Source organism: Cydia fagiglandana, chromosome 15 (assembly GCF_963556715.1).
Source record: "Cydia fagiglandana chromosome 15, ilCydFagi1.1, whole genome shotgun sequence".
Taxonomy (NCBI): domain Eukaryota; kingdom Metazoa; phylum Arthropoda; class Insecta; order Lepidoptera; family Tortricidae; genus Cydia; species Cydia fagiglandana.
The window spans coordinates 16,843,196-16,987,374 of record NC_085946.1 but is presented as its reverse complement, the minus strand read 5'-3'; the positions used below and the strand labels follow the sequence as shown (position 1 = coordinate 16,987,374).

At 38.0% G+C, this 144,179-nt stretch overlaps 10 protein-coding genes across 10 annotated transcripts; 2 read left to right on the top strand and 8 right to left on the bottom strand.

Annotated features, from left to right (window-relative positions):
* Nucleotides 1-6,700: 6,700 nt before the first annotated feature.
* Nucleotides 6,701-11,365, bottom strand: LOC134671129 (cuticle protein 63-like). Its single transcript, XM_063528899.1, has 4 exons — nucleotides 11,241-11,365; nucleotides 8,893-9,171; nucleotides 8,202-8,351; nucleotides 6,701-6,988 (listed from the first exon to the last, which is right to left on the bottom strand). Exons 1-4 carry the CDS (start codon nucleotides 11,250-11,252, stop codon nucleotides 6,758-6,760), a joined length of 672 nt encoding a protein of 223 aa, XP_063384969.1. The 5' UTR covers nucleotides 11,253-11,365; the 3' UTR covers nucleotides 6,701-6,757.
* A 26,880-nt stretch (nucleotides 11,366-38,245) lies between these two features.
* LOC134671612 (tetra-peptide repeat homeobox protein 1-like) lies at nucleotides 38,246-39,525 on the top strand. Its single transcript, XM_063529471.1, has 2 exons — nucleotides 38,246-38,300; nucleotides 38,989-39,525. Exons 1-2 carry the CDS (start codon nucleotides 38,283-38,285, stop codon nucleotides 39,523-39,525), a joined length of 555 nt encoding a protein of 184 aa, XP_063385541.1. The 5' UTR covers nucleotides 38,246-38,282.
* A 3,537-nt stretch (nucleotides 39,526-43,062) lies between these two features.
* Nucleotides 43,063-49,788, top strand: LOC134671495 (uncharacterized). Its single transcript, XM_063529362.1, has 5 exons — nucleotides 43,063-43,142; nucleotides 43,789-43,883; nucleotides 44,792-44,959; nucleotides 45,362-45,503; nucleotides 46,637-49,788. The coding sequence occupies exons 1-5, from the start codon at nucleotides 43,133-43,135 to the stop codon at nucleotides 46,750-46,752; spliced, it is 531 nt and encodes a 176-aa protein (XP_063385432.1). The 5' UTR covers nucleotides 43,063-43,132; the 3' UTR covers nucleotides 46,753-49,788.
* On the bottom strand, nucleotides 48,142-86,967 carry LOC134671496 (uncharacterized). The gene is made up of 5 exons (XM_063529363.1): nucleotides 86,866-86,967; nucleotides 57,299-57,398; nucleotides 53,375-53,536; nucleotides 50,596-50,725; nucleotides 48,142-50,075 (listed from the first exon to the last, which is right to left on the bottom strand). Exons 1-5 carry the CDS (start codon nucleotides 86,892-86,894, stop codon nucleotides 49,978-49,980), a joined length of 519 nt encoding a protein of 172 aa, XP_063385433.1. The 5' UTR covers nucleotides 86,895-86,967; the 3' UTR covers nucleotides 48,142-49,977.
* A 4,488-nt stretch (nucleotides 86,968-91,455) lies between these two features.
* Nucleotides 91,456-97,228, bottom strand: LOC134671448 (uncharacterized). Its single transcript, XM_063529305.1, has 5 exons — nucleotides 97,061-97,228; nucleotides 96,379-96,651; nucleotides 94,981-95,160; nucleotides 93,250-93,379; nucleotides 91,456-91,676 (listed from the first exon to the last, which is right to left on the bottom strand). The coding sequence occupies exons 2-5, from the start codon at nucleotides 96,481-96,483 to the stop codon at nucleotides 91,570-91,572; spliced, it is 522 nt and encodes a 173-aa protein (XP_063385375.1). The 5' UTR covers nucleotides 96,484-96,651; nucleotides 97,061-97,228; the 3' UTR covers nucleotides 91,456-91,569.
* A 1,583-nt stretch (nucleotides 97,229-98,811) lies between these two features.
* Nucleotides 98,812-101,346, bottom strand: LOC134671489 (uncharacterized). The gene is made up of 4 exons (XM_063529356.1): nucleotides 101,025-101,346; nucleotides 100,149-100,304; nucleotides 99,430-99,607; nucleotides 98,812-99,083 (listed from the first exon to the last, which is right to left on the bottom strand). Exons 1-4 carry the CDS (start codon nucleotides 101,106-101,108, stop codon nucleotides 98,827-98,829), a joined length of 675 nt encoding a protein of 224 aa, XP_063385426.1. The 5' UTR covers nucleotides 101,109-101,346; the 3' UTR covers nucleotides 98,812-98,826.
* A 130-nt stretch (nucleotides 101,347-101,476) lies between these two features.
* On the bottom strand, nucleotides 101,477-113,279 carry LOC134671611 (uncharacterized). Its single transcript, XM_063529470.1, has 4 exons — nucleotides 113,127-113,279; nucleotides 103,626-103,778; nucleotides 102,954-103,143; nucleotides 101,477-102,313 (listed from the first exon to the last, which is right to left on the bottom strand). The coding sequence occupies exons 1-4, from the start codon at nucleotides 113,277-113,279 to the stop codon at nucleotides 102,180-102,182; spliced, it is 630 nt and encodes a 209-aa protein (XP_063385540.1). The 3' UTR covers nucleotides 101,477-102,179.
* Nucleotides 113,280-114,909: 1,630 nt separating this feature from the next.
* Nucleotides 114,910-121,849, bottom strand: LOC134671610 (uncharacterized). Its single transcript, XM_063529469.1, has 4 exons — nucleotides 121,704-121,849; nucleotides 120,352-120,519; nucleotides 115,687-115,876; nucleotides 114,910-115,166 (listed from the first exon to the last, which is right to left on the bottom strand). Exons 1-4 carry the CDS (start codon nucleotides 121,788-121,790, stop codon nucleotides 114,910-114,912), a joined length of 702 nt encoding a protein of 233 aa, XP_063385539.1. The 5' UTR covers nucleotides 121,791-121,849.
* A 2,622-nt stretch (nucleotides 121,850-124,471) lies between these two features.
* On the bottom strand, nucleotides 124,472-127,514 carry LOC134671609 (uncharacterized). Its single transcript, XM_063529468.1, has 4 exons — nucleotides 127,434-127,514; nucleotides 126,477-126,641; nucleotides 125,942-126,141; nucleotides 124,472-124,628 (listed from the first exon to the last, which is right to left on the bottom strand). The coding sequence occupies exons 1-4, from the start codon at nucleotides 127,512-127,514 to the stop codon at nucleotides 124,472-124,474; spliced, it is 603 nt and encodes a 200-aa protein (XP_063385538.1).
* A 3,999-nt stretch (nucleotides 127,515-131,513) lies between these two features.
* LOC134671128 (uncharacterized) lies at nucleotides 131,514-135,713 on the bottom strand. The gene is made up of 4 exons (XM_063528898.1): nucleotides 135,545-135,713; nucleotides 135,051-135,212; nucleotides 133,281-133,470; nucleotides 131,514-131,839 (listed from the first exon to the last, which is right to left on the bottom strand). Exons 1-4 carry the CDS (start codon nucleotides 135,629-135,631, stop codon nucleotides 131,559-131,561), a joined length of 720 nt encoding a protein of 239 aa, XP_063384968.1. The 5' UTR covers nucleotides 135,632-135,713; the 3' UTR covers nucleotides 131,514-131,558.
* Between the last annotated feature and the right edge of the window lie 8,466 nt (nucleotides 135,714-144,179).

The following is a 144,179-nucleotide window of genomic DNA, read 5'->3' as shown; positions in this document are numbered from 1 at the left end:
TGAGCTGACTTGAGCTGTAGATTGTAGACCTCGCGATAAGCTAAAAAAACAAAAATATAAATAGTTATACTTTGTTGAGTCATTATTACAGCGAACTCACAATGGTTTTAAGTGCCATAGATCGTGTATAGACTCTATAGACTGGCGCTTAAGCCCTTCATGCGAATTTCCGTAATTTAAAACTTTTTACAAAAAAACGAAATATCACAAAAAATCTATCTAACTACCGAATCTGCTCACAAAATTTGACGAAAATCTGTTATAAAATCCTACTTGCAGAGGAGAACGTCCGGACATACGAAAGCATTTAGCCGAAGCTGAAGCGAAGGTCTCCACCTTCGCTATCTCTCGGTCAATTTAGATACTTTTCACATTCACTAAGATTTTCCTAACAAGAGCCATTGGATTTTACCCATTCTAGCCTCGTAAGACCCAGGGCAATTCTGATGCTTTTGAATTTGGAACGTTACTTTCTTTTATTTTTATGCGTGTTCAAAACTCGAATTTAATTTGTACTTGTACACGGGGATTTACGAGGTTAAATCTAGATGTGGCATTAGCAAGGTTCCTTTCCGCATTCGAGTGCAAACTCTCGTTGCAAAAGCGCCCTCCACGCCCCCGTGACACTTACCGATTGTTCCACTTGTAAAGGTTATCATAAGATTATTGTTTGACTGGGATAACTGTTGCGTCATAAAAGTTGGGTTAACATTCTGAAAATTTAAGATAGTTGAGTTGGATTTTTGCTTGTGAATTAGGTAGGCACGTATGTTCTCTAAAAGAAAAAGAAAGAAAATGGGTAGGTCACTCTTCACAAGATAAGGTGGTGGTACTGGTGCTCGACGCGGTCCCAGTACAGGACATGTTGAAACTTACGGCTCGATTCGGAAAATGAATTAGATTTCTACTAGACTTCAACAAGTTACGATATGGACAATTTAAAGATATTTGTAAGATAGATATGTCAATTTTGATGTTTCCGCGATTCTGGAGGTCCTCTTGAACGATTTCGACAAGTTATGACTTAGATATCCAAGTCACATCTAGTCAATATCTAATGTAGATCTAGTTGATCTCTAAATCGTCTCTAGATCTTGTGATTATCTCGAAATCCGAATAGGCCTGTTAGTCATTGTCAATAGAGGTGACAGCAGGGTGTCATCTATTGGGCATTGGCATGTCGAGCACTAGTACCTACACAAAAAATATAATACAGAAACATTGAATCATAATAACCAACTACGTGTCCTGAAAAACTCCCACGAATTCTTTGAACCACTAACACATGCCCTACGCACTATCTTCCTCCCAACGCTCTTTGGAAGTGACGTCTCCCCTATTGAAGCCGACCTATTCTCCCTACCTATAAATAAAGGCGGTTTGGCTATTAGCGACCCTTTTAATGCTACTAATTTAAATTATGAAATTTCGAAAAAAAGCTGCACAGCTCTCACGGAAGCCCTTATCGAAAATAAAGAGATTGTTCTTTCAGATCACTATACATTCATAAAAGATGCTCGCAAAGATGGCCGCAAAGAAAAAGAAGACCTTGATAATAAACTTCTAGAATCTACCCTAGCAAAATTTACACCTAACAAAAAACGAGCAATCGAGAGATCCATCGCAGCCAAGATGAAAACGAAGGCCTCAAATTGGCTCTCGGTTATTCCAACAAAAAAAGATCACTTCGATCTATCCCCATACGAATTCAGAGACGCGCTGTCAATACGCTACCATAGAACACCAAACGCCATGCCGCAATCATGCGACGGCTGTGGCAACGGCAGCTTCAACATCGACCACGCGCTCTGCTGTAAAACTGGAGGCCTAATCACAAGGCGGCACAATGAGATTAGAGACTTATTCTGTGAACTTTGTCAACACGCGTGGGGCAACGTAACAAAAGAACCAATAATCTCGGAAAATGACTGCGGCCTACGTGCAGATCTATCTTGTCGTGGCGTTTGGGATGCGCAGAGGGAGGCGTTGTTTGATATCCGTGTCGTCTACACTGACGCTCCTTCTTACCTCTCACGACCCGTCACATCTGTACTAAAATCAGCTGAAGACGAAAAGCAGAGAAAATATTCCACGGCCTGTGAAATGCGACATGCAACGTTCACCCCACTTGTAACATCTGTTGACAGCGTCTATGCACCCCAAATGTCCTCCTTTATAAAACATATGGCAGAAACCATATCTCAACGGTGGAACCGTTCTCTAAGCACCATACTGGGCTGGCTGAGATGTAGGATCAGTATCGCCGTTATACGCGCCACCAGCATGTGTATCCGAGGCACACGCCACCGTTTTAAGTCGACCGCCAGGTGGCTTGGGTTCGACGACGGTGCCGCCCTTCCACACATCGATTGAAACCCCTTTTCTACCCTACCCACATATGTATTACCTAACCCTTTGCCTATGTATATACTTATGATTGTTTTAATGTAATAAATTTTTGTCTATCATAATAACCAACGCTGTTGACTTATAAAATAAAATAAAATAAATAAAAATAAAATAAAATAAAATAAACTTATACAACGTATATTACTAACAAGAATTTGGATTTTTATTAATCTGAAATAAATATTATTCGCTCATTCATTCATTCAATAAAGCATCCACTCCGCAGTATATCGGTAATTCCTGACGAAAGTTTGCAAGTACTGCCTTTAAGCTTATCATACGAGTATTCAATATTCATGTATTTCTAAAGGAAATGCATTTGATGTAGGTACCTACCTATTGATCCCGATTCTACCTTACATCAATTGTTTTCTGATAGACATCGCATAACTAAAATATACTTACGGATTTTCAAAAGGTAGTACGTTCAAGGTAACACTGAAAATATCAAATTCCTATGTGTGTTCCTCAAAGCCAATAAATGATGACTAGCTACCATCAGTTCCGCATATCAAACCACGGTCCACAGAACACCATAGCCGAGCCACTTGGCATTCACGTCACGTCCTGTGGAAAGTGACCGCGCTGCCTTTTTTACGGGACTGCGTTATGTAACACATGACATACCCTTGATTACGTTAGATATATGTTGTTGGTTACGCAGTAACCAGAACCTAGGAAGCTATCGATCTAGTTTTTATTTGGAACCTGTTTAAGTTTTACATGTGTGTATGAGCTTTTATATGGCTTATGAGTGGAGGATAAGGTCTAAATTTGTATAGATTTTTGGATTGGCCACGCGTGTAACAGTGAGTTAGTTTCCTATTAGAGTATGTTACGGATCAGGAATTAGAAGGAAGGAAGATATTATGTAATTTATATGCGATACTTATGGCGTTCAATCTCAAATGCCGTTATTCATAAACACCTTTTATAATAGGTATTATTTTGTGTAATATAATAATGTCTTATAATATTTATTTCTTATTAAACTGATAGGGGATTTTAATTTTTAAGTATTCTTTTGAATAAGGGGTTATCATTATCACAAGTTAAAATGACACAATGAAGAGGATTTTGGACTTTAAATTGTTTTTAGTTTTTTTTATTTTACTTTCTTTTTCGTTTTATTAATGTCGTTACAGTCGTTAGGTCAAGTGTTATAGAAACTTTTTTTAATAAGATCTCTTGATTTTTATGAATACAATTTACCTTCCTATATACTTAATAGTCTTCCTTCCTTTGTAATAGTTTTATGTCATTTTTAGGGTTCCGTACCCAAAGGGTAAAACGGGACCCTATTACTAAGACTTCGCTGTCCGTCCGTCCGTCCGTCCGTCCGTCCGTCTGTCCGTCTGTCTATCACCAGGCTGTATCTCATGAACCGTGATAGCTAGACAGTTGAAATTTTCACAGATGATGTATTTCTGTTGCCGCTATAACAACAAATACTAAAAACAGAATAAAATAAAGATTTAAGTGGGGCTCCCATGCAGCAAACGTGATTTTTGACCAAAGTTAAGCAACGTCGGGCGTGGTCAGTACTTGGATGGGTGACCGTTTTAATTTGCATTTTTTCCCGTTTTTTTTTTGCTTTATGGTACGGAACCCTTCGTGCGCGAGTCCGACTCGCACTTGCCCGGTTTTTCTGATCTTTTTAGGGTAGTAGTAACGTAGGTACATAGAGTGTACTTAATTTTTAGTAGGTACCTATACTTGCGTGTCGACAAAAATAAAACATTGAAATATTCTTCATACAGTTTATTATAAAAAAATCGTTAAATAAAAATAGTTTTTAGTCGACTGCGGCAGAAAAAAACTCTTACTTCATCTTTAAAACTAAATAAGCTATATACAACAGAGCGTCAACCAGGTACACAATGCAAGCCTTTCTCTCCTTCACTCGTATACACAATATTCGACAATCGACAGAGATCAACGAAAAATAAAAAATAAAAAACAAAATTTCCAATGCGCACACTAATCGTTTGCCTATGTGACAGATCCAAGTTATACAGCGATATTGTCAACTAGGGCTGATTTAGACGGCGCGCGAACTCGCATGCGATTTTAGTTACATTGCGGACTGTTGGTTACGTCCGATTCAACCGACCGATGAAACCCGCAATGTAATGAAACTCGCAGAGAGTTCTCGCATCGTCTCAATGAGCCCTTGTTCTTTTCGTCTTTATTAACAATGGACGCCAAAAAAAAAGAAAATGGTCACGTAACGCCTGCATCACCAAAAATCTCCCTTGTGCCCAAGATATTGGCGTGTGAGTGACCTTTTTGAGATTTGAGAGCGAACTAATAAAAACAAAATTATCATCTGTTTTATTCTTTGAGACATCTTTTAACGTACACATACAGGGCCGTAAGAGTAGGAGGTAGCTATCTACTAGAGTGAGAAAGTAAGATACACGTAAGTATTACCATCTCATTCTAACAAATCGCTGTCTTCCATCTTCGCATCACTGCAAACAGGACCGTGAAAATTAGTTTAGACTGTGTGCGTTACAAAAATCAGAAAAGTTTTCATTATATAAAAAAATACAACAGAATACAGACTCAAAGTCAGAAACAATATATAATTATTGCTTTCTCGTCCCATCACCAAAAAAACCCGATATGGCAAAACGCTTTTAACTTGACTTAGAAATGCTATGCAGTTAATCGGGAGAATTTCGACCGTGGGGTAAATGCGCTTCCATTACAATAAGATGAATAGGGACAGATTTAGCCCACCTTACTGCCTCAAGTTCTTTATGGACTCAACTGTCTAAGATACATTTACAGTCCCACAATAAAACGTAGAAATTAAACCAAGGCGAACTAAAATATGTACGACATCAGATTTTCTGCCAAATTTTGTGTCAAAGCGATCAAATGTTTATATGCTTGTAAAGATCTAACGTATAGAATGCACTTTTGTGGCAGAATCAGATGGATGTATCTATTTGCGATTAGAAACAATATGTACTCATTATAAAGGCAGGAAAATACCTTAAATTGTCTGCATTCTTACGCTTAGTGGCGCCCTCAATTATTTTCTATTCCGTATTGCCAGACTGTACAACTTATAATTATTAAGAAATCCCTTTTTTCCTCACAGACGAAATTACCCCGATAAACCAACATAGCGTTATATCTTCTCTCGCTCCCTAAAGCTAGCTTAACCTACATCACAATACTCGTTCAAACGTTGACTACGCGTGTCCTATGTGGAAATGCCATTATATTTTATACATGGTAACTTATAAGACATTCGTTTGTTAGGTGTACATACCTCGATGTTGTACCCTTGTACAGTCGCCATCAGATATATCGGAGCTGCCGAGCTGTTCACAATATCTGAACACGCACTCTAACGCCTTGACAATAGAGGCGTGTTCAGATATTTGTGAGCACCGTGGCCGCTCCGATATATCTGATGGCGACTGTAATCCATCACATTATAAGTGACAATCCATATCAAAAGGGACCTTATGGCGGTCGGCACTTACGTCTCGTAGCAGTCGAAGTCAAAGATATGTTTGTATACACTTTTCGCCTTATTACAAAGGAGTAAGGTGCAAAAGTGTAAACATATTTTTGACGTCGACTGTACCGCATTAGTATTGGCGCGCCGCTAATAACAAGCGTGATGTAGTCCATAATTATTTTCCATCGTATTTTCACGGAAAAGCACGAACGTGTCTTCTTATTTCAGTCGGTCTCGGTACAAAAAGTACTGAGGTTGACTGAAGTAGCGTGACAAATACGAACGTTTCCGAGAAAATACGATGGAAAACAGTTATGCACTACATCTGAGCGTCGACCGGTGCCTCTTGATACGGATTGTAAGCACTTGTAACATTTCAAATCAGAAAAAGACGATGTAGACTGATGCAGTCATTGCAATTAGCACCTCATCAGCTCATCACAAAGACAATAATTAGGAATATACATGAGGCATATCAAATTATTACCATTTTCTTATTTAGTCACAAAACTACGAAGGAAGTTTTAGACTTCTTTGCATTCAAAAGTAAAAGTCCAGGATTTTTTACTGCCAGATAAATGTTAATAAAAAATACGTTTTGTACAATTTGCTTGGCCATAAATTCAAGTACAGTCAGCAGCAGAAATGGCTAAGCGGGCGAGGTGCTTAAAATGACCTTGACACGCTCTTATTCTCTTAACAATAAAGTCGCGTCAAGATCATTTTGAACACCTGGCCCGCTTAGCTACTTCTGCTGTTGACTGTACTATTCTAAAACGTGTTGTTTTATATTCTTATACCACTCTTTAAGACCTACATCCAAACCCTCTTTTTCAAAGCATCACCTAACAAACTAACTCAACCCCTTTACCAGATCTTCCCGTGTCCGTGCACATCATACGCCGAGATGCCGTGGGAGTATCCGTGCCCGATCAGTCCGTGTCCGAGTCCGATTCCGTGTCCGAGTCCAATTCCGTGTCCGAGTCCGATTCCGTGTCCGTATCCGTGTGCGACGGGGACGGCGTACGGCTGGGGAACGGCTACTGCGACGGGCTTCGGGACCGCTACGGGGTACGGCTGTGGTACGGGGACTCCCACCTGAAAATGATTGAAAAATTTATTTAATTATTTAAACTTTATTAAGAAAAACTTAATGTAGATCAATGCAAATTTTACAAAAATAAAATTTCTTTGTCAACGTATTTTTATGCCATCCTGTATGTTACTATTAGCGTTGCCAAATTTCTTTTTAGTAAACCGCCAAATACTATATGCATAGTATAATACATATATTATGCATATATAATACATATAGTGTAATACATATATAATGCATATATAACGCATATAGTATTTGGCAGTTTAAAGGATCATAACTTGGAGTATACCTACACAGAAAAAATGACTTGTTTTGAAAGAACTTGACTGCATAAATAAAGCGGATTTAGAAAGAAATAAGAGTCAATCCTCAGATTCCTCAGTTTTAGAAATTTAAAATTCATAGAATTATGTAGGTACTACTACTATGTAATGAAACCATAACATAGGTAACATAACAACATAATTCAGCCTATAAGCGTCCCACTGCTGGGCATAGGTCGCATAGGCCTCTCACGCTCGAGAGCGTTTGTGTTATAGTCTCCGCGCTGGCCCAATGGGCCTACACAAACCATACACCTAAAATTATCTCTACATACAATTTTTAGGTGTATAATTTTGTTGAGGTTTTGTGTAACCCGTGCGAAGCTCGTATGATATATTATTATTATCAATTCTACTTGTTCATGTCAACAGAAACGCAACCCAATATTTCATGCGCCATTACCATCCAGCGTGTAATTTTAACGGGTGATTCCTAGCCATAATACGGTTGATGGAACTATTTGATCGTTTGTTCCTGCGCTTCCGATATAAGTACAATTTCGTTAGTACATTTTACGTCAGTACGAATAACGATTTTAATAAGATATGAGTAAGTTAAACATCTTATTATAAACAAAAGAAATATTCACGCCTAAACTTTTATACCGCCCGATTAAAACTTTGAGATACGACGAAATACGATATGGATTAGATATGTCAGTATCAAAAGTGACGTTTTTGTTTGCAGAAACATGTAATCCATATCGTATCTAGTCGTAATATTTGACGTATCTTAAAGTTTGAATCGGAACGAAAGCCTTCGAAACGAAAAATAACTTAGACTCAGGGAGATTCGAATGTCAGGACATGGTACTAATTTAGCTTCTAAGACTCGCACAGACATACACGACAAGTTAGATAAATCTTGTAAAAAGTGTTAATACATTACCTGTTTAATGACCGGTACCGGGACGGCGTGAGGCACGGGTACCGGCACCGGACGATCAACCGGCACGGCTACCGGCTTCTCCACGGCCACCGGATACGGCCGCGGTACGGCCACGGCGTACGGACGGTCCACTGGATAGGGAACAGCTACCTGAAGAGACAAAAAATTATAACAATGTCAGTAACTATTATAATTATATTTACAGTACCTACATACATATGGTGCTATTTTATCGCCCTAGGGCGGGATTAAGGACAATACGTGCCTATGTCAAAAATTGAAGGGGCCATATGTACTGTAAAACGCTGTACAATACACGTGCAATAAGGTAAAAGGGTGCGAAAAGGCGAAAAGGAATTTCCTACTTTTGGCACTTGTATCGTAATGTACTATTATTACAGTACATCTGGTGCAACATTACGACACCGGTGCTTTAATAAGCATATTACGTAACTAAGTAAAAATTTAAAGGGCTAAATGTACTGTAAACGTTGTACGATATACGTGCGAATAGGTAATTCACAACTTGTATCCAATTAGCATCTTGGCTAGGGCTCTAGGGGTTTTAAACCATACCTTTTGTTTTCGTTATTCCCCTTTGAAACTATTATAGACACAATTGAGACCGACTTTCCATTTTCATGTTAAAGATGTTAAACATTAAATGTTTGTATTTAAGATACCGACTTACCTTGACCGGATACGGCACCGGCCGATCAACCGCCACCGGATACGGCGCCGGAACCGGCACGCCGATATGCTTCGTGACCGTCGTATGCACGTCCGCGCCCACCACGGTCCCGCCGTGGAGGCCTAGCGCGTAGCCGGACGGTACCCCGTGTGCGAGGCCTAGCCCTGGGGCGAGGCCGTAGCCGTGGAGCGGAGCGCCGAGGTGGCCGACGAGGCCGCTTCGTTTTTGAACGACTTTGCTGGGTTCGGCTAGGACCGAAGTCACGAAGAGAATGGATAACTGGAATTGAAGAGATGGAAATTAAGACTAAGTTTTGGCAAATACATTAGGCATGTACCTAGGTTGATGTAAGAAGATTTGAAGAGAATAGTGTGGGAATGCCGCCGGGACAGTAACCTGGAGCTCCAACTTCAGGGAATTGGACTGAATGAACGCGACACGTGACTTCCTTCTGGGTTGTCCCTACACTACATGTCGACGGCGAAGTACCATGAACTCCTAACTATTTTTTACTAAATTAATGAAAATGTGTACTTACTAAAAATGTTAGTTAGAAGTTCATGGTACTTCGCCGTCGATCTACATCTACATGTAGGTTGATGTAGGTAAAAATAATGTGTGAAATGAATTTGAAGTGCACATTGCACAACCTAAGCGCTGGTGGCTCTAGCGGTAAACTTCTGGACTAGAGGGTTTGAACACATTAAACCCCGGCTCGTAGGTACCCATGAGTTTCTACAAACTTATGCACTACAAATCCGTCGCATGATCAGTCAATTTCATGTATGTACAGTCAGCAGCAGAAGTTGCTAAGCGGGCCAGGTGTTCAGAATGATCTTGACGCGAAACCTAAACTTTATTGTTAAGAGAATATAAGAGCGTGTCAAGGTAATTTTGAACACCTCGCCCGCGTAGCAACTTCTGCTGCTGACTGTTCTGTACCTACTTACGAATCGAACCAGCACGTGCAAAACGTTAACACTCCTGATTAAGGAGTACTCTTACTTAGGTACACAGCCCGCTCACACGATCATTGCCAAAATCGTGCCCGAATCTGAATACAATGCCACTTTTACTAGTTACGCGCCGTGACTTCACTCGCGTGCCACGAAATATTCGCACGTGAGGGGCATTGTGATGTGAATGGACCGCGGGCCCTTTGTTATTGATTGGCGAACTCACTTGATAGCAATATTATTGATTAAGCGAGACTAGCAGAGGCAATTAGAAAAACAAATAGTATTCTCGATTCAATGACTATGAAACTTCATCTTAATCACTACACCTTATTATAAAACAAAGTCCCCCGCTGCGTCTGTCTGTTTGTGTGTTTTCGGATTTTCATGCGGTTTTCACCTGGCAAGAGAGTGATTCTTGAGGAAGGTGTAAGTGTATAATTGGATAACCCGCGCGAAGCTAGAGCGGGTCGCTAGTACATACTATTTATAAGTTTTAAATGTCATGTTTTTCGACCACTGCTACGAGCACAAGGTACTTAACGCGAAAGGATGATATTAAAAACAGTGCTTGTAACCTGTTGAAAGTATTTCACATCATAAATATTATATATTCATGAAAATAATACACACACTGTAATTGTTTACAGTTATAATGACTTTACCAAAACACTACTTAAAAATTGCATTCTTAATATTGATTATTTAAATTTTTTATTTTTATTTTTTGTTTTAGTTTTGTAGGTAGTTTTAATTTTAGGTTTGTTTTTAAGTATGTTTATGGTTTAAAAAAATAAATTTATATATATATAAGTATATATATATACATATATACATATATATAACATGATGTGGGTGATCTAGCCGAATATGTATATGTATATTAGGCTAGATCACCCAGGTCCGAACCCTGTGGAAGGGTTCCCATAAGGCTGGCTGCGTTCCCCCTTTGTATGGCTATGCCGATCCGTTGGGCGAGGAACGAGCCAGCCCTACGGTCCCCGGTGACCTCGAATATTTTAATTGTTTTTATATTCATAAGATTTTTATATCATAATTATATTAATTATCGTATAAAGGGGCCCACTGTTTACCAGCCTGTCAGTTTCCTGTCTTGTGGTTTTCATACTAAACTCTGAAAACAATAAAAACCATAAGACCTTAGTTAGTCAGTAATTTGAGTTATTTCTGTTAACCTCATCTGAGTATGACTGACTTGATAAAGATTCTGACCAAAATTTTTAGTCACCTTTTTGGATTTTTTTTACGATACGTAGTATTTTTTACGCTCTATTAACAAAGTTTTTACCTGACCGCCACACGCATATGAAAGGTTAACCTATTGAACGAATTTTGATCATTCTAAGCCCTGAAAATAACCAAAACACTTACAAATGCCTTCATGTTGCACTCACTGCACTAATAGTCACAAACACAGACCGAGTGGCGAGGATCGTGCGCGTGCGCTTATATAAGGAACGGAACCCCACTAAGGATTTACAGGAGTTGCGTTATACGAGCATACAGAGTTTTGGCGAGTGATTCAAAAGATTCTACACAAGACAACTGGAGTCCGTGTAAGCTATCTTTGTACTTACTTGAATACAACAAAGTGAGGAGTGTCATTACGTTAATAGAAATGGAGGCCACTGAGGTACCATCTATTGCTCTCGTTGTGAAGACTAGGTCCGGGTTGTGGTCACTTCTCCATCGAGCTAATTTGAACGTTCCTTTGCCTTTGTTAGAAACGACTAAAACAGTGTTGTTCCTATCTGTCCAGTCCTTGCGCGCCTCCCCGTTGGCGTCAGATTTCCTATATCACCAGCTGGTATTGTGTATATGTTGTGGAAGAATTAATATTAAAGCATTGCTTCTAAAAATACTTGCTTATTTTACAAATTATACGTAAAATCGAAATCACCGAAAAAACCGGAAACCCGGTTTTGCTGTTTTACAAAAACTGAAAAACCGGTTATCTAATATATGCACGGTTTTGTGACCCCTACGAGTAGGTGCTATTTATTGTGCGTAGCGTTGCTCAAAATTCAAAATGTTTATTGCAAATCACATTACACATTATTAGGTGGAGCTTATAAGTAGGTTGGTTTACATGTGACACCCTGCAAGGGCACAGCAATACTTAAAACTAACATGCATATAGATTAACATTATTAATCATGTTTATCGTTAAAAAAATCATTCACATTGTAGTAACATTTGTCGACTAAGAACGTTTTTAAGCGTTTATTAAATATCGGCTGTTTTTCAATATTTTTAAGGGAGTTCGGTAGGTGGTTGTATATTTTTATTAGCATGTAGTGGGGGCTGGATGCGACTATTTTTAGTGTTGAGAGGGGTAATTGAAGTTTATTTGAATTTCGATTGTTCCTTTTGATTTTTGATGCTGTCGGAGTGAACAACTCTGGATGCGACTATTTTTAGTGTTGAGAGGGGTAATTGAAGTTTATTTAAATTTCGATTGTTCCTTTTGATTTTTGATGCTGTCGGAGTGAACAACTCTGTATCTAACAAATTTACATGACTCGAGGATGTACATTGACGGTAAAGTAAGTATTTGGTGCTTCTTAAAGAGAGGTCTGCACGACTCCATTTGGTCAGTATTTGTTAATATTCTAACACATCTCTTTTGAAGAATGAAGATCTTATCCATGTCAGTGCTATTTCCCCATATAACGAGACCGTACGTCATTCTTGAATACGCGTATGCATAGTATACAGAGAGGGCAGTTTGGAAGTCTGTCGCCCGTTTGATGTGTTGTAGTGCGTATAAAAAGGAGGACAGCTTTTTTGACAGTCTCTGGATGTGTGATTTCCAGTTCATGTTAGTGTCTAGATCGATACCCAGTACGGTAGCTGAATTAACAGATTCTAATGTTGTATTATTGTAATTAAAGGTGATTGGTAATGCTGATTTTTGGTGGGGTTTTATTGGATTAATTTGGTTTTTTCTAGATTTAGTTGAAGATTATGTATATCTAACCAGCTTTCAATTTTTTCCATTGTGATAGTCAGTTTATTTTCAGCTTCATTTTTATCAGAACACGAGAACAACACCGAAACGTCATCTGCGAAAAGAGCGCATTAGTCTTCTATTGCATTTGGTAAGTCGTTTATATAGATTAAGAATAAAATACATCCCAAGGCACTACCTTGGGGGATCGAGCCCGTCTGGGTGACTCTATCGGATCGGTAATTTTGTATGCGGCCAGTTTCGAAGTCTGTGTGTTCTATTTGGACTAATTGAACGCGGTTACTAAGGTAGGACTTGAACCATTTATGAGCCACTCCTCTGATTCCGGAGCTGTACAATTTATCTAATAAAATGTCGTATCTAACTCTATCGTAAGCCTTGCTCATGTCGAGCAGGAGTCCCACAGCGTATTTTTTATTGTTTATTTCATTTATAATACCCTGAACATATTTGTAAATAGCCAAAGTAGTAGAACGGTTTTCTCTAAATCCATCTTGGTTATCATGCAGTATTTTAAATTTTTCATAATAAGAGTAAAGTCGTTTTATCATTGCTGTTTCAAATATTTTTGCTACTGTCGAGAGAAGCGCAATGGGCCTATAGTTATTTATGTCCTGTTTGTCACCTTTTTTATGAACCGGTTTTACTACTGAGGTTTTAAGAACATCAGGAAAAATTCCTTCCGAAAATGATTGATTTATAAGCCATGTCAGAGGGTGAGTTAAAATATCCGCGCATGATTTAATCAAAGAGGAGGGAAGTTCATCTATGCCAAATGAGGTCTTATTTGCTCACGGGCCTCATGGCGAAGTACTCGTATGTAACAATTTTTGTAAACGGTGTAGGTTATGGCTTTTACACCGTTTTTGTTAGTGTTCAAGATCCTGAAAACGGAGAAAAATAGAGATACTACTCCTAAAAAAACGTGTGATACCTCATTAGATTTGTCATGCACACAAAAAATATCAAAAGTTACAAACAAAAAAAGCGGCCAAGTGCGGACTCGCCCATGAAGGGTTCCGTATCAGCAAGTAACATAATAAAATTGCGATTTACGATTTATGACGTATTAAAAAAAACTACTTACTAGATCTCGTTCAAACCAATTTTCGGTGGAAGTTCGCATGGTAATATACATCATATATTTTTTTTAGTTTTATCATGCTCTTATTTTAGAAGTTTTTTAGTTTACCACTTTGGAAGTGTCTCTCGCGCAAACTAATCACTAATCAGTTTAGAAAAAAATGATATTAGAAACCTCAATATCATTTTTGAAGGCCTATCCATAGATACCCCACACGTATGGGTTTGATAAAAAAAAAATTTGGGTTTCAGTTCTTAGGTTCTTAGTATGGGGAACCCCCAAAATTTATTGTTTTTTTTTTCTATTTTTGTGTGAAAATCTTAATGCGGTTCACAGAATACATCTACTTACCAAGTTTCACCAGTATAGTTTTTATAGTTTCGGAAAAAAGTGGCTGTGACATACACGGACAGACAAACAGACAGACATGACGAATCCAGGGTTCCGTTTTTTGACATTTGGCTACGGAACCCTAAAAAGGGGGGAAAAAGTAGATATTTTTTATTTCCCCAATATCTCAAAAGGTACTTATTAATATTTAATAAACCAAAATTAATATTATAAAAGAGGAGGATATTTCCAATCACACATTCCATACTTGCAGAACTTTATCTCCATTATTTATACTTTTTATTCAACGCTGAACACAGCCCTCCGCGCCTCATTTTCGGGAAACGCGCGCGGCTTGAAAAAGCGATTACGTAACATTAAATATAATTTTAAAGGTATTTAAATAAAATGGCGTCGAAAGACTTTTCTTTGTTTTTGGGTGTTTGTTCTAAAAATTAAAGATTTTGTTCCAACTGTTGAATTTGTAAGTTTAAATACATTGAATACTAGTATGTACTATTTATTATATATTTATAATAATTAATTCGAAATAATTTTAGATTTGTCCCAATAATCCCCTTTTTGTTTATTGCGAATTGCATGATGACGTGAAACTTTCTCAAGAACGGGTCATTATACTTAACACATTTTTGCTAATTGTGTTAATCTGCCTTAGAACTAGAGATGCAACGGATAGTTGTTTGGCTGGATACCGGTTACCGGATATTCGGCCTGACCATCAGCCGAATATCCGGTTTCCGGCCGCCGGATATTCGGCCAGCGGAACTATACCTATATTTCGGTTTTTCAGGTGCGCATTCCGCAGGTTTGACCTGTTTCCTAGTGAACGTTCGCGTGGACTCATTTCTAGGTTCGAAATGAGTGCGTGTGCAAGTCAATGGAATTATTAAATTGTTTTAAAATAGTAAACAAGTACGATTATAATCGTGTCTGTTTCATACATCCAATTTGTTTACTCCGAAATCAAGCAATGTTACTATCCGGTATCCGGCCGGGTAGTAGGTCACTATCCGATATCCGGCCGGATAGTAAATTAATGGCCGGATAGCCCTGATACCGATAGTAACCGGATATCCGGTGCATCTCTACTTAGAACTTATAATCAACATTTTATAGCACTTGTAATTTAATATAGGTACATGTTTTGCAATAATCAATCAAGCTTCATAATGCATTGGTATGATAAGTTTTCGATTTGCAAGAATGATTCATGTCTAAAAAGTTATTCAAAATCATTATATTTATATAAATAACATTATTTTACGATTGTGTGTACATACAAATTGTTGAACTAGGCATTTAAAATGAATTGCTAAGAAAAACTACAGCATTTTGCGGGTTTGTTTAATTTAATTCGGCAAACTTATCTCAATAACGAAACCCTTCAAAAATGGCGTTATTACGCTTTATAAATACGTTATTTCGATCAGCTTTAGTATTTACCTTTTGAAAACCGCTGTAATTAAATGATTTGTACTCTAAATTCTTAAATTCACATATTAAAGACACAATTTTTAGTACATTTACCTGCATAGCACCAGAGATGGGCAAATTTCATTCGAATGACGAATAAAAATAAATTATCGCCAATGACGAATAAAACTGTCGGATGATTATTCTTATTCGAATAAATTATTCGGCGAATAATTTATTCGTCGAATGAATTGCCACAAATAATTTGTTTATTGAAATACCTTAGTCACTTTTCACGGTTTAAAAAGATTTGGCAAGTGTGATGTGCAATTCAACAACCTGCAACTACTTGATGATGATGTCCTTCCAGACGTACTTTACTCTACTTAAATTAATAAATAAAAAAAAAACTTGTCAGGATGTCGCCGTCAACGAACCCCTTGGTTTGGCAAAAAAAAATCGTGTTTATTTTTTTGTAGCTAAGCCAGTGGTTTGACTGTTTTGAAATTTTGATGTTACACGCACCTAATAGTAGTTCATTTTCAAAAAAATAAAAATCAAGATTGTAACTTGTTTATAAAGGCTTAAAAATATGTTTTTATTTTTTTAACTTTTTTTTTAATACTTGTATTATAGCGACAACCTCATTTTTTTGTTATTTAATGCAGAATATACTATTGCATAAAATATATTTTTTGTAAAAAAAACCATTTGGGGCAACAACGTAAAGATGTCTTACTAATGCATACAGGCCGTCCTTCTTATGTAAGTACTTTAGGGTGGTTCACGTTTGCTTGGGAAAAATTCAAACTCTAGCTAGAAGAAGCGGCAGCCCCTTATTTGGTTACACTTATTATGCTGATAACGTACACCAAGTTTTGTAACTTTGTCTCAACTACAAGGGGGTGCTCAACCATATTGAAAATTTTCAACGTTGTATGAAATCCAAAAATAAACAAATTATTTTGTTTTTAGATTTTTATATAAGTAGTTGTTTTCACATTATTTCTAAATATGATTTATAAGTTATTAAGTAAAAGTTTAGCTACAAAAAAAACAAAACGATTTTTAAACAATTTTTTTTTGCCAAATCAAGGGGATTCTAAGCTTGAAATTTAGTAAAATGATATCTTATAATAAGACAAATAAACGCGCCTAAGAAAGGTATACATTTCAGCCACGGGGCAGTAAAGTTGCACTATAGGATTGCGGCTAGACCCTTTTATATCACTAAGGTAATTTTTGCAAAATGACGTCGAGCGGGACCAGCTACATACAATATGGCATTAAAATCAGTTTTTTTTAGTTTTTGTGGGTTGACACATTATTGCTTATCAGCATCCAACTATCGTAACATTTTGTCGCTTTCTAGAGCACTTCTCAAACACTTCTCATATATAATACATGTTTAATAAGATCACGTTATAAAAGTTCTGAAAAAATCAATAGTCTGGTTATAATATTGTTTCATATTTTTCGTTTTTCGTCAATTTTCTATGTTATTCTAAAACTTATTTTAAGCAAAGTATTAACTTTATTAAAACTTTTAGAATGTGATCTTATTAAGCCTATATATGAGAAGGGTTCTAGAAGGCGAGAAAATTTTACAATAGTTATTTATCAATTTTTTTTCGTTTTGAATAATGAAGGAATTACGAGAAAATTTTGTTCATTATCAATTGCCTAACTTGTAGAAAAAATAACTGTAAGATATAGTTCTGTCTACAAGTATTACATGTGTTGACATGTATTAAATACACCATTTTTTTCAATAAATATTTAATAGGTACATTTAAAATTATATTTAATGTCACGTCATCATTTTTTCACGCCACGCGCGTTTCTCGAAAATAAGACGCGGGGAGTGTGGTCAGCGTTGAATAAAAAGTATAAATTACCCGACTACGGCAACGCAAAAGGAGGGTTATGATTTTGACCGATATGTATGTGGGTATGTATGTACGTTCATTTGTTCCCTCAGAACTTCTAAAGTACGCATTATAATTTGACAAACGATGTGTCATTCGAATCGTGTTAATTGTCCGCTGGTTATAGGCTGGTTATATGACGTCACAAAAAAAATGAACACGGCGCCCTCTAGAGGTCATAAACTCACGAACCAAAAAAATAAAAATAATATTTTAAAAGAGCTCAATTAGCACATTTCAAAAATATACATATTATTAGCTTTTGCACCCGGCTTTGCTTACATGAACCCGATAAAACATTAATTTATCGAGTAGGTAATTCGACAACATGCCAATAAACAATCGAATTTGTTTACAGACGATAGATGTAATCCTTAAAATTTGAATTCGCCTCAACTATTTTGTAATTAAATTCAAGCGATATATATTGGATGGGGAAATATAAGGAATGGTGTTTATTAAAGTATAGTTAGCGACTCGGACCGTTCTGCAACCGTAACGTGCTCGAGATTTAAAGCGGCTTGAGGATATCTAGTCGCTAAACTATAGTGTGTGCAAATAATCAATATTTACAATACAATACAATATAATACAATACAATACTCTTTATTCCACACCTCACATACTCTCGTGCCATAGCATAACTGCCCAGACTTTAGAAATTAAATTCAGAGCTAACCACCCAGTGTGCAATACGATGTACACATACATAAAAGTTTATCAGATGTCAGTTTTAAATTTTCGCGCAAAATTGGAATTTACCTAGAGTTCGTGAATGGTCGGTTCAGTGGCGACCATGTTGTAATTAAATTCAGGCGATATATATAGGTATATTGGATGGGGAAATATAAGGAATGGTATTTAACGTAATATCAGATTCACGTAATATCAGATAAGACTTCATTTAAATATTTAACTATTTTTTAAAAGTTGCACTATAATCAGTCGAATGCACATAACCCTTTTGCAACACGGAGTCGCCGATGTCTCAGCCGATCGCGATAGCCGACGATTGTTTCTTTAGGGCGGTGAAGTAACGCGGCGGAATGTCCGTAGGACGACTAACAAGTACCGTTCCTATAATAGGTGCACCTTTATTGGTCAAATGCTTGTAACGCAAGACTAGCAGATTTGGACCAAGTTAACTTTGCATGGCATATTATGCTATGATAAAGTAACTACAGTACTACTACAGTAGTTACTAAAGTAACTAATTAATGTAAAAAATATGACAATAAAGGATGACTCACGCTAGATCAAGCCGGGGCCGGGCCGGAGCTTCAGGCGCTTCGTCTTCTATGAAAATCACCACGTGATCACCGATCAGCCGTCGCCCGTCATAAAAAATAACATGTCGGAGTGCCTCGGGCCTGGCCCGGCCCGGGCTAGCGTTTTCAGACCTTTGTAATGACACTTACTCACTTTATTCTATTGGGTGTAAAGTTAGTTTAGAAGGATTGTAGCTGATGATGATAGTTACTGCCCAGGATGGTAAAGTAACGCAGTGGAATGTCTGTAGGAGGACTCACAAGTATTTCTGTGTGCAACTTTGTTGGCCAAATGTTAGTAACCTTTGCAATACCGTCCGATGTCTTTGATCGAGATAGCCGAAAAGGCTTACGATTGACTGGCATCTTCATCCCGTTTGGCGGTTTTATGAATAGTTGACAGATTATAAAAAATATAAGTGTAGGTACCGAGTAGGTACCTAAACAAAAACTGAGGATAAATTGTTGATACGATATGTGACCTTGTTTGTACTTTGTTTTGTGCGCGTTTACTGAATAAAATAAAGTAATAAAATGGTAAATCTGTTGTGGAATTCTTTTGCATCATGGGAGACTCTAAATCTCACAGACTCCGTTGGTTGGCCCACCTTGAGAGAATGGATGAAGATCGGAACGTGAAAATAGCATACCTGGGCCGTCCAGTAGGAGGACGTCCTATCGGACGCCCCAGATATCTCTGGTGCGACATGGTGGAGGCGGATCTGCGACAACAATTGGCAAGAGGTCGCACAGGACCGAGAAAAGTGGCGCTGTCTTGTGTCGGAGGCCAAGTCAAATTTTGGGTCGCTGAGCCAACGGAGTAAGTAATTCTTTTGCAAGTTCTTTTTCACTCCATCTTAAATAAATGTTGTATCTTATTTTCCTGGCTCTGAAAACTGCCGTCATATTGCACCACAAGCCCAGAAACATAGAAACCAAAGCGAGTATGTAAAATTACTTTTTACAAACACATCCTAGATTACCAGTTGCGCACTTATAAGGCCGACGTATCAAGTAAGTAGATTATATCATGGAGAGTAAAACCTCGTGCCGCGCCTAGTGTTTAGCATTTTGTAATGATTATGGGACAACAGGAAGTAATGACTTGTTTTGTCGTATATTTGTAGGTAATTAGGTATTAGAAAACAGTTAATCTTGCACTGTTTTATTAACTCCCGAAGCAAAAAAGAGGGGTGTTATACAGGTTGGTCGAAAACCTTGACGTCCAATAATTTTTTTAGATTCCTCACGTCGTGGGCTATCAGAATATATGAATACCTACTCCATGTATGTTAGCCGATTTTTCGTAGTATTCGCGTTATGATTTTTTGTTTACTTTCAGCTTTAAAAAAATCCGGATTGAAGCCACCACCACCATATTTGACACCTTTCGATGCGATACAAAAATTTTTGCTCAATACCGGGATTCGAACAGGACCATCGGCTTCGTAGGCAGGGTTGTCTACCGAAGTAGGCCAGGCCGGTCGTCAAATAAAAGTACTTCCTATTTAAGTACTTACTCATTTTTTATGCAGTTAACGTAATGTTTTGTTAGTCACATGCCCTAAGAAGGCAAGAATAATATCCTAATAATGAAATTATCCATTTGCGTTCATTAAGATAAGATTGTCTCAAAAACGGATTTAAATTTCCTATAAATTAATATGAGTTTTACTCCAATTTCATATTTTTACGACATTATTGCCAACGCGAAACTATGACATTATAACAGCAACATTAATTATACTATTGCATTATAACATGCAAATATAAACCAAATGTATCCTTGGCGTCCACAACTATGGAAAGTAGAGCATCGATACATTCTTTGTACGTCAACCGTTTCCATTCAAATACTAACTCTATCTAAAAGGCTTTAAGTTGAATTTCCTTTTTAAATTAAAGTGCACTTAGATTATTTTGTTAAATGTGATTTAATCTAAATGTAAGGAGCTGTGGGAACCGGTGTCCCTTTCGAATGTTATTTATGGGATCGTTCATTGATAAGTAGCGGATGTGTATGGACAGCAATACTCTTAACTGTACATTGGTGAACCTTATTATAAAAAGCATAAGGTCCACCTATGGACAGTTAACAGGTAGCAAATGCCCTTATGAGATTGCCCAAGTAACTATTGAACTATTAAATAACAATGTGGTGAAGACAGTCTATCAGGCAAGACCGTCTATTAGCTCTTAAATCGCTTGCTCTCTTGCGTTTGTACACATAGGTATTTAATCCACTTACAAAAGGTCGAGGCAGAAGGAGCGAGGTTCTTTTCTGACTGTATTTTATTTGCCGTTCTGTACAAAATTTTATATGCCGGTTACATTGACTTAATACCTCTGTAAGCTATGACCTCGCGAGTCTTTATACAATTGAGGTAAGTACGGATATGATACCTACTTTTATCGTATATCATGTCATGCGTCACTCTTGCACTTCTCGAACGAATTTTCAGGTGGTTTTCACCTATCAATTGGAGCCTCCATTAACAGGCGTTCCCCTCTGTCGAAAATAGGCGGCCAATGGTCAACCACATGTCAACCATATGTATGGACTGACGTTTATCTGACATGACGTACCTATACATTTGATGTGCCCCTCCCCCGCAAAAAACGGCAGACTATTTTGTACCGAAAATTTTAGACATGGCGTCTCCGTTGGTTATATCCTCTAAGATCAATAGAGTGATTCTTGAGGATTTAGGTGTAAAATTTGTTAAGGTTTTGTGTTATCCCTGCGAAGCCAGGGAGGATTGCTAGTAGGAACTATTTTAGCAGAGAAATTATATCATTGCACAATATTTTATCTTATAAATTGCCGAACCTTGTTAGCCTAGTTGTGAGACATCACCTCAATGAATTGCGTACATATAAATTTATAGACCTCTGTTTACAACGCCATAGAGCCTACAGCCTACCTGTAAAGCTGTTCTAATGGGCTTAGGGTTTTGGACTTTGGATTCGTAAACACATAATAATTATTCAATAGTGGATTTAGTTCCTTGAAGCTTAGAGTTTAATTTTGAACTGACTTTTCTTTATAAATTAGGCTTTTCAGGTGTTGTGTCTCTGCCAGTCGTCTCGTTACAATTTGCGTGGGCATCGTGTCAGTGCTCGTACAAGAGTGATTAGATAAGTCGGTGAAAAGTCATCATGTTATTTGTGTATCTACTTATAGTGTAGTTTGCACTCGATATCCAAATGTATCATGAAATACATTATTATTTATTAGACTCAATTAAAACATTCCTAAGACGTTATTTCCTCCGTCTAAATTACTTAGTCCTTATTTTTTTGTAATTTTTTTCAACTAATTTCCTACTTTTTTTTCCTCGCGTTGTCCCAGTTAGCACGGCTGTTGGGAGCCTGGAGCCTGGAGTCCGCTTGGCAACTAATTCCAAAAATTGGCGTAGGCACCAGTTTTTGCAGAAGCGACTGCCATCTGACCTTCCAACCCAGAGGGTAAACTAGGTCTTATTGGGATTAGTCCGGTTTCCTCACGATGTTGTCCTTCACCGAAAAGCGACTGATAAATATCAAATGGTATTTAGAAATAGAAATCTTTTTATTCGTGAGCACACACACAGGAAAGAAAATTATAGAAGCAGAGAAACATAAAAAAAGGAGAAAGTGCCACGAAATGGTCTCACCTCAGCATGTTGCTGGCGACTTCCAGAGCTGATCTTCCGATGTATATTTCGTACATAAGTTCCAAAAAACTCATTAGTACGAGCGGGGTTACATTAGTTTGAACCCGCGACCTCCTGATTGAAAGTCGCACACCCTTACACCGCTAGGCCACCAGCGCTATATGCGCTAACGAAATTCCAATATATTGGAATATTCTGAGCAATTTGCACAAAAGAAAATTAGAGGGAACGCGAATAGTAAAGTATGATTAGTAAAGCCCCTCTCTACATATAAACAGTAAACAATTATCAATGCCTATAACAATAGCCACGTAGTAATGACCTGATGAGGTCACCATGTAACACTTACAAGTTACCAGTGTTACAAAATGATATCGATTAAAATGCACGATATAACACCGCGACTTATGATGTAGAAAGCGGTTTAGATTTAGTCTATAATCCCTGTATGCATAGTTTATGAGTGTTGTTATTAGTATCGGAAAATAATTATTAACCAACCACAGAAAAAGGGGTTGGTCTGTGTAACCAACTTCAGAAGGGGCAAAATTTTTAGTTTTTATTTTTACATCGAATTTTTAAACATTTTAAGGAAAGGACGATTTTATCAACGAGTTTCTTGCTGGTTCCATATTGGGATATCGGGTTCTTACAATTGAGGGGGGATTTAAATCTTCTCGAGGCAGAGGTGTACGGTTGGAGCCGGTATAGGTTTATTTGACGTTCATAAGCGCATGGTAATATGCCTACTTGAAAAATTAACTACCTTTCCCAAGGGGGAAAGGTAGTTAATTAGTATAGTGGTATTAGGTACTTAGTTAGTTAGGTAGGGGGTAGGTTTTATGAATAAGGATTCATAAAACTTTACGGGCCTCTGATTTAGTTAAATTATGTTTTATCCCTTTCTTGCAAATACATAAGTCAACATGACAGATAACGACAAACGATTCATAGCTAATTCAGGCCAGTATCGCGTTTATGAATAACGCTATTAATCTTTATCTTCCATTATCATCATTTCACGCAAACGAAGTCGCAGAAGCTAGCAATTTGTCCAAGTAGCTCTTTTTTTTGACGGAGTGGGAATGCGTTTATGCACGGTGTGTGGGACTCGCTCCTTTCCCCTCTCCTGGGAAGAAAGGGGGAGTATTTGGCCCTACCCACTAAACCCACTCCGGCGTTTCACCCTCTCTGCCATTCGTGAGGGCGTACTGGGATCGATGACATTCCACCACGGCGTCCAAGTAACTCTGCGCCGACGTGGACAGGGTAAAGTGTGGATGTGCCGTTTATGATCAGATTTCCATACTTTGCCACTGCAGAGTCAGCTTGGCCCGCCTCCATTCATTAACAAATCTAACCTAACACGTATGTAAGGAATGAGCTTGTCCAGTCGCAGAATGCGGTCCTATCACTCAGCCAACAGGGCATGCGGCCAGTTTTTCCTGTAAGCTAGTGATAATTACGTAGCTTTGAAATTTTCCATTATGTCATCTTAACATAAATATTATTTAATTTAGGGGTGCTACATAATATCTATTTTTAAACGATTACAAAAGGAAAGGAAGCTTGTAAATGTACCTAATTAATTGTAATTAAGTGCTTTTTGCCAGCATCCGAGAAAAATGGTTAGAATTGCTTTCGGGAAATGAAGCTATTGAGAAAAATAAAGTGGTTAAAACAGCGAATAGCAGAAATCGCAACATACAAAAAAATTATTTCCTGATAAAACAATACCTACACTCTCAAACAGTAAAGGATTATCAAAGTAGGTAGCTACTTATACAATTAGCTGTCTTCCTTTATCATTCAGGGTCTTTTTATATTATAAAAAACTGAACTATATTACATTAGCCAACATTCAAACCGACAAACCTTTTTGTGTATTTATTCTGAACACCTCTCTCGTTTAACGACTGCGGCTGACTGATATCATCAATTCGATATTATTATGTTAAAGATACCTTAGAAACTCGAATTATACCTACCAACCACAATATTAAGCAACGTTTAACTAAAACGCCAATTACTTACCGAAACAATATTATTTCCGACACCATTATAATGGGTATTATAGTACAATACTCAACTGACACTACCCAGCGGCCTAGTCACGCAAAATAGTGCTTTGGCAACTGTGTTACCTACGAATCAGGAAGGAATCCGATAGCCTACTGGTAAGTGGAGCGATTCTTAAAGTTCGAGAACTGTGTGTGGTTGGTCGACTTGTATAGGTACCTATGTCGGGAATCGTGGGCGTATCATATTAGAGATATCAGTACATTTCATCCTTCGATCGTGGATGACGAGGGCTTTCAACCAAATACTATATCCACAGTCTGTTACTGGACAAGACTGATTACAAATCATAGCACACGTTACATTTCTCTTAAGCAAATCAGTGGGTTTGATCCAAGAACCGCCACAGACGTCATATTATCCCGTTCATCATAACTTCAATTGTTTTGAATGTCACTTGTTTTGAAAAACCTGTACACTCCTTTTTTGAAGAACCCCATACTGGAGACCCTCGGGAAAACCTCGGCAGGCTCTTTCTACAGCCGGAGCGTCCGCGGGAGGAAATTCCTCTTATTCCATACAGTGTGCAGCCATTTAGGCTCTAGGGTGTCAGGATAAAGACCCTGCCGACGGCGAGCGGTGCGGTGATATGGCTCCTCTACACGATCGGCCAACGCCTGCCACTCCAAGGGACGCATTTATGCGTTACAGGGAGCAGGTGATATTGCTATCTCATTCTACCGCATGACTGCGTCCCTTGGAGTGGCCGGCGTTGGCCCATCGTGTAGAGGAGCCAATAGACAGCGGTTGTTGGCATCATGTCAAACATTTTTTTTGAGCAGTTACTTCACCAACCTCGATGTTCAGTTTAGTAATGATTTCGGCACGATCATCAAAGATTGCTATGCTATATAACATCACATCCGCTGAGTTATCACTGCATTCTTATCATTCCTTTACCCAACATCTTTAATCGTCCCCGAAGCAATAGAAATACCAACCAGAGAGAAATAAGTTTATCAAGAGTTTTAACATCCATATCAAACCATACAAGGTAAAAAAAATTGGCCTTCACATGGCCCTGGTCCGATGGTCCTGGGTTCGAATCCCAGTAAGGGCATTTATTTGTATGATGATACAGATATTTGTTCCTGAGTCATGGGTGTTTTCTATGTATTTAAGTATTTGTATATTATATATATCGTTGTCTGAGCACCCACAACACAAGCCTTCTTGAGCTTACTGTGGGGCTTAGTCAATCTGTGTAAGAATGTCCTATAATAATATAATAATAATAATAACATACAAAACGTCGACATCCAGTCGACCAAAATGTATGAACCGGCCATAAAAAATTTTGTGATTTCGGAGTTGGTCCCATAGAAAAAGTTGTTCAGTATGGCCTACCTAATCACCTCGCACAATTTGGCTAACGGTCCAAAAATGACCCTGTATTTCGCGCTTCAATTGAGTGACCTAGACGGAACGTCCAGTTTGAATTTAAGGTCCTGGCTTCTGGGTAACACCGCAATGAAAATTTGTACTGACACTAGTTCTTACGAAAGCGGATAGCAATCGCTTTGTAAATCCAACCCAACCTCGAACCAATAAATACTAAATCAGTGATGGTTCCTAACCTTTTCAGTCCGGTCACCCCTATGACTCACTAGGGAGCTTGATTTTACCCCTCCTCCCAATGGTAATAAAACATAAAACGTGTACGTTTGTTGTATTGTTATATTAGGTTAGCTTATTACCTTCGTAGAATACCAGTTTTACCCCCAATTAATTACCCCAAGTAAGTTTTACCCCCAAGTATTTACCCTCAGGTTAGGAACCACTGTACTAAATAGATAATATAGAGGGGTATGTGCAAAGTCAAAGCCATCTGCCGTCTCCAGAGGGGTACCACAGGGCTCTATCTTGGGTCCACTGCTCTTTATTCTCTATACCGCAGATGTCCGTGATTCCATAAAGCATTGTAAGTTCCATCTTTACGCTGATGATATTCAAATCTACATCTCATTTAATCCAAATAACACAGGACACGCCGTTGCGAAACTAAATGAAGATTTAGAAATTATTACAGCCTGGTCAGAGTCTAACTGCTTGGTGTTAAATCCCAGTAAATCTAAAGTTATGGTATTTGGCTCTAAAAATCAAATCAAGCGGATCGAACACCATAAACCAGCAGTTATTATCTCGGGAGAAGAGGTAGAACGTGTATCGGAGGCACGCAATCTGGGATTACTAATGGATGAGTCATTACGTTTCGAGGGGCATATTGCGGAAATTACAAGAACCGCATTTTATAGACTCAAAATACTCTATCGAATTCGGAATTTCCTCAGCGTCGATCTGCGAATCAAACTTTGTAATTCATTAGTACTTTCTAAATTTGACTATGCGGACGTAGTATATGGCCCACGTTTACTAGCTCGCACTGACCGTATAGTACAGAGAGTGCAGAATGCATGTGCTCGTTATTGTTTCGGAATTCCGCCACGAGAGCATGTGACACCTTATTTAAACTCAGCAGGTATTCTCAAAATGACATTTCGTAGAGAGCTGCACCTATCATCTTTGTTGTTTGGAGTCTTTAAAATCTCAGAGCCAGAGTATCTGTTCGAAAAGTTCAAATGGCGCGCAAGTAGGTCGAGCTTGTATGGCATCAGATCGGTTTGTAACGAATTGGTATTACCACGTCACCGTACTGCTGCATTTCGAGGTAGCTTCAAATATACAGCAACGAAATGCTGGAATAATATACCTCCACCTCTCAAAAACTTAAACACAGTAAGTAGTTTTAAATTGCAGATTAAACAACGTCTTATAGCAATACAAAACACGCTACCTCCTGGTACTAGAGCCACGCCGTCATATCTAAAATAATGATATATTTATGCACCATATGTCTTATGTCTTTATTTATTTATTTATTTTTACCTTTATTAATTATATTTACACTCATAATCTATCTTATAAGATCATATAATTCCTTCCATATTATTTCCATATTATCTTTATTTTCTATTCAATTCTACTTACACCATAGGTACTAGCAATTATTCTGTCCAAATTCTAATACTTGTCTTTTACTTACACTCATAGGTACATATTTAACATAACTTTAAGCCATTTAGTTTCCGACTAACAGAAGCAAGGGATAATGTATCAAGGGTCTGCCTGAAAACCAGCGTTGTAGTTAATACGCTGCAATATTATGCTGAGGCAAGCTCCTATTTAACACTCATGAATATTTCTCCCTTAGATGTGCAACTCAATTTCTTAGTTTTTAAGTGTAAATTTAAGATTTATCTGTAAAATGTGTTACATTATTTGTTAACTCTGTCATTTCATGTGATGTTGAATAAAATTGTTCTATGTCTATGTCTATAACTGCGCCAGCATTCTACTCGAATCGTTGACACGTTTTTTTTTTTTTTTATTATGAATGGGCTTACTCATGGCCACAGACTAGCCGAGGCGTAGACGTGGCCTACGATGGAGCGAGCTCGCCCAGAAGGTGCCTGTTCACTCTTGATTTGAAGGTTGCCGGGTTATAAGAACACGGAAATATATATACGTGACACATGGCATTGGAGGTTAACACTCTTGATTAACTAACTTCTCTCTACACATACCAGCTTCATAAGGGAAGCCATAAGTTGAGCAGTTTAGCTAAAACAATTTGATAATCGCCATTACGTAAGACATTACGTCTGGTCTGGTTTGGATCTAAATCGGACGACATATAACAAGTGTGTGAGGCAGACACATTATTGATTGGATCTATCTAGAGCTGATGCTTTCGGAAATTTGCCTTAGCCCGTGATTTCGCCCGCATTGTTTGCATTTGTCTATAACCTGTGGAAACTTGACAAAAAACTAGACCCCTTTCGTCAAGCGACGTTTGATGTATCGTGTTGATCTCCCATTGATGTGGGAAAAATCATATATAAAGTACAATACGTACAATGTCAAAATTTGACATTAGCAATCAACAGTTAGGTGACAACCAAACCAAACTGAACCACCCCGAGTTCAGAGTTGAGTTTTGGTTGTACTAAATGGGTTTACCCTTGAATTGCCGACAGACATTTCATCGAATGTTATTTCGAAGACAACGTTTCAAGTTATAATAAAAAATCCTTCTTTCATAACAACAATATATTTCTTGATCACAATATTCCGTTACAGTTCAATCTCCAATCACCTTACTTCACAATCGTCCTCCCTTCACCTCTGCCCGTAACCGAATGCCCGTTAACCGCCATGCCAGTCGTCTTTTTTCTTTCTTCCAACTACCTTCTATTTACAAAGGTCAACTATCAATCACGTTACTTTTAAATTTATTAAATTATAGATTACCAATGATTATTCAACTCTTTATTTAATTAAATCTGTTTCTAATAATTAGTAATTTTAATGAATCTTACACTCGTCCATCCTGACATTGTGCATGTCCTCATGCACAGTCATACTAATCGCGTCTGTCATCTAATCTTACACTCGGCATGTCAAATCATCGGGCATTCAGTAAGAAAATTATTAATACTTCATTACCCATTTAATACAATTTCTTTGTCCGTCTATATACATTTTTTTTTTATTATTTATTGAATTCATCTAGGTATATCTTCACATTATTATTTCAAATCCAATAAATATATCCATCTAGATATATAAGTTTTTATAAGTATTTATTAATGTTACACATACTACTACATAATATAAAGTACTTACTTTTTTTTTTTTTAAACAAATCATCACTACATATAAAGTACATTACTTAACATATTAGGTTGCTTTTTTTTTCATTATTTCTCTTGTTTTTTTCTGTTTTTTTTTTATCACTCTCTCTTGTTGTCTCACAACATACCATTTTTTTAATCAAATTTTATATGTAGCACATTATTCCTCTTGTTTTTTTTTGGTTCCATATTTTCTCCATTCCATTCCATTTTTCATACCATTTTTTTTGTGCTACTTACTGAATCACTCTCATGACACAAACGTGTCTCACAACATAACATCCTCTATTTCCGTTTTTTTTTTTTTTTTCGTTACCATATATCCGTTCCTCCATGCATAGCAAATTACCAATTCAATAATTCAATAATCCAATAATCCAATAATCCAATAATCCAATATCCAATATCCAATAATCCAATAATCCAATAATCCAATAATCCAATAATCCAATAATCCAATAATCCAATAATCCAATAATCCAATAATCCAATAATCCAATAATCCAATAATCCAATAATCCAATAATCCAATAATCCAATCATCCAATAATCCAATAATCCAATAATCCAATAATCCAATAATCTAATAATCTAATAATCCAATAATCCAATAAATCAACGATCCAATAATTCAACGATCCAATAATTCAACGATCCAATAACTCAATTATCCAACAACTCAATAATCCAACAACTCAATAATCCAACAACTCAATAATCCAACAACTCAATAATCCAACAACTCAATAATCCAACAACTCAATAATCCAACAACTCAATAATCCAACAACTCAATAATCCAACAACTCAATAATCCAACAACTCAATAATCCAACAACTCAATAATCCAACAACTCAATAATCCAACAACTCAATAATCCAACAACTCAATAATCCAACAACTCAATAATCCAACAACTCAATAATCCAATAACTCAATAATACAATAACTCAATAATCCAATAACTCAATAATCCAATAACTCAATAATCCAATAACTCAATAATCCAATAACTCAACTCAATAATGCAATAACTCAACTCAATAATCCAATAACTCAACTCAATAATTCAATAACTCAACTCAACAATCCAATAACTCAACTCAATAATCCAATAACTCAACTCAATAATCCAATAACTCAACTCAATAATCGAATAACTCAACTCAATAATCCAATAACTCAACTCAATAATCCAATAACTCAACTCTATAATCCAATAACTCAACTCAATAACCCAATAACTCAACTAAATAACCCAATAACTCAACTCATAATTCAATAACTCAACTCAATAATCCAATAACTCAACTCAATAATCCAATAACTCAACTCAATAATCCAATAACTCAACTCAATAATCCAATAACTCAACTAAATAATCCAATAACTCAACTCAATAATCCAATAACTCAACTCAATAATCCAATAACTCAACTCAATAATCGAATAACTCAACTCAATAATCCAATAACTCAACTCAATAATCCAATAACTCAACTCAATAATCCAATAACTCAACTAAATAATCCAATAACTCAACTCAATAATCCAATAACTCAACTCAATAATCCAATAACTCAACTCAATAATCCAATAACTCAACTCAATAATCCAATTACTCAATAATCCAATAACTCAATATTCCAATAACTCAACTCAATATTCCAATAACTCAACTCAATATTCCAATAACTCAACTCAATAATCAAATAATTCAACTCAATAATCCAATAACTCAACTCAATAACCCAATAACTCAACTAAATAACCCAATAACTCAACTCATAATTCAATAACTCAACTCAATAATCCAATAACTCAACTCAATAATCCAATAACTCAACTCAATAATCCAATAACTCAACTCAATAATCCAATAACTCAACTCAATAATCCAATTACTCAATAATCCAATAACTCAATATTCCAATAACTCAACTCAATATTCCAATAACTCAACTCAATAATCAAATAACTCAACTCAATAATCGAATAACTCAACTCAATAATCTAATAACTCAACTCAATAACCCAATAACTCAACTCAATAATCCAATAACTCTATAATCCATTAACTCTATAATCCATTAACTCTATAATCCGTTAACTCTATAATCCGTTAACTCTATAATCCATTAACTATATAATCCATTAACTCTATAATCCATTAACTCGATAATCCAATAACTCATTAATCCAATAACTGCTTAATCCAGTAATCCAGTACCTGATCAATCCAGTAACTGATCAATCCAGTAACTGATTAATCCAGTAACTGATTAATCCAATAACTCACTAATCCAGTAACTCATTAATCCGTAACTCAGCAATCCGTAATTCATTAATCCGTAACTCGTTTACTGTAACTCTTTAATCCAGTTACTCATTAATCCCGTAACTCATTAATCCCGTAACTCATTAATCCCGTAACTCATTAATTTCGTAACTCATTAATTTCGTAACTCATTAATTTCGTAACTCATTAATTTCGTAACTCATTAATTTCGTAACTCATTAATTTCGTAACTCATTAATTTCGTAACTCATTAATTTCGTAACTCATTAATCCCGTTACTCATTAATCCCATAACTCATTAATCCGTAACTCATTAATCCGTAACTCATTAGTCCGTAACTCATTAGTCCGTAACTCATTAGTCCGTAACTCATTAGTCCGTAACTCATTAGTCCGTAACTCATTAGTCCGTAACTCATTAGTCCGTAACTCATTAGTCCGTAACTCATTAGTCCGTAACTCATTAGTCCGTAACTCATTAGTCCGTAACTCATTAGTCCGTAACTCATTAGTCCGTAACTCATTAGTCCGTAACTCATTAGTCCGTAACTCATTAGTCCGTAACTCATTAGTCCGTAACTCATTAATCTGTAACTCATTAATCCGTAACTCATTAATCCATAACTCATTAATTAAAATAATCCAGAAATTTTATAATTCGATAATATTATACTTATCATCATATGTAAGTATTTTCATCATATCGTTATATTACTTGCCACTTAAGCGTCAGTTGCACCAACCACAATTGACGAATTGATCAACAGCAATCAGCAGAGCTTTGCTTGCTACAATAACCAAGCTAAAATATTTAAAATGCAACGAACTTCTTAAAACCAAGGATACTGAAAGCAAATCAATACACGGTTATAACGAATACTTTACTAGTGTAGGCCCAACCTTGGTTATTCAATCAACACCAGCCAAAATAATCCCGCCAACATTATAAGATTTATAAGATTGAAAAAAATTCCCGTCACTTTATTTCTCTTATTATTCTAATAATAATTAGAAAATTGTAGATTTCCCGGATACGCGGAACTGTCCTGTCGGGCCGCACACATTAGCCGTTAGGGTTAAAGAACAAGTCGATAATTTTAAACAAACAACTTTACATATACTTGGATTAACTTTGTTTCTAATCTACATTAACGACTTGACTTTCTTGGATCTGACCAATGCAGACGTTGTGCTGCGCTGATGACACGGCAATACTATTTCACGGTGCTTCCTGGGATGCAGTAAGCGCCTTCACAGAAAGCGGTCTAGCTTTGGTGACGAACTGGCTTCTATACAATTTGTAACTCTAAAAGCAGACTAAACGAGATATGTGTGCGTGTATAAAACAGCTGCTTCCGCCTCGTGGTCTCTTAAATGTGTCAAAAGTTTATTCATATTTAATATTAGGTTAGGTACCACTGGTACCTACCACACGTCATGTAATTGTAAAACAATAGAAAAACTTCGTCTATAAAGTACTTAGGTGTTATTCTGGATGAGCAGACTGACAACCGACAGAGGAAGATGAGAAACTCAACTTTACAGCGTACATTCAAACCACAGCTAAATAGTGTCAGGAAATAACCTAACACTCATTTAAATATCTTCGAAATGTCATGGATATACCACAGCGCAAATCAACCTATATTGCCCTAGCTCAACCCATTATTACGTAGGTAGGTACTAATATCGGTGTATAGCGTATAGCGCATCGATCGTTATTGTTGTTTTTTTTTTTTTATACCTACTAAATTATGAACAAATACTGAAGAAACGTAACTTAGTCTTTCCTTTACCAGCGTTAACGTCACATTTTGCCAAAAGAGGAAACAATCAAGATCAAAACTTATGAATTAGGCTAACGAGCCCCATACAACTAACTTGAGCGAACTACAGGACACCACAGCATTGCCTGGACAACGATTCCACCCCCATAATCTGTGAACCCGTACCTCGAGACAACTTTCGTCAATACAAATAACTTTAAGGTAATGTACCAAAATATTCGCAGTTTAAGCAATAAACGACATCTATTAAAATCTACAACTGAAGACGACAAAGATATACAAGCCATCCGTTCCTGTCCTGTGCGGCTTCCACGTGTAAGCGATCCTGGCCGTTGTCCTTCCGTGTTGATCTTCGAAGCCATCTCTCATTGCCTCGGCCGTGTCTGCCGCTGCTGCGGCTTTGACGGTTGCGACTCCGCCTGTTGTTTCCCGGGGACTGGCGGCGGTTGCGACTTCGGCTTCGACGTTCTTGTCCATCATCAGATTTCGATTTTCGGCCACGCTCAGGAGTTTTCAAGCGCCGCCTGGATGTTTTTTCCTCATGGTCCATAGTCTGGAACTCGAAAACAACACCAGCAATGGAAGAGTTCTAAATCTTTGGATTGTTAATAATAGACAAATATAAATTGTTCTTATTAAGCTAAATTCGACTGTTTTATTTATTTATTTAATTTACGTTACTGCTTCCGGGGTAGAATGCGGGACGTTTAAAACAGATCTTAAATCCAAAACAGATCCGTATCCCGGTACGGATCCGGAACACAGGCTTTTCGAAACGGGAAAATTCTAGAAATGGTACAGAAACGGAATCTAGAACAAATTCGGGATCCGGCACTGATCCGATACCAATCCGGCACGCATCCGGTTCAGATCCGGCACGAATTCGGCAAATGATATACATGCGGTATTAATCCGGCACTGATCCGGTACCAATCCGGCACGGATCCGGCACCAGTCTGGGACGGATCCGGTACGAATCCAGCATGTATCCGGAACTCATCCGGCACAAATCAGGTATGCACCCGGCACGGTTTCAGTATCCGGCACGGACCCAAATCCAGAAACGGGATCCGGAATACGAAACGGGCCGCGTAGCCAAGATGCCAATCGCTTACGCTCCGTAGCGATCGGAATGCAACTGTCACTGTCGCGCTAATATAGAAGAGTGATATAGAAACATAATGCTTTTCGTTGTCGAAGCGACAGCGATTGTAACCCCGGCCAGGTCGGCGGGTCGGTAACTACCAGTAAAAGTATCATTCCTACTTATTTACAGTCCGAGTAGTTTATAATTTCGAAAACACTTAACCCCGCTATATAATACTGATGACGTATTGATAAGTAATATATTGAAAATATGGTAAAAGCTGTAACCAAATAAGCGGTACATACATAGACTAAAGGAATTCGATCTACACCTGTAAATAATCATAAAGGTATCCGAACTATTCAAAATAAAACGGTGTTCCAAAGGTTTCACGCTACCCGCGATGTAATGAATGCTTTAATTATATTATGGATAGGCATTACAGCAAACACTAAAAAACCCTAACTGTTGGTCTTGAAGAGAAAACTTGCAGTATAATTGCTCTCGAGTGAACGAATAGGCCGAAATGGGTTTACCCAATTATTTTGTTCTTGATAAAATGAACGGTGTCTTTTTTTCTAAGCGCCCGTTAAACATAATAAACTCCCTAACATAGGAAATATGAAATGATAATTAATTTCAACAAAACAACAACCAATATAAGTGTTACTAATATATGTATAGGTATATAATTATAATAATTTTACACCACTGTTATTATTGTAACAAATTAATTGGGTAATTAAGATTTAACTCGATCAGTTCTAATATTAATACCTACATAATATAATACATTCAGGAATACCATAGTGACTTGTAGGTACTTACCACTTCTGATGTATAATAAAAAATCCTTCTTTCATAACAACAATATATTTCTTGATCACAATATTCCGTTACAGTTCAATCTCCAATCACCTTACTTCACAATCGTCCTCCCTTCACCTCTGCCCGTAACCGAATGCCCGTTAACCGCCATGCCAGTCGTCTTTTTTCTTTCTTCCAACTACCTTCTATTTACAAAGGTCAACTATCAATCACGTTACTTTTAAATTTATTAAATTATAGATTACCAATGATTATTCAACTCTTTATTTAATTAAATCTGTTTCTAATAATTAGTAATTTTAATGAATCTTACAAAGTATTTTCATTTCATCGACAAGTTATTGCGTCGAAGAATCGATACTAGTAAATTTAAATCGGGGACTTTTAATTGGTACTTGAATTATTTTGTATATAGATTATATCGTGGTATTTCTATTTACGGGTTTTCTTATTTCATTTTGTATTGTATTTAATAACATTTATTACGCGTAAAATTACTTCAGTTTGTAATATTTCGTTATCGAAACTACACGCAGTCATGTCAGTCGGCTCACTCTGCGCGATTACAGCTATGTGGGTAGTTTAAGATATAAAATTGTTTATCTGGACATACATAATTTTGAGAAAGCGGCAATTTTAAGTTTGCACTCTAATTTTGAAGATATAATTTTACAAGGCTGCCATTTTCATTTTGGCCAATTTATAAATAGGTTGGTAACAATAATTTAAGCCGTTCATTTCTGTGTAGGGTCGCATTTCTAACCTAACCTAAACCTACTTTGAAAGCCGTTCGTTTCTGTGTGGGGTCGCAGTTCTAACCTAACCTAAACCTACTTTGACAGCCGTTCGTTTCTGTGTGGGGTCGCAGTTCTAACCTATCCTAAACCTACTTTGATAGCAGTTCGTTTCTGTGTGGGGTCGCAGTTCACACCTAACCTAAACCTACTTTGAAAGTCGTTTGTTTCTGTGTGGGGTTGCAGTTCTAACCTAACCTAAACCTACTTTGAAAGCCGTTCGTTTCTGTGTGGGGTCGCAATTCTAACCTAACCTAAACCTACTTTAAAAGCCGTTCGTTTCTGTGTGGGGTCACAGTTCTAACCTAACCTAAACCTACTTTGAAAGCCGTTCGTTTCTGTGTGGGGTCGCAGTTCTAACCTAACCTAAACCGACTTTGACAGCCGTTCGTTTCTGTGTGGGGTTGCAGTTCTAACCTAACCTAAATCTAAAATTCTTACAACAGAAAAATGTATAAATGACATATAAATGTATAAACGACATATAACTTTGTATTAAAGTAATACGCCGAACAAATGAATTGCAATGTTTAGTAGTTGTGCCAATTAAAATAATTTGAAACGAATTAGCGATCAATATTTATTATTAATATTATTATGTATCTCCTTGGATATCACGGGCCTATTATAATCCCGGTTTTTTGATAGGCTTGCGTGGGGACACAGATCCAACACGTAGAGGCCCCTTGGAGAGCTTTAATGTCATGCAGAACGCCTGCTGGAACCCGTTCACAGGTGCAACAATAAACACCCATGAACCGGTCTCAGCAGGCATTGGGACTATTGTAGCAAAAGTGAATAGTATACCGGTCTATGGATTGAAGTTTGGGTGGACTATGAGACTGGGCTATTGTAGAGAAGTCCGGACACCTGCCATAACAATGCTAAAACACGTTATCGAGGCAGGTGGTGACTTGCCGCTGACTAGATGGGCCCCTGAAACTGCCGTCGCGAAGACGACCAGGAGCAACATCGGTGTGAGCGGCTCAGGGGTGTCGAGAGGTGTGCGCCGCTTTCTACCCAGTGGCTGTTACCAGCCACTGTGCCAACTCGCGTCTTATGCATCTTTCACTTCCACCCCTGGAGCATATAGCTCTAACGACTCCTCTCTGGACGGCCAATTAAGGCAAGCCAGAGCTGAGAGTCCTGCGGGTCCCCATGGGGTCCACTCCGACCGATGAAGACACGCCGGAGACGGAGACCCTGACCGACTCTCGGGAGCACTCGGGTCCGTGGGGTCGTTACTCCCCAACAGCTCGCCACAAGCTGCCCTGCGGGCTTATTAATATTATTATTAGCGATTAATATTCGTTGAATAGTATTTCTACGCAATAAGAAAAATTGAAATAAATAGTATATGAAACAAAATAACGCCAAACAATATTACTAGTACTATTGTTTCGATGAAACGTTGTCGATGAAATAATATTCGATGAAAAGATTGTCGGCAAAACAAGGGTACACCTACTAAATGATATTATACAATACTCTTTATTGCACACCTCACATACACGTAGTTTACAATAAATGGACAATAACATAAACAAAGACAATAGAGGTAACAACAGGCGGTCTTATCGCTTAAGAGCGATCTCTTCCAGACAACCACACACACACACACACATATTATCCACATTTGATCGAATCACCATGCAATAAAATCAACTGTTAATTTGACGTGGATGCGAAATCTGACAGTTGTACATGTTGAATTTGGCACCTTACGACAAATTATATACATATAAGGTCATTCTATGTTTTACTTACGCTTAATGCTAGTGCTGCACTCTGGTGGCAGTAATTTGCAGTAATAACTATTTCTTCATAGGGAGTATTACTGCAATGTTCTGCCACCGGAGCCGCCAGAGTGATAGAGAGGCAGATAACGAAATTTCGATTTTCGTATTTCGCAGTAGACCCTCTGAATGTGGTAGTGGCTTCCCCTACGCAGAGTTTTGCGAAATATTCCCTATTGTAATTTGAGTTGAATGTTTAATTTCAAATTTATTCCGCGGGGTATTTAACAGCTCTCATACATCGAGAGCAGCTTTCATACAGGGCGTGCGTTTTCCGCACAACCACCATACACCATACTTGACATTATAAATACCCTGCTTTCCTCCACTTGCACACTTTCTTCCTCGCCTCGCCTCGATTGCAACACGCCGGGAAAATGTCGCGAATATGTTGTGTAAGTTTATTTATTATCCTATTAATCAGGACAATTACTTAAAGTGAAATGATATAGTGAATTACTTAACTTGGTTATCCTAGTGATTGGCGTTGTGTAGAATACGTTGTGTTTTAGATGCCTACAATAAAGTTTGTATGCCTATATATTTTGCTACTTATGTTTAGAAAAACGATTATATTCATGAAACTTTATTGATACACTTTCTTTATTTGTTTGAGAGTTTTCCGCGCGTAAGGATTAGTTGTAGGAAGCAACATTAGCATTTACCTACAATATAATAAATTCGTATTAGCAAAAGATGCAATTGTCTTATATTTCATACGGAATGAATCGTCCAAAGTAAAATAGGTAGGTAATAAGTAATAATTAAACAATTTTTTGGGGCTCTACGCAACAATTTCTACAACTACAACTTTACTCTCAATTGCTCAAAGTTTGACTGGAAGAGATCCCTTATAGGGATAAGTTCGCCTTTGTACATTATATATATTTTGTTTCATTGTATTTTAACCTGTCTTATGTACAATAAAGTGTATACATACATACATACATAGGTACCTAAAGCACCTTACCTACTGATAACATGATGATGATAACCTAACACTTACTACAACAAATAATTGTTGGTGTTTACGAGTTATTGATGATGTCGATGTTGATGTTTACCAGGTATTTTATCTTCCAGATACTTCTCCTCCTGAGCCACCAAGCATTTTCAACTGAACAGAAGAAACGCAGCCTCGTCAACTCCCTCGCCGTGCCAGCCGGCTTCCCAGCTCGCCACTCCGTCACGGAACTCCACAACCGCGTACCGATACCCATCCCCCAGCCTATACCTATAGCTGTACCACGGCCTGTACCGTACCCTATAGGCATTGGTGTACCTGTTGATCAGCCTAGACCGGTACCAGTGGTCGTACCTCATCCAGTAGCCCATATCATCCCACGACCAATAGCAGTACCTATAGATAGACCGTTTCCGTACCCGATAGCGCATCCTGTTCCAGTGACGATCACGCAAGGGGTACATATACCGGTTCCGCAGCCGTATGCGGTTGGTGTGCCGGCGGCGGTGCCGGTGCGGGTGCCGCAGCCGGTACCGGTGGCTGTTAATCCGGTACAGCAGGTAGTTCAACCGGTAGCACAGGTGGTGGGAGTGAGTGGAGGGGTTGTGGAAGCGCATGGACAGTCAATAGCATCCTTATTGATATTATCATCATAATGATTAATGATTGTACTTATAATTTTTTTTCGAGGCTGATCTCCGATAATTCTCGTGTTATGGAGGAAGCAAAGAAAGCATCGAAAGTCAAAGAAAGCTAGGTTAGCATTTACAAAATCTTTTTATGCATATTTTTGGTTTCGATCTAATATTTAGCAGTTTTTAGAGGTGAGACTGTTTTATTTACCAATTCCTTTTGTGTTTTTATTTTTATTCAGTGACGTTGTGAAAATGTTATAAAACTTATAAGTTTGCATTGTTTCATTATTACTAGGTAATAGACGATAATATTAATTATTTTGTATAAGTACATAAGATGTAACTACGACATTGTGTTGTGTATTGATAACCGTGAGATAGCTTGCTGCACGTGAGATAGGCCTGATAATTTTTTTTTTTTTTTATTATGCATGGGTTTACTCATGGCCACAGACTAGCCGAGGCGTAGACGTGGCCTACGATGAAGCGAGCTCGCCCAGAAGGTGCCTGTTCACTCTTGATTTGAAGGTTGCCGGGTTATAAGAGCACGGAAATATAGACGCCGGCAAGGAATTCCATTCCTTGGCAGTGCGCATAAGGAAAGTAGAAGCAAAGCGCTTAGTGCGAATTGGCGGAATATCTACCAAGTAAGGATGGAAACCGGCCGTGCGTCTAAAAGTCCGATGGTAGAATGGGGACGGTGGAATGAGCTCGTGTAGCTCTTGGGCACACTCCCCGTAAATGTACCTATTTAAACCAAATGTGTGTATGTTTGTGGCATTGATTACTAATATGCATGATTTAAGTGTTAATGTGTTTGCGTATATGTAGTAGAATAGTTTTTTTATTGATCAGAACTAAATGCGTATATTATTATTGTAAAAGATGAAAAAGTGTTCAGATGTGGGGGTTGTGGGGGTGTCAACTATCAATCACTCTTTAATTCTAGTCCTAATTAATGCCAACCAATTGTGTAGTTTTTTAAACGACACGGTACATTAATAAAATTAATACAATTTCTGTAATGTATCTGTCGGCGGCCGATCGTAAGATCAGGCAGATCGTAATGTTCCTGTGTAATGTTTTGACGATAGTCACATTAAACCAATATATAGGTAGGATAGGTTCGTAAGGTTGCTTCATATGCCCGAAAGGCAAACTGCCCAGAAATAGGAGCCCCGCGTAGCTCCGTCGACTCAGAGAAAGGGTCAAAGATTTTCACGTTTCACGATATGCCTAGGAATTTCACGATATGCCTGATCTTACGATAGGCCGCCGACATATCTTTGTTGCACTATCTGGTGTTATTTAATTAACTTATTCGATATGCGCAGAGTGCTGTGGTTAACTAAATTTACAAAGTATTTGTTGTTATAGCGGCAACAGAAAGACATCATCTGTAAAAATTTCATGTGTCTAGACACTAGACACTATCACGGTTCGTGAGATACAGCCTGGTGACAGACGGACGGACGGACGGACGGACGGACAGACGGACAGCGGAGTCTTAGTAATAGGGTCCCGTTTTACCCTTTGGGTACGGAACCCTAATAACTGCTAACAATTGCCATATCGAATTGAGAGCCGTTTTCCTAATTCCATTACATTAATTATATAAGTTAATTTAATAAAGCTTTAATTTTTGTGTAACTTATTAAGATGTATTAAACGTTTATATACCTTATTTGTATTCTGTCTTTATCCTTCTATTTGCAGTGTAAGGGCCGAAAAATAAATTCTATACCTACTTACACATTTTTAAATGCTCCTGACTATTATTATATAATTTAAAAATTAAAAAAAAAAAACATGAAGGGACATTGCTGTGGTTGATATACATCAAATTGTGTCTAAATATTTTCAAAAATGTCAATATCCAGAGAGGAGCCGACTTAATCATAAGATGTATGGCTTATAAAATAAATAAGATAAAAAAAAATATCCAGAGAGGAAAAATGGGACTAAATGGACTAATTATGTTTGTATGGAAAGGTTACATTTACATTAGGGTTTTCTAAATATATGTATGTATATACATATGCATATACTTATGCTATGTTCAGCAGTGGACGTGTTATGGCTGAGATGATGATGATGATGATATACTTATGCGTTGTTTATACGCGATTTATGCATGCGATTGCTCTATCTGAGGTTTCTACAGCACACATAGTAAACAATACATTACTTATCAGTTAAGTGTAACCTTGTTATTATACGACTAACCCACATCTCTGACACATTTTGTCGATGTTATATATATTATAGCAAACAATAGTTTCAGACAGAGCAGACCCAAAATTTTCAAAGAAACGGTCTTGCCAACAATTATTTAACTTAATCATGTTATAAACCCAACACGTTATTTCCAAAATGAAAATGAACCGCATGTCACTAATTTTCTTTCGCCCGAAATGTTAATGGAAATGGAATTCATAAATTTAATTGTTTTAGACTACAACTTCAATCAAGGCGACAAAGTGTGGCCACGTCATGCTTAATGTCAAATTCCTATGAAAAATTTTTTTTTTTAACTCCTCCACGGCCGACTTCGGCCACGGCGACTGCTGTCAACTCCGTTGCTGTCGTTGGTGTGCTCGCAAGTGGCTGATGTAGCCGATCTTGTTAGTAAAAGTTCGCGAACATTGCGGGCATGTGAGCACACCGTTAACATAGTTATACGGTATTGCCGCAGGTGGTCTGGCTTTTATTCTATCGCGCTTGGCGTCAAGCTCTAAGCGCCGCCGAGATTCATAATCTATTATCTTGGTATTTATTGCAGCCCGCCATTCCGTACGCATGGCTGCCTGCTGCTCCCATCGCGAGGGCTCTACGCCACACTTCTTCATGTGACGCTTAAGCACATCTTTGTACCTGAGGAATTGGCCGCCCTGTTTCCGCTTGCCCTCCTCAAGCTCAGAATAAAAGATGTGCTTAGCCACACGCTGGTCGTTCATCCGCGAAACGTGACCGCACCACCGAAGCTGACGTCGCATGATTTACACACCCTTCAGAACTAAAGCTCATGTAAATTTGTAATAAAATAATTTAAATGAATAGTACATAACATCGGTATAAGTAGGTATGTAGGTATCCGAAGACAATATAATATTTACACATGGGGCATTATTCCTAAAAGGTCAGAGGGGCTACCGCGAAAACAGAAATTTGCAAATTGCGGGGATCTTTCTCTTTTACTCCAATAAAGGCGTAATATTAAGAGTGACAGAGAAAGATGCCTGCAATTTGCGAACTTCGATTTTCGCGGTTATAGCCCAGAAACCTAACGCGTATAACAGCAGTGAATAAACAGGTTAACTTAATATAAAATGTTGTCATACCTAATCATGAGTACAAACATGTAAGTGTCTTAGCTTTATCAGAACATTAAAAACTGTCACCTACCGGACACAATTCTGATTTCGCACTACACAAAAAAATACTAATCACCTTTATACCTCTAATCTATAACCAAATTTCGTATATCTGTTATCAGTAATAATCCCTTATATCGATTGATAGCATATCGACGTGATTATACTTCAGCATTCGGTTGAACGTGCCGCCGCGCGCGCATCGTCGCGAAGTAAACTAAAAATAATCCTCTAAGAATAGTACAAGTGCCACAATGTACAAACGTAAGTAACATATGTTTATAACACTCTTATTTTATTGATCTCTAGGGAGAATGTATCTTACGACAAAGATAAACTGGTGATATGATAGTAGCTCAGTTTTAACATATCACTGTGTTGTTTGAACATATTCAATATCAATCAATAATATATAGATGCAAACGTAGCATTTTTAATTGTCTTATTATGTTTTACATGTATCTGTGTTTACCTTTAAAAACTCGTCACATGTTTACTTTGATTGCGTGGAAAGTACAACGCGCAATTCTGATGATTCATACAAAATTTACCTGAAACATTATTTATTATGAAATGATAATCCGAAATCTTGAAACTTGACGTCCCACTTTCAGGAAAACATGAATTGTGTATGTCATCAAGTGTCAAAGACTTTTTAAAAGTGTTACCAGTGCAAAGATATATTATTATTCTTTTTCGCACTAAGCGGGGCAACAGAACTGTTCGCTAATAACATTAATTAACATTAATTAATCAGTAATCGCTGTTTATATTGCTTCAATGGCAACATTAATGCAAAACAGTTAATTAAAACACGTCTAATCTTTCATGCAACGATAAAGAAACGTTGACATTGCATTGCATGCCAGTTATTGAAGAATGTGAAATTGTAAACAGTTTCGGATTGCAGAGTTCCCGTTTTCGATGGAAAACATCCCGAGGCAAACCAGCTTCGGCTGCTTTTCGCTCAAGATTGGGAGCATCTTTTCAGCGCTCATCGTCATAGTAAGTTTAATATTTATTCATTAGTTTCTATAGATTGAATGTTCAGTTATTAACATTATGATTATATCTTGTTATTTTCCATTAGGTACTTGAAGATTTGTTTAATTTAATACGTAATAATAATAATTATTATTGTGCGCTCGGGGATGGTATCCGCCACGTGTATCCCTTGCTTTTAGATTAAATTGTCTTAAAGGGCCTCTGCACTGTTGGCTTCGGCCCCACGCACGCCTCCCAAAAGTCCGGGACCCCATGGTCCCGAGATCCGGAAAGGACAAACAAATAATAATTATCTTTAAATCTAAATTTAAAGTAGTTTTTGCAAGTATTCGCATAGATTAATGCGCCTATTAATTTTACCTGATAAATTTGTTCGGTAAATTATATTGCTAATAATTAATTGCAGGCGTTTTGAGATTTAATGATTTTTTTTAACTTTCTCTATGTATTGAATACACCTTGTTTATATATGTATCTTTGGTACCTCTTTTTTGTAATTAGATTTATGCATTTCATATTTTACTTTATCATTATTAATGATACAGCCAGCCCGGCGTCTTAATTATCAATTTTGATTTGTTTTTATGGTAGAAAATCAAATATATCAATCCGGAAGGGCCGTTCGTTGCCGCCAGCATAGGCTTTGCATGTCAATCCTACGAATAGTATCAAATTCTTGTTCTTGTTTTTAATTTAAGATGTATCTCATCGCCATCTATAACAACTTTTGACGTGATTTAGTAATTGGACGCAGTTTAGCGAAAAAGATCCATCCTCTGAAATTTGTCATTTAAATATTTTAAATGAATGACTTTTCCGTTTCACGGAAAGTTCAAATTTTACTAACAGATTTTTGTGGATTGGATCCTTTACCCTAAACTACGTCCGTATAATTTACTCCGTTCCAGCTCTACTCAGTGTTGGCCCTAGCACAATGCCTGGCCATCCTCGGCGGGTGGCACGAGACCATCAACAGCTCATCATCATCAATGGCCACCGGCCTGGTGGTGACCGTCGCCATCGTGCATGCTATCACGCTGTTCCTGTCTACCGTCATGCTGATTGGAGCGCTGAGGGTGAGAATCTAAATCAGGGTTTTTGAGGCTTATAATCCTACGTATCCAAACACAAAGATTTTGCTTTTTTACTGCGAAGGTACTCCCTTTTGCATATACGTACCCCCGTTCAGCCTATTGTGAGAGAACGGTTACTACGCAACCCTACACTGTTGAGCAACTGAGCATAGCCCGACGTGCTCTTGACCGGTTTTATGGAGCCTCTATGGTGGGACTCACCTCCCGGCGAGGGGAGGAGCCTACCTACTAAACCCACACCTGCGTTTCCCACAATATGCCGTTGGGGATCCTGGTATTGCAAACATTCTACCATGACGTCCCTCGGCAGCCCCAGGTGGCTTACGTCGTGGCACCCGCCTAAATACTATACCCTACCAACTTACAAAACTTTTGTGTCTGCAGGAAGACGCCCGCCTCATGCGGCCGTGGGTGATCTGGACCTCCATCCAGGTGATGTGCTACATGCTGCTCTTCATCTTCTTCATGGTGAACAACTTCTCCGACAACAGCCTCACGGTCTACGTCATCGAACTCATTAGCTTGTGTAAGTTTTTCATTCAGTTTCAACCAAACCTTACTCATAAGGGCAATAGCACACGGCGACTTTTTGCAGCGATTCAGGAATGCCAGTGTTATTGGATCAGACGGTAAAATACATTGTTTAACTGTCCCATCACGAACCATGATACCAGTGATGTGCTACATGCTGCTCTTCATCTTCTTCATGGTGAATAACTTCTTCGACAACAGCCTCACGGTCTACGTCATCGAGCTCATTAGCTTGTGTATGTTTTTCATTCAGTTTCAACCAAACCTTACTCAGGGCAAAAGTCGGCGTGTGCTAACACGGCGACTTTTTGCACCGATTCAGGAATGCCAGTGTTACTAGATCAGACGGATCTTCATGGTCAACAACTTCTTCGACACCACAGCCTCATCGGAGCGGCCAAGGTGCTCACAATCATCTGAATACACCTCTATTGTCAGGGCATTAGAGTGCGTGTTCAGATATTGTGAACACCTTGGCCGCTCCTATATATATGGTGGCGACTGTACGAGTATGTTCTGGTCAAATCTTGCAAGCTAAATTAGACTCACTTCCCATTACTCGATTGAGCTGAAACTTAATTATACCATAATGTAAATTGAATGACAATGCAATAATTATGGTACTAAAAAGATGATCGGATCAATCGGATGCCTCGGCCTCGGCCTCTGACCCGGGCCGTTCTAACGTGAGGCATCCTGATATCCCATAGACCTAGTATTACATAGATGAGCTATACGCGTGCCTCCGTGAGGGAAAAACATACGCAAAGCGACAATATTAAAAACACGTTTTAACATTCCTGACAACATACCAAAAACAATCTACGTAATTCGGTCGGGTTATTTGTTGCCCACCATAAACCATACTACATTTTTGGTGGGGCACAAACAAAAAGTGAGACTGTGACAAAGACAAGCAATAATACCGCTTTCTCTGCTACTCCTACTGAAATTTCCATAAGTGGATCTCGTTCGGTCGTTTGGCCCCTCCCCCGTGTCATCTCTATATTATTGTACTTCTTTGTGATATCCGTATTATCCGTATACCTTGTATAAAGGTCTCTCTCTATACGTATATCTGTTATGTAAAGGTTTGTTATGTATTACAACCATTTCTTTATTTTCCAGTCGTCCATTGCTACATGCTGATGCTAGTATCCAGCTACTACAAGCAGCTGGAGGAAGAGCGAGACGAAAGACTGAAGAGTCTCATCAACAAAGACATTTGGCATGAGTATGCATAAGACGGAACGGCCCGATTCTAACTTTAAGATCCGTCAACTAATAGATCTAGAAACGATATGGATTAGATATGTCAGTGTCAAATGTGACGTTTCTTCAAACAAATACGTCACTTTTGACACTGACACATCTAATCCATATCGTTTCCAGGTCTATAGTCCGTTTTTTTAGCATTAGAAAGAACTTCGCAGAAGTAAGCTTGTGGTTCCAAATCCGGCACTTTTAGCGGTAATAATTTGAAGTAAATTATATGTATTGACCATGCTACATTAGATAATTCAATAATTATTAACAATTAAAGAGCCTGATAAAAACTGCACGCTTGCTTCTGTGGAGTTCTTACTAATGCTAAAAAAAACGAACTATACGTGACAGCGTGATAAAACGGTGTCCGTCACTTTCTATCCCATGGTGTTAAAAAGTGACAGTTGTTTTATCACGTGGATAAAGATGGATAAAGCTATCCATAATACGCCGGCTGATCTATTAATTGACGTATCTTAAGTTCGAATCCGGCAGGAAGTCGTGGTGCGGTTACATTATCAACTGCCATGTATAATGTTATAATAATTTACGATACGAGTGCAAATTACCTATTCGCACGTGTATCATACTTTTTACAGTACACATGGCTCTAAATTTTCGACGTAAATGATGATGTACTGTACAGATGTACTGTAAATAACTATTATGTGACTGCTAACTGTTACATAATGATGGGCCTTAAAGTACGAGTGTGGGTTTATAAAACGAGTTGGAAGAGAGTTTCATAAAAACATCACACGAGTGTTTTAATGCTTAATTATGTACAGTTACAAACACTGCTTTATATTGTATACACCTGACACACGTATCTTAAGCTCTCTATGATATGTTGACCGCTATTGCGGCATTTGACCATTTATCGATAACAATGTTATTATAACGTATTAATAACATAACATGTAACCGAAATAACAGTTTCAATATCTTTATGCCGGCTATAGTTTGCGGTTTCTGCGTCATATAAACGTTTATAATAGGTATTACGTTTATTTATATAATTTAGTTTTAATTAGTGGAACAATCGATGCAAGTTTAGCAATAATAATTGCGAATCCCGCGCTTTCAGCACATTCGCCAGATTTAGAGCCGATACAGACGAACTGCAACCCGACTGCAATTTGCATGGGAACGGCACGCCAACTGCAACGTCGGCGTGCAGTTCCCATACAAGTTACAGTTCAGTTGCAGTCCGTCTATGCGGGCTCTTAAACACATGTTTATTGTGATATGAAAGGTTATATCTTGTTTGTAAATAAGTAAATGATTTTCTTAGTAATATTAAAAAAAAGGTTATAAGGTTTATATTTATATATTTGAGATAAATGTGATTTTAAATAAAAAAAATATTATATCTTGATTGTTTTATTGTGATATTAACATCTTTTTTGGCATAAAACTTATACACTTAAGATAAACATAATATTATACTGTCTTTATCTTAAATTTATGAAACATTTTTTATATTTTGTTCAAAACATAAACGTTGATAAATACATATTTTTTGTAGGTATCAAAAATATCCATCTTTATACAAAATGTACATTTTAATATCTATATAATATCTACCTACTTATAATAAAACAAGTTTACTTCATATAAAATTTAGGCATCTTGATTTTCTGTAAATATTTACGTAATAATTCATAATATATCCAGATCAGTTTTCTAAGATCTATCTATATCGAATAGGAAGGTACCTACCTAAATGTATACAGGGTGTCACTCAGCACTAATTTCGGACGCGGAAAAAGGTTGGAGAATTACGTACACAGCGAAGATCGATATTTCAAAAATATGATTATCGAAGAATTTAATCTGCTTATCTTTTTTTTTATTAAAATAGTTTAAGGATAGATAATTATGTTTTTTTAATCATTTTTTTTTTAATTGAAATCTGTGTCTGAACGCCCTGTACTAGATCAATTTTCTCAGTCGATCTTAGCTATTTAGGGGTCATCCATTAATTACGTCACACGAATTTCTAGGTTTTTTGACCCCTCCCCCCTCCTTGTCACACTTGGTCACATTTGGCAAACCCCTCCCCCCTAGTGTGACGTCACATTTTTTCTACGAAATCGCCAAATCGAATTAAGTAAGTACCTAAGTATTATTAATATTGTATCAAAATATTTTTGACGATGTAAATATTAGTAATTTTATAACCCAAAACTGATTAGGAAAGAAAATTTATTTTAGATTTAAGCTAGTTATTAATTTCGTTTAGTTGTGCTACTGTATATATATTGTTTGTAAATAAATGATTTTTAATTAACTGTCAAAAAAAAAAAAAAGGATTAAAAACTATTTTCGTTTTAAAAACTTGTTATTTAAATGTACAGCGAACTAAATAATTTAAATAAATTTTCGGTTACTGATGAAGTTAAAGTGACGTCACAAAGTTTGTGTCTCCCCCTCCCCCATGTCACAATATGTCACATTTTCTTGACCCCCTCCCTCCCCCTAAACGTGTGACGTAATTAATGGATGACCCCTTAATGTAGGCGTAGGTAGGTCCTTAAACGTATACCTAGTTTATTTTAATATTAAGGCACTTTTTTAATTTATTTATTATAAACTCTACATGTTTAAACACTTCAAGTTTAAACATTAAATATTCCATAAAATTTTAATATAAGTACAACATTTATTTAACAGTTTGACAGCTTCGTCAAAATATACACATTTACTTGTTGTACAGAAAAGGCACATTTAAGAACCCCATCATCACATTATTTTAAAATTACCTGTGAAACATTAATTAAAAATATACATTCCATCCATTTTATTTTCTTAAATTTTATATATTTTTTCAATTAAGTATTTGATATAGTTTTATTTATTTTATAATGTTTGATTGTATGCCAACTTTCATCTTTTTATTATTTTCTTTCGTAATCTTTCGTAATATACCTATTATTATTCATAATTTCACAGGAAGTGGTAATCAAATGCTCAATAATAACATTATTAACTTAACACTAAACTTGGCTGGACTTACTAAAAGTATTATCATTTCATCCCTTTCCTTCCTTATAATAATAAAAAGACGCAGCAATCGAAATCAAAATAATTCCTTATTTATAGTCGGTCAAACAAGTATGAAATCTTAGTGCTTAGCGTCCTTTTCTATATCACAGGGAAGGAGAGAGATATAGCATGTCGAAAGCCAAGACCGACGCAGGTTAGACGGGGTCTCTTTCTCTCGTGTATTTGACGGTGCCGTCTCGCTCCATCTTGACGATTGAGCTCCAAATTAGGATTACTAGGTAGATCTGGAGCACTGGAAAATAAAAAAAAAAGTGATGTTAGACATAAAATTAGGCCTATAAGCTACAGGATGGGCAAATAAGAAGTATGTATACATTATTTATTTATTTTTTTCCTGTTAACAATGCCTCAGGCTAATTTAGGTTTAGATTTATGATAATTCCCTAATTCAAGTAAATATAAGTAAAAAAATTATGAAGTATTTTTCATATTCCGAGTTGAACGGAACATAATGTCTGACAGATGTCCACTTTTAACAGCAGGAAAATGTGAGCGCTTTTCATCGCAATTTTCGCACATTTACGGCGTTGTCTTAATATCGGATGGTCTGTATGTCTGCCCCTACCTCTCTTTCCTTTTATCTTGCCTTCTATGATAGTTTAAAAAAAGTTGTCGTGCCGTAACAAATGTCCAATCATTCTTCCCCGTCTGTTGTTGTTCGTGTTCAATATCATCCTCTTCTCTTTCCCTCTTCGTAATACCTCTTCCGTTATCTTCACATAACACCGTGATAACAGTAAGAAGATACTTACTGAGCTGGAAGAGTATGAGGAACAGCTCGCTGGCCGTCTCCTTGGTCATGAACGCGAGGCTGTACGCGAAGCCGATGATGGAGAACACGATCTCGAAGTACAGGTACACCTTCATCAGCACCACGTGTTTCTGAAAAATATAGAGAACATATTAAAACACAACGAAGGAAACGAAAGCCCACAGACGCTGGTTCGGTCACCTAGTCGGAATGGGAGAGGATAGGGCTGTCAAGAGGGCGTTCTTGAGACGACCGACTGGTAGCCGTCCGGTGGGTCGGCCCAGGTATCGCTGGGAAGACAGTGTGGCGGCGGATCTGCTTCAGCTTCGCGTCAGTAACTGGCAGGAAGTTGCGCAGGATCGGGACAGGTGGCACGCTGTCGTTTCAGAGGCCAAGATTCTCTTTGGATCCAAAACAGATACTTTTGTTATATTGAAACATGGAGTAAAATTAATCTGAACGGATCATATCCATTACTTTCACGTCTCTCTTATAACCGTTTGATTGAGTTTTTCATTCGCATCGCATTCCTTTAAGAGTGACTCAGACTAGAACGGTCTCCTGGATTCTTTGTTTTTTATGACGGGAGAGACGCGTCGGTCCAGATCCAGACCGTTCTGCATGAATCATCCTCTTAGTTTTAAGGTCTCTATCCTATGGGCCAATTTTATCAGTGGCCTGACAAAAAAATATTTTCATTTTATTAAAGGGCCACGAATCCAAAAATTTACTCGCCAATTTTGCTATGCAATTTCTCATTGAATTAGAACTTAAGATAATGACATCATATGATCTTCGCGAAAGGCATATAAGCTCAAGGTATTCAAACAACACCATTAGGTACATAATACAAATCGTATTTATTTCAGTAACTTGATCTAACAACAATTGGATAACATTACACTTGGCAGCTGAGCGTGGAAGATACGCGCTTTATTTAACGCCTTGATAGCCTTGACACAAGGAAATTATGAATGGAAACAAAATCACTACACCTTATAAAACAAAATCCTTTCCAAACAAAATTTTGTGTAGGTATACTATGTATGTACTATATACTACTATGTACTATATATACTAGCAAGCGCAGCGTAGGACGTCCACCCACAAGATGGACGGACGACCTTGTTAAGGCCGCCGGAAGACGCTGGATGCGGGTCGCTTCCGGTACGAATGGAGGTCCAAGGGGGAGGCCTATGTTCAGCAGTGGACGTCTTATGGCTGAGATGATGATGATGATGATGACTATGTATGTTAGCAATAAACTCAAAAAGTATGTATAACCTTACTTTTTGGAGGAAGGTTTAAGTGCATAATTTGTTAAGGTTTTGTGAAACCCGTGCGAAGCCGGGGCGGGTCGCTAGTTATTATTATACTATAAAGGAAGCTATGAGTACCTAAAGTAAAAAAGCAAGATAACATGAGGACAAGAACAGGTTGTCCATCAGGAAATAGGTACGCTAGTTTATAACGGATAATTTGAAAATTTGAGACCACAATTGTTCCTAAGAATGGGTCCATTCAAGGCCGCATTGCAAGTTCCGGTCATTGTCTTTTGTCTTTAACATACCTAGTTTATTATAAATGCTTTATTAATTAAGGCTAGGGAATAAAACACAGTCAATAAGTCAGGCATTGTATAGGTACAAAAGTAGTGCATAATTGTTTACTATCGTATTTTCTCGGACGCCTTCGTATTTGTCATGCTACTTCAGTCAACCTCAGTACTTTTTGTACCGAGACTGACTGAAATAGCACGACACGTTCGTACGTTTCCGTAAAAAAACTATAGTAAATAATTATGTACTACATCTGTACCATATTTAAAATGTACATTCAATCAATCAGCTTTCTTCGTCTTCCACAGTGCACAGTTGTGAGATTTTCATTTCATCTCAATTAACCCAAAGTAGTAGATTTTGTGGATACCATGATCTGTCGTTGTGATCTTATAGCTCTAAGAATGAAACCATTGCACTTGTTTAAAAATGACTTGAATAATTTATTAATTTCTAAGTGCTATTATTCGTTGCCAGAGTTTCTTGGTGACACTTTAAATTAGCTTGTAAGTAATTAGTGAATATATGCATGACTTATTGACATAAAAATATGAATAGATTTTAATAAATAATTATGAATTTTTAATACGCGCAATTATGATTAAAAAGTTATTGTATAATTGATTAATTTCTTTAGTTAAGTATATTTCCTTGTAATAATGTAATTTATTTGGTATGTGTATACCTAATTTCGAATTTATATGCCTGTCGGCGAAACATAGCGTTCTCAAATACTTTTTGTTACCTATGTTTACAAATAAATAATTTGTCTTGTCTTGTCTTGTCTTGTCTTAAAAAAGTAAAAATGCTTAAAGTGACAATAGACGTGTCTGAAACAATGGATGGATTGTGCGAAAGAGGATATGAGAAAGAAAGGAGTTAGTGCTGAGGTAACGAAAAACAAAAGAGAATGGAAGAGAAAAACATGTTATGCCAACCCCACATAACGTGGGATAAGGGCAGGAAAGCTTATCGCTGTCTAGGAACCAACTGCGCAACTTGGTAAGGGTGTTAATTGGGCATTGCGGCCTAAATAAGCACATGCACACTATGGGGAAACGTGACATGGGGCGGTGCAGACTCTGTAGGTATGGAGGCAGAGGAGACGCCCTTGCACATCCTGACAGAGTGCCCTTGCCTAATGCGCACTCGTGAGCCTTACATAGCCCCTAATATGAAGAAGAATAAGGGTAGGGAAACGAAGAAGACAGTAATACGTACCTTATGTAACGCAACTATGAACGCCACAGTCATGACGGTTTCCATCACCAGCGCTGTAGTGTCTGCTATGAGACGGGGAAACTCCGACGGGTCCGTGATGCCCTCATTCCTTAGGTAAGAGATGTAGAATGACAGGAAACCGGTCACTACTAGTGTCAGGATCTGGAAACGAGAAGGTAAGACATGAGACAGGTGCAATCTAAAGACATATTTAAGGATGATTCGCGTTAGACCGGGCCGTGTCTGAACCGGAGCTTCCGGAGCTTACTTTTCTATGACATGACAGGTGATCACGTGATTTTTTTCATAGAAAACGATGCGCTGGAAGCTCCGGCCCGGACACGGCCCGGTCTAAAGTGAGTCATCCTTTACCACCAAGGAGGAGTTTTGGCCGAAGGGTGTCAAGTTTCGGCGGTTCCGCGGCCGGCTCCCTGACACTGTGGGGTTGCGTAATGCATCGCAGCCATAATGTGATTTGTAGTGTTTAGTTTTAAAATATATTTTTATAATATGTATGCTAGTTTTAAGGTATTTATGTATGGGCCACTAGTTGCCTGAAATAAAGATTTTCATTTCATTTCATTTCATTTCATTTTACTCAAGATTCTTGAGTCAAGAAACTACATTTATTTGTTGTGCATTCGATCTGCAATTTTTAAGCATAATTTAACAATGAAGAGTCTATTTGATAACGTAGAAAGCTATTCATAGACTTTAGATTACAGATGTTGTGCATAATTGTTTTGCGTCGTATTTTTTCGGAAACGTTCGTATTTGTCACGCTTCTTCAGTCAACCTTAGCACTTTTTATACCGCGACTGCCTGAAATAGCAAAGCAAGACACGTTCGTACGTTTCCGTGAAAATACGATGGAAAATAATTATGTACTACATCTGTATAGTTATATTTAGACTTTACAGCATAAGAAATAATTCATTAATTAATACATTTGAGTCGAGCAAACAGGTTTAGTTTATATTGCCTGTTTTGTATCTAAGGTTGCACAGATCAGTCTAAGATGTTCGAAATAGGATGCATCATAACGAGTTTCTTTTTTGTATAATTTGTGTGATTCAATAGGTCCTCGCTAGAAATACGGGTGGCCGGTTGCTCTTTGTCGGTTAAAAGCTATATATTTGATGTGTTTTATAGGTGCCTTTTACTAATTTGTTGGCATCATAACGAGTATACGAGATGCTCGACTTCGCTGGCTCGGCCATGTGGAGTAGTGATCCAAAGGACTCGAGCCTTTTAGCTCTTTTTTTAGGGCTCGCCTCATCTCTTGACGCCTAAAAGGCTAAAAGCCTATTTAGCGCTTTAGCCCGCGAGCCTAGTTCTATTTAAGATCCTAGACTCTTGGGGCTAATAACCTTATTAAGCCCGGCCAGCCGGTCGGGGGCTAAAGAGCTAAATAGGCTTTTTTTAGGGACTTAATAAGGTTATTAGCCCCAAGATTCTAGGCTCTTAAATAGAACTAGGCTCGGGGGCTAAAGAGCTAAAGAGCTAAATAGGCTTTTAGCCTTTTAGGCGTCAAGAGATGAGGCGAGCCCTAAAAAAATAACTCCAAAGGCTCGAGTCTTTTGGATCACTAATGTGGAGAGGATGGGATAGGATCGTGCGGCCAAAAGAGCTTATCTGGGGCCACCAACTGGGAGACGTCCGGTCGGAAGGCCTAGGTACAGATGGATCGACGAGGTCCAGAAAGACCTGTGTGGCATGCAAGCGGCTGAATGGCATCAGATCGCACAGGAAAGGAACGAATGGCACAATCTAGTGTCGGAGGTCAAGATCCACTTCGGGTAGCTGAGCCAGCGAAGTAAGTAAGTATCATAACGAGTACCTATAACCGGTCATTGTTGGGTAAGTATATATTTTGTAATACATATATACAATTTCCGTACATGCATATTATTCCTTGTCAGCAAATGTATTGCTTTGCTACAAGAATTATTTATTAATTATCAACTTAATTAAGTTAAAAATGGGATTTGTGACAAGTTGAAGCACAAATTATAAAAAAGAAAACTGTATTTTTACCCGAAAGATAACGTAGGGAGGGTATCTTAGTCTGCTAATAATGTATTACTTAATTATTGATTTGTTATTAATCCTACACATGTCAATTAAAACAAAATATCCATTTAACTACTAGAAACTGCATAACTTGCAATAATTATAGCTAATGAAGCCTCGTGTTTTAAATAACATACTTTACTAAGAATTTATCGGATGTGTGCAAAGTCCCTTAAGTTAATAAGTTAAGCAACGTAAGGTTTGCGCCACGCTCGCGGTTTCATCACTTTCCGATGCCAAGTAAAAGTTGTTTAAGTACTTACTTATACAGTGGAACCTCGATAACACGGATCTCGAGGGGGAAACGCCAAAAAGTTCGTGATAACGAGGTTTCGTGTTATAGAGGGCGTAGACTTAGGGAGGGTCGTATAGGTTATTGTTCGTCTGAAAAAGGCTTAAGTTACAATCTGTAACTCTGTAAAACGCATAAAAATTCGAATGAGAGAGATAAATTCCCATTAAGTAAAAGGTAAAGCACGTAAAGTGCAGTCTAATTGCTATTTTTCGAGTTACAGAAATTTTCTTAGTAGGTAAATACCTACCTTCGAGATATAGAGGTGATAAACTGATAAAACAATCAAATAAAACAATTAGTTATAGAGGAGAAATGGTACTGGATAACGGAGAAATTTCGTGTTAATGAGGTTAAACATTTCGAGTTTTGGAGGTATTGGGCTTTGAAGGAAAGGAAGTGGCATTTAATTTGTAGCTAACGAGGTTCGAGTTATTGAGGTTCCACTGTACCGTCTATACAGTTCACAACATACTTATAGGTAAGGTCAGTGACATTGCCTATGTTTATCACTCTGTGATAAAGCATCCGTCATTTTCACAGCGATATGGACTTAACATCCTTTTTGCGATCATTTTTTATCAAAGAACTTGGCCTGTTTTACAATTATTATGTTTCCGGTAGCATTCTTGTAATTCGGGTGTTACCCGCTATAGAATGATCTCGATGTTGTTTACAACTATACTAATAGACTTGATTAAAGCTAGTTTGCGATTATTAATCACTGATTAATAAATAAATACTTACGTAGATCGTTACGTAGATGCTCTAAAAAGTCTAATGTATCATTCATAGCTGTTGGAATTCCTGGTATCAATAAATAAATAAAATAGATACCTATTTGAAACACGGCATGATTATCAAAACAAGCTAGAAAATCAAATAGATTATAAACCGAAAGAAACAAATAAGTAATTACAAATTGTGTGACAGTATGATAGCCTATACTTAACATGTAGGTTTGAGAACTCCAGGCCGAGGCTTCGGACACTTCTTTTTTTTTCACTTCGTTATCTGTATAAATCATCTCGTGATCACGTGTTTATTACAGAAAACGAAATCTCGGACGCCCCGGCGTGGACCTGGACCGTTCCTAGTTCTAGAGTCACACCAAGAATAGTCTGCAGCGTATTTGATAGCCCACGCAGTGAAAGTGTTATTTTAAACGTCAAACTTCTATGAAATTATGACGTACTTACCTATAAATGACACTTGCACTGCGTGGGCTGTCAAATCCGCTGCAGACTTTTTTTGGTCCGAGTCTAGCGTGAGTCATCTTTACGTGAAGCATGCATAAAAAAATAAACCATCAATCATATGGAACTGAAGTGTTGCGCATAAACAATGATAACAGCCTAAACTCGCAGTTTTATCGCCAGTCACCAATGTCATCATGCCTGTTCTAACAAGTAGGTAAGTAAGTGCAAAAGTGATGCGCATAGTGACAAGCGATAAAAATGGAACCATGCTACCACCGCTTGTGTTTCTGTTTTCTTTTATATTGTTTTAATAAGTAAAGAGTATTTGTATTGTATTGGATAATATTGATAAAGACTTACTAGGTTTCCATATGCGAAGGCAATCAGTCCTTTCCGTAGTGGAAAACAAAAACAGCATCTTGTGAGGATCGGGATCTCTATCGAGTCGACCACCTTCTGTCTGAAAATTAAAAAAAGAATTCTTTTAATTTCTACCCTGTAGGGCTAAGATGGTCGGCTCTTTATCATTTGTCACGATGCCTGTCACGTTCTAACAAATATGTAAGTGCGAAAGTGACGCATGGCATGACAGGTGATAAAATAGGACCATGATACCGCTTCGACGCTATCCATGTTAGTGCAGTTCAAAATGGAAAAAAACTAGTTAATATAATTTCATAAACAGAATACCGCTCCTGCATTTCGTTATTTTGAATGAATTATGGATAAAAATAATTTACAAGGTCTAGTCAGCCTAAAAAAGCTGTCAATGACACCTACTAAGGTAAATAAGAAGTACCTAATAGGCACCGCAAAGTAAATAAGAATAAGTATGTAATAGGTACAGTCGCCATCAGATATATCGGAGCGGCCAAGGTGTTCACAATATCTGAACACGCACTCTAACGCCTTGACAATAGAGGCGTGTTCAGATATTTGTGAGCACCTTGGCCGCTCCATTATATCTGATGGCAACTGTACCGCAAAGACCACAAATAGTATTATACAATTGCTGTTCTAAGGTAAACGGTTTAAGACCGATGTGTTTGCAGAATAGGGTATTGACTGTATTTGAAATAAATTATTTTACACCATGCATGAAATAAAGCACCAGAAGATTAATAGAGAAACGTAGACAGCCGTTATTTTTAGACACCATTTATATTTTAAAACCCGTATTAAACTATAAAAAGTAGGTAATTTGATTGTGACGTCACATGCTAGTGTTTCATACAATAAATTCCATAGAGTCTGGCCAACGAATCGTGGCACAAAAAAAGCGGGAATTTCAATAAAAACCGCACCTGGCAATAAAATTACTATGAAATTAAATGACAGCTTGAAACTGACAGTTTATTTGATAGGAAAAAAGTTGCCATATAAAGAATTTTTAAAAATAGCTTGTGACATGATTCGCTGGCCAGACTCAGTAGCAAAATTGCAAATTGCAAATTGTTTTTTGCAAATTGTTTTGACAGTTTGCAAAAAGTAACTGATTTGACTAGTAGTCAGATACCCTATTAGAAAAATATCCAAAAAATCCAAATATCTGTTTTAATTTCAAATATGATTTCATATTTGATAAGTCAGCACCTGTTGGCCAATTTGTTGAAATAATGCACGTGTGATGTGATAATAACGCCAGATGTCACGTGCGAGATTGCAGTTGCAAGTGTTGCAACGCCTTGTCGTAAATGTCTAAAGATATACTAACAATAGCTGATATTTCTTCAAGGATTCACTAAATTTATATACAGAGATAAGTTACTGGTAAGAAGGCCCAACGTTAATGTTTATTTTTTACCTTTTCAATCAACTCTGACCAACGCGGGACTCGAACCCACATCCTTGGATTGCCGGTCCAATGCGTTACCAATTCCGCCAGATGACGTTGACACTTGTGTAAATACTATAATCTGTACGGAAAAAGAAGAGTCGTGGAATGTATGGGACCCAATACAATTCACGACTCTTCTCTTTCCGCACATACTGTATCTTTGAAAGGCTAAATACGAGTATTTCAAAGATTTAATCATCTCAATTTGCATACCTATATAGCAGATGTGGTAATGTATAAAAGATGTTCAAGTTACACTGATGTTATACGGAATAGTCGGAATACAGTTACATTTTATTTTATAAACGTACCCGTCACCCGATCTTTAACCTCTTGTCTCTCTCATATGAGAAATGATAATAGTCCTAACTGAATTGGTAATTTTGGTAGGTATATTTTTGTGTTTTTTTTCTAGAATGATTTTTTTGCTGCTCTGTGACAGCCGAAGATTTTTGACCAATTACACACATGACAGGTTAAGACGCGTATCACATTCATCAATCAAATAGAAAGAAACTTTTACTAGAATAATATAAAACACCACTAACCAAATAAATATTGATATATGGCTACGTATAACTACACTTATAAAAGGCCATAACAGCCATTGATAATTACATTAAATTTTCTACCATATTCTCAGGCAATAACTTCTAATTTCAAACTGTTGATGCAAGATAGGGGATCAATAGCAATACATACCTACCTATATAACTCATTCATGAACTCTGCCCCCCATCATTCATTTAAACACCCAGCAGCTCACAATTTCACTTTCTCCGTGGCAAGTAATCGGTCACTAAATCTATTTTCGTTTGTTAAATACACATAACTCCTAATTTGGGAGTTTATAGGTAATAAAACGTTGTTTATAACCTCTGTCATATGGTGGATTTAAATTGGAGATGCCCTGGCGAAGGTCCCAGGATTTTATACCTAAATATATTTTATTTTATTTATTTTACAATGCCGCCAGCATCCTTGGTACAATGCCTCAGGGGCCTATTTTATATTTAAGCTAGTTATTAATTTCGTTTAGTTGTACCACTGATATATATTGTATGTAAATTAATGATTTATAAATTTTGCAATGTAATATCATCATTAACAGATAAAGCTTTTATGCTGACACTTCGATTTCATTTATATTTACTTCTTAACGAAACTTAAATCAAGTTAAATGGATAAAAATAAGGTAAAGGCAGATGTTTGATTACATTAATGATTATGACATAATTTTAATTTATAAGGTAAAAAATAATTCGTCGTCCTTTGTTCTGTTTTTAACCTTTGCACAAAATATTTGTCTTATGAGTCAGGTTAGAAAAAACAAATGTTTTCATCAGCTTAACTCCGTGAAAGTCGAATGACGTGATAGTACACTTTAACATTCCTAGGGAGGTAATACAGTGCCAACCTTAGTCATAATTATGGCACATTGGGGTAACTTCGAAAGCGGGGTTATTTAAAAAATGGCAAATATCTTTAAAACCTAGCTTAGCAAAAATATTACATACCTATCTCTTCTTGTTAAACTATTAGATACGCTTTGAGTGCAGAATTTACGAGTACCATCGCCCACACTGTTAACTGACAGTTCGTTAACCTTATTACAAAAAACCATAAGATCCACCGATGTACAGTCATCATCAGATATATCGGAGCGGCCAAGGTGCTCACAAATATCTGAACACGCCTCTATTGTCAGGGAGTTAGAGCGCGTGTTCAGATATTGTGAACACCTTGGCCGCTCCGATATATCTGATGGCGATTGTACAGTCAGGAGTGTTGCTGTTAAGTACATGCTCCTATCGTAAAGAAACGTGTTTGTACATAATCCATCATGATCGGGGCTATAACCGCGAAAATCGAAGTTCGCAAAGTGCGGAGATTTTTCTCTGTCACTCTAATTACGCCTTCGTTGGAATAAAAGAGAAAGATCCCCGCAATTTGTGCATTTCGGTTTTCGCGGAAGCCGCTCGGATGCCTAAGGGCCCGCCACATCTGGCGCCTTTCGAGCGTCGGCGTCTACAATTCTATGGCCACTGCTCGACGCAACGTTGACGCAGCGTCGACGCAACTGCGCAGCGACGTCATTTTACATAGCGCTGACCAGACGCCGACAGACGCCGACGCTCGAAAGACGCTAGATGTGGGGGGGCCCTAATATTGCATATCGGATCCCTTTGTTTAACATAATTATTGCAAGTCATAATGTAATTCTGCCTATCCTAAAGCAATTCTGAAACCGTTAACTTTTCAGGATTTTCGTAAGATTATACTATATATAAGATAGGTTAAGTTAATAGGCTTGTTTTATGGCAATCCTGAAAAGTGCCTAAAAAACCAAATTATGACTAACGAAAATGCGGACAAACAATGAATTAGACATACCTAGTTTTTAATGTTAAAAACTCAAAATTAATAATCAATAATTACTTTCAAGGCATAACTTACCACTAAGTTATTTCCCTTAAACTTTATGGGAAACAATAGATACATTATTACATATATAAGTAAGGCAAAATGATAAAAAAGAAGTTTTTAATCACATACATAAATTGAAACATTAAGTATTAGTCGAGTTAAAACATTTATGTAAAGACTTGCACGGAATCATCAGAGCGAAGACAAAAATATTACAGTGTCATCCGATGAACACTGCCTATTAGGGCAGTGAAATGACGGGTGATTTACTTTATAATTATGAACAGTAATTATACGCCGTGATGCATCTCAAGGTCATGATAAGAACAGGTAAGCAAACAAGCCATGACGGGTAAAATACAGTTTAGCAGCATTACTCAAATGCTTGTCACGGGTGATCTGCAAAATTAACGCAAAGCATAGCAAAAGCGATTTTGATTTTCCTTTATTGTAGCAGACCCTCTAGACGCTGATACTTTGATGATGATGACTATATGTACTTACTTCATAAGTACGTTTAAAAAAAATGTTATTTATTTATTTTATTTATTTATTTAAACTTTATTGCACAAAAGAAAACTTATCGTACAAAAGGCGGACTTAATGCCAAAAGCATTCTCTACCAGTCAACCTTAAGGCAAAGCAGAGAGATTGTGGGCGGTGCAACTGCTACTACTACTAACAAAATTTAATATAAAAACGCAACGCTAATTTAAAAGAATATTAACATACATACTTACGCAAGTACATCAAAATATACCATAATATGTTACCATATAAATACAAAACAAAGGAACAACAAGTCTGTTATTAAATACTCATTTAATAACCTTAAGTTGACTCTGTAGCTCTGTAGCATATCGATAAATAATTATGAACTTATAATCTCAGTCAATAAATTACTGTCAAATTTGAGAGCATTTGCAAACCAGGGAGCCGATTTTTTGATTTCGCGCGCTCGATTTCGTCAATCGAAAATCTGTGGAAAACGGTGAAATGATATTTTTGAAATACAAGCGATAGAAATTGGGAATCTAATGGTATTGACCACTCGTTTTCAATTCTATTATAGTCGCACCGATAAAAGTCTGCAGAGGATTTGATAGTCCATGCAGTGTAAGTGTTATTTATACGTCATAATTTCATAGAAGCTTGACGTTTAAAATGACACATGCACTGCGTGGGCTATCAAATCCGCTGCAGACTTTTCATGGACTGACTCTATTAGAAATCACTTACACCAATCACAATATGTAAACAAGCGAACGCCAACAACCCAGATTTCACTGGCGCCATGAAGCAACAGCGTGGGAGAACTCCAAAGGCGTGGAGCGGGAGTTTGGTGGTGCTCTTTTTTAAGAAGGGGGACAAAACCCTCCTTAAAAATTACAGACCCATCTCGCTCCTGAGTCACGTCTATAAGCTGTTCTCACGAGTGGTCACGAACCGTCTCGCCAGGAGACTCGACGAGTTCCAGCCGCCAGAGCAGGCAGGGTTTCGCGGAGGATATGGCACCATAGACCACATTCACACAGTGAGGCAGATTATACAAAAGTGCGAAGAATATAATCAGCCCCTGTGTCTAGCCTTTGTGGACTATGAGAAGGCCTTTGACTCTGTCGAGACCTGGGCTGTTCTGGAATCCTTACAGCGATGCCAAATAGACTATCGTTATATCGAGGTGTTGAGATGTCTCTACGAAGCCATGAGTGTCCAAGTACAGGGTCAGCAGTCTAAACCTATCCAATTGCGCAGAGGGGTGAGACAGGGGGATGTTATATCCCCGAAACTGTTCACAAGCGCGTTGGAAGATATGTTTAAGACGCTGGACTGGAAAGGTAAGGGCATTAACATAAACGGCGACTACATCTCACACCTACGATTCGCAGATGACATAGTCATAGTGGCAGAGTCGCTAGAGGAGCTGAACCGGATGCTGGACAGCCTAGCTGCGGCCTCGCGACGCATCGGTCTTGGCATGAATTTGGATAAAACTAAAGTCATGATCAATGGCCACATTGATCCAATACCGATAGTCGTAAATGGCCACCTTCTCGAAATCGTTTCGGAATATACTTACCTCGGGCAGATTCTACAGTTAGGTAAAAACAATTTCGAAAAGGAGGCCAAGAGGAGGATCCAGCTGGGCTGGGCAGCGTTTGGGAAACTACGCCGAGTCTTCTCGTCATCCATACCGCAATGCTTGAAAACAAAAGTTTTCAATCAGTGCGTCCTACCCGTCATGACCTACGGAGCCGAGACATGGACACTCACGGTAGGGTTGGTCCACCAGTTCAAAGTCGCTCAGCGAGCTATGGAGAGAGCTATGCTCGGAGTTTCTCTGAAGGATAAGATTCGTAACGAATACTTTCGACAGAGAACCAAAGTTATCGACATAGCTCAAAGAATTAGCAAGCTGAAGTGGCAGTGGGCTGGCCATATCGCACGAAGAACCGACAACCGCTGGGGGAAACGTGTTCTTGAGTGGAGACCGCGACTCGGCAAACGTAGTGTAGGACGCCCTCCGGCCAGGTGGGATGACGATCTGCGAAAGACTGCAGGCAGATGCTGGATGCGGCAAGCTGAAGACAGGGCGCTATGGCGCTCTTTAGGGGAGGGCTATGTCCAGCAGTGGACTAATATAGCCTGATGATGATGATGATGATGATGATGAAGCAACATAGTTCCAACTTGAAATTGATCACATGTCTTTTAACTTGTCTAACTATACTTGAATTAAAATGCCTAGTAGTGGAGATATATTGAAGGGAGCCACACGAAATCGAGCGTCCGAAATTAAAAAATCGCCCCCCCCCCCCTTTACTAATACATTGCTAATTTTAAAATGAGCACAGATTGGTTAGGCCGTGTGAATTTTAGAAAGCGCTTTTCGGCGATTTCACAGAACAGTGAAGCATGGATATCAAGCTCCAATTACTTTAGGATAGGCAGAGTTCATTTCTGAATAGTAATATTTATGCAGTAGGACTAAGATGCTCGGCATTTATTATCTGTCATCACGTTTGTCACTAACAAGTATGTAAGTGAGAAAGTGACGCATGACATGACGAGTGATAAAAATGCGACTATGATATCGCCGCAGATAAAAAAAATTGTTATGGTTTTGATCTCATTTTGTTTTTGTTTTTATTATTATGTCATTAAGAGAGCCAGGCATTATTATACATATTATAAATTTTGTAATAGGTTTAAGTATACCTATTATAGGTATTTCGTGTACACTATGGTCATAACGGCCAAAAAATTTGGAAATGCAGTATAATTAAAAATATTTCAAAATCAAACTGATTATGTTGTATGTAAGTACACTTAATGCTAAATTTATCATTTACTTAGATTACTTAGAATATCTGGCTGTTTATTTGACTAACTTAACCAAAAATACGGATTTTTTCACTTGCGTAAGCCTCATTTTTGTATTTATTCAGAACTAGTTAGTACTTTATTCCGGATTACAAGCACAAATTTACAAATATTTACAAACCTAGCCCGTTTACAACAGAAGTTACACTTCATTACTTATGTGTACCAACAACGTTTGACCATAGATGTACCGTATGTATTCGTAATAAGGTTTAAGTTGCTAGTTACCTGTGGTTGTTAGAATTACGATATCAGTAGGAATTAGCGGCATTAGTGGTGTTTGCCGTCTGTGTGTACAAGAGGGATTGCGTGTGACCGGGCCAGACAATAATGTAGAAGTAAATATTGGTCTTTGCTCTAATGAGGGGACCAGCCGGGCTAGCACATGATTGGCGTGACAGTATCTCGCCGCGAGATAGACTACCCGTCCCTCTTAATACAGTTAGAAAACGACGGGTAGTCTATCTCGCGGCGAGATATTGTCGCGCCAATCATGTGCTTGGCCTTGGACCCCTATTCGACAAACGATGTTTGACGTATCGTGTTGATTTCCCTTGATGTGGGAAAAATCATAAGTTCCCGAACACGTCCAATGTCCAAATTTACAATACGAATTGTCAGTTAACACGTAAGAGTCTTGATTAGTGTTTATTGGCAAACATATTAATAAGCACTTAAGTGACTGATTACTGTTAACACAAATCGGTGAGAAAACGGACCATAACTGTGTGGGGTCGACAATAATTTAGTTTACTACCTAATCTCCGCAATACCATTTTCATAAGCACTACAGAGCACACACATTGCACATACATAAGGTCAATAGATGGTCAATGAAGATTGTTGTTTACTTGCTAATTATTTTCATCATCAGGACTCATAAATTTACCTTATCAGAAGCCGTAAATTGCTCTAGACTAACATGTCTACCGGTACGAAATTTTATGCGAACAAGTAATCTCAGAAACCACATATCATCACACCGTGAGAATGAGACATGGATAATCAGCAGTAATCTAGTAATGGCGAACCGCATAATTGTGCAACGTCAACAATTACTGGCCTAAGATCCATGTTTCCCGCAGTACTAATAGGTACTATAGTTTCCCTTTCGACTTTAGAAACTTTTAATGAAAAAAAACAATGTTTGTATGTACTATGTAGGTATGTTCGGGTCAAATCTAGTAAACTAAATTGCCACTTCCCATAATTCGAGTGAGCTGAAGCTTAACATACATAATGTAAGTTGGGTGGCAATGCAATGTAATGGTATCATCGAGTTGATCTGATGATGGGCACAGGAGGTGACAGGTGACCATAGGAGCTCATGGATAATCAACAAAAGTTGGTACCATGGCACGGAACAACCTGTATAGACTCCGCATAGACTTGAGGCGTGAGAATCGACATGGCTAATCGCACCGGCCGCGCAATCATGTAATTACCACTGCCTACTAAGCCACTGCCTTATCCTGGCCGAGATGGTGCAATTACAACGCTTTCCCTGGGAGCCTATTCGATATTGTAATATCTTAATCTCATAACTAGAGGTAGTATGCCAATGTACAGTTTCTCTTTATATTCTATACCTTTTACTGGCCTTTTATTCGTCTAAAAGCTATTTCTAAATAATTTCACATTTATAAAGTAACTAAAACTGAACACTTTAGAGAACGCACAGAGCAGAAAATTTGAACATTAAAGACAAATACTTAAAATGCCTTTTTAGGGTTCCGTACCGAAAAGGTAAAACGGGACCCTATTACTAAGACTTCGCTGTCCGTTCGTCCGTCCGTCCGTCCGTCCGTCTGTCTGTCACCAGGCTGTATCTCACGAACCGTGATAGCTAGACAGTTGAAATTTTCACAGATGATGTATTTCTGTTGCCGCTATAACAACAAATACTAAAAACAGAATAAAATAAAGATTTAAATGGGGCTCCCATACAACAAACGTGATTTTTGATCAAAGTTAAGCAACGTCGGGCGTGGTCAGTATTTGGATGGGTGACCGTTTCTTTTTGCATTTTTTTCCGTTTTTTTTTTCATTGTGGTACGGAACCCTACGTACGCGAGTCCGACTCGCACTTGCCCGGTTTTTTTAATTTGGTGGCCGTGGCCAGGGCAGCTATTCGACGTGCGTACAAAGTCATCTTGTGATTCAAAATACCGCCGTATTGTGTCATTTGTGTCATGCGTCATGCATTGTATGCTTGTCAATTTTAGGAAATAACAACATTTTCTGCAATTGCTGTGCCCTAACAGGGTGTCATGTGCCAACTATGTTGTATTTAACAATTGTATATAATAAACATAAATGCAATAAGTAAATTGAATTGAGTTTGAACTTGAACAACGTTATTATGATTTCATCAAAATAAATTTTCAACTGAACATTGATACAGACATGTCATACGCACATAATTATAGTGTTTAGGTAAGTACCTATTTAAATAAAAGTAAACAAACAATTTGTAAATTTTCGGGTAGTAAAAATATTTATTGGCTAACAAACCAAATACAAAACCGCCTGGATCAGTCACTGAATGACCTGACTTTTATCTACATTATTTTATCATACAATGTTTTCATCTACCCTCAACTGGCTTAAGGAGCCATTTGAGAGTAGATTTTGTTTACGTTTATTTAAATACCTAAAAATACAGAGTATAGGTACATATAGAAATGACTTTCGTACGGTGCGTGTCCGTCCTGTGCTACAAGTACACCGTTTTAGTGTAGCCCAGCCTATACGAGTAATAGCGGTTCACCTCATTTATCTCAACCCCACAGATTATGAGTTACCGCACAAACCCCACTAGTTAAGTTTACGTAACACTTGTTAAGTTGTGTTACGGTTAGCCTGGATTCCTGTGAAGATTTGTTATGACATACTGTGTAAGCGAGAACCATTGACGTCAACAGATATAACACGCGATTGCTTTATACTGGGATTAACCAGCGGCGATATCATGGTCGCATTTTTATCACATGTCATGTCATGCGTCACTTTCGCACTTACATACTTGTTAGAACGTGACAGGCATGGTGACAAATGATAAAGTACCGACCATCTTAGCTCTAGGCGGTATGGTGGTCGCATTTTTGTCACATGTCATGTCATGCGTCACTTTCGGACTTACATACTTGTTAGAACGTGACAGGCATGGTGACAAATGATAAAGAGCCGACCATCTTAGCCCTAGGCGGTATGGTTGTCGCATTTTTGTCTCATGTTATGTCATGCGTCACTTTCGTACTTACGTACTTGTTAGAACGTGACAGCCATGATGACAGAGGATAAAAAAACCGACCATCTTAGCCCTAGACCACCTGACATTCAGATGTCAACTGCAGCACAAATTGACTAATATTTGCTGGTATATTATCTTATCTTATCCTTTTGATCAAAGTTCAACTCAATTCAATTGAATTCAATAGTTTGCGCAATAACTCCTGCTGCTGACGATGACGGATCATCATGAGTTAAACTGTTTTCGTGGGGTTAATTAGGGTCGAAGCAATTAGCTGTCGTGTTTGTCACTAATAAATTCAGACCTCGGCAAATTTCAACGTCATTATGAAGCGGTGAAGGATTCTGAGTAGTCAAATTATATACAATCTGTACCCTAGGTATTGATTAAATTTTTCCTTATTTTTCGGCCGCTAGAGACTATCGACCCAATTCGAACAATTCTTTTAAGATGTCACAGCGATGTGATACCGATCCGTCAGTGTTACGTATTTGGTTAAAGACACTTTTGACACTGACAGATCGGTATTGAATCGCAATTACATCTTATAAGCATTGTTAGAATTGGGCCGTAGGTATGGTCGGAGGCGTAGGTACCTATGTTTTTCATCTGAACATTAATCGTCAATCTTATAACTGACGTTATACTCTGTGCGGCTCTTCTCTTTCCGCACACACTATAATGAGTTAAGTAGGTAAGTTTTATGAGTATTAAGCATTCAGTTTGATTTAATAAATATATCATTTGATATTTACCAATCGCTTTTCATTATTATTCACAACGACAGACGGGACTTAAACGCATAAAATTAATTACGTTTTAAATTTTCCTCCGACGTTTCGAGGACGGCGTTGTCCCCGTGGCGTGGTCTCGGAGAAGATCCGATCTTCTATAGTCAGACCGTAAAAAGTCTGCAGCGATTTTGATAGCCCACGCAGTGCAAGTGTCATTTTAAACGTCAAACTTCTATCAAATTATGACGTATAAATAACACTTACGCTGCGTGGGCTGTCAAATCCGCTGCAGACTTTTATTGGTGCGACTGTATGATATTGATGCATTGACTTTTTTATCAGAGATAAAATAAATCTACAGTAATATCTCATCTCAGCTGTGGTATTGCGTCACTTACATCGGCGGGCACGGGTTTTTGCGTACATTACGTGTTTCCCGGATGCGAGCAATCTCTCGTTCACTCCTAGAAACCATGGTTAGATATAATAACACCCAAACACCTAATGTACCTGTACAGACATACAGCACCAGGAGCCCAATTCAAATTTAACAATTTGTTATAGTTTTGATACGACTTTGTAGTCCTTGAAGCCCTTCAAGGTCGCTCTCGCTGATTGGTGCATGCAAAATGAAGTGAAAGCTGTGAGGGTGGTATTCCACCTATCCAATTTCTTTGTCCGATGTGTTTTGCATCTCATATTTTGCTTAATGATAGAGTGAGACGCAATGACGTTGGAAAAAGAAATTAGACAGGTGGAATACCACCGAGGTGCGCGCCTATCACTGATGGGCATTTTCGCGAGAAGAGATACAATCAACTGTTTTTCTAAAGTAAGTAGGTAAATTTAAACCTACTCGGAACAACGGGCTTTAGATCTAGGAGAAAAAGGGTAGGAGAAAAAAAATGTCCCAAAATTTTCAGTAATTTAAGTTACTCTCCATTTTGTAACAAGGTGTTTGAAAAATGGTTACGGATTGGAAAAACAAAATTTGGGACGCTTTTTTTTCTTCTAGTAGGATCGAAAGAGCTCGTGATTATAAGTCGAAAAATACATTAATTATGTTTTAGAAAAAAGACGATTGGATTCTCTTCTCGCGAAAATGCCCCAATACGATCGTCAAAGTCGTATCAAAACCAGTTCATAACTCTAATAAATTGGTAAATCTGAATTGGGCTCCAGAAGTAGTTAAGTATACAAAAGTTTACAATTATTTACACATGTTATCACGCACGGATGGCCATGAGGTGAAAAAAATGGCACGGCTCTTGGAACGGGTATTATTGGTAGGTAAAATGTTTTCCTTATTGCACGTTTAATACGGAGGTTAATATGATTAATTGATTAGGTACCCAAGATGAAGTGATTGTATAAAATGTGTACACTTTAAAACGATAATTCTGTGCTTTGAAACTGTCTGTTGATGTAGATGGCGCCATATGGCTCCGTATCTCATATATGGTAACCCTGGTGGTATCCAAAGATGATGCTTTTAGGGCGAAGAGTTCTTGAAATCATTTGCAGCTTAATAATTTTTTCACTTTTCCATACAAAATAGGGTGCCATGTCGGCACTGCCTACTTTTAAAAAATCCCATATCTCACATTGCTACTCAAAGTTAAAAAGCAGTATGCCTGTAAGTCTGTATGCTTCCCATACATAGATAGGTACCTACTACCTACATGTCTTTTTTGATTGTCATATTTTGAAGATTTACGAGTTTTTTTTCAAAGTAGAGCCGATATGGCACCGAGCTACGCTATGGCACTGAGCCTAAGCTCTATTGTACTATATTTTTAACTAATTCGTTTTGACCAATACCTACAGTTCTAAAATAATATATTACAGTAAAAATATTATCAGCGAAATAGATATACATATTAAAAAAACAACATATCTCCATTAACACAATGCTATACCAAATTGAATGTTTAACTATACGTGACGATTACTCTTGGGGCCCGATTCGGATTTTGAAATAGACATTTATTAGATATATTTTAGACATCACCAAGATACGATAACGATATGTTTAAGATCTAACCTGTCAAATTTGACATTTGCGAGATACTTTTGAACGATTTCCACAGGATATGACTTAGAGATCCAATTCACATCTAATAGATATCAATACAATACAATACAATACAAATACTCTTTATTGCACACCTCATTACAGAAAACAATACAAATAATACAGGAAGAAGAGGTTAAACAACAGGCGGTCTTATCGCTAAAAAGCGATCTCTTCCAGACAACCTTTAGGTAGCGGAAATTAATAAATTTATGTCATGTCAGTAGGTGTTTCAAATTCAATATAAGAATTTTAGCACAGAAAAAACACAATACAAAACAGTATAAAAGACATACAAATAAAAATAAAATAAAATTTATATAAATACACATATTATACATACATAAAATTATATACATATACACATATATATATATATATATATATATATATATATATATATATATATATATATATATATATATATATATATATATATATATATATATATAAATATACGTAAAAATGCCAGCTATAGGGAAAAGGAAGCGGTAAAAGTATTACGGAGCAGATAAAAAGTGAACTTACATATCTTACTCTATCTAACGTAAAAGTGACATTGGTTGTCTGAATTGCGCTGCAAAAGAGAACTAGTGTCGTCTCTTGTGAATATCTTGAAGTTTGAATACGGCAGTTGCTCATTATCTAAGCGTGAGTTAACGTTCTAACATCTCGCTGGTGACATTAATTTTACAATTCTTTGCTTTGTAACAGTCATTACTGGCTATTCCACGCAATTAAGAGTTGCAATGATTATACAAGATGACAATGAAAACAAAGTTGTTTATGCGATTATATAAAACGAATATAAAACCGGTTCACGACACTTAAATTATTCAAAGAATAGTTATAGTCTAAATATATATTTTCAGTTTTTAATTAGTTTAAATTTGGATTGTATATATACGTCTGACTGTATAATATACCTATATTTACATTTTATTCAGCAGCGGCATCATGGCCACATTTTTATCACCGGTCATGTCATGCGTCACTTTCGCACTTACATACTTGTTAGGAAATGACATGGTGACAAATGATAAAGAGCCGACCATCTTAGCCCTACAGAATAGTGTAAGATATAGCAAAAAATGATTTTTAATAGTTGTTAGGGTTCCGTACCTCAAAAGGAAAAAACGGAACCCTTATAGGATCACTTGTGCGTCTGTTTGTCTTTCCGTCTGTCGCAGCCTGTTTTTCGGAAACTAACTGGACCAATTAAGTTGAAATTTTGTACACATGTGTAAATTAGTGACCCAAAGATGAACATGTTTTTTTTTATAATTTTAAAATACGTAGGTTCGAAGTTATTTAAGAAAATAGCCAAAAAATGACCATTCCTCCCCCTTTATCTCCGAAACTACTAAGACTGAAATTTTGAAAAAAATACACAAAATTTTAGTTCTATACCTATAGATGACAGGAAAACCTATTAGAAATGTGCAGTCAAGCGTGAGTCGGGCTACGGTACGGTACGGAACCCTAGAAACGCGAGTCCGACTCGCACTTGGCCGGTTTTTTTTTAAATAATTAAATAATAGTCTCAACATTTGAACTGTTTCATTTCAGAGCTTGTAAACATCTACACAATATTGTAGTAGGTAACACAATTTAATCGGCTCTTCCGCTGAATAAAACCCAATTTAATTTGCGCTCTTCCCATATGCTATTCATTAATTAAATCAGTTCTGGGTTGATTGGCACCCAAACGGAATTGTCCACTGTATTTAGAACCTCAGTGCAAAGAATTTTAAAAGAAAATGGAGATCTGCTTATATTGGACGGAAAAACGTGGGTGGAACGTAGTTATGCAATTAACTTGCATTCATTGAGGACACGCGTTTTCATTATTGATTATGACTAACTTTTGAGTTGGTGAATATTAAAAAAATCGGACAAGTGCAAGACGGACTCGCGCACGAAGGTACCGTAAAAATCACGTTTGTTGTACCTATGGGAGCCCCACTGAAATATTTATTTTATTTAGTTTTTTTAGTATTTGTTGTTATAGCGGTAACAGAAATATATCGTCTGTGAAAATTTCAAGTGCCTTATCTATCACGGTTTATGATATACAGGCTGGTGACAGAAAGACAGACGGACACTCGGTCAGACAGGCAGACAGACAGTAGAGTCTTCTCATTCTCAATTTAAGGGAATAACCAGACAGACAGCTCATACTTCAAATAAATGTTGTGTGTCGGCTGTACACATTCGAAGAAACGTCGAAACAGGCCATGAACGAGTACACACTCGTACGTACGTACACACGTACTGTTCCCTTCTCGTCCCGTTTCGCCCTTGTCCAATTGGGTCCGCGACTCCGCGAGAGGCTCCGACGGCTGTGTACAGCCGGCATTAGATTTTAAAAGTCGACTAATGAATAGAGACTAATTTTGCGTAGAACAACATAAAAATAAGCTTTTGATGTTTAGGAGCAATCTAAATTAATCAAATCAAACTATGTACCATATCTAATTGGTCATAATACCAAAGGAAAATATATTATGTAGTAAAGTTATACTTATTTTGTGCTTTACTCAAGTGCCTTGTAGCTAAATTACATCTGATGTGTTTTTGATCGACGGAATAACTGACCAAAAGGTCCATTGTTTCAAGATAATCTATAGAGATGATGACAAAATTTGTAAAAATTAACCATTTTTCTATTTTTTACACCACACCAAGAGTCCTATGTCCTAGGCCTATGTCCAGCAGTGGACGTCCTTTGGCTGATATGATGATGATGACGATACCAATAGTAACAAGACTAAGTTTATAAGATCCGGGCTATAACCGCGAAAATCGAAGTTCGCAAATTGCGGGGATTTTTCTCTGTCACTCTAACTACGCCTTCATTGGAGTAAAAGAGAAAGATCCCCGCAATTTGCGAATTTCGGTTTTCGCGGTAGCCGCTCAGTTTTCGGACATTTTTCAAAATGTCGGATCCATGTGAGTTTGTGAAGTCTACAGAGAGGCTACCGCGAAATACGAATATCGCAAATTTTTGCTACAAGTTTTGCTAAATCGCTCTTTAATGTGAATTTAAACAGGTTAGGTTAGGTACAGGCGTTGTCAGATATATCGGAGCGGCCAAGGCGCGCACAAATATCTGAACACGCTCCTATTTTCAAGGCGTTAGAGTGCGTGTTCAGATGTTTTCGAGCACCTCGGCCGCTGCGATATATCTGATGGTGACCGTACATCTCAATATCCTTGACTTTATCATTGTTTTGGTGATGTTTAATCATTAGTTTTTTCATACTTAGTGACGCACGATTTTAGCTGAGGGCCCGATTCTGATTTTGAAATAGACATCTATTAGATATCTTTTAGACATCACCAAGATACGATAACGATATGTTTAAGATCTAACCTGTCAAATTTGACATTTGCGCGATTCTGGAGATACTCTTGAACGATTTCCACAGGATATGACTTAGAGATCCAATTCACATCTAATAGATATCTTACTCTATCTAACGTAAAAGTGACATTGGTTGCCCGAATTGCACTGCAAAAGAGAACTAGTTGATATCTAAACTATAACGTATCTAGAATGGATCTAGTACGTGTCGACTCTTGTGAATATCTTGAAGTTCGAATACGGCAGTGAATCAGATGTATTTTAAGGAAATTATGAAAACAAGTTTACTTATCAAAGAATCATGTCAGGTTCATTAAGTAGGTACAAAGGTACAAAGAGTTTACATCATCATCTCAGCCATAAGACGTCCACTGCTGAACATAGGCCTCCCCCCCTTTTTTGGGGAAGAGTTTACATACGAATAGAAAATACTACAACATTCTCAAAAGTCGGGAACCATACACAACTTCTGTTTTGGTAGAGACTTATTTATTTACAGTTAACTATTTAACCGATAGTTTTCTACCGAGTGACATCCTAAGGTTTAGGACCTTTAAGCTAACGGTAATATACTTCTATTTAGTAAACTACTAACTACTATTTAAGTAATGCATTAGCCATTAGTAAACAAACGATATGATGGCGCCACTCGGCATGCTGTTAAAAGATAGTCGACCATTAAGTTTCTTCTTAGATAAGTCTATTTACTAGTGTTCATTATATAGTGATTTACAACATAGTGGGTACCTATATTATTAATTAGTTAATAGATTAGAAGTGGTATTAAGATTTAACAATTACGTTGCTATAGTTTTAATACTTTTGACATTGTTATAACGCGACCTTGACCACTCCCATTATGGCTCGTCTACACGATGGCTGGCGCTGGCCCATCGTGTAGAGGAGCCATTAAATACGACTCTCAGTGCATTTCGCGCGCATCGATTAGCACGAGCAGTTGTATCATGTCAATAACAAAACTAACAGTTACAATTTAGATATTATTAACTTGAAGTTTAGTATTTATAGCTGCTGATATTTTCTTATAAATATAAACAAATACTACCTACTCATAGAAGTAGGTATAAATAAATTCATTTGATTTTATTTGTTTTTACAAGGCGCATTCCATAAGCCTGGCGTATTACTGTTTTTAAATCGATTGTGATATATATAGTATTTTATGCAACCGTTGTTTAAGAGAGGTCAAAAAAGGCGAGTGGCGTGAGTAACAATTTGACGCGAAGCCGAAAATTGTTAATAAAGACGCTACGAGTATTTTTTGACTCAGTTAAACAACGTTGCATAAAATACTTTTTCTACGACCAAGCACTTACTTTGAAATAAAATTGAAAATTTAACAATTCTTTTTAATTCAAGAAGTAGCAAAAATGGAGGGTACGGGCGGGAAAAGAATGAATGAATGAATGAATGAAATTTAAAACCGGGCAAGTGCGGATCGGACTCGCGCACGAAGGGTTCCGTACCATAAAGCAAAAAAAAAAACGGAAAAAAATGCAAAAAGAAAACGGTCACCCGTCCAAGTACTGACCACGCCCGACGTTGCTTAACTTTGGTCAAAAATCACGTTTGCTGTATGGGAGCCCCACTTAAATCTTTATTTTATTCTGTTTTTAGTATTTGTTGTTATAGCGGTAACATAAATACATCATCTGTGAAAATTTCAACTGTCTAGCTATCACGGTTCGTGAGATACAGCCTGGTGACAGACAGACGGACCCGTTTTACCCTTTGGGTACGGAACCCTAAAAAAAAACATGTATATGGTTCACTTATTTGTCAGAGATGACATTTAAAATAAGGTTGGCAACACTGTATTTCATTCAATATTTTTTAAGTGGTCATTACACGAAGTATCGTAAAATCGCCAAAAAGAAACTGCGTGTATGCACAAATTCTTTTTTGGGGAATAGACTAAAGACTTGTCTTGACAACTATAAGGTAGGGTTTTAAAGGTGTGTGCACGACCCTTTGAATGACAAATAAAAGGACGGGAGTAGAAAATAGTACATTATTGTCGAGGCTCGGAAGTAGCTACTTGCAGGCTGAGGATTCGTTTTAAACGGACGACCTTGGGAGTCCGTTTAATTGAATCCGAAGCCAGCAAGTAGCCTTCCAGCCGAGTCATATATAGTGCTTTTCTCAAAAATGGTGCAAGAAATATAAATATCATAGAAATATTTTACAAAACCAACGTTCTTACGTATATATTTTCATAGAAAAAAGTCCTTGCCGCCTTTTTATTATTTAATAAAAAAATAGAAGTGTATTTTTCTGCCGAAAATACGCCAACCTATTTGAGACAGCTAAATAGTCGCGGTACTAATCATCTGTTTGGCTGTTTAATGGGCCTGTGCCTTCATTTAATATGGCCATATCAAATTTTAAAAAGTTTGGAACTCGACAAATAATGGAATTTGTATGCAACATTGCAGTCCCAAAAGCGAGACTGCAATGTTTTTTACCCGACTACGGCAACGCAAAAGGAGGGTTATGATTTTGACCGGTATGTATGTGGGTATGTATGTATGTATGTTCATCTGTTCCCTCATAACTTCTAAAGTACTTATTATAATTTAACAAACGATGTGTCATTCGAATCGTCTTAATCGTCCGCTGGTTATAGGCTATATGGCGTCACAAAAAAATGAACACGGCGCCCTCTAGAGGTCATAAAGTCACGAACCAAAAAACTAAAATTAAGTAATGATGATGTGTTATACATCATTGGAAAGAGCTCAATTAGCACATTTCAAATATATAAATATTGTTAGCTTTTGCACCCGGCTTTGCTTGCATGCGCCACATAAAACATTAATTTATCGGTTAGGTGATTCGAACTATGAATCTACAAGCGTTCTGGATTCTATCCGCGTGTTACTCGACTACGGCGATACAAAAAGGTTTTTGCAAAAGAAATTTGTTTGGCCGCTGTACATGGTGTTTTTTTAATGTCCTGCAACATTTTATAACGTGAACAGGTATAGAAGTCCTGATCAGCCAAAATGTATGAAACAGTCAATTTTTTTACAAGATACGTACGTGTTCCGAAGCCGGGCGCCTTCGGCACCCTCGTACTAAAAATTGTCGGGCGTAGCCCGACGTACGCGTTCCAAAGCCGGGCGCCTTCGGCGCCCTCATACTAAAAGAGTCGGGCGGAGCCCGACATACGCGTTCCAAAGTCGGGCGCCTTCGGCGCCCTCATACTAAAAGTGTCGGGCGTAGCCCGACGTACGCGTTCCAAAGCCGGGCGCCGAAGGCGCCCTCATACTAAAAGCGTCGGGCGTAGCCCGACGTACGCGTTCCAAAGCCGGGCGCCTTCGGCGCCCTCATTCTAAAAGAGTCGGGCGTAGCCCGACATACGCGTTCCAAAGCCGGGCGCCTTCGGCGCCCTCATACTAAAAGAGTCGGGCGTAGCCCGACATACGCGTTCCAAAGCCGGGCGCCTTCGGCACCCTCATACTAAAAGAGTCGGGCGTAGCCCGACGTACGCGTTCCAAAGCCGGGCGCCTTTGCGCGCCCTCATACTAAAAGAGTTGAGCGTAACCCGACGTACGCGTTCCAAAGCCAAGCGCCGAAGGCGCCCTTATACTAAGTGTCGGGCGTAGCCCGACGTACGCGTTCCAAAGCCGGGCGCCGAAGGCGCCCTCATACTAAAAGCGTCGGGCGTAGCCCGACGTACGCGTTTCAAAGCCGGGCGCCTTCGGCGCCCTCATACTAAAAGAGTCGGGCGTAGCCCGACATACGCGTTCCACAGCTTCGGCGCCCTCATACTAAAAGAGTCGGGCGTAGCCCGACATACGCGTTCCAAAGCCGGGCGCCTTCGGCGCCCTCATACTAAAAGAGTCGGGCGTAGCCCGACGTACGCGTTCCAAAGCCGGGCGCCTTTGCGCGCCCTCATACTAAAAGAGTTGAGCGTAACCCGACGTACGCGTTCCAAAGCCGGGCGCCTTCGGCGCCCTCATACTAAAAGAGTCGGGCGGAGCCCGACATACGCGTTCCAAAGTCGGGCGCCTTCGGCGCCCTCATACTAAAAGTGTCGGGCGTAGCCCGACGTACGCGTTCCAAAGCCGGGCGCCGAAGGCGCCCTCATACTAAAAGCGTCGGGCGTAGCCCGACGTACGCGTTCCAAAGCCGGGCGCCTTCGGCGCCCTCATTCTAAAAGAGTCGGGCGTAGCCCGACATACGCGTTCCAAAGCCGGGCGCCTTCGGCGCCCTCATACTAAAAGAGTCGGGCGTAGCCCGACATACGCGTTCCAAAGCCGGGCGCCTTCGGCACCCTCATACTAAAAGAGTCGGGCGTAGCCCGACGTACGCGTTCCAAAGCCGGGCGCCTTTGCGCGCCCTCATACTAAAAGAGTTGAGCGTAACCCGACGTACGCGTTCCAAAGCCAAGCGCCGAAGGCGCCCTTATACTAAGTGTCGGGCGTAGCCCGACGTACGCGTTCCAAAGCCGGGCGCCGAAGGCGCCCTCATACTAAAAGCGTCGGGCGTAGCCCGACGTACGCGTTTCAAAGCCGGGCGCCTTCGGCGCCCTCATACTAAAAGAGTCGGGCGTAGCCCGACATACGCGTTCCACAGCTTCGGCGCCCTCATACTAAAAGAGTCGGGCGTAGCCCGACATACGCGTTCCAAAGCCGGGCGCCTTCGGCGCCCTCATACTAAAAGAGTCGGGCGTAGCCCGACGTACGCGTTCCAAAGCCGGGCGCCTTTGCGCGCCCTCATACTAAAAGAGTTGAGCGTAACCCGACGTACGCGTTCCAAAGCCGGGCGCCTTCGGCGCCCTCATACTAAAAGAGTCGAGCGTAACCCGACGTACGCGTTCCAAAGCCGGGCGCCTTCGGCGCCCTCATACTAAAAGAGTCGGGCGTAGCCCGACGTACGCGTTCCAAATCCGGGCGCCTTCGGCGCCCTCATACTAAAACAGTCGGGCGTAGCCCGACATACGCGTTCAAAAGCCGGGCGCCTTCGGCGCCCTCATACTAAAAGAGTCGGGCGTAGCCCGACGTATGCGTTCCAAGGCCGGGCGCCTTTGCGCGCCCTCATACTAAAAGAGTCGAGCGTAACCCGACGTACGCGTTCCAAAGCCGGGCGCCTTCGGCGCCCTCATACTGAAAGAGTCGGGCGTAGCCCGACGTACGCGTTCCAAATCCGGGCGCCTTCGGCGCCCTCATTCTAAAAGAGTCGGGCGTAGCCCGACGTACGTATTCCAAAGCCGGGCGTCTGCGGCGCCCTCATACTAAAAGAGTCGAGCGTAACCCGACGTACGCGTTCCAAAGCCGGGCGCCTTCGGCGCCCTCATACTAAAAGAGTCGGGCGTAGCCCGACGTACGCGTTCCAAATCCGGGCGCCTTCGTCGCCCTCATACTAAAACAGTCGGGCGTAGCCCGACATACGCGTTCAAAAGCCGGGCGCCTTCGGCGCCCTCATACTAAAAGAGTCGGGCGTAGCCCGACGTATGCGTTCCAAGGCCGGGCGCCTTTGCGCGCCCTCATACTAAAAGAGTCGGGCGTAACCCGACGTACGCGTTCCAAAGCCGGGCGCCTTCGGCGCCCTCATACTGAAAGAGTCGGGCGTAGCCCGACGTACGCGTTCCAAATCCGGGCGCCTTCGGCGCCCTCATTCTAAAAGAGTCGGGCGTAGCCCGACGTACGTATTCCAAAGCCGGGCGTCTGCGGCGCCCTCATACTAAAAGAGTCGAGCGTAACCCGACGTACGCGTTCCAAAGCCGGGCGCCTTCGGCGCCCTCATACTAAAACAGTCGGGCGTAGCCCGACATACGCGTTCAAAAGCCGGGCGCCTTCGGCGCCCTCATACTAAAAGAGTCGGGCGTAGCCCGACGTATGCGTTCCAAGGCCGGGCGCCTTTGCGCGCCCTCATACTGAAAGAGTCGGGCGTAGCCCGACATACGCGTTCCAAAGCCGGGCGCCTTCGGCGCCCTCATACTAAAAGAGTCGGGCGTAGCCCGACATACGCGTTCCAAAGCCGGGCGCCTTCGGCGCCCTCATACTAAAAGAGTCGGGCGTAGCCCGACGTACGCGTTCCAAAGCCGGGCGCCTTTGCGCGCCCTCATACTAAAAGAGTCGGGCGTAGCCCGACATACGCGTTCCAAAGCCGGGCGCCTTCGGCGACCTCATACTAAAAGAGTCGGGCGTAGCCCGACGTACGCGTTCCAAAGCCGGGCGCCTTTGCGCGCCCTCATACTAAAAGAGTCGGGCGTAGCCCGACATACGCGTTCCAAAGCCGGGCGCCTTCGGCGCCCTCATACTAAAAGAGTCGGGCGTAGCCCGACGTACGCGTCCCAAAGCCGGGCGCCTTTGCGCGCCCTCATACTAAAAGAGTTGAGCGTAACCCGACGTACGCGTTCCAAAGCCGGGCGCCTACGGCGCCCTCATATTAAAAGAGTCGAGCGTAACCCGACGTACGCGTTCCAAAGCCGGGCGCCTTCGGCGCCCTCATACTAAAAGAGTCGGGCGTAGCCCGACGTACGCGTTCCAAATCCGGGCGCCTTCGGCGCCCTCATACTAAAAGAGTCGGGCGTAGCCCGACATACGTATTCCAAAATCGGGCGCCTGCGGCGCCCTCATACTAAAGTGTCGAGCGTAACCCGACGTACGCGTTCCAAAGACGGCCGCCATCGGCGCCCTCATAGGCACTAAAGGAGTCGGGCGTAGCCCGATATAGGCGGCGCTCTGCGTACATTTCTGTACTGAGGACGCCCGCGCAAAAGTAATATAAAGTGACTTCAAAAAGTTAGTAACGAAATCATGACCCCAAAATTAATTAAATAAAAAATAAGTTCAAAAACTAAAACCCGACTACTGCAAATCGCGCTCTAAAAAGTATGAAACAAGATAGAATTCTTATGTACAATTATCAAGCAGGAAATATTATAAATGTTACCATTTTTTTTTATATAAAAATACAACGTAATATAATTTACTGATTTTTTTTATATATTTACAGAGATTCAGAGGATAGCCGTGGTCGTATGCCATATTACTTTTAAGTTTATAATCGTGGCATACGACCACGGCGATCCTCTGAATCTCTGTAAATATATAAAAAAAAAGTCAGTAAATTATATTACGTTGTATTTTTATATAAAAAAAAATGGTAACATTTATAATATTTCCTGCTTGATAATTGTACATAAGAATTCTATCTTGTTTCATACTTTTTAGAGCGCGATTTGCAGTAGTCGGGTTTTAGTTTTTGAACTTATTTTAACTTTTTAATTTTTGAGTGACCATAAACTACGCGCTTCGCGACCTATTTTTTAGACGGCAAAGTCGACCTTGCCGTCCATTTTTGAGAAAAATCAATTATGCTTTTTATTAATCTTTTTAAAGTAAGTACCTTTGTTTATAAAAATAACCATATCTACGTAAAGTCTGACCAGGAATATATGATCACGCGGTATGTTGCGGAATTTCACTGGAACTATTTTTTTTCATACTATAATGAAATTAATGAACTACCATTATAGGTACATTAAATGAGAATAATAGCGCCCTCTTGACAATGATCATATCAATCAGGCTTTATATTCTCAAGAAAAAAAAATCTGTATTAAAGAAAGTTTATGAGTTTTATGACAAATGGTAAACCATTTTGTAGAATGTTCCTTATTTATTTATATATTTATGAGTAAATCCAGTTCTCATTTAGTTTCCAATAACATTTAATTAGGCCTAAGCCTTCATATTAATAGTCTCGGCATGTGTATCAAAGAGCGCGGCTGGTATTTAGTTTTCACTAACACTTTCTCATGACCTGCATTTTGTGCCCAGCGCCATATTGGGCCGATTTATAGTAAGCGCACAGTTTTAAACGCACAGGTCACCTTAAACGCATAGGACAGCTAAAGTGGGATTGGGCTGGTCATGTCTGCCGCATGCCGAACGACTTGTGGGCCAAGTTAACCACAGAGTGGGTGCCCCACGAGTCAAACCGGGGATCCGGCAGACCTCGTCGGCGATGGCGGGATAACTTGGACTCCTTTTTAAAAGACTGGCCAGATATAGCTCAAAACCGGGACGAGTGGAAGGAGAGGGGGGAGGCCTTTGCCCAGCAGTGGGACACAACAAGCTCATAATAATAATAGGTCACCTTTGCTAAAACCGGTAAGGTACGTGGGTAAATGTCTGGGTATGGTACCTTCGCTAAAGGGTCTAATGTGAAATCGAAATTGATAAATATATGTCCGGATGGTCGACGACCGGTTGGGCGACCTAGGTATCGCTGGTGCGATGAGGTCGTGAAAGATCTGACCGAGCTCGGTGCCGTCGATTGGACAGAAACGGCGCTAGACAGAGAAGCATGGCGTTCCTTAGTGTCAGAGGCCAAGATCCACTTCGGGTCGCTGCGCCACGGCAGTAAGTAAGTAAGTATATCTACTTCTTTATTGCTCTTGCACATTCGTGTTACTATATGGACGGAGGGATGTTATATGGGCGGAGAAGATAACGAACGAACGGGTATTACGTAGAAAGAAAGAGAATAGGATGATGCTGAACACCATCAAAAGGCGGGGAAAAATTATTGGACATTCGATATGGCACGACAACTTCTTTAAAATCATCAAGAAGGCAAGATAAAAGGAAAGAGGGGCAGAGGCAGACCAAGACTTAGCTATGTAGACCAAATAAAAACAAACAACGGCTTGCACTCCGGCAGAGTCCATCTAAACGTTACGGTCACGTGGTCGCCTTACGCTGTCTCGCGTTTATCATTTTTTCCCCACCTCAAAAAGTGCCCAGCGCCGCTAAAGAAGTTTTCACTTCAAAAACTGGTGTCGTCTCGTATCAAGAGGTCAAGGATATGGAATACGAGAGGGAGAAATGGAAAATAACTCCAATGACATCATTTTTATATATGAAACAATAATTGGCCTAATTGAAGAGTAATAAGGCATATTACATTCAAATTTGGCTACATATCGCAATTTTCTCATATCCATTGTTAGGCTAATAAAACACAATTTTCTGAATTGTTTGCTATGGTTGTGTCACTGACATGTACAAAATTATAACGTACAGTTCAATTTTATCTAATATCATAGAATACTCATACAATAGCCGCTTTTGTAACGCTATTATTCTGTTTGTATTGTAGTTCATACGTGTTTTTGGTTGATTTTGCATGATATTTATTTGTTTGTGACGTAACGGTTTGCGAGTTCTTTTTATAAAAGTAACATTGTTGACAACTTAATCTGACACTTTTTTTTAACTAAATTAGAAACTTCCATGTTCTGGAGCCAACCAATTGAGCAAATTATTTAATAGGCCTTTTAGATTAAAATATTTTAATATTTAGATATATTTAAGTTACTTTTGTATGATTATTTATGTACCATTAACCTTTTAAAAATTAGAAATATAATATGTAAGGTAAGATGGGGTAAGACTATCATCGGGATACTATCACTTGTATGGAATCCTCATACGTTTTGTTTTGCCCCGAGCAAAATAAACTATGTTAGTTTTACTCCTACGCCACCTACCTTAGCTGCACAGAAAGATAAAATTCCTTACTATAGCAAAACACAGTCTATACCGGGTGTGGCCTGTAACATGAGCAAATAATTAAAACTTAGATTGTACTCCTCAAACGGTGACACTTTTGTTCAACAACTTTTAAAAATTATGAAGTATTTAGACTTCCTATTTTTCATACAAAATAAATATTATCATCAATGGACGCCATCGCCATATCATTTGTGATTGATTGCCTTAAACATAACAAAACTCGCAATACATTGCGTCTTAGAATAAACTTTAAAGTGTATTAGAAATCAAACCACAAGTTATAAAAAACGTATTACAGGCCACCCCCGGTATAGAACAGTAACAAACTTTATATTTACTAAGATGAATTTAAAAATGTGTCGTTAAAATTGCGATAGAATGTAAAAAAAGATACGACACGACACCGCTATCATGTCGTCTAATTGTTGCGCCAGTGATTCAAGAACACCGATAATAATCGGAGACTGTGACGAAACTATTGTTCTTGTCGGCCATGCGATCACGAAGGATGGATAGGTTAAATGAGATGGAAGAAATTGGAAAATTACAATTAAATTTTCTATCATAGCCTAAACTGAAAATCTTAATTCAAGACCAAAAAAAGTAAGACAATGTTGCCACAGCAATACATTGTTTGTAAAATAGTTAATTCCTTTTTTAAAATAAACACGCTAAGATAATTTATTTATTGGCAATTTTACTCCGACGGTTTAAAAAAGTATGTACTTTTATTTACTTATTTTTACACAAATACAAGACGCGCTAGTAAAAAGTGGCAACATTGTCTTACTTTTTTTGGTCTTGAATTACTATTTTCAGTATACCTACTGTAGGTACTTAGGATAGTTAGGTATACAACCATCGCCCATACTGGTAACTCTAGGTACAGTCACCTGCAATATGTTACACAACAAAGGCCGCAACTCTCTGACACGATCTTCTTTGTAGAGCCAAAGAGCGTGTCACATATTTTTGCGGCCATCGAAGAGTGACATATTATTGCAGGTGACTGTACATCGGTGGACCTTAAGTTATGCCTTTTGTAATAAGGTCCACTGATGTAGTACAATTAGGAATGTTGCTGTTTGAACAAAATTTCACAGGGTCATGAAATTGCTTTGTACCTACAGTCAAGTGTGTATGGGTGTCATCATCATCATCATCTCAGCCATAACACGTCCACTGCTGAACATAGGCCTCCCCCTAAGATATGGGTGTAGACAACTCAAAAAGCCAGCTGTCACTTGGCTGTCAGGCCTGTTCCAGATACGGCAATTGCCGCAATGTTGAAGTTGTATATTAAATAGTTTTAGTTTCAATTTTATGTTTTAGGTATAGTTCTAGTTTTTAATTAGTTTAGTAAATTATAGCATAACCGCCTCGTCGTCGAACGGCGTACGCCTGGGTTACAACGGAAGAACAGCGCTGGCTTTGCCAGCAACATGCTGAGTTGTGACCCTTTTATGGCATTTTTCACTAAATGTTATACATTGTATATTTGTCAACATGTTTTTGTCATCTGTGTTTGTTTGTCATAAATAAATGTATTTCTATTCTATTCTATTCTATTCTATAAAAATTATGTCCCATAGATAGTTACTGATTCGCTGACATAAGAGCTATATTTTTGAGATGATTTGTGCCCCCATATTTTTACACATGACTGTACATAGATGTTATAAGCGCTTTAATATAAAATCTCTTTAATATGTAACAAATTAAGTTTTTTTTTTAATAAGTTAAGTACTTACTGTGAAATTGTAGAGCTTAACTCCATGTCAAGTTGTCAACACAGTTATGACTGTAATGTTATATTTACAATTTACAAGTATATCGCAACTAGGCATGAGTGTCAAACGTCTGCTGAGTACTAAAACCACAAAGAGTCTGACTGTTATAATTATAATTTAATTTAATTAACAGTAAGTCATAATTAAAATATTTTTTTCAATAATATTGACCCAAGACAAACATTTATAATATTTTTATTATTATGAAGAGAGTATTTACATAAATGATACATTAAGTTAAATATGTTACGCACGTGTGAAATTATTACAAAGAGTTCGATGTCTGTAGGTACCTACCTGCATTCTTTAGGTTGCAAAGTTATGCAAATTTGGAAGATATACAACTTACTTAGGGGTTAAGGTGAAATAAGTGTGTTATTTACCCAGACAAGCGAAAGTGGAACGTAAAATAGTAAAATTTAGAAAACTAACTTGCCAATTTTACAGTTTACCAATTTCGCAATAAGAAAATACGTAGCTACGTAGCTACCCAAGTAAAAGTTTAAAAAAAAGTGTGGGTTATTGCTTATTATAACTGTTTTACAATGTAATACAATATTGAAAGTCGATTTAAACCTATTTCTAATAGCCGTATGGAATTTTTAAAAGTCGCTGATAGAATGTTGGTTAGTTTTAAATTTTTTGCCCCTGTTACAGACCCCATCCGGTGTATGATTCACCGGGTCCAATTCTTTCAAAGCAATAAATTATATAATGTAGGTATTTAAAATTACTCACATTTTGTGACAGAAACTTATTTATACAATTGGCCACAATTAGTTTTGTCTACTTATCTATGTTTATTCTTCATCGCAAAGACATAAATGTTTATCGCTCACGTGATATATATTGTATGTGGAGGGGCTAAAGCCGTTGTCGTAGTTTATGGACGCTTCGAAGAAAGTAATTGTATAAGAAAGGAAAGTAAATAACAATGGTTGGAGTCTTAAATGACAATTTCACGCTTAGTTAAATCATTTTGCTTTCTTTTTTATTTTCAAGTATCCACAGTAAATGTTAATTAGTTTTGAATAAACAATACCCGTTCAAAACTTTCAAGAATCACAAACTATTAAAAACAGAGTTTTTGCGATTTCGCGCGTATCAAAACGAAAGCAAGAGAAACTGAACAGGTTTACCTGCTTTCCTATATTTATATCCACATTTATTGCCGCCTTAAAGAGCGCTTATGGTTATTTTTTAATCGTCACACAATAACCAAAAATAAAAACCGAAAATAGATTAAGACCAAAAAAGTCTGCAACGATTTTGATAACATACGCACTGCAAGTGTTATTTATACGTCATAATTTCATAGATGTTTAAAATAACACTTGCACTGCGTGTGCTATCAAAATCGTTGCAGACATCTTGGTCTAACTCTAAACCTTAGTTTTAAAAACAAACCGTGCAACTATACTTTCTTAAAAAAAAAAACAAATCCATGCCCTTGACATTTGGGTACGTTCCAAAACGAGTTATAAACTTTCGCTGGCACATCACTTACTTCCAACTAGTTTCGACTGTGGCGGACATTATGACGTGACGCGTGCTGTGCGCGGCGCGGCACTATTGGTACTGACTTTCCGATTGGCTGCTCCAGTGATTTAGTAAGGCGATGTAGAGATGATAATACCACCTTAGATAATTAGATAGACTGACGGCAGTCAATCAACTTTAATAATATAATGAAATATACGCAGTCAATCAACTTTGTCAGTAGAAAAACGAGCGAAATTCAAATTTTCTATGGAGCGATTACCCTTCGCGCCTACTTACTTACTTACTTGGTTGGCGCGATGACCCAAAATGAGTCTTGGCCTCCAACACAAGAGCACGACACTTTGATCGGTCCAGTTTACTGAACCACCGCTGACGTATCTGGGGGTCTAGCCTAGTGACAATCGTTGAAATCACGTGGCTTTTCATTGCGTCTGTCGTTTGTCAATTGCCATCTTGGCTCGGCCCCCGGGACCTGAATATGTACTTATTGTTCTAAATATTGTAGTTTAAGAGCACATTTTCTGATAGTTTTAAGTTTTGACATCAAGTATACCACAGTATATGTCAACCAAATACTAAAGCTAAACAAATTTTTCCTTATTTTCATCTCCATCCTTCTAAGGACATACATAAATGCCTACAAATGCATCTTCTAGATAGGGTAGGAAGCCTCTAAATCGTATCTAATGTAAGCCCGCGGACTGTGGACGCACACCACCGATGGTGCGGCGAGCGGCAAGTTAAGGACATTCAATACACTGCGCTCGGCCAAATGGGCCAAATGTGCGCGTGCGTCCAATCCACGGCCTTAAAATCACATCTACCCGATCTAAAGTCACACCCAAACCGCTCTATATAGTCTTCGACGGCCACCACCGTGAGAAGATGCATTGTTTAACGACGTTACTGTTTCCATTTTGCTGCATTTTGCATTGAAATCTTCTGAGGAACCTTGATGGGAACCGCGGCCGTAACATGATAGTTAAACCATTTTTAAAGTGCCCTTCTTTGTTGATCTAAACTACATATGTACAAGTTATAATTACAGTAACCACCAGTTCGCTAACGTCTGCGTAACTTACTTTCTATACAATCTCGCTCACCCGAATATGCGAGTATGAGCGAGAATAGCGAGATGCATAGAACAAGTTACGCACACGATAGCGAATATGTCAGAGGCAAACTGGTTGCTTTAGGTACTTATAACTTGTACATATATATAATTTCTATATACAGGGTGTTTGGGTACATCGTTTCCCAAATTAAAACAGCAGATAGGTTGAGTCATTTGCTATCTTCTCATGCCTAGAAAAACAAAATTGGCCATGGTTTTTTTTACTACTATGCACATAAAAATATGGAATTTACAAAAAACTGGCATAGAAATGAATTCTTTTTGCGTCAAATTAAAAATTTCTAGGCCTGAAAAGACAGCAAATGACTCAACCTATATCTGCCGTTTTAATTTGGCAAACGATGTACCAAACACCCTGTATATTATATACACACAATGGGCCATTTTGCGCCACTTTTTTCACTACGTGATATCTTCATTTCATAATCTTCCTTTATGTGGGTCTTCCTGTATATTACATGATATCTAACAGCAATTATTTTTGTGTACCTATTCGTGGTAAATATTAAACCGCTTATCGCTTAATGAACAGTCCCTTTCATTCCTGATACGAGTAATGAGCCTTTATATGTTATATTAGGTGCAAAAGTTCACAGTATAAATGATAAGCGGGAGTGGCATTCGAACTTTGAAAATATCTATTGTCACAAAAGGACTAAAATAAAAATATCAGTGATTATTAATTTCTTTTTCACAACACCACCTCGTAAAGATTTTCTTTATACTTCAAAAACTCATGAGAAATTTGCACTTTATCCACAAGAACGTTAAAGTAATCTGATCCAAATTTTGAGTTATTTCCTGATGTTGGCTGGTAGTTTTGTTTAACCCTTGCAACGCTCAAGATTCTACTAGACTTTTTGGACTACTCTCTGGCAATAATTTGGAACTTCTGCTTGCTCGGGTATCAATATATACATACAACAACTGTCATCCTTGTTAACCTATTAAAGTTTCCAACTAAATTATTTTATCAAATTATTATGAATTTTAAAAAAGAGCAAGCCATAAATGATGAATATAGATACATCATACGGGTCAATTTTAAACACTTATTTTATCAGGCAAATACCGAATGTAACATGAACATAAAATGTACTTATTACGTAACTTTAATGCGTATTTTTATGATTGCCATGTGTTTGCAATCGCGATGCTTATCTTTTCATATATTCATAAAAAAGTAAATTCAACTGTATAGTTTCTAAGCAGTTTTCAAACCTGTAATGTAAAAAAGGAATAAAATATTTTCTCTGGTTGCCAAAGTTGACTGGGCTACGACCCACCTAACAAATACTGCCAAATTCGGGACCCACCTCTTGGCTGTCTTAAAAAGGGGGCATAAAATGTTATTGGTGACGCTCAGATTCCCTAGTAAATGGGCATTTGTATTTTAAGTTGTACCCCTAACTTGCATTTTAGATTTTGGAATTTTTACATTATTTCCACTCACAATCACGAGCTATTATTTCGATCTCATTACAAGAAAAAAAAGTGTCCCCAAAATTTCATACAATTTTTTGTTGTCCGTTTTGTTACGATCATAGAAGGATGTATTGAAAACCGTAACCAAGCGGGCCAAAAATTTTGGGGGACACGTTTTTTCTCAGCTTGTGATTCTGTGTAGAAATAATACAAAAATTCCCAATTATATAATAAAAAAAATTTTTGGTACAACTTTAAATAAAAATGCCCAAATTCAGGGCCCACTCAATATTACCCATAGTTTGGAAAATGTTGATGTAGGTAACTAAATGAGGCCCGTGAAGTTATATGAATAAGGGGTAAGTCTTTAAGCTTACTTATAGATAAAATTATGTACCTATAGTACTATTTTGCATGGGCTCAAGCAGTTTCGCTATCCATCAACACAAAAAAGTTCATCAGATAGATCGGAATGTCACGGTAACGTCAAATAATGGCCATAGCGATGGCAATTACGGTCACGTAATGCCCGACCTCTGAAGCGTCACAACTGACACCATGACATAATCGTCTCGTCTGTCAACAGTTTATACTCGCATTATAGGTACATTTTGTGAACTGCTATTTATTATAAGGTCATATGTGACGTCCCACGAGAAAAGGTACCTACTTACATTATGAGGGTTTTTAGTTTCGGAGCGGAGAAAAAAGGTAAAAAATGTTTTTATAGTTTTTTAAAAGTAGGATCTTAAGATTTTGAAATTAGAGAGCTCATTGCAATTCTATATTAAATATGACAAATTACATAAAGATAATAAAGCGTCTTTTCACATGGATATGACATACATAGAGTTAATTGTCTCTCTCACACACCGAAGCTGCGTCACGTGCACGCATCTTTATAATAACCTCGAGCATAAATTACTTTTATATCACAATGCAGTTTGTAATTACATCATCGCTTGACACGAGGATGGTACCGCCAACGCCGAAAATATGTATACACTTTTGCACCTAACTCCTTTGTAATAAGGAAAAAAATGTAAACATATCTTTGACTGCAGGTACAGCCTTGAATTCCGCGAAATAACAGGTCTTGCCATCGCCAACAATTGTTAACTGACACTTCGTAAGCCTTATTACAAAAGGCATAAGGTCCATCTATGGACAGTTAAGAATGATGCTGTTTGTATAGCGTGCGATAATAAACTCAATATTGCCTTATTAGACCTGGAAGTTTTCTTGTAAAAATGACTTGACTTATTGTCCTATGTCCCCTAGATGGGACAGAGGGCGTCCACAGTGCGCCGCCATCTAGCCTTCCACGCGTATTCGGGAAACGAGATAATCACAAGATCTAGAAACGATATAGAGATCAACTAGATTTACATTAGATATCGACTAGATGTGACTTGGATATCTAAGTCATAACTTGTCGAAATCGTTCAAGAGGACCTCCAGAATCGCGGAAACGTCAAATTTGACATATCTATCTTGTCGAAATCGTTCAAGAGGACCTCCAGAATCGCGGAAACGTCAAAGACATATCTATCTTACAAATATTTTTAAATTATCCATATCGTAACTTGTTGAGGTCTAGTAGAGATCTAATACATTTTCAGAATCGAGCCGTTCGCCTCTGCAATCATAGTCCGGCGACAGGTCTGCTTTGAACGGCAACTCCCTGAGCTACGGCTCTTTCCTTGAGGATTCCAGTCGAGGGCTTGCCTCAGTCAGCATCCCTTCGGAGTGTAACATACCTAATCTACTTAACTTCATTTCCAGCACTTGATCTCTGGTCAATCGGAGTCTCATTGCAGAATTTCCACAGGTTGGCATTAGAGATTTTCTCGGGCCAGAGGGCCTACCGCGTGACGTGTTGCCTCCCTGTCACACTTACGTACGTGTCACACGTACGAATTAACAAGTGCAACCCAGAGCCAAACATGTTAAACGTGGTTCGCGGTAGGCCCTCAGTATACCGAGAATGCGGCGGAGACTTGAAGCTTATTATATTAAATGAAACATCAACAATAATATGTATTGTACGTATTTGTAATACCTATGTATATCCATTGAATTTCATTTAAATACATGTATTGTCTGCGAGTTTTCTTCCCCATTTTGTATTTGAGATCTGTAGTGGCGTCACATGATGAGATGCCTCAGATCCTGATGCGCCACGTATTGCACTGCACTCTCCTCTATGACCCGTACTGTGTTGTAGACTAAGAAAAGCAGGTACAGGTTCAGACCTGGAAGGAAAATGGAATTCTGTATATAGTTCGTTTTTTTAGCATTAGAAGGAACTTGAAAGAAGGTAAGCGATCTTGACATGTCTTTTAATTGAAAAACGCTGTTTAAAAATCAGTAACTATTACTTATGAAAGCAGAAGAATATAAGTGATCGTATTATATTCATAATTGTGACATATTTGTCGTAACTTATTTTTAAAACGTGTTTTTCAATTAAAACACACATCAAGATTGTTTACCTTATTTCTAATGCTAAAAAAACGTACTATAGAAGAGGAAAATGGGAAGCGTTTGTAGGGAGCACTTGAGTCCGATTCAGATGAAAGCATTCGATATAGTTTTGTACTGGTTTTGATGTGACCTTGATGATAGCTCCCGTTAACTAGTCATCAAAACGATCGTCAATATCAAAACCAGTCCAAAACTATAACACATTGTGGTGTAGAACAGGGGGTCTCACTTGACCCAAGAACAGAGAATTGTAAGGAATTTGGCTACTAAGGACTTTCATTGGCCGTATCCAACGCAAAGTGTCAATGTTAAGGTATTAATTCCAATTTAGGGAGGGTGATAACTTGTTTTGATGTGGGCATCTGCTCATAGAGTCAGACCAAGAATAGTCTGCAGGGGATTTGATAGCCCACGCAGTGAAAGTGTTATTTTAAACGTCAAATTTCTATGAAATTATGACGTATAAATGACACTTGCACTGCGTGGGCTATCAAATCCACTGGAGACTTTTTTTGGTCCGACTCTATAAATTCGTATACTTATTTAACAGAAGTTGTGCGAGTTGTACGACATAATTTCTTGATACAACAAAATTCAATCACAAACTTTGCTACTATATTTTAGTTAGGCGTTTGTTTCAATAGTTGTCAGTTTAGTTTGCTATAGTTAATTTTTTAGCATTAGGAATAGGTAAGGTAAACAATCTTGATGTGTCTTTTAATAGAAAAACACACTTTAAAAATAAGTTACGGCAAACATGTAACAATTATGAATCTAATATGATCATTTGTATTCTTCTGCTTTCATAAGTAATTGTTATTGATTTTTAAAAAGCGTTTTTCAATTAAAAGACATGTCAAGATCGCTGACCTTCTTCCAAGTTCTTTCTAATGCTAAAAAAACGAACTAAAGTAAAATACTATAGTAAGATATTAAACTTTGACGATTTCGTGCATATTATTATGTTGTAACGAAGACAATGTAATTTGCACCCGTTAGTTGGTTAGTTAATAATTTTACATAATATTGTAGAGCCACCCACACTAGCGCCTTTTGAGCGTCGGCGTCTAGTCAGCGCCATGGAAAATGGCGTCGCTGCGCAGTTGCGCCAACGTTGCGTCGAGTAGCAACCATAGAGTTGACTAGACATCAACACTCGGGAGTCGCTAGCGTGGGGTGACCTGTCATAACAAATAGGTACCTACAGTCAGCAGCAGAAGTTGCTAAGCGGGCCAGGTGTTCAAAATGATCTTGTCGCGACTTTATTGTTAAGGGAATAAGAGCGTGTCAAGGTAATTTTGAACACCTCGCCTGCTTAGCAACTTCTGCTGCTGACTGTACCTAAAAAGAAGAAGTACACGGCGTTCTCGAGGTACTCTTCAATGTCAAGGAAGACCATGTCCACGCAGAAAGTCACCACTTGGAACACGAGGCCGAAGTACAGGTAGCTCTTCAGTAAGGCCTGCTTTCTCTGAAAACACGAATACCATGGGATAACATAAATAAAATAGATTTTTTAGGGTTCCGTACCCAAAGGGTAAAACGGGACCCTATTACTAAGACTTCGCTGTCCGTCCGTCCGTCCGTCCGTCTGTCACCAGGCTGTATCTCACGAACCGTGATAGCTAGACAGCTGAAATTTTCACAGATGATGTATTTCTGTTGCCGCTATAACAACAAATACTAAAAACAGAATAAAATAAAGATTTAAATGGGGCTCCCATACAACAAACGTGATTTTTGACCAAAGTTAAGCACCGTCGGGAGTGGTCAGTACCTGGATGGGTGACCGTTTTTTTTTTTGCTTTTTTTTGTTTTTTTTTGCATTATGGTACGGAACCCTTCGTACGCGAGTCCGACTCGCACTTGCCCGGTTTTTTATAATATAAATAGGACCCCAGGCTCTCATGAGCCGTGGCGAAATGCCGGGATAACGCGACGAAGAAGATAGGAGGCAAACGAGCCTGATGGTCAGCGATTACCGTCGCCCAATGGATACCTGTCACGGGATTGTACGTACGTTGCCGACCTTTAAGATGAGAACTTGGTACATATAAATATCCCGTTTTTCTTATTTGAGTATAATCATGTACTGAAAAAACCGGGCAAGTGCGAGTCGGACTCGCGCACGAAGGGTTCCGTACCACAATGCAAAAAAAAAAAAAACGGTCACCCATCCAAGTACTGACCACTCCCGACGTCGCTTAACTTTGGTCAAAAATCACGTTTGTTGTATGGGAGCCCCATTTAAATCTTTATTTTATTCTGTTTTTAGTATTTGTTGTTATATATAGCGGCAACAGAAATACATCATCTGTGAAAATTTCAACTGTCTAGCTATCACGGTTCGTGAGATACAGCCTGGTGACAGACGGACGGACGGACGGACGGACGGACGGACAGCGAAGTCTTAGTAATAGGGTCCCGTTTTACCCTTTGGGTACGGAACCCTAAAAATGTAGCCCGCTTGTAAAAGTGCCGCATAAAAATTAGCTTTAGGTTACTTTTTTGCGATGTCTACAGGAATGACCCATAAATGGCACAACACTAGTTTACAGGGTCTATTAAACGCAGTTTTATTTAATATCTCCTGGAATTCCAGGATACGACCGTCAGTGGCAATCAGCGGGAAAGACAAGTAGATCCGCTAGATTATTTTGATAATGATCTTATTGCTAGTATAGGTTCCTCGCCGTCGCCATATTTTCTGGCTTTTTTAACAGGTATGAACACTTCATGGTAGTCAGGGTCAAACCTCAAGGTAGTCTAATTTAGCTTCCAAATTGTGATCTAAATTAACAAGGCAAGTTAAATAAAACATTAGGTACCTTGTGGGCTCCAATGAGTAGAACGATGTACATGACAACGTCAGTGAGGAGAAACGCGAGGGTTAGTGGTATATGCACTATGGGGTCCATGCGAGGAGGCAGTTCCTCGCCGTCGCCATCTTTTCTAGCTTACAAGAGTGTGAAGAGAACATGGTAGTCAGGGTCAAACCTCAAGGAAGTCTAATTTAGCTTCTAAGATGTGATCTAAATTACGAGTAACAAGGCAAGTTAAATGAAACAATACCTTATGGGCTCCTATGAGTAGAACGATGTACATGATAACGTCAGTGAGGAGAAACGCGAGGGTTAGTGGTATATGCACTATGGGGTCCATGCGAGGAGGCAGTTCCTCGCCATCGCCATCTTTGGTCGCCTCCTCCACCAGCATGAAGACGAAGAATGGGAACACGAGAAGGGTGAGGACCTGGAAAAGGTTTAAGAATAATTAAATATAGGTATAGTACAGAACAGAATTAGTGCATAATTATTTTCCATCGCTTTTTCACGGAAACCTACGAATGTTCGGTTTCGGTCAGTCTCGGTACAAAAAGTAGTAAGATTGACTGAAGTAGCATGACAAATACGAAAGTTTCCGAGAAAATACGATGGAAAACAATTATGCACTACTACACGTGTACACCTGTGATCTGTACGTTTACACCTGTAGACATAAAACATTTTTGCGTATCCTTCTGAGTTCTGAAGCACTTACTATGCTCACACTTTTTAGGCTATTTGTAGCTAGTGAGGTATATTTATTAGGTATTAATTTCCGCGTATATCTCTATTTGTTGTGTAATTACATAGGCAAAATAAATGCTGTTTGAAAGACATATTGTAAAAATATCATTCTTCAAAATTTCTCGAAAACTGTACCTTTATAATCGGGATATCAGAAGTTTTTGACCTGAGGACCTTGGCAAGGCCTTCAGAGGGCCTACCACTAACCACGTTGGACGTGTTGCCTCTCTGTCGCACTTGTAAATTCGCATATAAGTGTGACAAGGGGGCAACATGTCGAACGTGGTTCGCGGTAGGCTCTCAGGTCTCCCTTTTCTATCTTCGAGTAAACGATGACAAACTGTAGAATGGTTCGGATCTGAGGGGCTACAGTGAAAACCGAAAATCGCAAATTGCGGAGATCTTTCTCTTTTACTCTCATTAAGACATAATTAGAGTGACGGAGAAAAATGCCCGCAATTGACGAACTTCGATTTTGGCGGTTACAGCCCTGAGCCGAGCGACATAGACTTTGTTTTTTTTATAGACTGCCACTTCCGAGCCCCGGTGATCATGTGACTCTCGGACCGTTCTAGTGAGAGTAAGGGTAACATTCCATTTCTAACCACAGCTGCACTACCGGTACCGAACGCGTCGCTATCATTGTCAATTTCCATAGTATTAAAATTGACAATAGTGTAGCTGTCGTTGGAAATGGAATGTTACCCTAAAGGTGACAGTCCATTTCCAACGACAGCAGCACTAGGTACCATTCATTTTATTATATTTAATAACACCGACGCGTTCGTACTATTAGTAGTGCAGCTGCGATCAGAAATGGAATGTTATCCTAAGGCCTCGCGGGCCGTAGTTTGCAGACCCTTGATGCCTTTATTGCCTTTATGTAAAGTTACTTACTTACCAAATTGACATATCCGAATATGATAACTCCTTTCCGTATGGGCACAAAGAAACAGCACTTCCTAACTATAGGGATCGTTGGACATTTCGTTTGGCACCATTTCATCTCGCAGACCTCGCACCCAAGCCGGGATTATAATCGTGACATAAGTCAAGGGCCTATTCGACTTACTCGTAACTGATGTATAAAGAATTTTTATTTTTTATTTTTATTTTTTTATAAAGTTCTGGGCCCAGTTCCACCCCTGTCAAATTGTTTGTTTAACTCCTGGTGCTATTATAATATTGATAACTGACTAAGCAAAATACGGCAAAATAAAACGACGAGCCTTGAGAGTCCTTTGAAAAGAACGTTGAGAGTTGCGAGGGTTTAAGGCACGAGGGTTAACTTTGCCACCGAGTGAAAGTCAAAATTTTCACTACACCAACGAGAGGAATATTTTACTAATGTAAAACCTACAAATTCAAATCAAAATGAACACTATTAAATTTTTCATTCAAAACATTTAAAATATCAACACGAATCAATTAAAATTGCCGCTCTTGTGGATAAAATGCCACAAAAAGTTTTTGAAGAGTAAAGAGAGCCTTTACGAGCTTGTGTGATAAAACTACATCAAACTGGACATTAGAACAAATCTGTTTTAATTACGCACAGTATGAGGCTGTCTGTATCGTCTTACATCTAGATTTTGTGTAACCACTTAGGCGTGTCGCGGCAGACTGCGAAGATGGCAGTTGTATGTCATTGCGGGCATCCCGTGTATAATAGGACGCTTCCTCTAAAGGTACCACGATTTTGAATCTAAATCAGGACGATTTTGAACTGGCTTGGACCTGATTTGGAGAAATTGGGACAAGAGATTTGAAAATTAAGTTTGAGATTGTTCTATTACACAGAGAACGCCAATTGATGGTTGTTAAGACGTTATATTAAAGTGCCTATATGCGCGCGAGTAACTAAATTACAGATTTTTTCTTCAATAATTTACAACATCGAAAGAAAAGACTCCCTTAATAAAGATTGAGTACGTAAAAGGGGGAAACCTAATTTGGAATTTGGGGCACTTTGATAGTTTTAAAGCGGCCACCAATTTAGTCTTACCTATACATTTTTCTCAAATTCTTATGTATTCTTGTTTAGCTACTACCAAAAAATTGCGCATAAAAATATACTATGGCCTAAAGAGAAATTTCAAACTCGCCCCTACAGTTCAAAGTCACCCCCATTTTCATGTATCGCTGGTCTAAATCGTTACATTTTTTGTCGTTTAAATTTTGAATAAATTAAAATTATAACTTAATAGCACAAAAACCTAAAATCATGACCTTCTAAATTTTTTTGCAAATCCACAAGCGATCTATTTCCAGCAAAACAAAATTATCAAAAAATATGTCCCCTCATTTTCATGTGCGTGACTATGCTTCAAGACGAAATATAACTCTATGACTCACACCACTCAGACGTATTCCTGTTAATACATAAGAAGGATGATATCTATTAGCGGCCAGTCGAGATGATTGGCCTAGACCTTAGGAATCTAGACTTCAGATTAGCTAAGTAGGGGTGGGAGTTGATAGTCGGGCGATATGTTATCTTTTCATGGAACAGGGCTATAACCGCGAAAATCGAAGTTCGTAAATTGCGGGCATTTTTCTTTGTCACTCTTATTACGCCTTCATTGGAGGGAAAGAGAAAGATCCTTGCAATTTGCGAATATCTGTTTTCGCGGTAGTCCCTCAGTTGAGGCAAAATAATGTAAAATTGCATTGACTGGTTCGAAAAAAAAACCGGCCAAGTGAGAGTCAGTCTCGCGCACGAAGGGTTCCGTAATTACGCAAAAACGGCAAAAAAATCACGTTTATTGTATGGAACGCCTTTTAAATATTTATTTTATTCTGTTTTTAGTAGGTATTTATTGTTATAGCGGCAATACATCATCTGTGAAAATTATAACTGCCTAGCTATCACGGTTCATGAGATACAGCCTGGTGACAGACAGACAGACGGACAGACTGACAGCGGAGTCTTAGTAATAGCAAAGAGAATAGATAGTATAGAGGGCTATTGCCAAAGTGAATTTTGTAGTCACGGTACATATACTACCATCTATATATTGACACACGATTAAAACTTAAAATAAAATTGAAAATGTATAAATTAATCAAAATATGTTTACGGATAAATGATTTTTATTTTTTATTGTTCCATACTGACCCATGTTCTTTCAGTGATATGTGATAAAATTGTTAAATATCAAACGGTGTCGTCAACGCCATCTAGCCGAGAATAGGCCAAAGGTGCGTCATCTATTCGAGAATTACTTTTTCTTGATTTCCGAGGCACGTTTTTTTCTTAGACTTTATTTATCTTATACGGAGTTATATATGCTTTTACTCTTTGGGTAGCTCCGCTCTAAAAAATAGACGAGTATGTAGATAGAATATTTTATATCCTTTTATTCTCTAAATCTTTCTTCAATATCTCCAATTCATGAACGGGAAACATTCGCTTCTTCTGAACCGCATCTTCATCAGAATCCGAGTCAGAGTAGCTTGTGGTACATCTTCTGTCCTGTTCCTTCGCCATAGAAACGTCAAGGACAAAGCTGGTTTCTCTACGTGCCCCGTTCACGTAATAGGCTGTCTGGTTTCGTTGCCTTAAAATCTCGATTTTTATGAGTATGAGGAAGTACAGGTCGAGAACTGAAAAAAAATAACGGTTTTGAGAAAAAAAGAAAATAATATTATACATAGAAACTTCGCATACATTATACATATATGTAAGTATGTTGGGTGACAATGCAATGCATATTATTTTTAATGTCTTTTTGTACAATAAAGAGTTTACTACTACCACTCTGATAAGATCGGGGAAATTCTGAAGAAAGACCAGGTCAAGAGCACCCTAAACCGGCGAGCGTGTATGAGGAATGTTATGAAGGTGAAGGAAGCGAAAGAGGTATGTCAGCAACGTAGCAAAAGGAAATCAGTGGTCTCTGCCTACCCCTCCGGAAAATATGCGTGATTATATGTATGTATGTAATCTTACATATACTGGTGACTGTAGATATATTGACAGCTATTAACGGGAAGCCGAGGATGTATTTCTCTTCGTCCTGCAAGGTCAACGCAACTTGCAGAGTAATGAATATGAAGTAGCCCATGATAACGACGACCAGAGCGAATATGCTGAAGGAGTAGTATAACCGCAGCAGCTTGTAGTTTTTCTGTTGAAATAAACAATGCTTTTAATTTAGCTATTATTGGATAAGGCATAGTTACTCTCTGTATGACTTTGAACTTCGATACCATTAAGAACCATCAATTTTTATTTAAAAAAATTGTCTTCATTACGAAATGGCTACTTATGTATGTCTGATTGCAAAAAAAGACTAAACAACTTTTACTATGGGACCAACACCGAAATTACGAAAAATAAATTTGGCTGTTTCATATTTTGGCTGGTCCATTTTCTATGGAGGGAATTTTTTTTCCCAATTACGGGGTGGGTTCCATAGCAAAAGTTGCTCAGTATAATCCCAAAAGGGGCAACGGGAGTTATTTTATTTTTTAGCAACCCTGTATATTATAGTCTAGCTAGATAAATACTTTTTAAACAATTTCTAAAAATTAGATGTTTTCTTGTACATCTTTTACCTAAGAACTCCATAATGTCCGAACCGATTTGGAAAATTATAACGTTTTTAAATAGTATTCTGATTCGAAACTAAATTGAGAAGCAAGGCTTATAACAACAATGAATCATACCTTATGCGCTCCAATGACGAATGTGATAGTGAAAACCATGTTGGTCACAAGGAAGCTTAGCAGGGCGAGGACTATGGCGAGTCCTTTCGCACTGAACTGTGTCATCTGTGTGCCGACTTCATGGACGATTACCAGTAAATACGCAGCTGTAATTATCTAAAAAAATGGGATGTGACAGACGGACATACGGACAGACGGACAGACAGACAGAGGCACGAGTGATCCTATAAGGGTACCCTTTTTTCCTTTTGAGGTACGGAACCCTAAAAACCTTCAAGTTGTATATTTTTACTTAGGTACTAATGCCAATAACGTAGATTTTGTCTCAAGGGAGCAAAGTGACATATTTACGGCGAGGGCGTGCATTGAATCCCGATCGTAGCAAGGGATTCTAAAATAGAATCCCGAGCGTAGTGAGGTTTGCAAGTGTTAACAAGTTTGCAAGTGTATTAGTTATAAGAAACATGTACCGTTTGTGCCCAAATAAACATTAAAACATTAACGCTCAAGGTGGAATAATTTTGCTACCTATGTGAAACATACTGCTTTTCACACCACCTATGAGGAAATTATTGTATTTCAAAATATTATGCATAAAAAAGTATGCAAAAAAAATAAAAATAGTGTTCTAGAACAGAATAATGCCACTTTGATTCCTCCTAGCAGGGAAGAAAAAGCTCATTTCAGAATAGGTGGATGTGAAAATAGTATTGTATCTTTCAATCTTAGGGTGGTATTCCAACCGTCCAATTTCTTTCTCCAACGTGTATTGCGTCTCACATTTTGCTAAATGTGAGAGTGGCACGCAATGACATTGGTCAAAGAAATTGGACAGGTGGAAAATAAGTACCACCCTTAAGCAAAAGGTATTCTTACCATTCTGCAATATCCCCAGGCAATCAATCCTTTCCTTAATGGCATACAACAACAACATTTAGTCAAAACTGGCAGATTACACATCTCAAATATAAACAGTCTCCCAATTATAATAAATATTTCAACTATTATTCATATCCGAAGTTGTTTACACTGTGATAGTGTTACTAGAATACTGTAGGCAATTTCTATACTTCCCTATAATTATACCCTCGATAAACAGTATTAAACGTCACTGATAATCGCAAGCGATTTGCAATACATTGCGGCAAATCATCGATAGATTCAATTCGTTGCTCCTACTAAGCTGGCAATTATCTAAAATCGCATGCAACTTGTGTCACCGTCTGTAGAAAACTTAAAAATATGTGCAACTTGGTATCTTATTCCACAGACATAAATCTCAGAATGTTCATACCAGCGGTTCATACTTTTGAACAAGACTGTAAAGATGACCTTTCAACTGTGATAACACTGCAGATTATACTGACGTATGACCTGTTACAGATGTCCTAGGCTTAATTAGAATTAGTAATCTGTTTACAGTTTATACTTAATAAATTATTAAGTCCCTTACACGTCTATTATGCTTTCATGATTGCGTTCTAAAATAGTTAGTTGTCAAGTTACCATTACAATTATTCACAGGCTCTTCGAGCCCGCACGATAAAGCGATATTTTTGAAGTGAAAACTTCTTCAGCGGCGCTGTGCACTTTTGTGATGGGGAAAAAATGTTAAACTCGCGACAGGTCACGTGGCCTTATTAAGATCAGTAAGACGTAAGGCGAACACGTGACCTGATCGAGTTTTCATTTCTGCCGGCACTTCCGGAGTGCAACCCGTTGTTTTTTTTTGTGATAAAATGTTGCAAGCGTTAAATACTGATGGATTTGTATATTGATGCCACGTTCATTATAGGGGAGTTAATCATATTATTAAATTGGTCAATGGATACACGTTACAACAACTCTCGTTTCATATGGTCGTTTATTATAGCCACTGCATACAAAATATTTAGATTATGATTAAATGTATCCATTTTTCACCCACTAACTTATTTAAACAGTTTGATGCATCCAATATGTGCCACGTAATGTGCAAAACAACATATTCATCGAAACTCAGCTCAGCAGTGGAAGGGTTGAAGATCTAGTTTATTTAGTGTCAGCAATGTGCATTGTGCATTGAGCTTCAGCAGAGGCAGGGTTAGAAAACTGCATCTCCAGAGTTTGCTCCTGCAGCTTGTCTACCTCGCTGCGTATCAGGAGTATCAGGTACATTTGTAGACCTGAAAACAAATAACGCTGGTAAATCCATACTTTTCTTCTTCCTGGCATTATCCCGGCATTTTGCCACGGCTCATGGGAGCCTGGGGTCCGCTTGACAACTAATCCCATGATTTGACGTAGGCACTAGTTTTTACGAAAGCGACTGCCATCTGACCTTCCAACCCAGAGGGGAAACTAGGCCTTATTGGGATTAGTCCGGTTTCCTCACGATGTTTTCCTTCACCGACCGAAACGGAATATTTTGGTAAATCCATACTTATTATATTTTAAATCCGAAAGTATGTCTGGCTGTCTGACTACCTCTTCACGCTTTTAAATCGCTGAACTGATTTAGTTGAAATTTGGCATTAAGTTAGTTTCAGTCCCGGGGAAGGGCATAGGACAGTTTTTATGTCGGAAATCACCCGTAAAGAGGGTGAGAAGGGGGGTGAAATTGAGATAATTAGTGAATTGCCTGACCAATGACGTAAGCAATTAAGCATATGCTCAAATTAAATGATTGCGATTACAATTTATCCAGGTGCATTTATCCGAAAGTGACTACCAATCCCTCAAACATTTTGGCCCACCTGCCATCACTCTGCCTGGCAATATTTCCCACTCAATATCACTTAACCTTAAGATTTTATAAATACTTACATATTTGGACGAAACTAATGCTCAATCCGGGTAGTGCAACGACTACAACATCTGCGTACTCCATACCATAAGATATTAAGAACAAAGCTCGCCTGATCTCGATGTATGTTTGCCAACAGAAGCCCGGAACTAGCAACCCGAGCCAGACCATGCTGAATATGTAAGCTGCTTTGAGCAATTTTACTGCTTTCTGAAAGAAGTTATTTGTAAAAAAAATATATAAATTTAAACATAACAATAACAAATAGCAAATAAATATTTAGGGAGTTTAGTATCTTAGGATAAGTAAGCAAAGCTTATCACTACACCTCATTAAAACAAAGTTCCCCGCCGCGTATGTCTGTGTGTTTGTGAGTTGTCTGTGTGTAAACTGAAAAACTACTGAACGAGTTTTCATGCGGTTTCCCCTATCGATAGAGTGATTCTTGAGGAAGGTGTGTGTATAATTTGTTAACCCGTGCGGAGCCGGGGTGGGTCGCTTGCAAAATTGCCGCGGTTCTTGTTTTACCGAATCCCGCGCTGCATAAAAGAAACAATGCCTTTTTTCAACAAATATTTTTGGTAAAATCCGAAAAAATCACCTCAATAAAATTCAACTTTACCTACCTATGTACGGGCGGCCAGTGAACTTGGGTTCAAATGAATTTCATTAATAGAGATTTAAATACTCACCAGATGGCCACCCACGATCAATAATATATTAAATACCATGTCAATAACTAAAACGACAGTTTCCATGATAAGTATCACGTGCACAATACTTATGCTTGCTGCTATGCCTTCTAATAAGTATATCATTAGAGATAGCGACAGCGAGTCGAGAACCTGGAACACATTAAAATAGTAGATTATACAACTAGGGCATAAAGCGACCCATTTCATCCCAGGATTCCCAGGCAATTTATCGACGTAGGTCAAAGATAAAAATGCGGTGCTATGTACTCTGCTTTTCACTTCGATTACAGAAATATACAGAACTGTCCAGAAATATTCGAAGTACAGGTAGGTACGGAAATATCCAATATTTTACCGTATTTACTTAAGATCATTTTAAGGACCGTATTAAACAAAAAACACAAATCACACAAAATACACTTTTGTGTGATTTGTGTTTTTTTTTAATAATATTATTTTATTTGATTGAATTGTAATGATTATTAATTGAGTTATTCTATGTAATCAATGTATGGGAAAATGAAACAAATTAATATAGTTTTCAAACCTGTGTGACGTGATACATCTAGGTGTACTGTTTAAAATTCACCACTCTCCCCCCCCCCCTCCACCTGACGCTCGACCCCCCCCCCACCTTCAAATGTGTCCCCGTTGGTAGTTTTTTGGCATTCTCACGAAAACTATAATAGATATCAAAAAAGTGTCAAGGACAGAATTAATCCTCATTAAATTTAGAACAAAAATGGTCTTATGTGTTTTATTATAAGTTGGACGGTATTCAAGCTATAAGTACTTGTATAACCTTAAAATAACAAAATAACCATACTAGTATGACGAAATGCAGAATATCTTCAAAACGGCTAGACCAATTTTAATAAAATATACCTAAAAAATCACCGCAGTGAAGCCAGCTATCAAACAAAAGAAACTAAATCAAAATCGGTTCATCCGTTTCGGCGTTACGAAGTCACAGGTAAACACAGAAATACAAATTTTTTTCAACTGCACCCAATAATTTTGTAAACCGATTAATTTTGATCAATTATTTTAATGGGATCATGTCCCTTGAAGTTTTAGCTTTACGAAAAGTTAAAAAACATGGAAAACGGCCCAGTATTTTTCAAATTATCGGCATTTTCCCGATTTGTGAGTGGTTTTGTGTTATCACGCGCACGAGTTGCCCTTGACCCCTATAAAACGGGGGGTAGGGGAGGGGTTGTTATCAGTCACTTATCAGAAGTTGACCGGTACACATATCCGCATATTTTCCCGTAAAGAAGACCTGTGAAAAATGGAAACCACTGAAGCTGAAGTCCGCCAAGTCGTCCAGCTCAGCTCCTGCAAGAGGGGCGTAGCCAACGTTCAGTAGCTGCCACGCTGAATTTAAGTCAATCTACAGTTTGCAGAGTTTACCAGAGGTTCCAACGGACTGGATCCTTTACTTCAAGACCAGGAAGCGGCCGCAAAAAGTGTACATCAGAGAGGAACGACCGCTTCATTGTCACAACATCTCTCCGAGATCGACACCTGACAAGCGTTGCCATCCAGCAGCGTCTGCGTGAGATACGAGGAGTGGCTGCCAGTGAGTGGACAATAAGAAGAAGACTTAAGAAAGCGAACTTGACACCCAGGAGGCCTGCAACGGGGCCCAGATTGCTGGCGCGACACCGTACAGCCCGAAGAGAGTTTGCAGAAAATTATATGGACTGGACCATTGAGCAATGGACCCCAGTTCTCTTCTCGGACGTGTGCAGAATATGCTTGAATGGATGTGACCGAAGAGGAAGAGTCTACAGAAGGCCAGAAGAACGGTTCGCCCAATGTTGCTTCTCCGAAAGGGTCGCGCCACTGTTCTGACTGTTCGCGCGTCGTAGGAAACGTCGTCCCAGAACATCACGGATCCACCGCCATAGGCAATCTGGGCCCCGTTGCAGGCCTCCTGGGTGTCAAGTTCGCTTTCTTAAGTCTTCTTCTTATTGTCCACTCACTAGCAGCCACTCCTCGTATCTCACGCAGACGCTGCTGGATGGCAACGCTTGTCAGGTGTCGATCTCGGAGAGATGTTGTGACAGTGAAACGGTCGTCCCTATCTGATGTACACTTTTTGCGGCCGCTTCCTGGTCTTGAAGTAAAGGATCCAGTCCGTTGGAACCTCTAGTAAACTCTGCAAACTGTAGATTGACTTAAATTCAGCGTGGCAGCTATGAACGTTGGCTACGCCCCTCTTGCAGGAGCTGAGCTGGACGACTTGGCGGACTTCAGCTTCAGTGGTTTCCATTTTTCACAGGTCTTCTTTACGGGAAAATATGCGGATATGTGTACCGGTCAACTTCTGATAAGTGACTGATAACAACCCCTCCCCTACCCCCCGTTTTATAGGGGTCAAGGGCAACTCGTGCGCGTGATAACACGAAACCACTCACAAATCGGGAAAATGCCGATAATTTGAAAAATACTGGACCGTTTTCCATGTTTTTTAACTTTTCGTAAAGCTAAAACTTCAAGGGTCGTTTCTCAAAAAGTTGGCACCGCCAGGTTAAAATTTATGTTTTTCAAAAATTTTGCATTTTCGCATTTTTTTTTATTGGGATCGTTAAAAGGCAACTTAAACTATTAGAAAATGTGGAAGGGAAGCAATTCCTTCAATTAGTTTAGAAGATATAGGCGTTTGAAATTCAGGTGAATGATATCAAGGGCAGGTGAAAGATATTTTGTCTCCAGGTTATCGATAGTAGAAGCAGGTTATCGAGAAATAAGTACAAATTCCAATGAAAATATTGACAGGTTATCGAGAGGCGTCATTAACCTGTGTCCGTTGCCGTTAACCTGGTTTCTTGTCATCGTTCACCTGTAATGAGTGTCATCCACCTGTCCACCACATCATTTCAATGCCTTCTAAAAATAATCGAAAAATGTGTCATCTTCGATAAAAAGGGAACTTATTGTCCACCACGATGATTAAAATTTTGGATTCTGACCCACCTCACCTTCGATTCGATTCCCAATTTAACAACAAGTTTCTGTGAATAAGTAAACATTCAGTCTTGCTGTCTATTCACCCTGGCAGTACCTAGTGGAACTCAGGTTTGGTGCAACATAGACACACGCTGTTTTGGTCATCCAACACGTCTTGATGAGCACTTGGAAGTGCAGTACCCAAGATAGAGCTGATGCTGAGCCCTCGCAGTACCTACTGGAACTCAGGTTTGATGCAACATAGACACACGCTGTTTTGGTCAGTCGACACGTCTTGATAAGGACTTGGGAGGGCAGTACCCAAGATAGAGCTGATGATGAACCCTCGCAGTACCTAGTGGAACTCAGGTTTGGTGCAACATAGACACACGCTGTTTTGGTCATCCAACACGTCTTGATGAACACTTGGAAAAGTGGTTACTAAGATAGAGCTGATGCTGAACCCTCGCAGTACCTAGTGGAACTCAGGTTTAGTGCAACATAGACACACGCTGTTTTGGTCATTCGACACGTCTTGATGAGCACTTGGGAAAGCAGTACCCAAGATAGAGCTGATGCTGAACCCTCGCAGTACCTACTGGAACTCAGGTTTGATGCAACATAGACACATGCTGTTTTGGTCATTCGACACGTCTTGATGAGCACTTGGGAGCGCAGTACCCAAGATAGAGCTGATGTTGAACCCTCGCAGTACCTAGTGAAACTCAGGTTTGGTGCAAGGTCAGGTCAGGTTAGGTCCGGGTTCAGGTTCAGATAAGAGCCGGGATCCAGGTCCAGGTCCAACTCCGGGTTTGAGTCTAGGTCCGGGTCCGAGTCACAGTCCGGGTCCGAGTCCGGGCCCGAGTCTGGGTCCGGGTCCCAGCCCCAGTCCCAATCCAAGTCAAAATCTAAATCGTCAAACGTGTACTATGCATCGTTGAAGAGTTCTGTTCTAATCATCATCAGCAGTTCCACTTCATCAAATGCGACAGTTTTTAATGAAAATGCTTGATTTTCTGATGAAAATCCAAAAGTCACTATACGCATGCCTTTAAGATTTGAGGAGTTCCCTCGATTCCTCATGGATCCCATCATCATAACTCGAGATTGACAAAAATGCAGCTTATAAACTTATCTTGCTTAACAAACAACGAAGAGGATAAATCGCCAAACGTGAACTATGCGTCGTTGAAGAGTTCCGTTCTGATCTTCATCAGCAGTTCCACTTCATCCAATGTCACTTTTGTGAATGTATATGCTTGATTAGTAAATAAAAACACAAAAATCACTATATGTATGCGCTTTAAGATTTGAGGAGTTCCCTCGATTCCTCATGGATCCCATCATCAGAACTCGAGATTGACAAAAATGCAGCTTATAAACTTATCTTGCTTAACAAACATAACGAAGAGGACAAATCGCCAAACGTGAACTATGCGTCGTTGAAGAGTTCCGTTCTGATCTTCATCAGCAGTTCCACTTCATCCAATGTCACTTTTGTGAATGTATATGCTTGATTTGTAAATAAAAACACAAAAATCACTATATGTATGCCTTTAAGATTTGAGGAGTTCCCTCGATTCCTCATGGATCCCATCATCAGAACTCGAGATTGACAAAAATGCAGCTTATAAACTTATCTTGCTTAACAAACATAACGAAGAGGACAAATCGCCAAACGTGAACTATGCGTCGTTGAAGAGTTCCGTTCTGATCTTCATCAGCAGTTCCACTTCATCCAATGTCACTTTTGTGAATGTATATGCTTGATTTGTAAATAAAAACACAAAAATCACTATATGTATGCCTTTAAGATTTGAGGTGTTCCCTCGATTCTTCATAGATCCCATCATCAGAACTGGGTTTTGACAAGAACGTTAATCTGCATATACTTATACTTTTTACAAAACATTTTAATATATGTCTAAAACTAAAAACCCTCATAAGGTACCTTTTCCCGTGGGACGTCACAAATCTAGTTTGAGTATATGTAACGTGGATTTTAAATAATTATCGATCACCTGTCATATGGCAGGTGAATGACGCTTCGTTCACCTGCCATTGCATCATTCACCTGACTTTTTTGGACAGGTTAACGAGACTTAAGACAAAAGTACAAAAATTTCAATAATATGCAGCTTTAACAGACAGGATAGTTTTTATTCCTAAATAAACACACAAAAGCGATATAACCGCTATATAATTATATAGTTACGAGCACCTTTAGCCAGGTGGACGATATGCAGGTGATGGGGAAAATGGCAGTTATATCGCGAATACACAAAATGTATTAGCTTGATGAACTCCATACTGAGGCATATAAAACTAAACTATTATTTACGTTACATATCTTGATAGTAATGCGATAGGTTACATAATTAGCAAGATATCGACTCCAGGATAAAGAGTACTTACCCATTACAAACTCCAGTTTCCGATACTTTGTCGTTTGTGTTTTATTTGCGAAGCACAATAACCACGTCTTCGTCCTACCAGGTGATAGCTGATGAGTGACGGCTTCAGCTCGTGCGGAGTGAGACGGGAAAGGTGCGGTGGGGGTTATACAATCGTCGTGAACGTGACGCGCCAGGTGACTGCTAAGAATTGCCTTGGACAAACTTTGAAGCCGAATAACTTAAAATATAAGTATAATATTGTTATGCGATAGTAATACTTTAAAAGTTAAGGATATATGTTAATAAAATACGGTAATGCCGTTAAATTAAGTTAATATTTTGTGTGGTTTTCATAGCTCGGAACATCAGTACCTCGCGTTGGGACACGGCAGGTTAACGGATAAACGTAGTTACAATAATTTTTTTTTGTAATCAATATTTATTAAATCTTTTTCAAAGTATTAGGCCTCTGTGTAAAAAGTCTCTCTAAATATGTATTAATTTTTAGTGTTCCGTACAAAACTTTGTTTACGGAACACTTATGGGATCACTTCGGTCTTGCAAATCAGTTAAATACGTTTTTCTCAGAGACCGTTTGACATAGATACCTAAAATTTGGAACAGTTATAGCAATGACCACCACTCATATTGTAAATAAGTCAAAACTGCTTATTTCGTATTAAAGGGGGAAATTTAGGGGGTTGAGAGGGGTAGGCTGAAACTTTTTTCATTTGTAAGAATCGTGTGGGGTACCATTAGAAAGCTTGCAAAAAATTGAGTCGATGGACTGATTTTGACTTCATTTTAGACTGCAATAGTTTGGTCAAAAAATGCATTTAAAGTTGCAAGTTTTCATACAAAAATTTTCACCTCTGTCCTGGCGATTTTCGCGAAAACTATAGCTAACAGGCAGCTGACCAGTCAATACCCAACTTAAAGAAGCATGGAGACGGCGGGAAAATTATCAGCTTAACTTTATCTTTATTAGTTTTTCAACTGCAGCTTGACCTTTGGTTGCTTAGGGCTAGCTAACTGATGCTTACACTGGTCAATTCATAGTAGGCATTAGCGAGAAACATCCTTAGTTAAAACTTTGGCATTGAAATTTATGACTTATGTCTTTGACACAAAGTTTAATTCTGCTTGCTTATTTTTGTGGGATATTTAATTTTATCTCAATAGCCTACTATAAGTATGAGAGAGATCTACAAAATACGACCTTATTATATTACAAATAAGTTTAAATTTCGAACGGGCTTTCCAACCAATGGACTATAGGCATCTTACAAATCTGAAAAATTCAAATTAAGAATTCCGTTCTTGACCGTCGTTGTGTTTTTTTTTCACAATAGGACACATAGAGTTAGTAAGGCGTATAGAGATAATAAAGTCATTTAATATTTATGAACAGCTTTGGCCTCATGTATAGATTTTATTGAGAGTATCTGATTCGTCGAAACAATATACACAATATTCCTTTTCATTAAGTACCATTACATTTCTGTATTAATTCTATAATTATAATATCTATTAATTATATTCAGTAGGTACTTATGTATATTTTTGAACGGATCGGTGAGCAACAAGATTCAGGGCTATAACCGCGAAAATAGAAGTTCGCAAATTGCGAGCATTTTTCTCTGTCACTCTAATTACGCCTTCATTGGAGTAAAAGAGAAAGATCCCCGCAAATTGCGAATTTCGGTTTTCGCGGTAGCCCCTCCGTCCTGTTACGAGTAAATAATTTTGGAAGACATTAATAGTATATGACAGTTAAATATCACAGTTTTTAGAAACAAAGGTAAAATTGACGAAATATTTAAAGTAAGCCGATCTTGTTTTTTAGCAGTTCTAAATAATATTAAAGTCTATATATATGGCATAAAACTAGAAATAAAATCAAATTTAAAAAAATAATGAGTTCTAAATTCAAATTGAAGGAGTATACATTTAAGGTATTATAGGCCAAGCACGCACCACGATTTTAATTTTTGCGACACGATTTTAGAATCGCGCTGTAATATATCGCAGAAAATTCACTGCGCGCACTGCGATGAAAAAGTCGACGATTTGTTCATTCTCAACATGGATTTCGTACCAGTCGCTTGTCATGTAACGTGTCTTTAATATGCGATTGCTGTATGACTTTGAGCATTTATAACACAAAGGTGATCCCCGTCTATTTCCATAATTACTTAAATGGTCAACATCTAGCGTCTCATTTTGAGACTCCATTGGAGATGCAGGTGCTGGGATGTTGGGGTTTGGAGAGCGAAATGCCGACTGAGGTCCGGCCGGGTGCGATTTTATTATCATAGTGCGCGCGGGGCCATACAACCCCGCATGCTGCAATTCACTTTGCGACAATCGCGGAAAAATGTGACAAATCACAATTTTAAAATATCTGCGATTTTTTTGTCGCATATGCGCGCACTAACATATAAACACATACGTTGCATTTCTGCGACAAAATTATCGCAGGACAAAAAATCGTGGTGCGCGCTTGGCCTTACTCTAATAAATTATTATAATACATCAAGCATTCGCGAGATGCTCGACTTCGGTATTCAAACACAAAGCAATAGTACAAGAATCTAACTAAATGCAAAGGCCGAAGGAGCGATTCGAAGATCCGAAGCGTCCGACAGACGCGCGCCTCCCGTAACTTTTCCAAGTATTTTTAAGTACAAGTGTCTAAGTCGCAAGATCCAAAGGCTGAAGTCGCATTGGGCCGAAAGACCGAAGCATCCAGGAGGTCAGTTCTAAACACAGGTAATTAATACAAGTGTCTAAATGCGACGGCCGGAGGCCGAGCTCCGCGTAGGGCCGAAGGCCCGAAGCCTGCAAGATGTCTGTGGTTAAACACAGAACTGACAGCCTGGACGCTTCGGGCCTTCGGCCCTACGCGGAGCTCGGCCTTCGGCTTTCGCATTTAGACACTTGTACTATTGTTCTGTGTTAAAGCACTGACATCCTGGACGCTTCGGGCCTTCGGGCTACACGGAGGTCGGCCTTTGGCCTTCACATTTAGACACTTGTACTATTGCTCTATGCTAAAGCGATGACATTTTGCTAAAGCTCGGCCTTCGGCCTTCGCACTTAGACACTTTGTACTATTGTTCTGTGTGTGTAGTTGAATACGGTATCCTAAAAACAGGCAAACAACCTCTGTAAAATGTAACGATGCGAGCGGTACGGCTACCATCAGTTTGGCATTGACATAAACGCTACCGTGGGCGTGAACGTAATTTACTTTCTATGCATCTCGCTCGTACTGACATTGACATATTAGTGCGAAAGATATATACCTATAGGAAGTACGTTAATTACGTTCACGATATCGTTTATGTCAATGCCAAACTGATGGTAGCCGTACGGAACACTAAATGCCTCGAGCTATCTCGGGCTTGGCCTAATTATTTATATATAAAAATAGTACATAACGAAAAAAAAGTTCTAACATAAACCTATTTACAGGTGGCGGTGCCAACTTTTTGAGAAACGACCCAAGGGACATGATCCCATTAAAATAATTGATCAAAATTAATCGGTTTACAAAATTATTGGGTGCAGTTGAAAAAAATTTGTATTTCTGTGTTTACCTGTGACTTCGTAACGCCGAAACAGATGAACCGATTTTGATGTAGTTTCTTTTGTTTTATAGCTGGCTTCACTGCGGTGATTTTTTAGGTATATTTTATTAAAATCGGTCTAGCCGTTTTGAAGATATTCTGCATTTCGTCATACTAGTATGGTTATTTTGTTATTTTAAGGTTATACAAGTACTTATAGCTTGAATACCGTCCAACTTATAATAAAACACATAAGACCATTTTTGTTCTAAATTTAATTCTGTCCTTGACACTTTTTTGATATCTATTATAGTTTTCGTGAGAATGCCAAAAAACTACCAACGGGGACACATTTCAAGGTGGGGGGGGGGGTCGAGCGTCAGGTGGAGGGGGGGGAGAGTGGTGCATTTTAAACAGTACACCTAGACGTATCACGTCACACAGGTTTGAAAACTATATTAATTAGTTTGTCTGAAAACATATAATGACTGTATTATATCGTTAGTATTTAAATTAGATTTTATAGACATAAGGTAATGGTACTGGTGCTCTGTTAATTGACATAGTTCACTCACCAGTTTTAAATATCCCCAAGTGATCAAGCCTCGCCTCAAAGGTATACAAAAACAGCATCTTTTGAACTCCGGAGCTTCGCTTCGCATTCTCAACAAAGTCTCAAAAGGATTCCTTAATTTGGTCACTTTACTCTTCTCTCCGTTATTATCCATATTTCTGGGTAATATTGATTTTATATATGATAAAAGAAGTTTAAATAATAGTTGGTTAAACGAGTGGTAACTAGGTAAATTAGGTATGTCAATATAGTCCGACCAAGAAATCAAAATTATTAACCGAAAATTCTTATCCTGCGTGGTACGTCTTAAAACGTCGTCATTGGCAAATTGGCAAAATGGCACCTGCCAAAAAAGAGGGGAAAGCCATTAAAAAAAAATTCTGTAGCGATTTTTATAGCACAGACGTCAAGAACACATATATACACACATACACACAATAAACAAAACATCTATGAAATTATGAAGTTTACCTAAATAAAACTTGCACGTCTGTGTGTAAAAATCACTGCAGAGTTATCTTGGTCTGACTCTAGTTAAAACAATCCGGGCTGAAATGTGTTTATAGTTTTCAAATACCTTGGGTCTATTATTTTTTGTTGCCAATATCAACACGAGAGATACAATATAGTGAAATGAACATGTAATTGCTATAAAATGTGACTAAAATGACTGATTTGTCACAACGGAACCGGATTACAATGTCTCAGTTAACTACGATAAGGGACACGATTCAAATGTAAGAATTGGTTACGGTTTTGAACTGATTTTCATACGATCGTCTTAGCAAAGATATGATATATGTAACTCCGTATAAAATAAGTAAAGTCTAAGGAAAAACGTGCCTCGGAAATCAGGAAAAAGTCATTCTCGAATAGATGGCTCCACACCTTTTTGCTTATACTCGGTTAAATAGCGTTGAAAACAACGTTTGATACTTAACAATTTTAACACATGTCAGTGAAAGAACTTGGTTCATATATGTAGACATATGGCGTTCTAAAAAAAAGTTAAAATAAAAATAAATATTTTGTCCATGACCATAAATTTTATACATTTTTTTTATATTTTTATACATTTTCATTTTGAGTTTTAATCGTGTGTCGTTAGATGGCAGTAAATTTACTGTAACTACAAAATTTACTATGGCAATAATATATTAACCCTCCTATTCTATTAATAGTATATTTTCTATTCATTCTCTTTCAGGGTTTTCACTTCATTTCGCAAGCGATAATTAGCGTGAGCGGTCCTCAAGGTCAAAAGTATCAAAATAAAACAAAACCGTAACAAGTTGTTGAATCTGAATTGCGCTCAGTGTATATGTACGATACGGCTCTGCCCTTGGGGTGCATTCAGAATCAGAAAGCTTCAAATATTGTTCTAATTTGATTTTAACAGTGCGCCTCGCTCGCACTCGTACATATACCTATAACATGCGACGTAGCGTATCGTAACTGTATATTGGTATTTATGTTATGTTTTTAGTTCCTATGTACGCCCCCATTGTAGCGTTATTCTATTAAAATTTATAAAATAAACAAAAAATAATAAACTAGCTATGTTACACAAATACCTAATTAAAATGAAATGAATAGATTGGTTAAAAATGTTAATTTATTGATTTCATTATTAAATTTGTATCCCATTATTGTAACACAATCCATAAAATATAAACATTTTTTGTTTAATATTTTTTACTTTTATTGTTTTACTCGTAATGCATATTTAAAACAGTTTATATCAAATACTCTGTCTATAAAGTTACATCACCTATAATTTAACTTTAGGTATTACATTTCTCTTTCGTGCAACAGTTTTGCACAACTTGTTCCTTGTCTGTGCAACACTTCTCCATGCCTGGTTTCTTATCCGTGCAACAGTTCTGCACAAATTTCTCCCCATCCATGTGTTGGTCAGATGTGTTGTGCAGTGTGCATTCCGGCTCGCCTGGGTCTGCATTTGTGTATTGCATTCCTAAGGTCTGCTGCCGTAGTTTTAGCATCTCACTGCGTATCAGCAATATCAGGTATATTTGTACAACTAGAACAATGGAATTAAATAAATACTTAATGTCGTACCTAATAGCAATTGGTCAATTTTGCTTTGCTAGTAAAATTATAGTATTCTAGGCGTAAGTGAAATAGAAATCATTTGATGGAGGTAAAAAGCGACTCTCGTGTGGGCAGTTAACAGTTTAGCAGCGATTTTTAGATTTGCTTTAGTATTATTTTAGATTTCGTACCATAAGTTAGGTACATATTTTTAATTTATGGGAAGTTAATATGAGTTCTTTTATTTTATTAACAATTTTAGTTATATAATCATTATATTTACATGCCTCATATTTAAATAAAATTTATATGTAAATATAATATTCTTTTGTTAATTGTATCTTTAATATTTTTTTTTGTTATAATACATTATACATATTAGTATGGAACTACTGAGCACTGAGCAGTTCCATTATTTACTTACACTTCGAAACTCCTAAAATGTCAAAAAATATTAAGTTCAATTATAAGTACTAATTTAAGTACCTACTCGGGAAAAAAATACTTACAAATAAGACTGAAAGCGATTCCTGAACTGGTGAGCAAATTTAAGATAATATATTTGCGGGAGTCCATGTATGACCACATCCTGTAAGCGATACTGAGGTTTATGCACAGCTGGAAGCAGTTGGCCAGCGTCACTAAGACCAGCCACGCCATGTTGTATATGTAGGATATTTGTAGCAACTTCACATTTTTCTGCAATAAAATACTCAATGAGAAACTCTAAAATGTCTCGTAACTTAAGAGGAAAGGGGACGGCCGCTTCTCCATACAAAAGTAGTCCTATTTTTATTTTAGCTATGCTTCTTCGTTTCATTTTTTCGATTTTTTCTTTGTTACAAAAGTTAGGAGCTAAAAACAATTTCCATACCAATTTATAAATGGTCCCAATTTTTATATTCAGTCATTTAAAATTCAAAAGCTATAATCAATATACATACATCAAATTGTGTCAAAGTTGTGTTATCTTTATATCCAGAGAGGGAAATGGGGACTAGGTTTATATGGAAACGCAGTTTTGGGGTCGTTAATTTTTGTGTTAAATAATAAAGCTTAAACGTAAATTAAGTAAAGGACTCAAGTCAGGTGTTTTTTTTTCAGATTGAAACTTATCGAAATCGCTTTTCTTGGATTTCGTAAGAATCATGCGAACCCACTTGACTGCCAAAATCATCAGACCAGCTTCATGTTAGTATAATATTGCATTGTCATCAGAAATACGGAAGTATGCCAAATTTCATGTAATTAAATCAGACACCAGGAAGTGGTTGAAATTTTAGTTACAAGATTTGAAGCACATATATACAAAGAAGTAAACGCGGCAAAGCTAAGTAAAAATAAGTAAAAAATTCACACACCCGTCTGATATTATGTAGTTATGTAAATATCTATTCACAAGCTTTATCGAAAAATATACCTTGTGTCCAGCGACGATAAAGAGAATACCGAAGGCGATATCAAGGAATATAAAGAAGTCAATAAATGCCACAATCACAAAATCTCTGACCTCCATAGGTCTCCAAGATCTGGTGGCATAAATATACATTATGAATCCACTGTACACAATAGCCAAAATGTTGAGTACCTGTAACAAAAAATTAATAAATAAATATTATGGGACATTATTACAAAAATTTACTAAGTCCCACATAAACTCAATTAGGCTTGTGCTGTGGGTTGTTCGACAACGATATATATAAATACTTTAATACATAGAAAACATCTATGACTCAGGAACAAATCGTCGGGTGACAAGCAAAAGTCACTAACTAACACCATTGAAATTATTGGACAATAAACCGTGTTACAAGTGTAATAAAGTGCATTGTTACTTGAATTTTTTGATAGTACTTAGTGACTTTTGCTTGTCACCCGACGAAATATTCGTAGCAATCCCCTAAATAAATACTTACCCTTACCAGGATTTGAACCCGGGACCTGTTTCATAGGCAGGGTCAGTACCCACTAAGCCAGACAGGTTGTTTAACAAATGTACACCTCTATGATTCTAATTTGAAAATTTGTTTTGGTTTTTCACTGATTTTTAATAAATTATCATTCAAAATCGTCATTTAAAAGTCAATTCTACTTGTCAACATTTAAGGAAACGACTCAAAATTCGCAACCAATTACTTTGCCTCTCTTGTGGATAAAAATAACTTTCTCATCTGAGCACCATATGAGCTGGTGAGGTGAAAAATAATATGAACGCTCATTCCAGACACTTACCAGTTTGGTATATCCCCAAGCAATCAGGCCTTTTCTTAACGGCAAGCAGAAACAACATCTTTTTAACTCTAGGGCTTTTCTTGGCATTTTTACTAAATTCGTTTTTCACTCTCACCTAACACTTATTACTTTTTTAATGGTAGGGACTTAATATTTTTTAATTCAAATTAAGTTCGGAACATGTGTAGCGTCCGTTGTATGATTTACATTAATCTGTGTTTTTTTTTATCACGTTCTGGGTGTTATGCAGCAGACAGTTGTTGTTTTGTTCGTTGAAAGATAACGAAGACAAAAAACCTACCTATTAGTTATGCACTCTGACTGGATGCCAATTATATTTTAAAACATTTTGATATGATTTTAATTTCAAGTTCGTATCATCGGGCATCTCACGCGCACCGACAAGCGCTAGCGAGATGGCTAACTCATTCATTAATAATATAAATAGAATTACATAATACACGTCAAAATTGAAAATAAATTAGATAAATCAAGTTACAATTATTATTCCTTTATTTGTCTTGGGTCTTAGGTTAGTGTTTTACAATGTGAGTATAGAAGTACAATAGGTATAAAAACACAAAACATTACAAAAAATATATAAACACATTCTAAGAAACTTAAACTTAGTCAATCGGTGGCTGGCGGGATGCAGGCGTTTTTTGCTTCCTAGACGGGTACGGGTGAGCTTGCTAGTGTTAAAAGTATGTTTGAGTGTGTGTACGTGTTTGGCGATGTTAAATATGTATTGCTACGGTAGTGTGAGTATGTTATTTTCGATAAAAAATTGTTTTGCTAGTGACCTGGGGCCGACATGTATACTATTCTGACCGCAAGTTTATATAAAACAAAGACACGATGCCATTCTGCTGCTGTTCTCCGTAGTTCCAGCCGGAGCACATAATTGAGTGGAATAGGGAGAAATAGCTGGTACACAGTTGCTTGTGAGGTAGCACGAGAGGTAACCTACTAAGAGCAAAATAGGCACCTGACAATTTGCCACCTATAGTAACTATATGTTTGTCCCATTTAGGGGAAGAGTCAAGGGTAACACCGAGAATTTTTGTGACGTTTTCTTAAATCGTCTTATTTGTCAACCTGTAGCTCTGTAGCTAACAAAGTATAGATCGTAGAGTAAAAATATATATGACCTAATTTGTAGAAAATTTTATGTAGAAGCTTTATTCCGAAGTACATAATTATAATGCTATTAGTACAGACAATCGAGATATGAGCAAAAAGAGGTACCTTCAGCCCCCTTTACACCCTCAGCATCCTCCCACCCCACCTCCAAGGACTTTTAGTATGTTTACCTGGACATCACGAGGTATAATTGTACCAATTTACAAAACTACACGAATTATTTCCCCTGACTGCCCATATTCGGCGTCATTTGACGTGGCTAAAGGAAATGTTAAAAATTTAATTATGGTGGAAAAAAGGCTATTTACTTTTATTTTAATACGCTGTCTATTACAGCTACGGAACCTTTAACTTCATTACATTTCTCTTTCGTGCAACAGTTTTGCACAACTTGTTCTTTGTCCGTGCAACAGTTCTCCACGCCTGATTTTTTATTCGTGCAACAGTTCTGCACAACTTTTTCCCCATCCGTGTGTTGGTTAGATGTGTTGTGCAGTGTGCACTGCGGCTCCCCTGAAGCTGTGTGGTTTGTGTATTGCATTCCTAAGCTCTGATGCCGTAGTTTTATCATCTCGCTGCGTATCAGCAATATCACGTATATTTGTACAACTAAAACAATAAAATTGACGAATTGTTAATAAACATTAAACATGTGATCAAAGCTTTGTTTTTTACTGCCCGTGCTTTTCATAATTATTATTTTTTTCCACAACGAAGCCGAAAAGCGGCAATTTAGTTTAGCGCAGCGGGCCAAAAATGGATGCTTCTGCCATAAAATACAAACTGCTGAGCAGTTTCTGTTCATGGTTTAAACTTTGAAAGTAAATACTAAAATGAGACTAATGGTAACATTCCATTTCTAGCCTGCACTACCGGTCCGGTACTGAACGCGTCGCTGTCATTGTCAATTTCCATAGTAAAATGAACAGTAGTGCAGCTGTCGTTGGAAATGGACTGTCACCTTAAGAATCAATAAAACTTTTCAAAGAGTATTATAAGAAACAAATAATTTTAAGAACTGGAAAAAACAGTTTTACTTACAAATAAGACTGAAGGCTAGTCCTGAACTGGTGATCAAATCTAAGATAATATATGTATGGTACTCGACATATGGCCACAATCTGTAAGCGATTCTGAGGTTCGAGTACAGTTGGAAGCAGTTAAGCAGTATCAGTAAGCCCAGCCATACCGTGTTGTATATGTAGGCTATGTTCAGCAACTTCACATTTTTCTGTAATAAATAACTAATATAAAGATAACCAAACTAGAAACTCCAAACTCCAAGATTTCTTGGAAATTAATAATAATAAAGTTTACCTAATGTTTAGGTTCATAAACGTCTGTCAAGTCAAGCAGGCTCGATTGTACCTACACTAATTTTAACATTTGTGATTGTTAGAAAGTGAGATTCAAATTAACAGAGGTTTGCCAAGTTTTATAATGGGGTAAAAGTAAGTATAGAAGGGCTAAAGTCAGCTGATTTATTTCGGCTTGGACCTTCTTGAAATCTCTTTTCTCGGGTTTCTTAAACAAAGCCATTCTATGTAGTCGACTAGTCGACTAGGTACAAACAGCAACACTCCTAACTCTACATCCGTGGACCTTATTACAAAAGGCATGAGATCCACCGATGTACAGTGAACAGTGTGGGCGATGGTACCGATAGCTTGCTAATTTCAAGCTTTTGTAGTTTCAGCTCTGTGTTGATGAGTCAGTCAGTCAGAAGGACATACGCATTTAAGTAATATAGATTGATAGACTTATTCACAAGCTTTATCAAAAACATATATATTATGTACCTTGTGTGCAGCGACAATAAAGATAATACCGAAGGCCATATCAAGGAGTAAACAGATGACAATAAATGTCAAAATCACAATGGTTTTGGTCTCCAAATGTCTCCTAGGATCAGACGTATAGTAACAAATCGCGAATCCAATGTACATCATGCTCAAAATGTCGAGGACCTAAAACAAAAGATTATCTAGTCTAGTTATTCTTATAATTTATAATAAAAATATTAATAATATAATTCGTGTAGTTTATAAATTATCATTCGATAAGTTTAGTTGCTTCCAATCAATAATGTTATTTATCCTCGTATGTATGAATGTTATAAACAGTAAAAGAAATATTAAATATAATGGTTTGGTCAATACTGCCGTTAGTAGGAAGAAGGACGCAATTGACATGAAATTGAAACCAAGAATATAAGTATTGAAACTTCAAAATTAAAACTTCTGCTTTAACTGTATAAAATGACATAAAACAATTCTGTAAATAGTGTTAGGAAGATATTAACTATCACATTTAATCTTTTATTTTATTAGATTCAATTTAGTTCGCCTATATTAAATATACTAGTTGCTGCGCCGTCAAATAGAACAATAAAGGTAGGGGCCTTGGAAGTCAAGTGCTGCCAACCCTAATAATTGCTCGGAGCAATGCTGAGCCGAGCGGAGCCGAGTTTGACCGATCTCAGGAGTTTCGCACCCCTGCTAATATATCGAATCCGAACCTGATTGTTGATATACATCAGGGCTCTCCAAACCCCGGCCCGCGAAGCGAATTCCAATCCGGCCCGCGGGAGCCAGGCTCGAGGTGTTCAGCCGTAACAGCAGCAACCAGATACACCTCCCCCCCTCCCTCCGTCCGGCCCGCGCGAAAATTCTGAGGCGCAATATGGCCCTCAGGTAAAAAAGTTTGGAGACCCCTGATATACATCAAGATGATAGGTATATACTAGCTGTTGCCCGCGACTACGTACGCGTGGATTTGTATGTTGGCTTCAATCAACACCGGTTAGTATGCGATTCATGAATGGACGCACCATGGCCCAAATCGGGACACGGTTCTTTTGTAAAATAAATAATTATAAGTCAATTAGGCCAAGCGCGTACCACGACTTTTTGTCGCGCGATAATTTAGTCGCAGAAATGTAACGTATGGGTTTATATGGCAGTGCGCTAGTATTCAAGGATAATTAAACGAATTAGGTTGTATGGAAGAGATCGCTTACAGCGATGAGATCGCCTGTTCTTAATACCTTTATTTATAATGTAATCTGTTTTTAATTAGGTTTTTATATAGTGTAATAAAGAATATTTTACTTTACTTTACTAATTTTCTAATGTTTATGCCAGACACATACCATTTTGGTATATCCCCAACCAATCAGGCCTCTTCTTAGCGGCAAGCAGAAACAACATCTTTTTAACTCTGGGGCTTCTCCGTGCATTTTTACTAAAAACGTTCTTTCACTAAAATTACACCCACTATTGTTTTATTTGTACTTAATTAACTTTTATTCAAATTAAGCTCGGAACATGTGTGTCCTTTGTACGATTGATATGAATAAGTAAGTATGTGTTTATATTTATCAAGTAGTCGATGTTATGTAGATACTTATGTAGCAGTCGGTTGTTATTGTTTTGTTCGTTGAAAGATAACGGAGATAAAATACATACCTAGTAACATTGCACCCTGACTGGAGGCCGATTCTACGATACGGATTTGATACGAATTCATGCCTGTGCCTGACTCTCAAGTTGTGCCATCAGACATCTCACGCGCACCAACAAGCGCTATGAGACACACCACACGAACCTAGCAGCCGTCAAAAATAACATGAAATGTTATATCAACATTCAAGTTCTTTTTTTTTACACAAACGTATTAATGACTGTTTATTTCATAGGAAAAAGACAGTAGAAAGACAATAAATAACTTACGAACTAATAACAACCCTAAATATATCTAAAATAAAACAAGGAATATAAAAACTACTCAAAGAGGCCTCCCCGCGCTACCCCCAGCGCAAAAGTGCCGATCACACTCGCTGCGTTACCTCGTTGAATTGCGATGGACAGCCTTTTGCACCAGAAAAAACCCGGAGCGCGGGTCAAGGCCCCTTTCTTGCATGCGGCGACCTACTTCCCTAAGGAAGGTTATTGCCTCAGCACACCAAGATCCGGAAGTCTCTACGGCTACTGGGACGAACAGGTAGTTGGTGAGTGCTGAGTATTTTTGGTGTGTATGTAGGGCCGCCACCTCAAGTAGCATAACATTGTATATGTCTGGTAATAGGTCTTTTTTTGCCAAAAGTTTTAATACATATACAAAATAAGACAAATAAATTAGAGCGAGTAGATGTTTTACATAAAATATTTGTACCTACTGCCTCTATTTTCTTTGTATCCTAACAATTTTTAGCAACTAAATTAGTACTAGACAGATTTATGTAACATACAGGTTAATGCCAATTTTCCTGTAATTTAAGCATGCCGTTTTAAAATGAGAGCGTATCTTCGATTGTATGGGAGCTGCGTTTTTGGCGGCGAGTTCGTAATTCGTTTGATAGATGAAATACCTAGTCAACTGTTACCAAGTTACCAAGTTACAAGTTACAAATATGTAACTTAACTATTGACAAAATTTAAACTATAGTGTCATTTAAATGTGTGACGTAGAAGTGTCATTGTGATTAGCATGTAGAGAAAAATATTATTTTTAAGTTGGATTACTAATAAGACTAAATTCTGACTGTTTCTCTCCCATTTCGTCGGCACCGATCAGTGTAGCCCGCTAACGCGTATTTGTGTGTATAACAGTCAAGGTATCAAAACAAGGTAAACCCATATACCAACTTGTTAATACAGAATAGGCACCCGGTAAAACACAATTGCTTTTATATTATTGTGTTAAGGAATTTCCGATCTTTAGAACAGAGGAATGGAAATTGTATAATTGTCATAAGCTCAGCAGATTTTCTTATGCATTGTATAATCTAAGTAAAAGAGTTAACGAGTCTGCTTTACTGACTGCCTACCATGCATATGTCACGTCTACACTAAGATATGGCGTCATGTTCTGGGGAAATTCCACTGACCGAGAGGCTGCTTTTAAGGCGCAAAAAAAATGTTTAAGATCTGTTTGTCGATTACCGTTACTTGAAACCTGTAAACCACACTTCATTAGGTTCAATATACTAACTCTGCCATGTCTATACATTTTTGAAACTGCGGTTTATGTCAAGAACAACATACATCAATTTTCAATGTTTAAAAGTGCTCGCAGATGCGACAAAATTTACATCCAATCCGTGAACTCTGCTTTGCTTGCTAAAAGTATTTTTGGGATGGCACCTAAAATATACAATAAGTTGCCAAGACATATTATTACAATAGATAATTTAATTGAATTTAAGAAATGCCTGTATGGATTTTTGGCACAAAAAGCATACTATTCGATAATGGAATATTTACTGGACACATTTTAATTTTAATTTAGTTTTAAGTACACTCTTATTTTGCTTGACATTTTACATATTATTTTCGCTTGACATTATATTATAATTAGTGCATGCTCCATCTCTTCTGATTTTATATTTGTATGCCAAATGGTAAAACATAGTGAAACATAAATTATTGTATAAGATCTTTATTTAACAAATAAATAAATTTTGATTTTGATTTTGAATGGTTTACGTCTTAAGAATCCGGGAACTACCGAATTCCGAATAAAAAACAATATTTTGTTCATCTCTCGGATGTTTATTTTATAGTAGTGATTTATCATAAGTTTCTATGAATAAGAAGGAGAAAAGAATAATAAATCCTAGGTACCATATATGTACTAGACAGTCAATAAACATCAATGTATTTTAATTACTTACACCTATTTGAAAGCTTTTGAATTAAACGGATGATTAGATATGCTATTCCTACCTAGGTACAAAACTAAATTAGTATACCTTATTTAGGTACCTACCTATTTTAAATGTTAGAACTAATAATGAATTAATAAAAGTTACCAATTTAATATAATTATATTTTATTTTATACTTCTGGCTACAATATTTGTATTACGATAGGCAAATCATTTACATCTAACGAACCACGCTGTTCAGTCACTGTCGCCTTATTTCTCGTCCGTGCAAACTGTTTGCACGATTTGTTTCTTGTCTGTGCACTGGTTTCTGTCAGATACGTCCTGAAGTGTGCACAGCGGTTCTTCTGAGGCTGCGTGATTTGTGAACTGCATTTCTAGTGTCTGATCCTCTAGCTTTCCAATTTCGCTACGTATTAGCAAGATTATATAAATTTGTATAACTGAAAACAATAAGAAATATTTATCAAGAGAATCAATTCATTGACAAAGTTAGTTTATCAAATTTAGTGAATTTAGAACAGAATATTAGAATAGAATAGAATTGATTTATTCATAATTTCGGTTTAACAGCTTAACCCCGGGTTAGTGGGATGGTGCAAGTGGCAGTTATTCACTTGTAACTATAGGTATAATAATCAGTGATCGGGGATTTCTATGCCACTTGGGGTGAATGACCTCAATCATTATGCTAGTATGGATATGCCGCGGGATTCCGGGATTCGTGTGCGATATAGGAGAGTGTTTTGGCATGTTACTGTTAATCAATTAATCATGCATTATCTAAGCCGACTGAATCACTTCTTCAAACGCTTATCTTATCTACTAATTATTAGCACCGTAGAATGACATTGTAAATACAAACCGCACTGCAGCTGCTTTTTGCACTCATTATATTATTAAGTGCAAAAATACCACGTGTCTTAATGACAAACAACATCCCGACATAACTGTTAAAATAGAAATACGTACGTACATATGTACGGTTTTTTAAAAATGTTTTACTTAAATTATTATATGTACTTATAAGAACATTTTTGTATAACTTAATAATTGTTTTGATTAATATTTTTTCTTTAAATCATAACCAACACTGTTTTTTTACAGTCCTTTATTTTATAAACGAATTACCAACACCGAAATAGCGTTTACTTTTCGAGCAGTTTTGTTCCTATCGCGGGCCAAGCGGCGTATCCATATTACCATTTCGACTTGATATCCCGCGGTGTGGCAGAGAAATCCCCGATCACTGATAATAATACATATAATAAAAGTAACAAGTTGGTTTCAAACCATATTGTACTTCTAATAGTCGCATCGGTATATAGAACTGGGAAAGTTAGTACCTGGACTTATGTTTAATCAATATTTTAATGGAGCTTTTGTTGTTTACATTATTTACGGTCGGTCCAAGTGTAAGTCCATGTATTTGAATAATCTTTAATCTAAGTATTTAATTGACGACCGCTCTGGCCTAGTGGGTAGCGACCCTGCCTGCGAAGCCGATGGTCCTGGGTTCGAATCCTGATTCAGGGCATTTATTTGTATGATGATACAGATATTTGTTTCTGAGTCATGGTTGTTTTCTATGTATTTAAGTATTTATATATTATATATATCGTTGTCTGAGTACCCACAACACAAGCCTTCTTGAGCTTACCGTGGGACTTAGTCAATTTGTGTAAAAATGTCCTATAATATTTATTTATTATTTATTAATACCCATACGTACATATAAGGCTGATCCCGAGTCCAGATCCTGCAAGCACTTCTAATATTATGTATCTGTGGTCTTCGATGTATGACCATATTTTTTGTATGAAATCGATATCTGAATATAGTATGAAGCAGGTTCCTAACGCCAACAAACCCAACCATACCATGTTGTACACGTATGACACCTTCAGCAACTTAATACTTTTCTGTAAAGAAGTATAACATACTATTAATATCATCATCTCAGCCATAAGACCTCCACTGCTGAACATAGGCCTCCCCTTGGACCTCCATTCGTACCGGTTGGAAGCGACCCGCATCCAGCGGGCCAATTAATATAATTATTGAAAAAACATAATCCAATGTTGATTTATAAAATATAAACAGTGGACCTTAGTATAAAAGGCATAAGGTCTACCGATGTACAGTTAACAGTGTGGACGATGGTACCCAAAACATAAGCTTTATTGAGCTTAATGTGAACCTAGGTCGATATGTAAAATTGTTCTATAATATGTATATAAAAAAATAACATAGTTACCTTATGTCCAGCCACGATGAAGACAATATTGAACAATATATCGATTAGTGAGCAAGCGCTAATAAATATGTATATCACCAGATCGGTAGAAACAAATCTTAAACTAAATAGAACCAAAAAATAAAACATCAATGATGTGTATGCTAACATCAGCATGTCGAGTCCCTGTAACAATCAATACAAAAGTAATTTGTCAGCAAATATATAACCAATAAGTACCTAATATCTGGGAGACCGAGCTTTGCTCGGAAAACATATAAAAACTCAAAAATGTTCGTTTTCCCAGAGATAAGATCTAGCTACTTAGATAGATAGATAGATAGATAGAATACTCTTTATTGGCACACCTCAGTAAAAAGATACAAAAGAAAAATACAATTGATTAAATGTAGAGGCAGACAACAGGCGGTCTTATCGCTAAAGAGCGATCTCTTCCAGACAACCTTTGGGTAGCGGAAACAGAGAAGTACTTAATTGAAAAAGTAGGGGTTAGATCAATTTTTCGACGCCGAAAATTTCCATATAGCAAATTTTCATCGAAGAGATGTTTCCGGGTCCCCAAAATAGATATATAAATAAATAAACAAGAATTGCTCGTAGGTAGTAGATAATTTAGACAAAAATCAAAATACGAATTATAACAATATGACTTTATTTTTTTCTGATTACCTATGTGATTGGGGTGCCATTTTCCTACAAACATGTTCATATAAGATAGTTTTACTAGTAGCAGCTGCCCAAACTTATCCGTTTACTTTTTTAGAAAAGCCAAAAGTAGTGCGCGGCCATACATTTACCAACAACGCCCATTTGGTGTAAAATTAGTTTGACACATCAGATTTCAAGTCAGAAAGGATGTCCTACATAAGCATAATATAATATACAACAGACACAAAACGAGCCGATTGGTATAATGACGCTTATCATATAGGTATAGTTATAAAATGTATTACTTACCACTTTAGCATATCCCCAAGCAATCAGTCCTCTTCTCAAGGGTAAGCAAAAACAACATCTTTTGAATTCAGGGGCTTCCATTTCATTTACATAAGTATAGAAATATGTCACTCAAATCACTTACTATAAATTTCTCAAATAGAGCTACGAGTAGGTATAACTATTATCAAAAGACTTTACACATTTTTTTTTATATTTAAATAAATTAGCGACAATTTAAGTAGGTACCTACATCTGTTTCATAGTCGGTTTGAAATAGATCTGCATTTCCGTTTATCAAACGGTGGGTGGTATGTATATCAATTAATGTTTGCTGTATGTGGGAAGAGATAACTATAATACAAAAACCGGGCAAGTACGAGTCGGACTCGCGCACGAAGGGTTCCGTACCATAATGAAAAAAAAACGGGAAAAAAATGCAAAAAAAAAACGGTCACCCATCCAAGTACTGACCACGCCCGTCGTTGCTTAACTTTGGTCAAAAATCACGTTTGTTGTATGGGAGCCCCATTTAAATCTTTATTTTATTCTGTTTTTAGTATTTGTTGTTATAATGGAAACAGAAATACATCATCTGTGAAAATTTCAACTGTCAAGCTATCACGGTTCGTGAGATACAGCCTGGTGACAGACAGACAGACGGACGGACGGACGGACAGCGAAGTCTTAGTAATAGGGTCCCGTTTTACCTTTTGGGTACGGAACCCTAAAAATGTGGAAATTGCAGATGGGATTAAAATACCTATGTATACCTACGTTAATGTGATCTACAGTGCGACATGAAATAGTAGAAATTAAATGAGGTCTCTACTTTCTACGTAACTGACACATTTTTGATGTAAAATGCTTAAACATGGCAACAATTTAGTAGCTATGGAATGTATTTAGTTCCATTTTATTTAATTTTGTTCGGTACTTTTGTATATGTACGCACAAATACTACCCAACAAACAATTAAGCGACACTTATTTTTGACGATCTTAATATGTATTCATCTTTATATTCGGTTGTAATAAAAACATGTAATACTTATTGAGAAATAAATGAATCTAAATCTAAATCTAAATCTTAGCACTTATTTTATCACCTAAAGACATAGAACGGCTGTAGAATAGCTACATATTCTAAGCTTACAGGCTCTGGTGACATCAAGGTGTTTAAGAGGTCCATGTATAGCTTTAAGATCCACAATAGCCGTTTTGGCCGCTATAATGCATCTTAAGCAGCTAGTGTTATTTTCACTTAAGGTTCTAAACAGGCGATATAAAGTCTTTTATAGCTCCGTGTATCATAATCGCTACTTAACTCTCTTGTATCACTTACAGTCGAAAAGAGAAGTTATCAGTCACCATTATCGATCATGTAGTCGCAGACGAGCGGTATTCAATACCTTAGTACATCTTATACTGTTATTAGAGTCTTACTTAGAACCTAAGCCTATATCGCCATGTTAAGATGACCCATGAATCAATAAGCAAAACAAAAATTATTAATTAGAACGTAAATACTTCAAAAAAATCGATACTTTTACTCAATATTGACCTAATGTTAGTATTGTTATATTTAAAACCGGACTTCACGTATATTGAGTAATTTTTCGAAAATTAAATACGGTGGACCACAAATAAAAAAATATTATATTCAGATAAATATGCAAAGGATTAGAGGCCCATTAAAATTTTGTTAGTAATACATATAGTTTTTGACGGTGTAATTAATTTCGCCATCATAAATCCGCAGATAACTCCTGCATCAGTGAACTAAAATAATTATTTGCTTTTAATTATCCGCCATTACCTTTCACTTCAAGCTGTCACAGAGCAAGCTTACGAATAATAATACAAAATGGAAACATCTGCAACCAAAGCAGATATAGGGTTAAGGAAAAAATGTGCAATTACCTTCTTGAGTGTTACAAATATTGACTTAAAATGCTAATATACCATCTAAAGCTGAAAGTATCATCTATATGGCCCTACACTACTACTCAAATAGTTAGTATTCGCTTATTTGGCACCCTTTTAAATCCTAAGTACTTAATCAACGCTATTACAACACTACTTTAGCGCTCTTCTACTACAACAGTTTGTAGTCACCTATATGCAACCCATCTAGCTCTTAAAGAATTAATTAACACTATTGTAGCTCCACTATACCGCTCTTATGTCTCTTTTTTTATCCGCTAACCCTACTGTAGCACTGTTATAAATCTTATGGTGATAAAATTTGTGCCCAATCCGGGGTTAAAACGGGGTTATAGCCGGCTATAACTCCAATTTTTAGAGTACTAACAACACCTATATAAAGAGTAAATAGGCGCTTATATAAATCTCTTCTAACCCTTAAATTTAGCGCCTAATATTAGTTGGGTATGTATTTTCTTTTATTATTTTTCAATCGGTTAATACAGTAATCGACTAGCATATTCCAAAACGGGATAAGCCTGCAACGGAAAGCTTTTTGAAAGCGCGCAACACTAGAAGCTCGAGTGTTGCCATTATGACTTTCCTAACGATCTCAAAATCGAATCGCCGTCGCTAACTGCTCGCTCCGTAAGCTTGAGCTATATAAAACCAAAATCAAAGATCAAAGTGTTCAGCACAAATTGAAGAAGTCTCTCGACGCCAGCCTATGCGGTTGCTACATTCACCATCGAAGGAACAGGGGCCCCTGAAGACAGCTCCACGTCATACACCAGGTTAGTCCCAAATTCTGGTCAATGCTAGACTAAATAACAACTTTCTCCAACAAATTTTATATTATGTTATGTCGCATTATAGTTAGGAAGTTCTGATTGTTTATAATATAATATAGGTATTATGTTTATAGTATCTATTTGCTTAGGTACTTGTTTTAGTTTGTGAATTTTTTTGCGATATAAGAAGGTAAGTACCTACTGAATAATTTTCGTTGTTATTGTTTTAGACTATTTTATTTATCATTTTGCATATAAACCAGTTCTCCTCTTTTTAACCGACTTCAATTTCATAGAAGGAGGAGGTTATGTATTCGGTTGTGGCTATGTTTTTTTTTATATATGTTCACCGATTACTCCGAGACCCGTGGGTCGATTTGAGTAATTATTTTTTTGTTCGAAAGAAGGTGCTTCCAAGGTGGTCCCACATTAATCTGGTGCTGTTCTGATGATGAGATCCATGAGGAATTGAGGGAACTCCTCAATTTTTCAAAGCACATGTATGGTGATTTGGGTGTTTTCTTAAGCAACTCGAGCATTTTCTCTTGAAAAGCACCAATTTGATGAAGTGGACCTGATGATGATGAATTTTTTGATGATAATCATGACGATTTCTTAAAATGTAGGACGTTCAGCGATCTCCTGCCTATTTTCATCCCAACGGAATAGAGCAACCAGAGCGGCTACCGCGAAAACAGAAATTCGCAAATTGCGGGGATCTTTCTCTTTTACTCTAATGAAGGCATTAATTAGTGTCAGAGAAAAATCCCCGCAATTTGCGAACTTCGATTTTCGCGGTTATAGCCCAGTATGTGCTGATGGATCTTACGCGGACAATACCCTATGCTGTGGAAAAGGCCCATGTAACGTAGGCTGCTGCAACTGGGACAACGGGTGCATAGATGCCTTACTCGAAAGGATGGGTGTATTCTCCGCTCACGGCCATCACTCAAAACCTGCGAGCGAAGGTGTCAAGAATTATGTTGAATTGGGAATTCAGAAAGCTGGCACTTCGAAGAAAAAAGGGCGGGCAAAGGAAGTGGCCAAAAAAATTGTAGATCGGTTTAAATTGGGTTAAATTGTTTGTTTAGTAAGAGCAGAAGCTTACTACGTTGAAATATCGAAATAAATTTACTCAAGTATTTATACTTTTAATGTCTTTACAGTGTATGTGTGTTCAGTATCATTATAATAGGTAAGTATTTGAATTGTATACTTAACTTATGTAATAATTATACTAATTTTATATTTACTTTACTTATCTTAATCTGCATTTATGTTCTTGAGCTTTTAAGCTTTTATATCATGTGCTTTGATTATAAATTGTAATCTTATATTAAATAATCTTATTATTATTTAAATACGTCTTATTTACATTCAATAGCCATGTTGCCTGTATGTAATTACCTATTGTAACATTCTTAATTAGCTTATTTTTCATCCATGCAACAGTTTTCCCCAAATTGATTCTTATCCGTGCAACATTCTTGCACAAATTGTTTCTCCTCCGTGCAACAGTTCTGCACTGCTTGTTTCTTATCCGTGCAACAGTTCTGCACTGCTTGTTTCTTCTCCGTGCACTGTTCTGACGTATTGTGAAGCGTGCACTGCGGCTCACCAACTAAATGATTAGAGAACTGAATTTCTAACGACTGGTTCTGCAATTTTACCATCTCGCTGCGTATCAGTAATATCACGTATACTTGTACAACTGAAAAAGATGAAAATTATATCAATATCATTGTATTTTATTGTAAATTCATTAATTAAAAACACGACTGCTTAATTATAAGCGAACTGAAAAGCTAAAAATAATACGTATAATAAGAATGAAACTCATAGGTTGCTTATATACAGGTTTTTTAATACACCGTTTGCCAAATTAAAACGGCAGATAGGTTGAGTCATTTGCTATCTACTGTTGCCTAAAAAAAATTGCCCATGTTTTTTTACTACTGCGCAAATAAAAATTTGAAATTCACTAAAAACTGGCATAGAGCTGAAAAAAAAATCGTGCGCAAAATTAAAAAATTCTTTGCCGTTTTAATTTGGCAAACAATGTACCAAACACCCTGTATGTATTTTAACCTCCTAAGACCCACCATATAAATTTCAATTCAATTTCTTTATTCATAACGTAAAATAACGTTTAAATATTTTAATGTGAACCTTATTTTATAAGGAAATTAAATAAATTAAATATAATTTTTTTAAGGAAATTATTTATTTAATTAGTCTGTGGCCATGAGTAAGCCCATTCATAATTAAAAAAAAAAAACCAATTTCGTTTGTATTAAAAAGCAATGAAACAAAAGAAATGCTACTTTGTTTGGTTAATGAAAGGTTTAAATTAGGTTGCACGAAACGATATGTACGTTGTAATGTACATTTATTCTCAGGAGATTAAATCGTCTTTCAAAGCTATTCATTTTGATACCCCACTCGATAAGTTTGCAATATAATTTTTTCTAAACATCTTTTTCTTCTAAACCTATGTTACTAGGGATGGTGTAAGGATTCTAATGATATATTATACATCTAAATCGGTTAAGGCATTTAGAAGTTATGGTGGAATAAAAACACTCACATACAAAAATGAACCCTGAAAACAATACTCTCCTTTTTTGGGCAGTCGTGTAAAAAATGCCACTATTCCCTTTATTCATAAAACTTATCAATATCTTACAAACCTCTGTTAAATTTTGTCACTTTCTGACAAACAGAAATATCAAAATGACGAATAGGGACAAACGATTATCAACAGTTTGTTAGATTTGACAAGCTTTTATGAATTATGAATAACACATTAATTTAATAACGCCATATAATTATGTAGAGTCTGTTCGGAAAAAGAAGAATCTTGGAATGTATTAGGCCCCATACATTGCACGACTCTTCTCTTTCTGCACAGACAGGCCCCGTGCATTAACTATATAATAGGGGGCAGCATAGGAGTCGTCAGAATTTTGGCGCGGGGCATAAATGTGTCATTTATGCTTCCGATGTGGCCCACAAGATGGCAGAATCTACTATGCACAAGGAAACGTACCGACGACAATTAGTAGATGATAGCACTTGCTTTGGCAATGTATATGTGCACAATACTTATATGTTTCCGATTCCGGCCACAAGATGGCCCTATCTATACTTACAAATGACACCAAACGCAAGAGCCGCGCTGACCATAAGATCAACTAGGAAGAACGTGTAGAATCCCATATATTGCGACAAATAATAGATGTAGTAAAGGTTTGTGCAGATTTTGAAACAATGAGCCAAAATCACTAGACCCAGAGACACCATGTTGTAGATATATGATACTCGTAGCAACTTGACGCTTTTCTGAAAGAAAGAGTTGATACTTGTTATTGAATCATAATTAGGTAATAGCAAATAGTAATACGTATTACTGTAATTTTCTGCCGCCAGGGTGCAGCACTAGCAGTACTAGCACCCATCGTAAACCGTAGAGTAATTTTTTCTAGACTAGTCGGGAAAGCCGACTATCCGGACACATTTGTAGTCGGCGATTAGTCGGCGACTAGTCGGCAAAAATGGCCGATTAGTCGGCACTTTATTAGTGAAAGAAAAAAGAAACCAACAGTCAATATTTACCATTATGTTTCATGTCTATTTTACCAAAATACCTATTCAGGGTGTGAAAACTTTTGTTCATGTAATTCTCAGGTCGATCTCAACTGATTCTCGTGTAATTTCATAGAAGTTCTATACTTAAAGGATTTTATTATAATTTTATTACAGTTTTTTTTTTAATGGTGGAGCCATGGGAAACTATTAATGTTATTGCAAAATTTAGAGACTTGTAAACAGGGCACGTTGCTCGTAAAGACGCTGACCACAGGGGATAGGTTCTTAACTGGCGACTACATACGAGAAATAGAGCCTTGGAAATACCTCCTACAAGTTGTACCTACTAACGGTCTGCTCAGGATCGCAAAATAAAAAAAGACAGAAATTGAACGAGGATTCTTGTGATAGGTCTCTGAACCTGTAGAGAACACCTTTTAGCCAAGCTAATATATGAATAGCGCAACCAAAAGAGCAAAACTATTGTTTTTCACCTGAACTTATACGAAACTAATGATCTGGCCGACTAGCCGACTAGTCGGCCGACTAATCGGCCATTCGAGCGCCGATTAGTCGGCTAGTCGGCTAGTCGGCCAAATCAATAGTCGGTACATCACTAATTTATACTCTTTACATTTATTTTGGAGCTAAGATACACTAGTTAATGCTCCTTCTTTATTATATTCAACATAATTTGGAAATTACTTTGGACCATCATAGTTGTAAGTTGTGGACTAAAGTTACCTGATTTTACGGTATCATTAAAGTAATAGGGTCCAATCTTTCAAAAATAATAAGCTTTTGGCAAAAAAATCATTTTTGGTACAAGCTTTTATCGCCGACTGTACTTTTTTTCCCACAGGCAACTAATACTCATCGAGACAATTCTAAGAACCCCAAACACAATTAGGTTTCGTTGTTTTATCACAGAGTTCCTATGGCCACCGCCTCCCGGTCTCCATCCTCTAGCGGGCCACCATACAAGGAAAATTGGCAATCGAATTTGAATCCACGGTATTAGAAAATAGAGTTGAATTTGTTTTGTTTTAAAATCGAACGAAACGAAATAAAAGAAACTCTATTCCATTTCATTAAGATTTAAATTTCATTGGAGGTAATTTGTATTAGTATTAGGACATTGAACCCCAAGAGTCAGATCAGCTCGATGACACCATAACATTGCATTGCCACCTTGCGTATGTATGCAAAATTTCAGCTCAATCGGAAACCGGGAAGTGGATCAAATTTAACTTGCAAGATTTGATTACACACAGACAGACAACGGTCAGGTGAAACTAAATAAAAGCTTGTAAAATATAGACAAAAGCTCTCACCCGATGGCCGGCGACGACGAAGACAATATTAAAACAAGTGTCTGTTATCACGATCGCAAAAATGACAATAAAGATTGCGATGTCTTTAAAACTAAAAAAACTGTGGCGCCGAATCAGAGAGCATATCAGTATTACGTATGCGAACGTTAACACGTTGAGGACCTGGAAAAAGGAAATAAACTGTTATAAATATGCATGTATAAACAGAAATACTCTTAACTGTCCATCGGTGGACCTTATGCCTTTTTAACCGACTTCCAAATCTCAAAAGTAGGAGGAAACTTTAACTGTTTATTACACACATTAATAAGAAAGTTTACAAACAAAACTCCTAATCAATTATTATTTAGATTTTAATTGAGTTAAGTCCAAGTAGATTTCTTGTGTTATTTTGGAGTAGTATCGTTATATTTAAAAAAAGTATGGGTATGCGTTGTTAATTTTAAAAATTCGCAAAATAAGGGACACCCTAATAATGCTAAGTAGGTACTTACCAGCTTGCAATATCCCCACCCGATCAACCCTCTCCTTAAAGGAACACAAAAACAACATCTTTTAAACTGTGGTGCCTCGCTTCGCATTTTACACACTTCTATTTAACTCTAAAAACTGAATTTTATTCTTTAAGTATTTGTAATTTGTTTTTTAATATAAAATAAGTCTCATCTAACCGGGGGTTCGTGATATTATGATCTCAAATGAATGTTTTATCTGGTTTTGTATTACAAATGTCACTTAATTATCGGAGACCACTGTGTAGGCGGTGTCATTATTGATAACATTCTATACTTATATTGAGCATATTTATTTATTTGTAATCGCTTACTTGGAACTAACTGTAATGTTTATGATGTCAGAGGAAATTCCGCTTTACTATCCTTTTAATTTAGCTTTATTATACAAAATACAAAGAAAAGTTCAGATAAAGAGTCTAAAGGTTTTTTTGTTAAACAAATTGAAAGATTTAAAGAGGACATACTAGTATACGAGATATAATAAATTAAGCAAGCTACAATAGTTATTTGTTTTACAAGGGGGGAAAGTTGTTGTTTAACCGCTCGTGCTCATATTGATACTCGAGCAAGCGAAAGATTCCAAAATTGAACCACGAGCGTACCTAGCGAGTGGTTCGAAAAATGGAATCTTGAGCGTTGCCCCCAAGTGAAACACAAAATTTTTCACCACACCAACCCGAAGCAAATTTTAAATGTAAAATATCATACAAAATCAAACCAAATGAAATCCAAATGAATGTTATTAAATATTTATCATCCAAAATCATTATCTAAAAGTCAATTCTACCAGCAAACTTAAGAAAACAACTCAAAAATTGCATTTGATTACTTTGCCTCACAATGTGAATAAAATGCAACTTTGCTATCAGTTTTTGAAGTGCAAATAAGCCTTTCCGAGCTGGTGTGGTGAAAATAAATAAATCCAGGTTTATAAATTAATTATTATCACCCAATCTATACATATAATAAAGCTGTAGAGGGTCGAAAGTCTGTACATGGAAGATATTTGAAAAAAAGTTGGCTGGGGATACTTAGAATCGATAACAGAACACGTTCCAACAATTTTTAGAATTTTTGTCTGTTTGTCTGTTTATCTGTTTATCTGTTTGTCTGTTTATTTGAACGCGCATCACGTGAAAACGGCTGAACGGATTTTGATGCAAACTTTACTAATCTGTCGAGAAAATCTCCGGCCAGGTTATAGGCTATAAAAATTCAACCCTTAAAAGGGGGGGGGTAGCTACAACACTCGCTTGATTTAAGTTTGCCCCTGAATCTTATGGCGCTACTTAGGAAGGAGGGGCAAACTTTTTTCAAATATATGCTACCACTATTGAGTACCCTGGTAAACTAACAGGTGGCGCTGAATTTAATACGTATTGACATGAATAGCCACCGAGGAAGGTTTTTGCCTAATCAACTCTAAGCTTAGATGAGGGGGTACGGACATCAACAAATTTAATTGAATAATTATGTCTATTTAATAATATACAACAAAATTAAACGACAGTAAATTAATTACCCCTCATTGCACAGTGACATCTTTTTCACGACTACCCAAAAAAAAAGAGAGAGAGTGTGTATTGTGTTTTCAGCGTTCGTGTTTGTATGTAGTATGTAGGTATATATTTATTTATCTGAGTTTCTTTAATACACCTTAACTTCTGAATGCCTTAACCTTAGCCCGACGTACGTGCCACGCTGTACGCTTACCAAAGCCGGGCGCCGAAGGCGCCTTCATAGTCAACCACCATCATAGCCTCATAGTCATAGCCTTCGGACCAGTGCCGGATTAACCAATAAGCAATAATAAGCAAAACAAGCACGTGCTTAGGGCACGTTCAGGGAGGGCACCAAAATGCCAAGTTGAAAAAGTAGAACAAACACATCGTTTTTACCACACGATTTTTTTTAGCTGTCCAAAAGCTAATTTGCAAAAATAATGGCGCGTAATTCTTTGGGAAACAATCGGTAGCAGTAGAAGAGTCGTGATTACATGCATAGATTCGATTTCAACCCACTCTTTTGCGGTTCGGCATTAGGTCTTATGCGAGGCCTTCTGCCTTACGCCTGCCCAAAACTGTCCCATCCCTTCTTTGTATGAAATCCTGGATTCGCGCCTGGTTGGGACTAAAAGTAAAATTGCGTTTTTTATATCGAAAAATTTTCGCGCTCGCTTCGCTCGCGTTTTTAATAACTTTCTAAGGTATAATAAAGGTGACATTCGGGTGGCGACTGCAGCAGCATTACTCTGTTGCAACGTTACTGTCAATTTTCGTCATAAAATTATGTGACTGATTTCCATACTAAAAGTAAAAATGTACAACTGTCTATCATATTGCGTTTTTTTATATCGAAAAATTTTCGCGCTCGCTTCGCTTGCGTTTTCAATCACTTTCTAAGATATGATAAAGGTGACATTCGGGTGGTGACTGCAGCAGCATTACTCTGTTACAAGGTTACTGCTGCAGCACTGTAAATTTTCGTGATAAAATGATGTGACTGATTTCCATACTAAAAGTAAAAATGTACAACTGTCTATCAAATTGCGTTTTTAAATCGAATAATTTTCGCGCTCGCTTCGCTCGCGTTTTCAATTACATTCTAACCTAAGACATGATAAAGGTGACATTCGGGTGGCGACTGCAGCAGCATTAGGTACTCTGTTGCAACATTACTGCTGCGGCACTGTCAATTTTCGAGATAAAATGATGTGACTGATTTCCATTCTCAGCTGTAATGCGGCAATGCATTTCACTCAATTTACCAAAAAAAATAATGTAATCTTAATGACCTAGGAGAGCGGGCACCATGGTCTAGCAATGCTTAGGGCATCAAAATATCTTAATCCGGCACTGCTTCGGACTTAACCCGACGTACGTGTCGCGCTGTACGCTAGGGTGGGTCATTTTAACTTTTTTTTTATTTCATAGGGGGCACAGTTAAAAAAAGGTGCCATTTGGTGATTAATTATTGCACATATTTTTATTTTATTTTTAGCTTTAATTTTACTGCCTCCGGATTTTGGTCAAATGTATGGACATTATGAAAAAAAATGTTTCTTTTTGAGTACTTTTTTGGTATATTTATTGGCTCTGAACCTTTACCATGCTATTTCGAGCTAAAAATGGTATAACTTTTTAGCTAAAGTTTGAATAAAGAGGCGATACATAAATATACTCAGCAGACCATACAAAACATAACAATATTTATATAAAAACTTTGAAATCGATCCGGAGGCAGAAAATGAATTCTGATTACAGAATAATTTGAAATACTGTTTATTGGCATTATTACGCAAGTTTTTGTAACTGTGCCCGAAGGATAACTAATACTTTTTTTTCTCCATACACGAGTGACCCACCCTACTGTACGCGTTCCAAAGCCGGGCGCCTTCGGCGACCTCATACTAAAAGAAACTGGCGTAGCCCAACAACGTGGCGCGCTGCACGCAGTCCAAAGCCAGGCGACTTCGACTTTCTCATACTAAAAGAGACGTACGTGACACGCTGTATGGTTACCAAAGCCGGGCGCCTTCGGCGCCCTCATACTCAAAGAGTCGGGCGTAGACCGACGTACGTGACACACTGTGCGTGTTCCAAAGCCGGGCGCCTTCGACGCCCTCATACTCAAAGCGTCGGGAGTAGCCCAACGTACGTGGCGCGCTGTACGCGTTCCAAAGCCGGGCGCCTACGGCACCCTCATACTAAAAGTGTCGGGCGTAGACCGACGTACGTGTCACGCTGTACGCGTTCCAAAGCAGGGCGCTTTCGGCGCCCTCATACTAAAAGTCAGGCGTAGACCGACGTACGTGACACGCTGTACGCATTCCAAAGCCGGGCGCCTCCGGCGCCCTCATACTCAGATCATCGGGCGTAACGTACGCGTTTCTAAGCTGGGTGTCTTCGGCGCCCTCATACTAAAAGAGTCGGGCGTAGACCGACGTATGTGACACGCTGTACGCTTGCCAAAGTTGGGCGCCGAAGGCACCCTCATACTCAAAGCGTCGGGCTACGCCCGACGCACGTGGCGCGCTGATGCGTTCCAAAGCCGGGCTCCTTCGGCGCCCTCATACTAAAAGAGTCGGGAATTGCCCGACGTATGTGGCGCACTGCAAGCGGCCCAAAGCTAGGCGACTTCGACTTTCTCATACTAAAAGAGTTGGGCGTAGTCGGACTACAACAAATCGCGCTCTAAAATGTATGAAACAATAAAGTAGAATTATTTTAAGAAATTATCATGCAGGAAATTATAAATGTTATAATTTTTTGAATAAAAAAAATACAGCGTAATGTAATTTACTATTTTTCATATATATTTAGCAGCTTACTGACACAAACCGAATTCCACGCGGGCGGAGCCGCGGGCACAGCTAGTTTATATGTATATGTGTCTTTGTGATAAGAGACAAAGTGATTAGAAAAGTATGTGAAGTTAAGTTTCAGCTCAATCTAATAATGGGAAATAGGTCTAAGACTTGCAAGATTTGACTGGAACATAATTTGTAGGTACCTAAAGACATACAAACATTGCAAGTTAAATACGTATAAAAGCTTGTAACAATCATATTCATGTAGATACCTAATTAATTAGATAGACTCTTTCTATGACTTACTGTAGTTATACCGACAAATAGGACCTTTAAAACTCATGGGTTTTGTATTCAACAATAACTATACTAGAATATGACTAGCCCAACGGGAGTTTTTTTTAAATTTAATCCCTTTATATCGTCTGCACTATAAGTTAATTGTACTCGTATATGACCAATTGGGAATAGCCAAAATCATCCAGCCATTGAATCATTTCTAATCGCAGTTAGGGAAAACCCGGCATAACCGTAACAACTCTTCTTCTTTGTCTGTCCCTCTTCCCGGTTTATCTGGGGTCGAGTATCCTTGTATATCTGTGCCAGAGTGCGTTCTGGCTTGTCTGCATACTCAGGTTCTCTTTCTGCATATCTGACCTACAGGTGTTGGGTGGTCTTCCCCTTCCACGGGATTGGAACAACAACAAGAATAACTGACAAAATAAAATTGTGTCTTTCTCGCGCTATCCCGGCATTTTGTCACGGCTCGTGGGAGACTGGGGTCCACTTGATAACTAATCCCATGACGTAAGCACTAGTTTTTACGAAATCGACTGCCATCTGACCTTCCAACACAGAGGCTTTATTTGGGCGAGAACTACGGCGCGATTCGGGAAACGAATTAGAGATTCACTAGATATGAAATAGTAAAGATATGTGACGTTCAACGGCAAAAGGTACCTTATGGCGGCTGGCGCTTACGCTATTATTCACGCCGCTCCAATATTTAGCCGGGGCAATGGTATACCTTTTGCCGTGGAACGTCACATATCTTTACTATTTCATATCTAGTGAATCTCTAATTCATTTCCCGAATCGCGCCGCTAGGCTTTATTGGGATTAGTCCGGTTTTCTCACGATGTTTACTTCACCGAAAAGCAACTGGCAAATATCAAATGATATTTCGTACATAAGTTCCGAAAGCATTGGTAAGAGCCGGGGTTTGAACATGCGACCTCCGGATTGAAAGTCGCACGCTTCTACCGCTAGGCCACCAGCGCGCTAAAATAAAATGCTTCGCGCTCGACTTGGCGGGGGCACTGCCGTGCCCCCCGATTCTAAGACGCAATGTATTGCAAATTTTGTTATGTTAAAAGCGTGACAAGTAACGTCAAACACACTGATGTCAGCGTACATTGAAGGCAATATTTATTTTGTATGAAAAAGAGGAAGTCTAAAGGATTCATCATTTTTAAAAGTTGCTGAACAAATGTCGGTCAGTTTTAGGAGTACATCCTTTAGTTTAATTTATTGCTCCTGTTACAGGAAGCACCCTGTATACCTATCGTTAATATGCTTAATTGCTTACACCAATTAACAGGCAAGTTAATAATTTTCTCATTTCCCCCCACTTTTCATCCTCTTCAGGGATGACTTCCGACATAAAAACTATCCTATAGTCCTTCTGGTATTTATAGGTAGTAAAAAGGTAAGTAATCTGCCCCCATCCCTGTACGTAATGCGTCATTAACTAAAACGCCTAAAAAAAGAAGGCAATAATCACCAACAAGCATTCTTTGCTATTGCTCTATATCAGGGGTTGGCAAACCGCGGCACTAAAACCCGCCGAAAAATCACATTTAGAGATAGACAACTCAAAACAACATTTGCGGCTCTTTGAGATTCCTAAAATTGATTATTTCTACTGTGGTTGGCTCTTCTTCTCAAAAATGGGGTGTTACTGCAATGTTCTACAGAGTTCTCCAGAGTGCAGCACTAGCTCCTCTAGTAAACCATGGAGTAACTTATACATACTGTGCCTTAAACTGTTTTTTGTCAAGTTTTCACAGACAATAAAATATGGCATTGATGCATCAAGACGGTTTGTTAACAAGGGCCTGCCGGGGAACGCGGAAGTCGACATTTAGTTATCTGCCTCTTTATCGCTCGAATATGCAAGTGTGATAGAGAGGTTAGATAACGAAATTTCGATTTTCTTATTTCGCGGTCCCGTCACAATCTGTGACGGATAGTGGAAGTGGCGCCCCCTACGCAGAGTTTCGCGTAATTTTCCCTATTTGCCGACCCCTGCTACAACAAGGAGTTCTTACGCTTAGGGCCATTTGCACCATTCCATTGACCCGGGGTTAACCGGTTAAACCTGGAGTTACCATGGTTACCAGTACAATTTGACACATGGTTAATGGTTTAACCGCTTAACCCCGGGATAGTGGGATGATGCAAGTGGCCCTTAAGTATTTATAATTGACCTATACCTGGACTGAATTTTCAAACGGAATATTTTAGCATTTTCTAATCAATCAAAGACGCGGGGAGAAGTTAAATAAATAATATTTATAATAATTATTTGTGTCTGTTGGTAAATTACTTAAATTAGTCAATCGAGTTAAAATAAATTTGATTATGCTTATTAACTCACATTATACACGGGTCTAACGCGAATTATATTCAATTAAGTACCTTGATTTACCGACGTTTCGACACAGAGGGCCTACCGCGAACCACGTTCGACGTGTTGCCTCTCTGTCGCACTTGTAAATTCGTACGTAAGTGTGACAGGGAGGCAACACGTCGAACGTGGTTCGCGGTAGGCCCTCAGGTTTCACTGGTCGTGGTCGCGGCTGACCGATCTATAATGTGAGTTAATACATAATATGTGTTCAAAACGCGAAAGTTTAAAATATTTTATTATGCTTTTTGTACATGTGTGTCTAAGACAAATACTTAGTCCGACGTTTCAAGCCAGGCTGCTATCTGTAGCCGATGTTTTTGGTATATATATATATGTATAATATAGGTACCAAACTTATTTTACACATAATAAATGTAACAACGAAGATAAGAGGAATACCCTACCATGGGATTAACAGGAGCGTGGTAATTTCAATTATTAAGTATGTATGATTGCATCAATTGTGCGAAATGCGGGTAACTGCCGCTGCCGAGCTTCAGATTATAGCTCTCGTGTACACGGACATTAGAATTATATTTGATTAAGGCGAAACTAGTGCGATAAGGACAAGGCGAGAAATCCCGCGTAAAAATCTCAAAAATCGAAGTTTTTTTTTTTTTTTATTATGCATGGGTTTACTCATGGCCACAGACTAGCCGAGGCGTAGACGTGGCCTACGATGGAGCGAGCTCGCCCAGAAGGTGCCTGTTCACTCTTGATTTGAAGGTTGCCGGGTTATAAGAGCACGGAAATATAGACGCCGGCAAGGAATTCCATTCCTTGGCAGTGCGCATAAGGAAAGTAGAAGCAAAGCGCTTAGTGCGAATTGGCGGAATATCTACCAAGTAAGGATGGAAACCGGCCGTGCGTCTAAAAGTCCGATGGTAGAATGGGGACGGTGGAATGAGCTCGTGTAGCTCTTGGGCACACTCCCCGAAGTGCAACCTGTAGAATACCGACAGGCTGGCGACTTTCCGCCGATGGGCCAAAGTCTGAAGCTTAGCCGTTAGCTTCTTGTCGCCAATCATCCTCCTGGCTCTGCGCTCCACTGAGTCCAAAGCGGCGAGTTTAGTACTTAAGAGAAGAGAAGTTTAGTACTCGACTGTTTCCTCCTCCAAAACTTAACCAATCCTAACCAAACTTGGAAATCTAAATGATTATGAATTTATCTGCGTCGGACCGTTTTGCTTTTTTGGCTAATTGATATCAGATTTGAATACAACGCCTCTCATTGCGGCATAGTCAATTAGGCCATTATGGCCATTTTTAAACGGCTCTAGCGCCTTAAAAGACAAAAATATCAAAAAAAGCAAAACGGTCCGACACAGATATTGACAATATTAATCTGTGTTGAAAAAATAAATGCTCTAGCATCAAAACCCACGGAGGAAACAGTCGAGTACGGTTGTATGGAGAAATCACCACTCCTCTTGGCTCTTAAGTAGGTATATTATTATTTAGTTATCGCGCGTATTGCTGCGACAATACATGTAGGTACGTACAAGTACGAACGAAATACACGGTACCTAACTGAATGACATTGGTTAAATGTCATTCTGATTTCTGATATCAGTGTAGTGTACGTTCAAATTGACTTAATAATAGTAGTAATA

What these genes read in the sequence shown, in the direction of transcription:
- LOC134671129 (XM_063528899.1), bottom strand. An exon ending in CGGTGCCGTATCCGGTCAAG is followed by an intron (nt 8,352 to 8,892) that starts GTAAGTCGGTAT and finishes TTGTCTCTTCAG; the next exon opens with GTAGCTGTTCCCTATCCAGT. An exon ending in CGGTACCGGTCATTAAACAG is followed by an intron (nt 6,989 to 8,201) that starts GTAATGTATTAA and finishes AATCATTTTCAG; the next exon opens with GTGGGAGTCCCCGTACCACA.
- LOC134671495 (XM_063529362.1), top strand. An exon ending in TTTCAGCGCTCATCGTCATA is followed by an intron (nt 43,884 to 44,791) that starts GTAAGTTTAATA and finishes ACTCCGTTCCAG; the next exon opens with CTCTACTCAGTGTTGGCCCT. An exon ending in TGCTGATTGGAGCGCTGAGG is followed by an intron (nt 44,960 to 45,361) that starts GTGAGAATCTAA and finishes TTGTGTCTGCAG; the next exon opens with GAAGACGCCCGCCTCATGCG.
- LOC134671496 (XM_063529363.1), bottom strand. Translation starts at nt 86,894, where the DNA reads ATGTCCGCCACAGTCGAAACTAGTTGGAA. An exon ending in CCTTCGCATATGGAAACCTA is followed by an intron (nt 53,537 to 57,298) that starts GTAAGTCTTTAT and finishes TCTCGTTTCCAG; the next exon opens with ATCCTGACACTAGTAGTGAC. An exon ending in TCATAGTTGCGTTACATAAG is followed by an intron (nt 50,726 to 53,374) that starts GTACGTATTACT and finishes TATATTTTTCAG; the next exon opens with AAACACGTGGTGCTGATGAA.
- LOC134671448 (XM_063529305.1), bottom strand. Translation starts at nt 96,483, where the DNA reads ATGAAATGGTGCCAAACGAAATGTCCAACGATCCCTATAGTTAGGAAG. An exon ending in TACTCATAGGAGCCCATAAG is followed by an intron (nt 93,380 to 94,980) that starts GTATTGTTTCAT and finishes TCGTGTTTTCAG; the next exon opens with AGAAAGCAGGCCTTACTGAA. An exon ending in CGTGTACTTCTTCTTTTTAG is followed by an intron (nt 91,677 to 93,249) that starts GTACAGTCAGCA and finishes TTTTCCTTCCAG; the next exon opens with GTCTGAACCTGTACCTGCTT.
- LOC134671489 (XM_063529356.1), bottom strand. Translation starts at nt 101,108, where the DNA reads ATGTGTAATCTGCCAGTTTTGACTAAATGTTGTTGTTGTATGCCATTA. An exon ending in CCTGGGGATATTGCAGAATG is followed by an intron (nt 100,305 to 101,024) that starts GTAAGAATACCT and finishes CCATTTTTTTAG; the next exon opens with ATAATTACAGCTGCGTATTT. An exon ending in ATCTACAGTCACCAGTATAT is followed by an intron (nt 99,084 to 99,429) that starts GTAAGATTACAT and finishes ATTTTTTTTCAG; the next exon opens with TTCTCGACCTGTACTTCCTC.
- LOC134671611 (XM_063529470.1), bottom strand. Translation starts at nt 113,279, where the DNA reads ATGGATAATAACGGAGAGAAGAGTAAAGTGACCAAATTAAGGAATCCT. An exon ending in CTTGGGGATATTTAAAACTG is followed by an intron (nt 103,779 to 113,126) that starts GTGAGTGAACTA and finishes AATGTGTTCCAG; the next exon opens with GTTCTCGACTCGCTGTCGCT. An exon ending in CATTAGTTTCGTCCAAATAT is followed by an intron (nt 102,314 to 102,953) that starts GTAAGTATTTAT and finishes ATTTGTTTTCAG; the next exon opens with GTCTACAAATGTACCTGATA.
- LOC134671610 (XM_063529469.1), bottom strand. Translation starts at nt 121,790, where the DNA reads ATGCACGGAGAAGCCCCAGAGTTAAAAAGATGTTGTTTCTGCTTGCCG. An exon ending in GTTGGGGATATACCAAAATG is followed by an intron (nt 120,520 to 121,703) that starts GTATGTGTCTGG and finishes CTTTTGTTTTAG; the next exon opens with GTCCTCGACATTTTGAGCAT. An exon ending in AATCGCTTTCAGTCTTATTT is followed by an intron (nt 115,167 to 115,686) that starts GTAAGTATTTTT and finishes CCATTGTTCTAG; the next exon opens with TTGTACAAATATACCTGATA.
- LOC134671609 (XM_063529468.1), bottom strand. Translation starts at nt 127,514, where the DNA reads ATGGAAGCCCCTGAATTCAAAAGATGTTGTTTTTGCTTACCCTTGAGA. An exon ending in CTTGGGGATATGCTAAAGTG is followed by an intron (nt 126,642 to 127,433) that starts GTAAGTAATACA and finishes TGATTGTTACAG; the next exon opens with GGACTCGACATGCTGATGTT. An exon ending in AGCCTTATATGTACGTATGG is followed by an intron (nt 124,629 to 125,941) that starts GTATTAATAAAT and finishes GCTAATACGTAG; the next exon opens with CGAAATTGGAAAGCTAGAGG.
- LOC134671128 (XM_063528898.1), bottom strand. Translation starts at nt 135,631, where the DNA reads ATGCGAAGCGAGGCACCACAGTTTAAAAGATGTTGTTTTTGTGTTCCT. An exon ending in GGTGGGGATATTGCAAGCTG is followed by an intron (nt 135,213 to 135,544) that starts GTAAGTACCTAC and finishes TCCTTTTTCCAG; the next exon opens with GTCCTCAACGTGTTAACGTT. An exon ending in TCGTCGTCGCCGGCCATCGG is followed by an intron (nt 133,471 to 135,050) that starts GTGAGAGCTTTT and finishes TCTTTCTTTCAG; the next exon opens with AAAAGCGTCAAGTTGCTACG.